Here is a 144,179-nt window from a genome sequence, read left to right on the forward strand (position 1 = left end):
GGGAATTAGAGTTTATAAATTCGTACACTAAATGTATTATTCTAGATCTTATTAAATGTAAACTTAACATTGGAAAAAACGATTTACTTTTTAATAATAAAAATAATGCTTACAAAGAATACTGTGTGATTAAATTCTTGGATATTTACTTCGAATATCTTAAATTACCCAAAATTATACATAATAATAATATATTTTTTCCTCTTGCAGATAAAACTAATGTATCAATAGCGTTTAGTTACACTTCAACTTTAAAGAAAAAAAATTTGTAATTATAATTACTATAGCAAAAATTTAGATAAAATAAATAAAACAGATTGTTACTGTAACAAGGAAAAATATAAAGATTTTATAGATATTGATAAAGGTCATATTATTACAGGTAATTTAAAAATTATTGAATCCAACTCTTTAAGAGATTTGATGGGAAGAGGAACAAAATTTAGATTAAGAGAAAAAATAAACCATAACAAAATTTTGATTTCTATTGGTAATGATTTGGATGTTTTTATTGCCAAATTATCTAGAAAATACCACTGGCCTGCGGAAGGTTTCGGGGAATGGAAAGTGAGAATTTTAAAGGAAATTAAAATAAAATTGAATACTGATTTTGACAGATCTAAAGAACGTGGGATTTATTTTAGTAAAACATTAAAAAATGAAATAAAAAATTTAAAAGAAAAATTTGTTATTACAGTAATAGATAAATCAGCAAATAATTTCTGTTTAATTTGTAAATATTATTATAAAGAACTTTTAATTAATGAATATAACTCTAATGCAACTTATATGTTAAAGAACACCGGGAAAAAGGAATTAGATAAAAGAATGCTAGCTTTCGCAAAAAAAACCAAAACTAAGACTTGCTCTCTTAACTATCCTTATTTATTCCCAACAGTTAAATTTCATAAAAATCCATTAAAATTCAGATTCGTAACCTGTAGCACTGGTAGTTATAATTACTATACGGGTAAACATTTCTTTAAATACTTAAAAATTATCCTGGACAAAATAAAAAATGAAGACAACTTTATTATTTCTAGTAACAAAGAAGTATTGGATTTTCTTAAAGATAACAACATTAATAAACTTAATACTTTTGATTTCGAAAATTTATACACTAATCTACCTCATGAAAAATTAATAAAGGTCTGCACTTTTATTTATGACGAATATTTAAATGAAAATATCATTCCTAAAAATAACTGGCTTGAGTTATGTAATTTTAATATTACTGAAAATTACGTGTTTAATGGTATTAATTTTTATAAACAAGTCAAGGGCATTCCAATGGGGACAGCTTTCTCAAGTGCTTTAGCTAATATTTTCCTGCATTACTATGAGAAAAAAATAATTAAATATAATTTAATAAACGGGTGGAGATATATTGATGACCTACTTTTGATTAACTTCGACAATACTAATATTATTACTAATTGCTATCCAAAAGATTTAATTCTAAAAGATACAAATATAAATCAACTTGAGGCTACCTTTCTAGATTTAAAAATCGAAATTGCTAATGATAAAACAATAGTTGGTATATACGATAAAAGGGATGATTTCAACTTTAAAATAACAAAACTATGTAACTACCATTCCAATCTAAACTCTAAAATTTTCAAAAATCTTATTTTCTCACAAGTTAACAGGATCAAAAGGGTTTGCAATAATAAAAATTCTTATATTGAAGCATCAAATATCCTCCTTAAAAATTTAATTAAAAATGATTTTCCTAGAAATTACTGTAATGTCAATTTTTTAATTAGACAAGGTATGGTTTGGGATTAATCTTTTGGCTTAAATAAAAATAGAAATTTACTTGCATATTGGATCACTCAATAGATGGCGCTGGGTGCCTACCTCTGTTTACATAATTTACCGTTAACTTTCAAAAACAGGAAATCACAATCGATTGTTTAAAGTTTCGTTCACTGTTGGATGGTATGTCTTGGCCTTTTCGTTTTTAATTTTAATTTTAATTTTAATGCTGTTTTTGTTTTTATTGTTATTGTTTTTATTGTATTTTTACTTTGTGGTTTTTTTCTAATTTGTTATTTTGTATTTCCTTTCTGTTAAAATGATATATCTCTTGAGCATAATTTCGGGGGATTTTCGGGTCACGAGGAATCATTATTAGACTTAATGTCTGTATGTCCTCACAGAAAAAATCCCTTTATTTGAATCCCTGCCTGAGGGTGACCCTTGAAAAAGTCTTCAGGCCGGATTCTTTTTTAATATTTTTTAATAATTTTTATTTGGTTTTTGTTTTTCCTATTAACTTGATTCTAATACTTTTGTATCAATTCATCTGCGTTTTAGAAGTAGCTGCAATTGCGCTCTCTAAATACTATGAAGTTCCTTTTTGGTTTTAGTTTAAATAGGTAATAAATTTTAGTTGCGATTTCGAAACTGTTTTGTTTCGTTTTCATTTTAGTTTCGTTTTCAAACTTTTTCTTACTTTAGATTGGTTACTCGTTCTTGCATTTGGTTGGAATTTAGCTGCAGGTGCGCTGTTCCACGAACTGCAAAATTTTTAAAAAAAAAATTTTTTTAAAAAAATTTTTAAATAAAATATTTTTAATTTTTTTTTGGTGGTGGTGGGGGGTTCAATAGGTTTTTTGGTGTATTGCCTAAAAAATTTAAGAATTTTCAGATCATTTTTCCTGATTTTACTTTTTCGAGAATTCCTTGTTTTTGGCGTTTAGGAGATATATTTTCATTTTAATAAATAAATTAAACTATGCAAAAAGTTAATAACGAATTTATCATAGCGCATGGCCCGTCGCGCGCTCTACCAAGGGGCACTGTGGATAGCTTTGTGTCAGGAGCATTCACGGAGAAAAAATTACTGACACAATTGTTTTGTTTAAAAAATCTTAAAAATACAAAAAAATATAAAATTTGTGGAAACGGAAAGTGTAGGACATGTCCTTTGGCAGATAAGGAACAGATCAAAAATGAAAACTCAAAATTACAAACATTCTGTAAAAACAAAAATTTGATTTATCTCCTTAATTGTTCAGAATGTAATTTAAAATATATTGGCCAAACTAGCACCGAGCTTAATTTAAGAATTAACAATCACAGATCCGATATAAAAAACTTCATAAAAAATAGGACCACTGACTTCGAACTGGAGCATTTTCAAAACCATAACTTTAACAATATTAATATCTACATTCTAGAAGACAATATTAACGAATTAAACAAGAGATTAGATCTGGAAAACATTTATATTTGCAACCTGAAAACTTTATTTCCTTATGGTCTCAATAGTAAATTAAATGGGGAAGGTTATGCAGATTTAAACAATAATTGCATTTATAACAAATTTAACATTTTTAAAAATTTTCTAAATAAAGACAACTTTTCTAAAAGATTTAAAAGAGGTAAAGGGAAAGGAGGCAATTTTCAAATTATATTTGAGGAATTTCAAAATTACTGTAATCTGGAACACAATAGTGAAAACATTCACAGAATTAGGAAATACATTTTTGGTCTTAGAAATAATAAAATGAAATGGTTTTTAAATAATAAATTCGGGGAATTAGAGTTTATAAATTCGTACACTAAATGTATTATTCTAGATCTTATTAAATGTAAACTTAACATTGGAAAAAACGATTTACTTTTTAATAATAAAAATAATGCTTACAAAGAATACTGTGTGATTAAATTCTTGGATATTTACTTCGAATATCTTAAATTACCCAAAATTATACATAATAATAATATATTTTTTCCTCTTGCAGATAAAACTAATGTATCAATAGCGTTTAGTTACACTTCAACTTTAAAGAAAAAAATTTGTAATTATAATTACTATAGCAAAAATTTAGATAAAATAAATAAAACAGATTGTTACTGTAACAAGGAAAAATATAAAGATTTTATAGATATTGATAAAGGTCATATTATTACAGGTAATTTAAAAATTATTGAATCCAACTCTTTAAGAGATTTGATGGGAAGAGGAACAAAATTTAGATTAAGAGAAAAAATAAACCATAACAAAATTTTGATTTCTATTGGTAATGATTTGGATGTTTTTATTGCCAAATTATCTAGAAAATACCACTGGCCTGCGGAAGGTTTCGGGGAATGGAAAGTGAGAATTTTAAAGGAAATTAAAATAAAATTGAATACTGATTTTGACAGATCTAAAGAACGTGGGATTTATTTTAGTAAAACATTAAAAAATGAAATAAAAAATTTAAAAGAAAAATTTGTTATTACAGTAATAGATAAATCAGCAAATAATTTCTGTTTAATTTGTAAATATTATTATAAAGAACTTTTAATTAATGAATATAACTCTAATGCAACTTATATGTTAAAGAACACCGGGAAAAAGGAATTAGATAAAAGAATGCTAGCTTTCGCAAAAAAAACCAAAACTAAGACTTGCTCTCTTAACTATCCTTATTTATTCCCAACAGTTAAATTTCATAAAAATCCATTAAAATTCAGATTCGTAACCTGTAGCACTGGTAGTTATAATTACTATACGGGTAAACATTTCTTTAAATACTTAAAAATTATCCTGGACAAAATAAAAAATGAAGACAACTTTATTATTTCTAGTAACAAAGAAGTATTGGATTTTCTTAAAGATAACAACATTAATAAACTTAATACTTTTGATTTCGAAAATTTATACACTAATCTACCTCATGAAAAATTAATAAAGGTCTGCACTTTTATTTATGACGAATATTTAAATGAAAATATCATTCCTAAAAATAACTGGCTTGAGTTATGTAATTTTAATATTACTGAAAATTACGTGTTTAATGGTATTAATTTTTATAAACAAGTCAAGGGCATTCCAATGGGGACAGCTTTCTCAAGTGCTTTAGCTAATATTTTCCTGCATTACTATGAGAAAAAAATAATTAAATATAATTTAATAAACGGGTGGAGATATATTGATGACCTACTTTTGATTAACTTCGACAATACTAATATTATTACTAATTGCTATCCAAAAGATTTAATTCTAAAAGATACAAATATAAATCAACTTGAGGCTACCTTTCTAGATTTAAAAATCGAAATTGCTAATGATAAAACAATAGTTGGTATATACGATAAAAGGGATGATTTCAACTTTAAAATAACAAAACTATGTAACTACCATTCCAATCTAAACTCTAAAATTTTCAAAAATCTTATTTTCTCACAAGTTAACAGGATCAAAAGGGTTTGCAATAATAAAAATTCTTATATTGAAGCATCAAATATCCTCCTTAAAAATTTAATTAAAAATGATTTTCCTAGAAATTACTGTAATGTCAATTTTTTAATTAGACAAGGTATGGTTTGGGATTAATCTTTTGGCTTAAATAAAAATAGAAATTTACTTGCATATTGGATCACTCAATAGATGGCGCTGGGTGCCTACCTCTGTTTACATAATTTACCGTTAACTTTCAAAAACAGGAAATCACAATCGATTGTTTAAAGTTTCGTTCACTGTTGGATGGTATGTCTTGGCCTTTTCGTTTTTAATTTTAATTTTAATTTTAATGCTGTTTTTGTTTTTATTGTTATTGTTTTTATTGTATTTTTACTTTGTGGTTTTTTTCTAATTTGTTATTTTGTATTTCCTTTCTGTTAAAATGATATATCTCTTGAGCATAATTTCGGGGGATTTTCGGGTCACGAGGAATCATTATTAGACTTAATGTCTGTATGTCCTCACAGAAAAAATCCCTTTATTTGAATCCCTGCCTGAGGGTGACCCTTGAAAAAGTCTTCAGGCCGGATTCTTTTTTAATATTTTTTAATAATTTTTATTTGGTTTTTGTTTTTCCTATTAACTTGATTCTAATACTTTTGTATCAATTCATCTGTGTTTTAGAAGTAGCTGCAATTGCGCTCTCTAAATACTATGAAGTTCCTTTTTGGTTTTAGTTTAAATAGGTAATAAATTTTAGTTGCGATTTCGAAACTGTTTTGTTTCGTTTTCATTTTAGTTTCGTTTTCAAACTTTTTCTTACTTTAGATTGGTTACTCGTTCTTGCATTTGGTTGGAATTTAGCTGCAGGTGCGCTGTTCCACGAACTGCAAAATTTTTAAAAAAAAATTTTTTTAAAAAAATTTTTAAATAAAATATTTTTAATTTTTTTTTGGTGGTGGTGGGGGGTTCAATAGGTTTTTTGGTGTATTGCCTAAAAAATTTAAGAATTTTCAGATCATTTTTCCTGATTTTACTTTTTCGAGAATTCCTTGTTTTTGGCGTTTAGGAGATATATTTTCATTTTAATAAATAAATTAAACTATGCAAAAAGTTAATAACGAATTTATCATAGCGCATGGCCCGTCGCGCGCTCTACCAAGGGGCACTGTGGATAGCTTTGTGTCAGGAGCATTCACGGAGAAAAAATTACTGACACAATTGTTTTGTTTAAAAAATCTTAAAAATACAAAAAAATATAAAATTTGTGGAAACGGAAAGTGTAGGACATGTCCTTTGGCAGATAAGGAACAGATCAAAAATGAAAACTCAAAATTACAAACATTCTGTAAAAACAAAAATTTGATTTATCTCCTTAATTGTTCAGAAGTTAATTTAAAATATATTGGCCAAACTAGCACCGAGCTTAATTTAAGAATTAACAATCACAGATCCGATATAAAAAACTTCATAAAAAATAGGACCACTGACTTCGAACTGGAGCATTTTCAAAACCATAACTTTAACAATATTAATATCTACATTCTAGAAGACAATATTAACGAATTAAACAAGAGATTAGATCTGGAAAACATTTATATTTGCAACCTGAAAACTTTATTTCCTTATGGTCTCAATAGTAAATTAAATGGGGAAGGTTATGCAGATTTAAACAATAATTGCATTTATAACAAATTTAACATTTTTAAAAATTTTCTAAATAAAGACAACTTTTCTAAAAGATTTAAAAGAGGTAAAGGGAAAGGAGGCAATTTTCAAATTATATTTGAGGAATTTCAAAATTACTGTAATCTGGAACACAATAGTGAAAACATTCACAGAATTAGGAAATACATTTTTGGTCTTAGAAATAATAAAATGAAATGGTTTTTAAATAATAAATTCGGGGAATTAGAGTTTATAAATTCGTACACTAAATGTATTATTCTAGATCTTATTAAATGTAAACTTAACATTGGAAAAAACGATTTACTTTTTAATAATAAAAATAATGCTTACAAAGAATACTGTGTGATTAAATTCTTGGATATTTACTTCGAATATCTTAAATTACCCAAAATTATACATAATAATAATATATTTTTTCCTCTTGCAGATAAAACTAATGTATCAATAGCGTTTAGTTACACTTCAACTTTAAAGAAAAAAATTTGTAATTATAATTACTATAGCAAAAATTTAGATAAAATAAATAAAACAGATTGTTACTGTAACAAGGAAAAATATAAAGATTTTATAGATATTGATAAAGGTCATATTATTACAGGTAATTTAAAAATTATTGAATCCAACTCTTTAAGAGATTTGATGGGAAGAGGAACAAAATTTAGATTAAGAGAAAAAATAAACCATAACAAAATTTTGATTTCTATTGGTAATGATTTGGATGTTTTTATTGCCAAATTATCTAGAAAATACCACTGGCCTGCGGAAGGTTTCGGGGAATGGAAAGTGAGAATTTTAAAGGAAATTAAAATAAAATTGAATACTGATTTTGACAGATCTAAAGAACGTGGGATTTATTTTAGTAAAACATTAAAAAATGAAATAAAAAATTTAAAAGAAAAATTTGTTATTACAGTAATAGATAAATCAGCAAATAATTTCTGTTTAATTTGTAAATATTATTATAAAGAACTTTTAATTAATGAATATAACTCTAATGCAACTTATATGTTAAAGAACACCGGGAAAAAGGAATTAGATAAAAGAATGCTAGCTTTCGCAAAAAAAACCAAAACTAAGACTTGCTCTCTTAACTATCCTTATTTATTCCCAACAGTTAAATTTCATAAAAATCCATTAAAATTCAGATTCGTAACCTGTAGCACTGGTAGTTATAATTACTATACGGGTAAACATTTCTTTAAATACTTAAAAATTATCCTGGACAAAATAAAAAATGAAGACAACTTTATTATTTCTAGTAACAAAGAAGTATTGGATTTTCTTAAAGATAACAACATTAATAAACTTAATACTTTTGATTTCGAAAATTTATACACTAATCTACCTCATGAAAAATTAATAAAGGTCTGCACTTTTATTTATGACGAATATTTAAATGAAAATATCATTCCTAAAAATAACTGGCTTGAGTTATGTAATTTTAATATTACTGAAAATTACGTGTTTAATGGTATTAATTTTTATAAACAAGTCAAGGGCATTCCAATGGGGACAGCTTTCTCAAGTGCTTTAGCTAATATTTTCCTGCATTACTATGAGAAAAAAATAATTAAATATAATTTAATAAACGGGTGGAGATATATTGATGACCTACTTTTGATTAACTTCGACAATACTAATATTATTACTAATTGCTATCCAAAAGATTTAATTCTAAAAGATACAAATATAAATCAACTTGAGGCTACCTTTCTAGATTTAAAAATCGAAATTGCTAATGATAAAACAATAGTTGGTATATACGATAAAAGGGATGATTTCAACTTTAAAATAACAAAACTATGTAACTACCATTCCAATCTAAACTCTAAAATTTTCAAAAATCTTATTTTCTCACAAGTTAACAGGATCAAAAGGGTTTGCAATAATAAAAATTCTTATATTGAAGCATCAAATATCCTCCTTAAAAATTTAATTAAAAATGATTTTCCTAGAAATTACTGTAATGTCAATTTTTTAATTAGACAAGGTATGGTTTGGGATTAATCTTTTGGCTTAAATAAAATAGAAATTTACTTGCATATTGGATCACTCAATAGATGGCGCTGGGTGCCTACCTCTGTTTACATAATTTACCGTTAACTTTCAAAAACAGGAAATCACAATCGATTGTTTAAAGTTTCGTTCACTGTTGGATGGTATGTCTTGGCCTTTTCGTTTTTAATTTTAATTTTAATTTTAATGCTGTTTTTGTTTTTATTGTTATTGTTTTTATTGTATTTTTACTTTGTGGTTTTTTTCTAATTTGTTATTTTGTATTTCCTTTCTGTTAAAATGATATATCTCTTGAGCATAATTTCGGGGGATTTTCGGGTCACGAGGAATCATTATTAGACTTAATGTCTGTATGTCCTCACAGAAAAAATCCCTTTATTTGAATCCCTGCCTGAGGGTGACCCTTGAAAAAGTCTTCAGGCCGGATTCTTTTTTAATATTTTTTAATAATTTTTATTTGGTTTTTGTTTTTCCTATTAACTTGATTCTAATACTTTTGTATCAATTCATCTGTGTTTTAGAAGTAGCTGCAATTGCGCTCTCTAAATACTATGAAGTTCCTTTTTGGTTTTAGTTTAAATAGGTAATAAATTTTAGTTGCGATTTCGAAACTGTTTTGTTTCGTTTTCATTTTAGTTTCGTTTTCAAACTTTTTCTTACTTTAGATTGGTTACTCGTTCTTGCATTTGGTTGGAATTTAGCTGCAGGTGCGCTGTTCCACGAACTGCAAAATTTTTAAAAAAAAAATTTTTTTTAAAAAATTTTTAAATAAAATATTTTTAATTTTTTTTTGGTGGTGGTGGGGGGTTCAATAGGTTTTTTGGTGTATTGCCTAAAAAATTTAAGAATTTTCAGATCATTTTTCCTGATTTTACTTTTTCGAGAATTCCTTGTTTTTGGCGTTTAGGAGATATATTTTCATTTTAATAAATAAATTAAACTATGCAAAAAGTTAATAACGAATTTATCATAGCGCATGGCCCGTCGCGCGCTCTACCAAGGGGCACTGTGGATAGCTTTGTGTCAGGAGCATTCACGGAGAAAAAATTACTGACACAATTGTTTTGTTTAAAAAATCTTAAAAATACAAAAAAATATAAAATTTGTGGAAACGGAAAGTGTAGGACATGTCCTTTGGCAGATAAGGAACAGATCAAAAATGAAAACTCAAAATTACAAACATTCTGTAAAAACAAAAATTTGATTTATCTCCTTAATTGTTCAGAATGTAATTTAAAATATATTGGCCAAACTAGCACCGAGCTTAATTTAAGAATTAACAATCACAGATCCGATATAAAAAACTTCATAAAAAATAGGACCACTGACTTCGAACTGGAGCATTTTCAAAACCATAACTTTAACAATATTAATATCTACATTCTAGAAGACAATATTAACGAATTAAACAAGAGATTAGATCTGGAAAACATTTATATTTGCAACCTGAAAACTTTATTTCCTTATGGTCTCAATAGTAAATTAAATGGGGAAGGTTATGCAGATTTAAACAATAATTGCATTTATAACAAATTTAACATTTTTAAAAATTTTCTAAATAAAGACAACTTTTCTAAAAGATTTAAAAGAGGTAAAGGGAAAGGAGGCAATTTTCAAATTATATTTGAGGAATTTCAAAATTACTGTAATCTGGAACACAATAGTGAAAACATTCACAGAATTAGGAAATACATTTTTGGTCTTAGAAATAATAAAATGAAATGGTTTTTAAATAATAAATTCGGGGAATTAGAGTTTATAAATTCGTACACTAAATGTATTATTCTAGATCTTATTAAATGTAAACTTAACATTGGAAAAAACGATTTACTTTTTAATAATAAAAATAATGCTTACAAAGAATACTGTGTGATTAAATTCTTGGATATTTACTTCGAATATCTTAAATTACCCAAAATTATACATAATAATAATATATTTTTTCCTCTTGCAGATAAAACTAATGTATCAATAGCGTTTAGTTACACTTCAACTTTAAAGAAAAAAATTTGTAATTATAATTACTATAGCAAAAATTTAGATAAAATAAATAAAACAGATTGTTACTGTAACAAGGAAAAATATAAAGATTTTATAGATATTGATAAAGGTCATATTATTACAGGTAATTTAAAAATTATTGAATCCAACTCTTTAAGAGATTTGATGGGAAGAGGAACAAAATTTAGATTAAGAGAAAAAATAAACCATAACAAAATTTTGATTTCTATTGGTAATGATTTGGATGTTTTTATTGCCAAATTATCTAGAAAATACCACTGGCCTGCGGAAGGTTTCGGGGAATGGAAAGTGAGAATTTTAAAGGAAATTAAAATAAAATTGAATACTGATTTTGACAGATCTAAAGAACGTGGGATTTATTTTAGTAAAACATTAAAAAATGAAATAAAAAATTTAAAAGAAAAATTTGTTATTACAGTAATAGATAAATCAGCAAATAATTTCTGTTTAATTTGTAAATATTATTATAAAGAACTTTTAATTAATGAATATAACTCTAATGCAACTTATATGTTAAAGAACACCGGGAAAAAGGAATTAGATAAAAGAATGCTAGCTTTCGCAAAAAAAACCAAAACTAAGACTTGCTCTCTTAACTATCCTTATTTATTCCCAACAGTTAAATTTCATAAAAATCCATTAAAATTCAGATTCGTAACCTGTAGCACTGGTAGTTATAATTACTATACGGGTAAACATTTCTTTAAATACTTAAAAATTATCCTGGACAAAATAAAAAATGAAGACAACTTTATTATTTCTAGTAACAAAGAAGTATTGGATTTTCTTAAAGATAACAACATTAATAAACTTAATACTTTTGATTTCAAAAATTTATACACTAATCTACCTCATGAAAAATTAATAAAGGTCTGCACTTTTATTTATGACGAATATTTAAATGAAAATATCATTCCTAAAAATAACTGGCTTGAGTTATGTAATTTTAATATTACTGAAAATTACGTGTTTAATGGTATTAATTTTTATAAACAAGTCAAGGGCATTCCAATGGGGACAGCTTTCTCAAGTGCTTTAGCTAATATTTTCCTGCATTACTATGAGAAAAAAATAATTAAATATAATTTAATAAACGGGTGGAGATATATTGATGACCTACTTTTGATTAACTTCGACAATACTAATATTATTACTAATTGCTATCCAAAAGATTTAATTCTAAAAGATACAAATATAAATCAACTTGAGGCTACCTTTCTAGATTTAAAAATCGAAATTGCTAATGATAAAACAATAGTTGGTATATACGATAAAAGGGATGATTTCAACTTTAAAATAACAAAACTATGTAACTACCATTCCAATCTAAACTCTAAAATTTTCAAAAATCTTATTTTCTCACAAGTTAACAGGATCAAAAGGGTTTGCAATAATAAAAATTCTTATATTGAAGCATCAAATATCCTCCTTAAAAATTTAATTAAAAATGATTTTCCTAGAAATTACTGTAATGTCAATTTTTTAATTAGACAAGGTATGGTTTGGGATTAATCTTTTGGCTTAAATAAAAATAGAAATTTACTTGCATATTGGATCACTCAATAGATGGCGCTGGGTGCCTACCTCTGTTTACATAATTTACCGTTAACTTTCAAAAACAGGAAATCACAATCGATTGTTTAAAGTTTCGTTCACTGTTGGATGGTATGTCTTGGCCTTTTCGTTTTTAATTTTAATTTTAATTTTAATGCTGTTTTTGTTTTTATTGTATTTTTACTTTGTGGTTTTTTTCTAATTTGTTATTTTGTATTTCCTTTCTGTTAAAATGATATATCTCTTGAGCATAATTTCGGGGGATTTTCGGGTCACGAGGAATCATTATTAGACTTAATGTCTGTATGTCCTCACAGAAAAAATCCCTTTATTTGAATCCCTGCCTGAGGGTGACCCTTGAAAAAGTCTTCAGGCCGGATTCTTTTTTAATATTTTTTAATAATTTTTATTTGGTTTTTGTTTTTCCTATTAACTTGATTCTAATACTTTTGTATCAATTCATCTGTGTTTTAGAAGTAGCTGCAATTGCGCTCTCTAAATACTATGAAGTTCCTTTTTGGTTTTAGTTTAAATAGGTAATAAATTTTAGTTGCGATTTCGAAACTGTTTTGTTTCGTTTTCATTTTAGTTTCGTTTTCAAACTTTTTCTTACTTTAGATTGGTTACTCGTTCTTGCATTTGGTTGGAATTTAGCTGCAGGTGCGCTGTTCCACGAACTGCAAAATTTAAAAAAAAAAAAAAAAAAAAAAAAAAAAAAAATTTAAAAAAAAAAATTTTAAATAAAATATTTTTAATTTTTTTTGGTGGTGGTGGGGGGTTCAATAGGTTTTTTGGTGTATTGCCTAAAAAATTTAAGAATTTTCAGATCATTTTTCCTCATTTTACTTTTTCGAGAATTCCTTGTTTTTGGCGTTTAGGAGATATATTTTCATTTTAATAAATAAATTAAACTATGCAAAAAGTTAATAACGAATTTATCATAGCGCATGGCCCGTCGCGCGCTCTACCAAGGGGCACTGTGGATAGCTTTGTGTCAGGAGCATTCACGGAGAAAAAATTACTGACACAATTGTTTTGTTTAAAAAATCTTAAAAATACAAAAAAATATAAAATTTGTGGAAACGGAAAGTGTAGGACATGTCCTTTGGCAGATAAGGAACAGATCAAAAATGAAAACTCAAAATTACAAACATTCTGTAAAAACAAAAATTTGATTTATCTCCTTAATTGTTCAGAATGTAATTTAAAATATATTGGCCAAACTAGCACCGAGCTTAATTTAAGAATTAACAATCACAGATCCGATATAAAAAACTTCATAAAAAATAGGACCACTGACTTCGAACTGGAGCATTTTCAAAACCATAACTTTAACAATATTAATATCTACATTCTAGAAGACAATATTAACGAATTAAACAAGAGATTAGATCTGGAAAACATTTATATTTGCAACCTGAAAACTTTATTTCCTTATGGTCTCAATAGTAAATTAAATGGGGAAGGTTATGCAGATTTAAACAATAATTGCATTTATAACAAATTTAACATTTTTAAAAATTTTCTAAATAAAGACAACTTTTCTAAAAGATTTAAAAGAGGTAAAGGGAAAGGAGGCAATTTTCAAATTATATTTGAGGAATTTCAAAATTACTGTAATCTGGAACACAATAGTGAAAACATTCACAGAATTAGGAAATACATTTTTGGTCTTAGAAATAATAAAATGAAATGGTTTTTAAATAATAAATTCGGGGAATTAGAGTTTATAAATTCGTACACTAAATGTATTATTCTAGATCTTATTAAATGTAAACTTAACATTGGAAAAAACGATTTACTTTTTAATAATAAAAATAATGCTTACAAAGAATACTGTGTGATTAAATTCTTGGATATTTACTTCGAATATCTTAAATTACCCAAAATTATACATAATAATAATATATTTTTTCCTCTTGCAGATAAAACTAATGTATCAATAGCGTTTAGTTACACTTCAACTTTAAAGAAAAAAATTTGTAATTATAATTACTATAGCAAAAATTTAGATAAAATAAATAAAACAGATTGTTACTGTAACAAGGAAAAATATAAAGATTTTATAGATATTGATAAAGGTCATATTATTACAGGTAATTTAAAAATTATTGAATCCAACTCTTTAAGAGATTTGATGGGAAGAGGAACAAAATTTAGATTAAGAGAAAAAATAAACCATAACAAAATTTTGATTTCTATTGGTAATGATTTGGATGTTTTTATTGCCAAATTATCTAGAAAATACCACTGGCCTGCGGAAGGTTTCGGGGAATGGAAAGTGAGAATTTTAAAGGAAATTAAAATAAAATTGAATACTGATTTTGACAGATCTAAAGAACGTGGGATTTATTTTAGTAAAACATTAAAAAATGAAATAAAAAATTTAAAAGAAAAATTTGTTATTACAGTAATAGATAAATCAGCAAATAATTTCTGTTTAATTTGTAAATATTATTATAAAGAACTTTTAATTAATGAATATAACTCTAATGCAACTTATATGTTAAAGAACACCGGGAAAAAGGAATTAGATAAAAGAATGCTAGCTTTCGCAAAAAAAACCAAAACTAAGACTTGCTCTCTTAACTATCCTTATTTATTCCCAACAGTTAAATTTCATAAAAATCCATTAAAATTCAGATTCGTAACCTGTAGCACTGGTAGTTATAATTACTATACGGGTAAACATTTCTTTAAATACTTAAAAATTATCCTGGACAAAATAAAAAATGAAGACAACTTTATTATTTCTAGTAACAAAGAAGTATTGGATTTTCTTAAAGATAACAACATTAATAAACTTAATACTTTTGATTTCAAAAATTTATACACTAATCTACCTCATGAAAAATTAATAAAGGTCTGCACTTTTATTTATGACGAATATTTAAATGAAAATATCATTCCTAAAAATAACTGGCTTGAGTTATGTAATTTTAATATTACTGAAAATTACGTGTTTAATGGTATTAATTTTTATAAACAAGTCAAGGGCATTCCAATGGGGACAGCTTTCTCAAGTGCTTTAGCTAATATTTTCCTGCATTACTATGAGAAAAAAATAATTAAATATAATTTAATAAACGGGTGGAGATATATTGATGACCTACTTTTGATTAACTTCGACAATACTAATATTATTACTAATTGCTATCCAAAAGATTTAATTCTAAAAGATACAAATATAAATCAACTTGAGGCTACCTTTCTAGATTTAAAAATCGAAATTGCTAATGATAAAACAATAGTTGGTATATACGATAAAAGGGATGATTTCAACTTTAAAATAACAAAACTATGTAACTACCATTCCAATCTAAACTCTAAAATTTTCAAAAATCTTATTTTCTCACAAGTTAACAGGATCAAAAGGGTTTGCAATAATAAAAATTCTTATATTGAAGCATCAAATATCCTCCTTAAAAATTTAATTAAAAATGATTTTCCTAGAAATTACTGTAATGTCAATTTTTTAATTAGACAAGGTATGGTTTGGGATTAATCTTTTGGCTTAAATAAAAATAGAAATTTACTTGCATATTGGATCACTCAATAGATGGCGCTGGGTGCCTACCTCTGTTTACATAATTTACCGTTAACTTTCAAAAACAGGAAATCACAATCGATTGTTTAAAGTTTCGTTCACTGTTGGATGGTATGTCTTGGCCTTTTCGTTTTTAATTTTAATTTTAATTTTAATGCTGTTTTTGTTTTTATTGTATTTTTACTTTGTGGTTTTTTTCTAATTTGTTATTTTGTATTTCCTTTCTGTTAAAATGATATATCTCTTGAGCATAATTTCGGGGGATTTTCGGGTCACGAGGAATCATTATTAGACTTAATGTCTGTATGTCCTCACAGAAAAAATCCCTTTATTTGAATCCCTGCCTGAGGGTGACCCTTGAAAAAGTCTTCAGGCCGGATTCTTTTTTAATATTTTTTAATAATTTTTATTTGGTTTTTGTTTTTCCTATTAACTTGATTCTAATACTTTTGTATCAATTCATCTGTGTTTTAGAAGTAGCTGCAATTGCGCTCTCTAAATACTATGAAGTTCCTTTTTGGTTTTAGTTTAAATAGGTAATAAATTTTAGTTGCGATTTCGAAACTGTTTTGTTTCGTTTTCATTTTAGTTTCGTTTTCAAACTTTTTCTTACTTTAGATTGGTTACTCGTTCTTGCATTTGGTTGGAATTTAGCTGCAGGTGCGCTGTTCCACGAACTGCAAAATTTTTAAAAAAAAATTTTTAAATAAAATATTTTTAATTTTTTTGGTGGTGGTGGGGGGTTCAATAGGTTTTTTGGTGTATTGCCTAAAAAATTTAAGAATTTTCAGATCATTTTTCCTGATTTTACTTTTTCGAGAATTCCTTGTTTTTGGCGTTTAGGAGATATATTTTCATTTTAATAAATAAATTAAACTATGCAAAAAGTTAATAACGAATTTATCATAGCGCATGGCCCGTCGCGCGCTCTACCAAGGGGCACTGTGGATAGCTTTGTGTCAGGAGCATTCACGGAGAAAAAATTACTGACACAATTGTTTTGTTTAAAAAATCTTAAAAATACAAAAAAATATAAAATTTGTGGAAACGGAAAGTGTAGGACATGTCCTTTGGCAGATAAGGAACAGATCAAAAATGAAAACTCAAAATTACAAACATTCTGTAAAAACAAAAATTTGATTTATCTCCTTAATTGTTCAGAATGTAATTTAAAATATATTGGCCAAACTAGCACCGAGCTTAATTTAAGAATTAACAATCACAGATCCGATATAAAAAACTTCATAAAAAATAGGACCACTGACTTCGAACTGGAGCATTTTCAAAACCATAACTTTAACAATATTAATATCTACATTCTAGAAGACAATATTAACGAATTAAACAAGAGATTAGATCTATAAAACATTTATATTTGCAACCTGAAAACTTTATTTCCTTATGGTCTCAATAGTAAATTAAATGGGGAAGGTTATGCAGATTTAAACAATAATTGCATTTATAACAAATTTAACATTTTTAAAAATTTTCTAAATAAAGACAACTTTTCTAAAAGATTTAAAAGAGGTAAAGGGAAAGGAGGCAATTTTCAAATTATATTTGAGGAATTTCAAAATTACTGTAATCTGGAACACAATAGTGAAAACATTCACAGAATTAGGAAATACATTTTTGGTCTTAGAAATAATAAAATGAAATGGTTTTTAAATAATAAATTCGGGGAATTAGAGTTTATAAATTCGTACACTAAATGTATTATTCTAGATCTTATTAAATGTAAACTTAACATTGGAAAAAAACGATTTACTTTTTAATAATAAAAATAATGCTTACAAAGAATACTGTGTGATTAAATTCTTGGATATTTACTTCGAATATCTTAAATTACCCAAAATTATACATAATAATAATATATTTTTTCCTCTTGCAGATAAAACTAATGTATCAATAGCGTTTAGTTACACTTCAACTTTAAAGAAAAAAATTTGTAATTATAATTACTATAGCAAAAATTTAGATAAAATAAATAAAACAGATTGTTACTGTAACAAGGAAAAATATAAAGATTTTATAGATATTGATAAAGGTCATATTATTACAGGTAATTTAAAAATTATTGAATCCAACTCTTTAAGAGATTTGATGGGAAGAGGAACAAAATTTAGATTAAGAGAAAAAATAAACCATAACAAAATTTTGATTTCTATTGGTAATGATTTGGATGTTTTTATTGCCAAATTATCTAGAAAATACCACTGGCCTGCGGAAGGTTTCGGGGAATGGAAAGTGAGAATTTTAAAGGAAATTAAAATAAAATTGAATACTGATTTTGACAGATCTAAAGAACGTGGGATTTATTTTAGTAAAACATTAAAAAATGAAATAAAAAATTTAAAAGAAAAATTTGTTATTACAGTAATAGATAAATCAGCAAATAATTTCTGTTTAATTTGTAAATATTATTATAAAGAACTTTTAATTAATGAATATAACTCTAATGCAACTTATATGTTAAAGAACACCGGGAAAAAGGAATTAGATAAAAGAATGCTAGCTTTCGCAAAAAAAACCAAAACTAAGACTTGCTCTCTTAACTATCCTTATTTATTCCCAACAGTTAAATTTCATAAAAATCCATTAAAATTCAGATTCGTAACCTGTAGCACTGGTAGTTATAATTACTATACGGGTAAACATTTCTTTAAATACTTAAAAATTATCCTGGACAAAATAAAAAATGAAGACAACTTTATTATTTCTAGTAACAAAGAAGTATTGGATTTTCTTAAAGATAACAACATTAATAAACTTAATACTTTTGATTTCGAAAATTTATACACTAATCTACCTCATGAAAAATTAATAAAGGTCTGCACTTTTATTTATGACGAATATTTAAATGAAAATATCATTCCTAAAAATAACTGGCTTGAGTTATGTAATTTTAATATTACTGAAAGTTACGTGTTTAATGGTATTAATTTTTATAAACAAGTCAAGGGCATTCCAATGGGGACAGCTTTCTCAAGTGCTTTAGCTAATATTTTCCTGCATTACTATGAGAAAAAAATAATTAAATATAATTTAATAAACGGGTGGAGATATATTGATGACCTACTTTTGATTAACTTCGACAATACTAATATTATTACTAATTGCTATCCAAAAGATTTAATTCTAAAAGATACAAATATAAATCAACTTGAGGCTACCTTTCTAGATTTAAAAATCGAAATTGCTAATGATAAAACAATAGTTGGTATATACGATAAAAGGGATGATTTCAACTTTAAAATAACAAAACTATGTAACTACCATTCCAATCTAAACTCTAAAATTTTCAAAAATCTTATTTTCTCACAAGTTAACAGGATCAAAAGGGTTTGCAATAATAAAAATTCTTATATTGAAGCATCAAATATCCTCCTTAAAAATTTAATTAAAAATGATTTTCCTAGAAATTACTGTAATGTCAATTTTTTAATTAGACAAGGTATGGTTTGGGATTAATCTTTTGGCTTAAATAAAAATAGAAATTTACTTGCATATTGGATCACTCAATAGATGGCGCTGGGTGCCTACCTCTGTTTACATAATTTACCGTTAACTTTCAAAAACAGGAAATCACAATCGATTGTTTAAAGTTTCGTTCACTGTTGGATGGTATGTCTTGGCCTTTTCGTTTTTAATTTTAATTTTAATTTTAATGCTGTTTTTGTTTTTATTGTATTTTTACTTTGTGGTTTTTTTCTAATTTGTTATTTTGTATTTCCTTTCTGTTAAAATGATATATCTCTTGAGCATAATTTCGGGGGATTTTCGGGTCACGAGGAATCATTATTAGACTTAATGTCTGTATGTCCTCACAGAAAAAATCCCTTTATTTGAATCCCTGCCTGAGGGTGACCCTTGAAAAAGTCTTCAGGCCGGATTCTTTTTTAATATTTTTTAATAATTTTTATTTGGTTTTTGTTTTTCCTATTAACTTGATTCTAATACTTTTGTATCAATTCATCTGTGTTTTAGAAGTAGCTGCAATTGCGCTCTCTAAATACTATGAAGTTCCTTTTTGGTTTTAGTTTAAATAGGTAATAAATTTTAGTTGCGATTTCGAAACTGTTTTGTTTCGTTTTCATTTTAGTTTCGTTTTCAAACTTTTTCTTACTTTAGATTGGTTACTCGTTCTTGCATTTGGTTGGAATTTAGCTGCAGGTGCGCTGTTCCACGAACTGCAAAATTTTTAAAAAAAAATTTTTAAATAAAATATTTTTAATTTTTTTGGTGGTGGTGGGGGGTTCAATAGGTTTTTTGGTGTATTGCCTAAAAAATTTAAGAATTTTCAGATCATTTTTCCTGATTTTACTTTTTCGAGAATTCCTTGTTTTTGGCGTTTAGGAGATATATTTTCATTTTAATAAATAAATTAAACTATGCAAAAAGTTAATAACGAATTTATCATAGCGCATGGCCCGTCGCGCGCTCTACCAAGGGGCACTGTGGATAGCTTTGTGTCAGGAGCATTCACGGAGAAAAAATTACTGACACAATTGTTTTGTTTAAAAAATCTTAAAAATACAAAAAAATATAAAATTTGTGGAAACGGAAAGTGTAGGACATGTCCTTTGGCAGATAAGGAACAGATCAAAAATGAAAACTCAAAATTACAAACATTCTGTAAAAACAAAAATTTGATTTATCTCCTTAATTGTTCAGAATGTAATTTAAAATATATTGGCCAAACTAGCACCGAGCTTAATTTAAGAATTAACAATCACAGATCCGATATAAAAAACTTCATAAAAAATAGGACCACTGACTTCGAACTGGAGCATTTTCAAAACCATAACTTTAACAATATTAATATCTACATTCTAGAAGACAATATTAACGAATTAAACAAGAGATTAGATCTGGAAAACATTTATATTTGCAACCTGAAAACTTTATTTCCTTATGGTCTCAATAGTAAATTAAATGGGGAAGGTTATGCAGATTTAAACAATAATTGCATTTATAACAAATTTAACATTTTTAAAAATTTTCTAAATAAAGACAACTTTTCTAAAAGATTTAAAAGAGGTAAAGGGAAAGGAGGCAATTTTCAAATTATATTTGAGGAATTTCAAAATTACTGTAATCTGGAACACAATAGTGAAAACATTCACAGAATTAGGAAATACATTTTTGGTCTTAGAAATAATAAAATGAAATGGTTTTTAAATAATAAATTCGGGGAATTAGAGTTTATAAATTCGTACACTAAATGTATTATTCTAGATCTTATTAAATGTAAACTTAACATTGGAAAAAAACGATTTACTTTTTAATAATAAAAATAATGCTTACAAAGAATACTGTGTGATTAAATTCTTGGATATTTACTTCGAATATCTTAAATTACCCAAAATTATACATAATAATAATATATTTTTTCCTCTTGCAGATAAAACTAATGTATCAATAGCGTTTAGTTACACTTCAACTTTAAAGAAAAAAATTTGTAATTATAATTACTATAGCAAAAATTTAGATAAAATAAATAAAACAGATTGTTACTGTAACAAGGAAAAATATAAAGATTTTATAGATATTGATAAAGGTCATATTATTACAGGTAATTTAAAAATTATTGAATCCAACTCTTTAAGAGATTTGATGGGAAGAGGAACAAAATTTAGATTAAGAGAAAAAATAAACCATAACAAAATTTTGATTTCTATTGGTAATGATTTGGATGTTTTTATTGCCAAATTATCTAGAAAATACCACTGGCCTGCGGAAGGTTTCGGGGAATGGAAAGTGAGAATTTTAAAGGAAATTAAAATAAAATTGAATACTGATTTTGACAGATCTAAAGAACGTGGGATTTATTTTAGTAAAACATTAAAAAATGAAATAAAAAATTTAAAAGAAAAATTTGTTATTACAGTAATAGATAAATCAGCAAATAATTTCTGTTTAATTTGTAAATATTATTATAAAGAACTTTTAATTAATGAATATAACTCTAATGCAACTTATATGTTAAAGAACACCGGGAAAAAGGAATTAGATAAAAGAATGCTAGCTTTCGCAAAAAAAACCAAAACTAAGACTTGCTCTCTTAACTATCCTTATTTATTCCCAACAGTTAAATTTCATAAAAATCCATTAAAATTCAGATTCGTAACCTGTAGCACTGGTAGTTATAATTACTATACGGGTAAACATTTCTTTAAATACTTAAAAATTATCCTGGACAAAATAAAAAATGAAGACAACTTTATTATTTCTAGTAACAAAGAAGTATTGGATTTTCTTAAAGATAACAACATTAATAAACTTAATACTTTTGATTTCGAAAATTTATACACTAATCTACCTCATGAAAAATTAATAAAGGTCTGCACTTTTATTTATGACGAATATTTAAATGAAAATATCATTCCTAAAAATAACTGGCTTGAGTTATGTAATTTTAATATTACTGAAAATTACGTGTTTAATGGTATTAATTTTTATAAACAAGTCAAGGGCATTCCAATGGGGACAGCTTTCTCAAGTGCTTTAGCTAATATTTTCCTGCATTACTATGAGAAAAAAATAATTAAATATAATTTAATAAACGGGTGGAGATATATTGATGACCTACTTTTGATTAACTTCGACAATACTAATATTATTACTAATTGCTATCCAAAAGATTTAATTCTAAAAGATACAAATATAAATCAACTTGAGGCTACCTTTCTAGATTTAAAAATCGAAATTGCTAATGATAAAACAATAGTTGGTATATACGATAAAAGGGATGATTTCAACTTTAAAATAACAAAACTATGTAACTACCATTCCAATCTAAACTCTAAAATTTTCAAAAATCTTATTTTCTCACAAGTTAACAGGATCAAAAGGGTTTGCAATAATAAAAATTCTTATATTGAAGCATCAAATATCCTCCTTAAAAATTTAATTAAAAATGATTTTCCTAGAAATTACTGTAATGTCAATTTTTTAATTAGACAAGGTATGGTTTGGGATTAATCTTTTGGCTTAAATAAAAATAGAAATTTACTTGCATATTGGATCACTCAATAGATGGCGCTGGGTGCCTACCTCTGTTTACATAATTTACCGTTAACTTTCAAAAACAGGAAATCACAATCGATTGTTTAAAGTTTCGTTCACTGTTGGATGGTATGTCTTGGCCTTTTCGTTTTTAATTTTAATTTTAATTTTAATGCTGTTTTTGTTTTTATTGTTATTGTTTTTATTGTATTTTTACTTTGTGGTTTTTTTCTAATTTGTTATTTTGTATTTCCTTTCTGTTAAAATGATATATCTCTTGAGCATAATTTCGGGGGATTTTCGGGTCACGAGGAATCATTATTAGACTTAATGTCTGTATGTCCTCACAGAAAAAATCCCTTTATTTGAATCCCTGCCTGAGGGTGACCCTTGAAAAAGTCTTCAGGCCGGATTCTTTTTTAATATTTTTTAATAATTTTTATTTGGTTTTTGTTTTTCCTATTAACTTGATTCTAATACTTTTGTATCAATTCATCTGTGTTTTAGAAGTAGCTGCAATTGCGCTCTCTAAATACTATGAAGTTCCTTTTTGGTTTTAGTTTAAATAGGTAATAAATTTTAGTTGCGATTTCGAAACTGTTTTGTTTCGTTTTCATTTTAGTTTCGTTTTCAAACTTTTTCTTACTTTAGATTGGTTACTCGTTCTTGCATTTGATTGGAATTTAGCTGCAGGTGCGCTGTTCCACGAACTGCAAAATTTTTTAAAAAAAATTTTTAAATAAAATATTTTTAATTTTTTTGGTGGTGGTGGGGGGTTCAATAGGTTTTTTGGTGTATTGCCTAAAAAATTTAAGAATTTTCAGATCATTTTTCCTGATTTTACTTTTTCGAGAATTCCTTGTTTTTGGCGTTTAGGAGATATATTTTCATTTTAATAAATAAATTAAACTATGCAAAAAGTTAATAACGAATTTATCATAGCGCATGGCCCGTCGCGCGCTCTACCAAGGGGCACTGTGGATAGCTTTGTGTCAGGAGCATTCACGGAGAAAAAATTACTGACACAATTGTTTTGTTTAAAAAATCTTAAAAATACAAAAAAATATAAAATTTGTGGAAACGGAAAGTGTAGGACATGTCCTTTGGCAGATAAGGAACAGATCAAAAATGAAAACTCAAAATTACAAACATTCTGTAAAAACAAAAATTTGATTTATCTCCTTAATTGTTCAGAATGTAATTTAAAATATATTGGCCAAACTAGCACCGAGCTTAATTTAAGAATTAACAATCACAGATCCGATATAAAAAACTTCATAAAAAATAGGACCACTGACTTCGAACTGGAGCATTTTCAAAACCATAACTTTAACAATATTAATATCTACATTCTAGAAGACAATATTAACGAATTAAACAAGAGATTAGATCTGGAAAACATTTATATTTGCAACCTGAAAACTTTATTTCCTTATGGTCTCAATAGTAAATTAAATGGGGAAGGTTATGCAGATTTAAACAATAATTGCATTTATAACAAATTTAACATTTTTAAAAATTTTCTAAATAAAGACAACTTTTCTAAAAGATTTAAAAGAGGTAAAGGGAAAGGAGGCAATTTTCAAATTATATTTGAGGAATTTCAAAATTACTGTAATCTGGAACACAATAGTGAAAACATTCACAGAATTAGGAAATACATTTTTGGTCTTAGAAATAATAAAATGAAATGGTTTTTAAATAATAAATTCGGGGAATTAGAGTTTATAAATTCGTACACTAAATGTATTATTCTAGATCTTATTAAATGTAAACTTAACATTGGAAAAAACGATTTACTTTTTAATAATAAAAATAATGCTTACAAAGAATACTGTGTGATTAAATTCTTGGATATTTACTTCGAATATCTTAAATTACCCAAAATTATACATAATAATAATATATTTTTTCCTCTTGCAGATAAAACTAATGTATCAATAGCGTTTAGTTACACTTCAACTTTAAAGAAAAAAATTTGTAATTATAATTACTATAGCAAAAATTTAGATAAAATAAATAAAACAGATTGTTACTGTAACAAGGAAAAATATAAAGATTTTATAGATATTGATAAAGGTCATATTATTACAGGTAATTTAAAAATTATTGAATCCAACTCTTTAAGAGATTTGATGGGAAGAGGAACAAAATTTAGATTAAGAGAAAAAATAAACCATAACAAAATTTTGATTTCTATTGGTAATGATTTGGATGTTTTTATTGCCAAATTATCTAGAAAATACCACTGGCCTGCGGAAGGTTTCGGGGAATGGAAAGTGAGAATTTTAAAGGAAATTAAAATAAAATTGAATACTGATTTTGACAGATCTAAAGAACGTGGGATTTATTTTAGTAAAACATTAAAAAATGAAATAAAAAATTTAAAAGAAAAATTTGTTATTACAGTAATAGATAAATCAGCAAATAATTTCTGTTTAATTTGTAAATATTATTATAAAGAACTTTTAATTAATGAATATAACTCTAATGCAACTTATATGTTAAAGAACACCGGGAAAAAGGAATTAGATAAAAGAATGCTAGCTTTCGCAAAAAAAACCAAAACTAAGACTTGCTCTCTTAACTATCCTTATTTATTCCCAACAGTTAAATTTCATAAAAATCCATTAAAATTCAGATTCGTAACCTGTAGCACTGGTAGTTATAATTACTATACGGGTAAACATTTCTTTAAATACTTAAAAATTATCCTGGACAAAATAAAAAATGAAGACAACTTTATTATTTCTAGTAACAAAGAAGTATTGGATTTTCTTAAAGATAACAACATTAATAAACTTAATACTTTTGATTTCAAAAATTTATACACTAATCTACCTCATGAAAAATTAATAAAGGTCTGCACTTTTATTTATGACGAATATTTAAATGAAAATATCATTCCTAAAAATAACTGGCTTGAGTTATGTAATTTTAATATTACTGAAAATTACGTGTTTAATGGTATTAATTTTTATAAACAAGTCAAGGGCATTCCAATGGGGACAGCTTTCTCAAGTGCTTTAGCTAATATTTTCCTGCATTACTATGAGAAAAAAATAATTAAATATAATTTAATAAACGGGTGGAGATATATTGATGACCTACTTTTGATTAACTTCGACAATACTAATATTATTACTAATTGCTATCCAAAAGATTTAATTCTAAAAGATACAAATATAAATCAACTTGAGGCTACCTTTCTAGATTTAAAAATCGAAATTGCTAATGATAAAACAATAGTTGGTATATACGATAAAAGGGATGATTTCAACTTTAAAATAACAAAACTATGTAACTACCATTCCAATCTAAACTCTAAAATTTTCAAAAATCTTATTTTCTCACAAGTTAACAGGATCAAAAGGGTTTGCAATAATAAAAATTCTTATATTGAAGCATCAAATATCCTCCTTAAAAATTTAATTAAAAATGATTTTCCTAGAAATTACTGTAATGTCAATTTTTTAATTAGACAAGGTATGGTTTGGGATTAATCTTTTGGCTTAAATAAAAATAGAAATTTACTTGCATATTGGATCACTCAATAGATGGCGCTGGGTGCCTACCTCTGTTTACATAATTTACCGTTAACTTTCAAAAACAGGAAATCACAATCGATTGTTTAAAGTTTCGTTCACTGTTGGATGGTATGTCTTGGCCTTTTCGTTTTTAATTTTAATTTTAATTTTAATGCTGTTTTTGTTTTTATTGTTATTGTTTTTATTGTATTTTTACTTTGTGGTTTTTTTCTAATTTGTTATTTTGTATTTCCTTTCTGTTAAAATGATATATCTCTTGAGCATAATTTCGGGGGATTTTCGGGTCACGAGGAATCATTATTAGACTTAATGTCTGTATGTCCTCACAGAAAAAATCCCTTTATTTGAATCCCTGCCTGAGGGTGACCCTTGAAAAAGTCTTCAGGCCGGATTCTTTTTTAATATTTTTTAATAATTTTTATTTGGTTTTTGTTTTTCCTATTAACTTGATTCTAATACTTTTGTATCAATTCATCTGTGTTTTAGAAGTAGCTGCAATTGCGCTCTCTAAATACTATGAAGTTCCTTTTTGGTTTTAGTTTAAATAGGTAATAAATTTTAGTTGCGATTTCGAAACTGTTTTGTTTCGTTTTCATTTTAGTTTCGTTTTCAAACTTTTTCTTACTTTAGATTGGTTACTCGTTCTTGCATTTGGTTGGAATTTAGCTGCAGGTGCGCTGTTCCACGAACTGCAAAATTTTTAAAAAAAAATTTTTAAATAAAATATTTTTAATTTTTTTGGTGGTGGTGGGGGGTTCAATAGGTTTTTTGGTGTATTGCCTAAAAAATTTAAGAATTTTCAGATCATTTTTCCTGATTTTACTTTTTCGAGAATTCCTTGTTTTTGGCGTTTAGGAGATATATTTTCATTTTAATAAATAAATTAAACTATGCAAAAAGTTAATAACGAATTTATCATAGCGCATGGCCCGTCGCGCGCTCTACCAAGGGGCACTGTGGATAGCTTTGTGTCAGGAGCATTCACGGAGAAAAAATTACTGACACAATTGTTTTGTTTAAAAAATCTTAAAAATACAAAAAAATATAAAATTTGTGGAAACGGAAAGTGTAGGACATGTCCTTTGGCAGATAAGGAACAGATCAAAAATGAAAACTCAAAATTACAAACATTCTGTAAAAACAAAAATTTGATTTATCTCCTTAATTGTTCAGAATGTAATTTAAAATATATTGGCCAAACTAGCACCGAGCTTAATTTAAGAATTAACAATCACAGATCCGATATAAAAAACTTCATAAAAAATAGGACCACTGACTTCGAACTGGAGCATTTTCAAAACCATAACTTTAACAATATTAATATCTACATTCTAGAAGACAATATTAACGAATTAAACAAGAGATTAGATCTGGAAAACATTTATATTTGCAACCTGAAAACTTTATTTCCTTATGGTCTCAATAGTAAATTAAATGGGGAAGGTTATGCAGATTTAAACAATAATTGCATTTATAACAAATTTAACATTTTTAAAAATTTTCTAAATAAAGACAACTTTTCTAAAAGATTTAAAAGAGGTAAAGGGAAAGGAGGCAATTTTCAAATTATATTTGAGGAATTTCAAAATTACTGTAATCTGGAACACAATAGTGAAAACATTCACAGAATTAGGAAATACATTTTTGGTCTTAGAAATAATAAAATGAAATGGTTTTTAAATAATAAATTCGGGGAATTAGAGTTTATAAATTCGTACACTAAATGTATTATTCTAGATCTTATTAAATGTAAACTTAACATTGGAAAAAACGATTTACTTTTTAATAATAAAAATAATGCTTACAAAGAATACTGTGTGATTAAATTCTTGGATATTTACTTCGAATATCTTAAATTACCCAAAATTATACATAATAATAATATATTTTTTCCTCTTGCAGATAAAACTAATGTATCAATAGCGTTTAGTTACACTTCAACTTTAAAGAAAAAAATTTGTAATTATAATTACTATAGCAAAAATTTAGATAAAATAAATAAAACAGATTGTTACTGTAACAAGGAAAAATATAAAGATTTTATAGATATTGATAAAGGTCATATTATTACAGGTAATTTAAAAATTATTGAATCCAACTCTTTAAGAGATTTGATGGGAAGAGGAACAAAATTTAGATTAAGAGAAAAAATAAACCATAACAAAATTTTGATTTCTATTGGTAATGATTTGGATGTTTTTATTGCCAAATTATCTAGAAAATACCACTGGCCTGCGGAAGGTTTCGGGGAATGGAAAGTGAGAATTTTAAAGGAAATTAAAATAAAATTGAATACTGATTTTGACAGATCTAAAGAACGTGGGATTTATTTTAGTAAAACATTAAAAAATGAAATAAAAAATTTAAAAGAAAAATTTGTTATTACAGTAATAGATAAATCAGCAAATAATTTCTGTTTAATTTGTAAATATTATTATAAAGAACTTTTAATTAATGAATATAACTCTAATGCAACTTATATGTTAAAGAACACCGGGAAAAAGGAATTAGATAAAAGAATGCTAGCTTTCGCAAAAAAAACCAAAACTAAGACTTGCTCTCTTAACTATCCTTATTTATTCCCAACAGTTAAATTTCATAAAAATCCATTAAAATTCAGATTCGTAACCTGTAGCACTGGTAGTTATAATTACTATACGGGTAAACATTTCTTTAAATACTTAAAAATTATCCTGGACAAAATAAAAAATGAAGACAACTTTATTATTTCTAGTAACAAAGAAGTATTGGATTTTCTTAAAGATAACAACATTAATAAACTTAATACTTTTGATTTCAAAAATTTATACACTAATCTACCTCATGAAAAATTAATAAAGGTCTGCACTTTTATTTATGACGAATATTTAAATGAAAATATCATTCCTAAAAATAACTGGCTTGAGTTATGTAATTTTAATATTACTGAAAATTACGTGTTTAATGGTATTAATTTTTATAAACAAGTCAAGGGCATTCCAATGGGGACAGCTTTCTCAAGTGCTTTAGCTAATATTTTCCTGCATTACTATGAGAAAAAAATAATTAAATATAATTTAATAAACGGGTGGAGATATATTGATGACCTACTTTTGATTAACTTCGACAATACTAATATTATTACTAATTGCTATCCAAAAGATTTAATTCTAAAAGATACAAATATAAATCAACTTGAGGCTACCTTTCTAGATTTAAAAATCGAAATTGCTAATGATAAAACAATAGTTGGTATATACGATAAAAGGGATGATTTCAACTTTAAAATAACAAAACTATGTAACTACCATTCCAATCTAAACTCTAAAATTTTCAAAAATCTTATTTTCTCACAAGTTAACAGGATCAAAAGGGTTTGCAATAATAAAAATTCTTATATTGAAGCATCAAATATCCTCCTTAAAAATTTAATTAAAAATGATTTTCCTAGAAATTACTGTAATGTCAATTTTTTAATTAGACAAGGTATGGTTTGGGATTAATCTTTTGGCTTAAATAAAAATAGAAATTTACTTGCATATTGGATCACTCAATAGATGGCGCTGGGTGCCTACCTCTGTTTACATAATTTACCGTTAACTTTCAAAAACAGGAAATCACAATCGATTGTTTAAAGTTTCGTTCACTGTTGGATGGTATGTCTTGGCCTTTTCGTTTTTAATTTTAATTTTAATTTTAATGCTGTTTTTGTTTTTATTGTTATTGTTTTTATTGTATTTTTACTTTGTGGTTTTTTTCTAATTTGTTATTTTGTATTTCCTTTCTGTTAAAATGATATATCTCTTGAGCATAATTTCGGGGGATTTTCGGGTCACGAGGAATCATTATTAGACTTAATGTCTGTATGTCCTCACAGAAAAAATCCCTTTATTTGAATCCCTGCCTGAGGGTGACCCTTGAAAAAGTCTTCAGGCCGGATTCTTTTTTAATATTTTTTAATAATTTTTATTTGTTTTTTGTTTTTCCTATTAACTTGATTCTAATACTTTTGTATCAATTCATCTGTGTTTTAGAAGTAGCTGCAATTGCGCTCTCTAAATACTATGAAGTTCCTTTTTGGTTTTAGTTTAAATAGGTAATAAATTTTAGTTGCGATTTCGAAACTGTTTTGTTTCGTTTTCATTTTAGTTTCGTTTTCAAACTTTTTCTTACTTTAGATTGGTTACTCGTTCTTGCATTTGGTTGGAATTTAGCTGCAGGTGCGCTGTTCCACGAACTGCAAAATTTTTAAAAAAAAATTTTTAAATAAAATATTTTTAATTTTTTTGGTGGTGGTGGGGGGTTCAATAGGTTTTTTGGTGTATTGCCTAAAAAATTTAAGAATTTTCAGATCATTTTTCCTGATTTTACTTTTTCGAGAATTCCTTGTTTTTGGCGTTTAGGAGATATATTTTCATTTTAATAAATAAATTAAACTATGCAAAAAGTTAATAACGAATTTATCATAGCGCATGGCCCGTCGCGCGCTCTACCAAGGGGCACTGTGGATAGCTTTGTGTCAGGAGCATTCACGGAGAAAAAATTACTGACACAATTGTTTTGTTTAAAAAATCTTAAAAATACAAAAAAATATAAAATTTGTGGAAACGGAAAGTGTAGGACATGTCCTTTGGCAGATAAGGAACAGATCAAAAATGAAAACTCAAAATTACAAACATTCTGTAAAAACAAAAATTTGATTTATCTCCTTAATTGTTCAGAATGTAATTTAAAATATATTGGCCAAACTAGCACCGAGCTTAATTTAAGAATTAACAATCACAGATCCGATATAAAAAACTTCATAAAAAATAGGACCACTGACTTCGAACTGGAGCATTTTCAAAACCATAACTTTAACAATATTAATATCTACATTCTAGAAGACAATATTAACGAATTAAACAAGAGATTAGATCTGGAAAACATTTATATTTGCAACCTGAAAACTTTATTTCCTTATGGTCTCAATAGTAAATTAAATGGGGAAGGTTATGCAGATTTAAACAATAATTGCATTTATAACAAATTTAACATTTTTAAAAATTTTCTAAATAAAGACAACTTTTCTAAAAGATTTAAAAGAGGTAAAGGGAAAGGAGGCAATTTTCAAATTATATTTGAGGAATTTCAAAATTACTGTAATCTGGAACACAATAGTGAAAACATTCACAGAATTAGGAAATACATTTTTGGTCTTAGAAATAATAAAATGAAATGGTTTTTAAATAATAAATTCGGGGAATTAGAGTTTATAAATTCGTACACTAAATGTATTATTCTAGATCTTATTAAATGTAAACTTAACATTGGAAAAAACGATTTACTTTTTAATAATAAAAATAATGCTTACAAAGAATACTGTGTGATTAAATTCTTGGATATTTACTTCGAATATCTTAAATTACCCAAAATTATACATAATAATAATATATTTTTTCCTCTTGCAGATAAAACTAATGTATCAATAGCGTTTAGTTACACTTCAACTTTAAAGAAAAAAATTTGTAATTATAATTACTATAGCAAAAATTTAGATAAAATAAATAAAACAGATTGTTACTGTAACAAGGAAAAATATAAAGATTTTATAGATATTGATAAAGGTCATATTATTACAGGTAATTTAAAAATTATTGAATCCAACTCTTTAAGAGATTTGATGGGAAGAGGAACAAAATTTAGATTAAGAGAAAAAATAAACCATAACAAAATTTTGATTTCTATTGGTAATGATTTGGATGTTTTTATTGCCAAATTATCTAGAAAATACCACTGGCCTGCGGAAGGTTTCGGGGAATGGAAAGTGAGAATTTTAAAGGAAATTAAAATAAAATTGAATACTGATTTTGACAGATCTAAAGAACGTGGGATTTATTTTAGTAAAACATTAAAAAATGAAATAAAAAATTTAAAAGAAAAATTTGTTATTACAGTAATAGATAAATCAGCAAATAATTTCTGTTTAATTTGTAAATATTATTATAAAGAACTTTTAATTAATGAATATAACTCTAATGCAACTTATATGTTAAAGAACACCGGGAAAAAGGAATTAGATAAAAGAATGCTAGCTTTCGCAAAAAAAACCAAAACTAAGACTTGCTCTCTTAACTATCCTTATTTATTCCCAACAGTTAAATTTCATAAAAATCCATTAAAATTCAGATTCGTAACCTGTAGCACTGGTAGTTATAATTACTATACGGGTAAACATTTCTTTAAATACTTAAAAATTATCCTGGACAAAATAAAAAATGAAGACAACTTTATTATTTCTAGTAACAAAGAAGTATTGGATTTTCTTAAAGATAACAACATTAATAAACTTAATACTTTTGATTTCAAAAATTTATACACTAATCTACCTCATGAAAAATTAATAAAGGTCTGCACTTTTATTTATGACGAATATTTAAATGAAAATATCATTCCTAAAAATAACTGGCTTGAGTTATGTAATTTTAATATTACTGAAAATTACGTGTTTAATGGTATTAATTTTTATAAACAAGTCAAGGGCATTCCAATGGGGACAGCTTTCTCAAGTGCTTTAGCTAATATTTTCCTGCATTACTATGAGAAAAAAATAATTAAATATAATTTAATAAACGGGTGGAGATATATTGATGACCTACTTTTGATTAACTTCGACAATACTAATATTATTACTAATTGCTATCCAAAAGATTTAATTCTAAAAGATACAAATATAAATCAACTTGAGGCTACCTTTCTAGATTTAAAAATCGAAATTGCTAATGATAAAACAATAGTTGGTATATACGATAAAAGGGATGATTTCAACTTTAAAATAACAAAACTATGTAACTACCATTCCAATCTAAACTCTAAAATTTTCAAAAATCTTATTTTCTCACAAGTTAACAGGATCAAAAGGGTTTGCAATAATAAAAATTCTTATATTGAAGCATCAAATATCCTCCTTAAAAATTTAATTAAAAATGATTTTCCTAGAAATTACTGTAATGTCAATTTTTTAATTAGACAAGGTATGGTTTGGGATTAATCTTTTGGCTTAAATAAAAATAGAAATTTACTTGCATATTGGATCACTCAATAGATGGCGCTGGGTGCCTACCTCTGTTTACATAATTTACCGTTAACTTTCAAAAACAGGAAATCACAATCGATTGTTTAAAGTTTCGTTCACTGTTGGATGGTATGTCTTGGCCTTTTCGTTTTTAATTTTAATTTTAATTTTAATGCTGTTTTTGTTTTTATTGTTATTGTTTTTATTGTATTTTTACTTTGTGGTTTTTTTCTAATTTGTTATTTTGTATTTCCTTTCTGTTAAAATGATATATCTCTTGAGCATAATTTCGGGGGATTTTCGGGTCACGAGGAATCATTATTAGACTTAATGTCTGTATGTCCTCACAGAAAAAATCCCTTTATTTGAATCCCTGCCTGAGGGTGACCCTTGAAAAAGTCTTCAGGCCGGATTCTTTTTTAATATTTTTTAATAATTTTTATTTGGTTTTTGTTTTTCCTATTAACTTGATTCTAATACTTTTGTATCAATTCATCTGTGTTTTAGAAGTAGCTGCAATTGCGCTCTCTAAATACTATGAAGTTCCTTTTTGGTTTTAGTTTAAATAGGTAATAAATTTTAGTTGCGATTTCGAAACTGTTTTGTTTCGTTTTCATTTTAGTTTCGTTTTCAAACTTTTTCTTACTTTAGATTGGTTACTCGTTCTTGCATTTGGTTGGAATTTAGCTGCAGGTGCGCTGTTCCACGAACTGCAAAATTTTTAAAAAAAAAATTTTTTTTTAAAAATTTTTAAATAAAATATTTTTAATTTTTTTTTGGTGGTGGTGGGGGGTTCAATAGGTTTTTTGGTGTATTGCCTAAAAAATTTAAGAATTTTCAGATCATTTTTCCTGATTTTACTTTTTCGAGAATTCCTTGTTTTTGGCGTTTAGGAGATATATTTTCATTTTAATAAATAAATTAAACTATGCAAAAAGTTAATAACGAATTTATCATAGCGCATGGCCCGTCGCGCGCTCTACCAAGGGGCACTGTGGATAGCTTTGTGTCAGGAGCATTCACGGAGAAAAAATTACTGACACAATTGTTTTGTTTAAAAAATCTTAAAAATACAAAAAAATATAAAATTTGTGGAAACGGAAAGTGTAGGACATGTCCTTTGGCAGATAAGGAACAGATCAAAAATGAAAACTCAAAATTACAAACATTCTGTAAAAACAAAAATTTGATTTATCTCCTTAATTGTTCAGAATGTAATTTAAAATATATTGGCCAAACTAGCACCGAGCTTAATTTAAGAATTAACAATCACAGATCCGATATAAAAAACTTCATAAAAAATAGGACCACTGACTTCGAACTGGAGCATTTTCAAAACCATAACTTTAACAATATTAATATCTACATTCTAGAAGACAATATTAACGAATTAAACAAGAGATTAGATCTGGAAAACATTTATATTTGCAACCTGAAAACTTTATTTCCTTATGGTCTCAATAGTAAATTAAATGGGGAAGGTTATGCAGATTTAAACAATAATTGCATTTATAACAAATTTAACATTTTTAAAAATTTTCTAAATAAAGACAACTTTTCTAAAAGATTTAAAAGAGGTAAAGGGAAAGGAGGCAATTTTCAAATTATATTTGAGGAATTTCAAAATTACTGTAATCTGGAACACAATAGTGAAAACATTCACAGAATTAGGAAATACATTTTTGGTCTTAGAAATAATAAAATGAAATGGTTTTTAAATAATAAATTCGGGGAATTAGAGTTTATAAATTCGTACACTAAATGTATTATTCTAGATCTTATTAAATGTAAACTTAACATTGGAAAAAACGATTTACTTTTTAATAATAAAAATAATGCTTACAAAGAATACTGTGTGATTAAATTCTTGGATATTTACTTCGAATATCTTAAATTACCCAAAATTATACATAATAATAATATATTTTTTCCTCTTGCAGATAAAACTAATGTATCAATAGCGTTTAGTTACACTTCAACTTTAAAGAAAAAAATTTGTAATTATAATTACTATAGCAAAAATTTAGATAAAATAAATAAAACAGATTGTTACTGTAACAAGGAAAAATATAAAGATTTTATAGATATTGATAAAGGTCATATTATTACAGGTAATTTAAAAATTATTGAATCCAACTCTTTAAGAGATTTGATGGGAAGAGGAACAAAATTTAGATTAAGAGAAAAAATAAACCATAACAAAATTTTGATTTCTATTGGTAATGATTTGGATGTTTTTATTGCCAAATTATCTAGAAAATACCACTGGCCTGCGGAAGGTTTCGGGGAATGGAAAGTGAGAATTTTAAAGGAAATTAAAATAAAATTGAATACTGATTTTGACAGATCTAAAGAACGTGGGATTTATTTTAGTAAAACATTAAAAAATGAAATAAAAAATTTAAAAGAAAAATTTGTTATTACAGTAATAGATAAATCAGCAAATAATTTCTGTTTAATTTGTAAATATTATTATAAAGAACTTTTAATTAATGAATATAACTCTAATGCAACTTATATGTTAAAGAACACCGGGAAAAAGGAATTAGATAAAAGAATGCTAGCTTTCGCAAAAAAAACCAAAACTAAGACTTGCTCTCTTAACTATCCTTATTTATTCCCAACAGTTAAATTTCATAAAAATCCATTAAAATTCAGATTCGTAACCTGTAGCACTGGTAGTTATAATTACTATACGGGTAAACATTTCTTTAAATACTTAAAAATTATCCTGGACAAAATAAAAAATGAAGACAACTTTATTATTTCTAGTAACAAAGAAGTATTGGATTTTCTTAAAGATAACAACATTAATAAACTTAATACTTTTGATTTCAAAAATTTATACACTAATCTACCTCATGAAAAATTAATAAAGGTCTGCACTTTTATTTATGACGAATATTTAAATGAAAATATCATTCCTAAAAATAACTGGCTTGAGTTATGTAATTTTAATATTATTCATTTTCCAGTTTATGTAAAACTGTCGCATTCATAATATTTGTAAGAGGATACAGTCTTACTCTTCTAGAGTTGCCTGCTATTATACCTTGAACAGCGTGTAACTGGGGATGATTTTTCAGATAACTGAAATGATATTTGAATAATAAATTTGGAGTTAGACAAATGCCAAGAATGTTAATTGAAAAGTTGCAATGGTTTATACTGAAAATGTTTTTGGGATAGATATACAGTTTTTCCAAAATACATAGAATTTCCTGCCATTCTTAAAATCAAAAAACATTTTATGAGGTCGCCATTGAAGAGCAGATGCAAGGGTTTTAAAATGAAATCATCTCACCATACTAATCCCTATGCTACCGAAATATCGAATTTACCATTATGATGTTTTCAACTTTTATAATTTTGCGATGAGTTGGATATAAGTGCAATCTTTTTATGGAATAAAAAACCCAGTATTGTTTGAATGAAATTTTAACTGTAAAAAACGAATCATATTTTTGAAATTGAATTATTTATTTGAATGGTTGAAATCTGAAGAGAATAGAATTTTTGGTAACAAAGACCTCTCCCCAAAAAAATACACTCAATAAAAAAAAGAAAAATTTTGAGATTGAAGAAGGATCGGAAGATAACGCTTATTAGAAACAGATCTTTGAATAAAAGTTTTGAATGAAGAAGAAGATTTAAGATCGAAATTAAGTTTTGCACAAGGTTTTCACCTATGCGTGGTGTTGTACAAGTTTGTGGTTCGAACTCGCAACGTTAGGGTTCATAGCCGAGTGACAAAGCCACTAGACAAAAGTGTACACTCCATTCCGGAGGTTGTTATCTGGCTTATGAAGTTACCACCACAGTGTATTTAGAACAAAACAAGATGAGATTTATAAGATTGCAAACTTGCCAATGAGGATAATTGTGAAAACCAAATCTATTCAACAGAACTGGAGTAATAATGATCCGGGTTAAAAGACATAAAGTTACGATACCCTCTCTTCTATTTTTGAGCCATGGAGTTGGAGAAAAAAGGGTGGGAATACCACCAATAATACTCGATATTTACTTTATTGAAAAAATAACTCGTATTTTTAAAGATAAAATTTCTGTTAATGAGGAATTATATCATCAGAAACTATCCACTCCAGCAAAGGATGTGATTAAGTGATTATTTCTGTAAGTACGCCCGCCTTTTCTTTTCGATGTATCTATGAATATCCCGGACACTACATTAAATGCATTTTTTGATTAAGTTTTTACCTGACTGGAATTTTTTAAGTTAATTTGTGAATGACTTTTGAAGATTTGATTGTAATGTATTTTAAAGATTAAAGGAACGAATAGCTGTCTGTCAGAAAAGAAAAAGACTTTTCCCTTGTGATTGAAATCTCAAAAAGAGCTTGACAAATTACCAAATTCCTTCCGAATCGATGGTGTGAATTCTATAAGCAAAGGATTGCTGGCTAGAAATACCCGCCATTTAAATTAATGATTGAAATTTGGGAAGCATCCGTAATCTTGAACTTCTTTGCATATAATTTTTTCAATAAGATTAGTAGTCATATAAATAGAGTGAGCTTCATTTTGGAAATTAAAATCTGTAATTAATTGTAAATTGTTGTTAATTATTATTGTTAATTGTAATTAATTGTTAAAAGAGATAAGGCAAAGCAGTAATGTAATTTTTAGAGGCATTCAGATTTGCAACCAGATTTTTAATTAAAACTCCGTTTTTTTTAAAAAAAATAATTTTATACTAGGAATGGAATTGTGATGATAAATTGGTGAATGAGCGCAATTGGCAAGTTGCCTGAGAAAAAATTGTGCAACTGTCTCTTAATTTTTCTCCTACAGCTACTATATTTGGAGCCTTTAGACAGTCCAAGTGCTATTCTGAAAGCTATAGTTTGTATGGAAGTGTAGGTTTTGTATTGAGTGTTCAAAAAATTTATTGGTAAAGAGTAGCTGACTACTATATTATACTGTTATTGTTAGTTATATTTATAAAGTCCTTAGTTCAGGACCGTAAGTTTTGTTCAATAGACTTTAAAGCATTTCTTTTCCTGAAAGGTTTAAATCGAATATTTTTGATATAACATTTTGGTTTATTTTGGAAAAATTGATGCCTAAATATTTAGTAGATAATTCCCATGGGAGAGGAAAATAAAGGATGGTAATTCGGGGAGTCAATTGCAATTTCTTTTTTGATAGCTCAACTATAGAGCAATTTCCAGGACTAATATTAAATTTCCAATGAATATATCATTTGTGGTCATTTTCAATTGTATTCTGCCAATTTTTGAAACGTAATCTAAAGATTTATGGACACAAAAGATAAAAATGCCATCAGCAGAAATTAAGCATTCCACATGAACATCAAGAATTTCAAAAAAAATTCGCTAGGCAAAAAAAAAAAAAAAAAAAAAAGAATTGTTGATACAACACTACCTTGAGACCATTCTTACTGAACAGTTTTAGTCCTAGGAAGGAAATTTCTCCCACAAACGTGAAAAGTCTGATTTTGAAAAAGGTTGTGCATTGCTTTAAAAATATTTTCGATAATATCAAGCTGGAGACACTTCAGTATGAAGCCAACGATGTAAATAGAATCATATGCTCTTTTAATATCTCTACTAGTTCCGAGAAAGTATTTCTTATGATTGTGGAATTCCGTAATGAATTTTATATACTGCAATCTGGTTTTCCTTGAGGAAAGGGAAACCATTCATAAAAGGAAGAATTTTTTTTTTGTCAATTAATTAATAATTGATAAAACGCTGAATGAAATTTCTTTCAAAAATTTTGGAGAAAAGAGAAACGAGAGATATTGTCTATATGAATTAATTTTTCTGTCCTTATTAGGTTTAGGAATAACTGAAGTACAATAATCGAATTAAAGTCTTCGCGTTAACAAGAGGAATTAGTTCATACTCAGAACTACTGTTAACAACATCAGAAAAAAAAAATCAGCAAAAACATTGCTTTGCTACAATGTATTTGAGATAAAAAAGATTTTTATTTTGAATAAAGTTTGAGATGTTCAATTCTTCGTTTGAATAATTGCAAAATTTATTGAACATGGAATAAAACACACTGAGGATTTCTAGATATGTTGCAAATTTTATCCTAATAATTCAGCTTTTTAATGTGAAAACGAAGTTTTCACATCAAAAATATGTTGTTAGAGATGTAAAAATCTCAGATGAGTTCGTTAATGGGTCATCTAGCTGTAAAAGGGTAGAAATGGTGAGGGGTTGAAATTTTCATTTCGCTGCAACTCCTATAATACTGAAGATAGAAAAATAAATCAAATTAGCCTAATTAGCACCTCATTAAGACGAACAACTACTGTATTTTGTATTTAAAGTTTTTTAAAGCCTTATTTGCTTCGAAGTTAGGAGCTAAAAAGAGATTTTCAATCCCCAATTTTAACTGTTTCTAACATCAACAATTTATATTGGCAGTTTTGAAAAAAAAAAAATTAAACAAAAAACTTCTGCTTTTCTTTTATTTTCATAGTTTGAAGTTGTTTAAATTTACGTGGGGTAAAGATTAAAAGCTTGAATAAGACTAATTAAATAAAAATAAAGGGAGAAAAAATTTAATGGGCACTTTATATAAAAACAATTAGTTTAAAAATTGCAGAAGCTACTTGTTTTTCAGTTCTCTCTATATTTTGCTTTACAAATGAACGTCGTTATTCCAGAGCTTTTGTTAATTTGATGGACTTTTGATTTGATGTATGTCGCATTACTAAAAATATATTGTATTAAAAAATGCTGTAATAATAAAAGACAACCATTACTGCTTTGAAGCATGTGTGGGTTCGTTTATCAAATGCATAATAGCGAATCAAAAAAGATCTCCAAAGATGTATTAATCTATTGGCGATAAGTAGAAATGAAATATTACATATTGAAGCAATCGTAGGAAATAGTAATATTGCTATGGAATAATTCCGTATTTATTGCAAAATAAATAATATCAATGTACAAATATTATAATATTCAAATCTAGCCATCCTACAAAGTTTATATTATTGAAAAGCTTTGAAGTTTTTAACAAGTGCAAAAAGTTAGTATTATCGGCAAGGACTGAAAATTTATCTCTGCATTTTAAATATACTTAAAAAAATTAAATATCGTTTGCAAATATTCTTCTTTTAATTAAAAACAATAACGTTTCGTTATAGAAAGCACGAATTTATCGTTTAATTTTTTATTCATAGTGAAAAAAAATCGTCTGCGTTTCTTATTTAGTATTAATCTTAAATCTTATCTTTATCGTATTTAATTTATAATTATTAATTTGATCTAAAGGAAATTTAACGATGAAACCATTTTAAAAAAGTCTTCAGCATTAATTGAAAGCCATTGCAAACTTTAGGCTTACCATATGTCATTAGGAACAGGACGAATTTAAAAATTCATTTCGGGATGAGATTTAGTATAATGGTAGTATACATTCAGAATGCTCATTCACGAGAATATTAAAGAGCAATGGCCCGTCAATGTCGAGAAAATGGCCCTCAAACTTTCTGCATAGCTTATATACTAATAATATGTCGCAGTTATCGAGGCTCGAATAGTATAGTTGCTAAGGCATTGGCGTAACAGTCGGGTGGTCTAGGTTCGATCCTGCATTAGAATTTTTTGCTTTTTTTATTTGCCTATTTTTAAAAATTTATTTCAAATTAATTTAAAAATTTACAAATAGTATTAATTAATATGTTTTTTTTATTTTTTTATGCAAAAATACATTTTTATTCTCCTAATTCTTGGATTAAAATTTAATTTTAAAAAGAAATATAATTATAAATATGGATGCATTTTTTAAATATTTAAATTAAATTAACATTTTAAAGATGGTTTCAATTAATATGATACCAATCTTTATATAGAAAAATAAATGTCTTTTCACTTAATACCTGAATTATAATTTAAAAAATATTAAGATATGAACGCATTTTTTAAAAAATTATTTCAATAAAATTACAGACACTTTCAATTAATATGTAACTCTTTTATCAATCAAAAACGAATGTTTTAAAAATAAATCTCCCTCGAAAATAAATAATCCTTGACTTAATACTTGTATTATAATTTTATTTTTAATCGGAAAAATAATTACATATATAATTTAAATGATGATAAATGTTAATTAAATTACTGACATCATAAAAATATTTCATTAATTTTTTTATTACACTCAAGAAGCAGAATGGTAATTATCGTAAAAACATTTCCTACAAGTTAGATATATTTTGACATCTGCCAAATTTATAAATAATGATTATCCGCAAGAGAAACCGTAAAGGAATCGATAAAAAAAAAAAAAAAAAAAAAAAAAAAATTTCATTTACCTTCAAAAAATACTTGTTTTTCTTCAGAAAATCGCGCAGCACACGAAACATATCGTATGTTACTAAAAATTTTGAACCATCTGCCTATGCATTCCACAAGGATACAAGGAATAAAATTATTGGCGCCAGCGCCCCGAAGGTTCGCCATCCACGATCGACGAAACTTAGGGTAGGACTGACTGAATTTAGATTCTTTGTTGAGTGCCAGTGCAAAGCATTTCAACTCAGTATGAGAGAGACTGTGGAACTTGAATTGGGAACCCTGAGAAATATTAGCGAACAAGCACTTTAGGTTTGGTCATGAGACCGGATGACAAAATGAAAAGCATGGAGTTGAATATGAAAGAGAGCAGAAGTGAATTGAATGATGGAATGCAGGTTGAAAATGGAAAACTTAATGGAAGAGGCTTCTGAGTTATGGTGGTTTAAGTGGAAGGGACCATTTGGTGGTGGCATATGGGTAGTTGTATTTACTATTGCAGTGGGCAAAATAAGTTTGTTGAGCAATTTTTGGATTGGTGTGATCTTTTATCTTGAGGAAGAAATTCCTGGAAAGTTTGGTGATAAAGCATTCAATGTCTCAATTTTCATGTCATTATGGATGACATCGTTCCGAAAATACCAAGGTGTATTGATGATTATTCTCAGAATTTTGTTTTGAAGAATTTGGAGTTTGTTCCTGTGCGTTTTAGCTGCGAGTCTCCAGATTTGGGCTGCATACGTCAGGATGGACCTGATCACTATCTTGTAGAGTTGGACTTTGTTATTGAGGAAAAGCGGGGAATGGTGACCAATTAGTGGAACGATTTCATGGACCTTAGCCCAGAATTAATCTGAGTTGTATTTAACATGGTTTCTGAAGATAAGTTTCGAGTCCATTATGAGGCCGAGGTATTTAACTTCTGTGTCCTATGTTAGATCGTCATCGAAGAAGGAGAGCTGATTAATTGATTTTTTGGGTTGGCCTTTGCGGAACATGATGGCGTGGGTTTTATCTGCACCACTCTTCAATTTTAAATAAAGGAAGAGGAACATCGGCTTATGTAGTATTGAGGAGGTGTAAGGGCGGGCCAATCAGAAGTCTTGATTTTGGCTATGGGTGGGTGCTGTTTGGAGTTGAGTCTTCTTGGAAGAGAGCCTCTAGGATGATCAGCAGTTTTTCGTGTTTATTTCTTGCTTTTTTACTTAATTTAATGGCCTGGAGAATATTCGGGAATTCGATGGGAAGTTCCTTGATTTCTCTTATGTCATTTAGGTAGTTTTTCATCTCCAATATGTCGTCGGTATCGCAGCTTGAAGTTGCTTGGGAGGGCTGGGGACGTCTGGGTTGTTGCCTGATGGTGCCGATTTCAGGAGCTATTGTGAGGTTATTCTTGTCGATTTGGGTTCTTTTTGTTGTGGTTACTGCTGCGTAGGTTCTCCTTGGGTTGGATGCTGTTGGTTTTGGAGCTCTTGGAATGGCTGGTCATTCTTTCCAGGCTGCTAGATGTCGGTCGTATTATAGTTGATGCAAACAGGGTTGGAGATTTTCTCCTTGCTATGGCAGTCATGAGTGATGTGTTCCCCGTTGCATTTAATACAGCGGGGTTTGATGCGGCAGTTCATTGCTGAGTGGTAGAATTCTGAGCAGTTGAAGCATATTGTGGCAGTATATCTATTTTGATGGTCAGGAAGCATAGATGGTTTATGTTGTAGATGTTCTTGTAGTTGCCTATTTTTCTAACTTCTATGATGAAGAGGGGTAGTGGGGTTTTCAATCTGAAATTTTTCATCTGGCTAATTAGCTCGATGTGGTGATTATTTCCTTTAAGGCCTGATTTAATTTAGCCGGGGTTTGAGTTGATGGAAAGTCCTCTGATCATTATTTCTTTTAAGGTCTGATTTAATTTAGTCGGGGTTCGAGTTGATGGAAAGTCTTCTGATCACTACTCTTACGGGTCTTTCTTCGGGGGCTTCATTCAGGATGTAATCTTGTTTTTTGTTTTGCAGGAATTTGGTGATTTCTTGCTTGGATTCTTCGGTTTTGGGATAAATTTGGATGTGCCCATTCTGGTACTTATTTTCTGTGTCAGGGTATTTTTTTGTTGATTTCTTGGAGGATGAGGTTGTAATTCCTTTTAATGACTAGGCTGATGGAGCCTTGTAATTTGTTGGGGTTATCATTTACTTCTTGAAGACGGGAGAATTGTTCCTTTGTTCGCATCTTTTTTTTGGAGAAACAAGTTTGAAGTTGTCTGTGGTAGTACAAAGTTGTTTTGCTTTACGGTAAGCCATAGTGACATCAATGTTGGAATTTTAGAGAGATTGTAGCTTGGGTATAGCATTTGCGTTAGGAGTTGAAGGTGTAGAGTCAATGGTGATGGATTCTATTGGAGTGGAGATGTTGGAGTTTGTCGAGTGGGTGCTTGTGGATGTAGTGACTCTTGTATCAGGAGTTGATCTGTCTGCCCAATTTTCTGTGTTTTCTTGTGTATCCATTTTTGATTCCGGGGTTGAATCGTCATAATATAAGGTAGTGCCGTCGGGAGCTTTTACTTCTTTATAAGACTTCCACTTGGGGACTGGTTCTTTGCATTCAAGGCATACGCCTAATAAAGTAAGGGTAAATTCTCCACAAGCGGAACAAATCACCTTCTTCAGATATGCTTTGCTGAGAGCTTTTCTGGCTTCCATACACTGCGACTCTATACATTCCATAACTTAACACCTGTTTTCTAATTTTTCTTTTTGATTATTAACATTTTGAATGTTTGCCGATATGATTTTATTTATTTCAGCCGCTCTCTTTAATTCCCGATATAAATAGATATATATACAGCTTCGTTAATTTATAATAAATATTTTATCTTTATTATAAATTAACTTTATTATCTTTATTATAATTTTTAGAAGAACCAAAAATTTAAAACTTTTAATGATTTTTAAGATAAAAATAGTTATTTCAAAATATTGTTATAGTTAGGATTAAATTTATAATTAAAATTATTAAAATTTATTATTAAACTATTTAAATTTATAATTATTTTAACATTTGGAAATTAAATTATAGTTATAATTTAAGAACAATATACATGAATATAATTATTTTTCTTTTAAAAAATAAGTTATAACTTATGTATCAAAAGAAAACACATTTATTTTTTCCATATAAAAATTGAGTATCATATTAATTAAAGTCATCTTTAAATTGTTAATTTAATTTAAGTAATTCTAGAATATTTAAAAAAATGCATTCATACATATAATTATTTTTCTTCTAAAAATTAAATTATGATCCAAGAATTAGGAGAATAAATATTTATTTTTGCATAAAAAAATGAAAACATATTAATTAAAGCTTTTTATAAATTGTTGAATTTGAAATAAATCAGGAAAATTTTTGATATTGACCACGCACCTTAACCACTATACTAATCGCATTTCGACGACGGAGATACATTAATAGTATATAAGCTATGTAGAAAGTTTGAGGGTCATTTTCTCGTTGACTGGCCATTGCGCTTTAATATTCTTGTGAGTGAACATTCTAAATGTATACTACCATTCTACTAAATCTCATTCCCGAAATGAATTTTCAAATTCGTCCTGTTCCCAATGTCATACGGTTTACGTGTTACAATGTCATACGGTCATTTAGCATTCAGATTTTTCGACACCCTTTTCTCTTTGAAGGTACTCTCAATATATCTTGGATGAGGAATTCCCACATGTGGTTTTTCACTGTAGTCGCTAATGAAAGGATGCGAAACCACGCAGGTGAAAAGATCCACCACCTAGCTATCTCGAGGAGTTTAGTAATGGAGTCAATTCATGTGACGTAAAAGTCACATGTCATGAACTTCTGCGCATGGCATTTTTCATTCGCACCGCTTTCGTCTATCAGTCTGCCATTAACGTTCTACGCCAAGTATGAAGCGGATTCTTTGTTTACATTTGAAGTTATAATTTTTGAGTCATTTTCTTTCCTCTTATTATGTGTTAAAATAGGAAATACTGATTTGCTAATGGATGCATGCTTTAATGCGAAACACAAGAGTGACTGTTATGATAAAATGTTTTCTTATTTTCCTTTCAACAATCTTGACTTGGGTTGATAGCTTTGGTATAGATTTTTTCAAACCTTCGAAGGCGGTGATATGCTTCGATCATTTTGAAGAATTCATTCAGTGTGTGTCCATTTATTAAATATAGCTATTCCAGTAATTTGTTAGAAAAACTCTTCGAAGAAAAAGAAATCGGTAAGCGATATGCCGTCAAAAACAATTAAACAAAATCGTGAGTGCATTTCTAATTTACTTTATTCGCATTTGATGAAATTTCTGATAATTTTGAATGTACGTAGAAGGTTTTAAAATGTTTACATGAATATTACATTGTTTTTTTGTACAAAATTGTATCTAAATTTAATTAATGTAAATAAACAAACTCCTGTTGCAAAAATAACAACTGCTATAATGCTAAACTTAAGTGGAAGTGAATATTACTAGTTTTCTAATTACATTTAAAATGTACAAATATTTTCCAGGGGCTCTCCCATCATACATGTTTATACAATGTCACTTCTGAATTTTATATTACCTGGATGTTGTGTAATTTTCGAAAACCATTAATTGACGTCAAATAATTTTTGCATTTGATTTTTAGTTTTTGGCATTATAATAAAATGCATTATGAGGTTTTACTTTTTTATTATGAACCTTACGGCCGTATTCACCAACCGTTGTTAAACATCAGCTGATGATTAAACGCTGATCAGCAGTCAAATCGGTATTCACCACACCAAATCGGTTGACGATTTCCCCCTGTTTTGCCCCATTTTTTGATTCACGGACTTCCGATGATCAAATTTGATCAACGGTTTTCCGCATGCGCAGTTCTCAAGAAGGACAACTGTTACATTAGTTTTCAAACAAACATGGAGGATTTAGATACATTGGAATTATTGCAGTTGATATCAGATTGGAGGTGAATAATTTACACTGACAGAGTTTCTGATGTGGATTTGTTAGATGAATGTGATTTTGTTTCCAATGCATTTTATCTTTGAGAAGGAGAAATTAAGCACCAATATCTTACGAAACAGTGCTGTAACTACTGAAGAGAAATTGTGTATTGCCTTACGTTTTTTTGCTTCAGGAAGTCATCAACAAATAATTGGTGATTTCAATCAAACTAGCCAGTCATCATGTTGCCGGGCTATAAATCAAGTATCTAGATGTATAGCTGAAATGAGGCCAAGATTCATTTACCTACCAAATAATGAATCTGAGCGACTTGAGGTATGTTTACATTTATCCCTTTTACATCGTTCATATGGGAATCCCTTTTTATTGTTATTATATTCGAGTTGATTTTTGATTATTATTTTCTGGAATTAAAATTAGAATCTGTCATTTGTATAATTCCGTGAACATTCAAATTTTTGAAGCAAAGGAATTATAATTAAAAGAATTTTCTAAACTTATTAATACCTTTTAGAAAACTCATCAAGTTTAGTACGATTATACTGTTTTTTGTCAATACTGTTTTACAGTTTTTTGTTCCTTAAAATGCTTAAATTAAAAACATTTTATTGCATATTTTCTATGTGGTTAATCTAATGACTTGCTAATAAAATAAGTTATTTCATATCTATACATATTCATATCATTTGTGTAGTCTTATAGTTTTTTTAATTATGTTATTATGGCGATATAAGTTATTAAAAATTGATAATGAATGTATGTAATATTTTTTCAAATCATTTTTAATTAACTTTTAATATTACTTTTATAACTAGAATTCATCTGTAACAGTTTTTGCATTTGTTATGCTATAAGAAAATTTTCCCATTCTTTACATAGACAGTGTACATGTTAATCAATTTTAACCTTGCTCCTTTTATTTTTCAATTTTGTAAATCTGTAAAAATATAATAAAGAATTCAAGTATTAAAGATTATTTGCAATATAAACTTAACATTTTAATTATGCTTTATTCCATATTGAAAAATCTTATTCTTCTACCCCTACCATTATACCACTGTGTATCAAAGATTATGGCAGATTTTTGTATGAATAAAGCAAGAAGATCTTTTGAGAAAAAACCATCTAAATAATAAATATGTTTTCGTTGAACAAATAATATTTTAAGATTAGGAAAAAAAAAAATATTCTTTCTGTAGAATATTTTCCAAAGTTATCTGAAATCACTTACAAATATTTTAGAATGCACATTTCTAGTGATTGAGAATAGAATATCTTATGTCTTTTTTTTTATATATATATAAAAGTTTTAAAAAGTACTGTATAAATGAATTCTAAATTTAGTTACAAAAAATGGAATTTTTGACTTATATCAAATATTATAATATTTAAAATATTTAATATTATAATCAAATAAATTATAAAATTTGTGTTTATACTATCAATTTTTAAGTATGTCATGTAAGTATTATTGTTAAATTAGCAATTTTTTTCATTACTTATTTATAATATTATAATAAAATTCTTATTTCACATTTCTCAGATTAAAGACTTGCAAAGATATGGACGAAATAAGGAACAGCCTTTTCCTCCTGAAAAAAAAAAAAGAAAGAAAAGCAACAAACAAAAAAAATCTTTTTCATCTGTCTGGTGATGATTATACAGGATTGCTTTTTGTATTTTTGAAACTTTCCTGTATGACTCATTTCCATGACTGTACACTGTTTTCACATGGGTATATAAGTTTTTTTTTTTTTTTTAGTAAATTGATTTTTTATGTTATTATTTATTTTATAGAAAAAGAATTATTTCAGTTTTTATTATGATTAATAATTAGAAATTTAAAGAAATTACTTTTGTTACTTATAAATTGTGTGATATAATAATGTGCTTAGTCACTCAATATAGCTAATCTCTTTTACAATATCAGTTTACTTCAGCTTTAATCTTCAACAATGTGTATAAAATTAACATTTTTTAAAGAAATCAAATTTTGGCCTTTGTTATCTGTTGAAAATGATTCCCAATTTTTATTAATGTTTTCCTTCTCATTACATAACAAATTTTAACATTATTTCTAATGTATTCTCTACCTGATTATTTTTTGAATTTATCTGTATAGAAATGACTAAATAATTCCTTATTCCATCTTTGAAAATCAAATGTATTTTTAATTTGATGTTGTTCTCTTTATGATTTATAGAAAATGACATGCATGTATGGCTCATATCAGTGTAGTTATTTTTTAGTGGTTTTATGTGCTCATTATCTTATTACAATATGTATATGTATTAGAGAAATAAAAAGACACATATAGAAGAATTTTGTATTAAGAATCAGCATTAATGTTGCACCTCTATTGACATTTTCTTGTAATTCTTGTAGAAGAATTTTGAATTAATAATCAGCATGAATGTTATATTTTAAAGTACCTTTAATGGAACTTTGTTTTAATGCTTGTAGAAGCTGTAATTTCTCTGTCAGAATTTTCTTTTGTAATTCATATATGTTACTTTTTGAGTCAAATTTGAATAAAATAGATTTTTGTATACAGAAGTCCTTTTTTAATTTTGCATATTTTAAGACATTCTGAGAAGTGTGTGAAAAACAAAGAAAATAGATTAATTGGGATTTGAAAATTTTGGAATTTGAAAAACAAGTATAGATAATAACTTATCCGAGTCAATTCAAATTTCTACAAATTATGATGCAAATATAAAATTTTAAAAAAAGAGGTTTTTATTTTAAAAATTCAACTTAACTTAACTGACAGTTTAATGTAACCTATTAGAATAATATTTAAGATGATTTCAAGAAAAAAAATTTTGTGAAAAATTCTTTTACTTTTTTTAAACATTTCAATTTGGATCATCTTTCATCAAATTTAAATATAGAAAGAGATTCCTTGTTTAAATACATAAGATCCTGAGTTGAAAAATTTGACAATTAAACAAAGGAAATTATGCTGACTTAACAGTATTTAGTTAGATGTTGTGCTCATAGGTTTATGATTTCAGGAAGTAATGATTGTCATAAAGATATGAATAATTAAAAACATCATTGGAAATTAATATAATAAAGTGACAGATATTATTCAAGTATGAGTAGAAACTAAATGTTAAAATATCAAAAAATTAATAACTTTTTTGGTACAAAATCCTGGGAATAAAAAAAAAAAAAAAAGAAAAAGACAAAAACTTGTTGAAACAAATGGAATTTCACATTTACTTGAAAGAATTAAAATATCATTACTAGTTTCTGACAGGCTAATCAAGTTAACCTGTGTTGCTTTTTGATTAAGTTTGAATCATCAAGCAGAAAGTGTTAAAAAATGTATTGTTAATTGTAGATGTTTTGCCACTCAATTTATTTGAACAAAAGTGAATGCTTATGATGTGCAAATTAATCATTTATTTCATTCAGGGATATCAATTCTAAAATAAGTATGGTTTTCATCAATATTTACATTATTTTTATACTGATTTGTAATGTCAAGTACATGTTGTCAAGCTAACAATTAGCCCATTCAAATTTAAAGAGTTGTTAAATTCATTGTTTACAAAAAGTTTTAGATATGAGGTATAAATGAGCTTCTTCACTTCCACAATAACTATATACTATACAAATTTATTGAATGAATATTTATTTTGGTGAAATAGCTGTTGGTCTTCAATATTCATATACAATTTTCACTGACTTTTGTTTATAATTTGAATCTTCTGATTTGCAGCATATATTCTGAATGTATATATTCTTCTTATATGTATATATTCTGACATTTATAACAATAAATTTATATCTTTTTTAACAAAATATATGTAAAAATTTAATATTCTGATAGTTAATAAAAGAAAATTTTTCCATATTTGCTTTTCGATAGAAATAAAAGCATACCACAGAATAAGTATTTTTTACTTTTATTCCGCTTTGAGGGAAAAAAATTATCTCAAACACTACTGAATATGTAGACAGCTAATACATATTTAAATATTGACACCAAAAACAATCTTAGTATTTTTTTTTAAATATAATATATTGTGGAAGTTTAAAACCTATTTGTTTAAAAATAAATGCTGAAAGTCTAATAACAATCTTAAAGAGAAGTTTGTAATATATGCTATAAACTTCATGCAAACAATTATATGGGATTGCCAGAGATATCATTGCAATTTAAATAACCTTTGGAAATTGAAATATTTTGTGTAAATGAAAATTATTTACTAATATGAAAGTCATAATACTTGTAAGCAAGATTTTATACACTACATTTCCTCCTCTTTTATTATATTAAAAATACAGGATACTACAATTTTTGTTAAATTCATTGTTTAGAAGAAACTTCAATGAACTCCTCACTTGCGAAATCAGTTTGCAGCAGTTTGTTATTTCTATTGTTTATGTATATACTCTAGAATTATATAAAAAATGTGTAAATATTTCCATAAGTAAATGAACTAATTTAAGGTTAATATGCATTTTTTTCAAAAATTTAATTCAGATAGACCTTTTGTAAAAGTTTAATTCATTGGAAAACTATTCAAAGCACAGCTAATATGCATATTCTCAATTCAAAAGAGAGCAAATGCTCAAATGTTTTATTACATAATAATACAGTGGAAATTTAAAATATACTTGGTTAATAATGTATAGTCAGAGAAACAATCCTACGAAAAGCTATAATATCATGTAAGCAAATCGGTGAGATTATCACTAGGCAATATCACCTTCGTTTTCTCGTTTGATCCTTGTACACATCTGGGAAAGAAACAAAATAACAACAAAATCACGAAACAGCGCCACCCATCAGCTGATAATCATGTGATATATATAGACCAATGAAGATCCATTTCCGGTTGAAAAAGGCAGAAAAAGCTGATTGTCGTAACCTTGATGCTTAGTCGTGAAATTACCGTTCGTGAATACCAATGATCATTGGTTGATGATTTATCGTTGATCATGGGTTGAACGATCCGATGTTTAGCAACCGGTTTGGTGAATACGGCCGTTAATGTTTTCTTTTTGTAATTCATGTTGTTGCCACCTTTTGTAAGGAATGTAGCAAACATACGCTGGCTTGGCTTCAGCGGTAAAATTATTGTAACCCTGCTGACATGGGATCAGCTTTCAAAAACAGTTTCGTACTGAGTTCGTTGCGGGGTCGTCGAACCTCGATAAAATAAAAAGTTGGCTTTTGAATGAGAATACAGTCTACTTATTAAAAAATTGAAATGAACCAGCTTAACTTATGGTAAATTCGTACCACATGTTATTCAGTTATTGCTGACTAATAACAAAATGGTGGCTCCAGAAAGCATTATTACAAGTTTTCTAATTACATTTGCAGATTTGTGCTGGATACAAAGTGAATTTATATCAAACAACTTTTTTATTGTTTAAAATGAAATGTTAATAGTTTATTGTATTTAAACTGAAAATGACTTATCACAATATCATGTTATACCATTGTGCACCTCAGTAATTTCTGTTTTAATAAATACAGGTCTTTTCATTGAAAATCAATTTCCATATCAACATTTATTATATAATTTTTATTCCCAACTTCATTGCTACATGCATGTTTCACTTTTTTTTTCTATTTCTTTAACATATCAATTTTGAATTATAAAATTCTGTAAAAAAATAAAAGTGTTTCCTGCAACTAATCTTTATATCCTATTTAACTTCTCTCTCTATATACATATATATCATGACCTTATTCTTGTTTATTAAATTTACTGTATTGTATGTTTATGTTTTATTTTATGATATTCATTCAATGTAATTTTTATCAATGTAACTTTAGCATTAAAAAAAATCTCATAAATGTTCTGCTTTAAAAGTATATTGTTCAACATTATGTTTTTATTGGTGATAAAAAAAACTGTTGTTTAGTATCTAGGATGTTTCTGTTGAATAAAATTGATTTCATCATTTACACTGACATTCTTGTCATACTGTGTTTATATTTTTTCTAAGTGTCTAGAAAAATAAATGTTGATAAATAGTAAATAGTTTTTTGAATTAGTGAGTACATTGAAACATCCGTTTGATCATATTTTGTCTCTATATATATTTTTGTAATGTGTAAATAAAAAATATGAAAGCGTGATTTTGTTTGTTTTCCTTTAATGATTTCTACAAATTAAAATGAAATTGATTCATAAGTTGCACAGATTTAAAAAAAATGTATCTATACCTTTTGTATTACATAATTCGAAATTGAAAACATAATTTATTCAATATATACTAATTTGAGTTTCAAGTTCTTTCTTCTGAGCAAACTGAAAACATCAGTCTCAATATTTATAAATGTAATTACATAAGAAAAAAAAATAATAATTTTATTAGTAAGCTTTAAAATATTAACTTATCTAAGAGTAATAATTATTTTTTAAAAAGAACTAACAGGGGGAACTATATTCATAAGATTCAACATTCAATAATATTTAAATAACATGTAAAAAAGAACATATGTAATTTTTGGAAAACACTGCCATAGTCAAAAACAATAATTCCATTGAAAATACTAATTAAAATTTTAATATAAGAAATAAAATTATATAACTAAGAAAATTTGGAGAAAATAATTCAATATAATATCTTTAAAAAGAATCAGAAGTTTTTAATAATTGATCAGCTGGCGTAATATTTACTAAACAATGGTTTCATCAACGTTATCGGCAGACACGTCCGATTAATGAGTTGAACAGTTGAAAACTGAACAGAAGCGGTTTGTTTGGTACCTCACACGTGACCGTGAATTGACCCAATGAACAGCGAAGTCACAGCTGGCTGTAAATGCCTTATAAGTACTGGGAAACAGGGAATGCTACAATGTATTTATTTATTCAAATTTCAAACTTGGAACATTTTTAAATAATTAGAAATAACAAAAAACCAAGCATGGTTTGTGAGTAAAATTGATTTAAAATAAACTTTATTTCAAAGAAATTGTTTAGTATCAAGTTTTTTCATATCCAAGATTGGCAAAAAAGATGTTTTAAAAAAAGGGCCTTTTGAAAAGTATTCCGTAAAGGAATACTTTTCAAAAGGACATTTTTTAAAAAAATTTTTTATTGAAACATTTACAAATATATACATAGAATATAAACAATAGTAATTTACATAATAGTTAAAAAAATTTTATTATATGAACAATACATGTGGTAATACAAATATAAAAATACACATGCAAATACAATTAAATTAAAATATTTTGAATAATTTGTCTATTTTTTTTAAATATTCTTCACAAACTTTTAATTTTCTTAGAGAACAGCCTTTATACCATTCATCTATATGCTTTCTCAAGTGCCGGATGTCTATTTAATAACTGATGATATTGAATATCTTCTATGCTCTGAATTGATATACTATTATAACCCAAATTCTGAAAAAAAAAAAAAAAAAAAAAAAAAACATTAAGAATTTTATACTTACGATACAATTAAAAATAAAATTCAATTATTTCTATAATAATCGATTATTAAAAGACAAAAACACAAAAAAACTTAACTTTTTGCTTATTTTTTGAATTTATCAATGGTCCAGTTTTTATTCTACATTCCTTAATTTTCTTTTTAATAATATTTTTTATTTTTTTCTCATTTACAGTACCATTTATATCCATCAAAAATCCAGGCATTTCCTTTGCCATATGACACAGGCTATACATTATATCACCTTTTGTTTTATATCAATTAGTACTGATAGCTTCAACCATTCTTTTTCTGGTTCTTCTATTTAAAATTGCAATTTCTGTAGGGCGTTTGACCCCGCTATAGACGTTGAAATTAATGGCAATGATTAAGATTATTCTATTCATGCTGAGATCTTATAACTTCACAGTCTAGCAATAAAATGGTCTAAAGCAACTGTGATGAAGCTGCTTTTATACTAGTAGAGAAATGACGTCACAGCTGCTTTTTTTTATTGATTCTAATCTTATCAAACGGGTTTGCTATTTCGCTATCTCTGATACTAAAATGCATAGTTTGGCAATTTGGTATTATTAGGTCAAAAAAACTACCTATAAACAACTTTTAAGAGTCATGTCGTCCTTAGATGATAAACATGTAGGTGGTTGAAATATATTGATTAAATTGACAAATATAATAACATTATATATATATTATGCGTTATTGTTTTCCACTTTTTGTTTCAAGTTTGGTTTTATTTTATATCGGTATAAGAATTTTTATAATGTTTTTACTTGTTCAAATTTCAAACTTGGAAAAATCTTTAAATAGCTATAGATGACAAAAAGATATGAAACCGAGCATGGCTTCATGACTAAAATTTATTTAAAGGGTATTGATTTAAAAGTATTTTAAACTCCAACATTGGTAAAATAAGTGTTTAAAAAAATTGAACTTTTGAAAAATATTCCTTTGTGGAATATTTTTCAAAAGGTCAATTTTTTAAAACTTATTTATATTTATTTTAAACACTGAAATATTTTAAATTGCAAGAAAAATTAATTGAACAAACCAAATTTGGTTTAAAGAATAATCTTTATTTTAAAGAGATTATATGATATTTATTTCAAAGTTTTTTTTAAAATCCGATAATAGTAAAAAAGATGTTAAAAAAATGGCTTTTTAAAAAGTATTCTCATAAGCAATATTTATTTAAAAGGTAATGATTTAAAAGTATTTTTATATCCAACATTGGTTTAATAAGTGTTTAAAAAAATTGACTTTTTGAAAACTATTCCTCTAGAGAATATTTTTCAAACGGTCAATTTTTTTTCTTTTTCATTTTATCTCTATAATTACAATTATTACAAACATAGAAATATTTAAAATTGCAAAAAAAAAAAAAAAAAAAACTTAAACTTGGTTGAAAAAATAAAATTTATTTTAAATAAAACGTATAACATTTCAAATGTTTTTTAGAGAGAAATGATTAAAAAAATAACCTTTTGAAAAGTATTCCATAGTTAAATACTTTTCAAAAGGTAATTTTTTAAAATATTTTTTATTAAAACATTTACGAATATTACATTGAATAAAAATAAACAGATGCATAAAATATAAATAAATTAGTGTGCACCAGTTGTTTGTCGCCAATATGGCAACCCATCGGATCCCTCTCATAGCAACCGTACTGCTGTTTTGTTTACTACTTTTTGCAATGGTTGAGTTGTACATAAAGTACAATTACATTATGAAAAATGTTAAATTAAAAATTATTAAATAAAGAAAGTTAAGCTTATAATTAAAAGTTATTTTCTTCTTTCTTTTTTTTGTGAATACGAATAGAAAATATTTATTCTTTTGCAATTTTTAATTGACAGTATGCACTTTAAAAAAATCGTCTGCATTCTCACTTTAAAAGAGCTGCAATGGAATTCTTCGCAGTTCTCGTAATTCCTTTGGTGTAATAACGGTTGGTTCCCTTCATAATTTGTTATGTCGGGAGTATTTCGAACCTGTAGAATGAATGAAGGGCGAGTTAAATATGCATATATATATTACAAGTTGATGAAATTAGGAAAGGATGCTTGTTTGAAATTTTGTATTGAGAATGGTTTGATATCGAACCGGCAGAATGGATGAAGGGTGAGTGGAATATATTTTTTTACGAGTTGATGAAGTTGGGAAAATTATGTTTGTTTGAGATTTTGTATGGAGAATGTTCCGATTGCTTATTTCTCTGTTTTTTTTCTTTTGGTTATGTACTGTTTCTGTTATCCCCACAGTCTTTATGTTCAATGTGCTAGCGAAGCTTTTACAGATTCCTTCTACAGATGCCGAAGGCACCAGGCAGTATGAAAAAAGAACAATACTTATCAGTAAAAAGTCCTAATTAAATGGCGGGAAATGGTAACCATAACTGTACTGCGGAAGTCTTTGTTTATTTTCTCCGCCATCTTTATTGGCGAGTTGGCATTGTTGGTGAAGCTGGGTGTACACTAAAATTCACTTTTACCATAAAAATAAACAACACATATTAATATATACAATATTTAAACATTGAAATTTAACTATTTGAAACTATAACAAAATTCCTTTAAATACATTTCCAATGTAATATAAATCGCACCTAGTAAACAATATATTACAGAAATTTTTTCACTATTTTGTTATTGAAATATTTTTCATACCTAATTTGATAACGTAGGTTATTTTTCACATGTTTCCCATACAAAATTGCTATATTTCTGCAGAATTAATTTGACTCGTGTTAGTAGAAATGCGAATCTTTAAATGACAGTTGGTTGAAATGATGTTTCAGACGTGAATAAGGCAGGAGGGATTTCTTTTCCATATTGAAAATTGGCGAATTAGTTTCGTGAAAATCAAAAAATAATAACTAATTTCACTTTATAACTATATCTCTGTTTCTAATTTTTTTAAACAATAAACATTATTTAAATTTTTTACAAATAATTAAATATTTACATAAAGGTCTATTTAAAAATAACAACACATAATATAAATACTACGCTTACCAATAGTAATTGCTATACAGAGTATGTTATGACTCAATGCAAAACTCTCCTTTCGTTTTAAATATATTTATTTCACAATACGACACAGAGATAATGAGGCTATATACAGTAGAGAAAGTTATTCTGCATAGAATACGTACATAATATTGATGAAAACTTATATAAAAACTATTAAAAAGCGTAACTTAAAGTAATCACAGAAGAACATTCTGATTCCAATTTTTTCCGTAACCCAAACTATAAAGAAGTTGCCAGATTCTAAGTTGGAATAAGCTAAAAGTAGAATTAAAGAAACAGGAAATACAAAACTTAATGGTGAGTGGCAACAGAGTACATCGCTTTCCATCAGTTCGAGTTGTTGCTCCATTTCCATGTATGCAATCATTAGCTTTGCTCGAAAATAATTTACAGTATTTCTTCCATTGAAAGATTCTTCTAATCCATTCGAGTACTTATTTTCATAATTATTCCTTTCCATGTCGGGGATTTTTTGCTTCCTGAAGCTACGTATTATCAAAAGTAAGAATAGAAGCATAGTAAACAGACCTGTAAAAATCGAGTCAAGGGGCGTCATTCTGGAACAATCTTATGCATTTAATTTTGTTATCTTAGTTTTTGATTTCAAATATATTTTGTAAAATACTTTGAAAATATTTTTTATGCTTCTGAATGAAATTTATTTATGAAATTTGTTTGCACAATTCTCGTCAAGGTACATTTTATTTTTAGTTCACAGATGGCAACAATATAAATTTTGAAGGTTCAAGGTAGTTATGTTTTTTATGAGCAGAACGTAAATAGATATGAAAATTCTACTCTTTTAAAAACGTAATGCTTTGATCCTTTTATTTTTTCTTTCATTTAAAGTGAAATATCAATTCTTGTTTACAATTCACTTTCATCATCAAAATGAAGTCTGGTTTTATGAAGATAGAACTCAATAAAACTTTATGGGAGGTACCAGAGCGGTACCAAAACTTAGCTCCTGTAGGTTCGGGAGCTTATGGTCAAGTTTGGTAATATATTTCTATTTTATGCTATCATCATTATCTTAATTTTATTTGAATCTTTTCTAATTATGCTAAGATAAATCTACCAAATTAATTTATTCGAATTCCGTATTTATATTATTCTATTCTGTTCCAACACAATGATTATCGAACATGGTATTTAGTTGGAAAACATTAAAATCTGAAATCTTAACTTTTTTTGTGTTGAATTCATCAGTGTAACATTCCATCAATCAAGCATTTCAGCTTTCTGTAAAGCAAGCTTCTACAAATTATATTAAAAAAAAAATTCATTCTAAATGTTCGAAGTTTTACATAAAACTTGAATAAAACAAACTTTTAACGTAATGCTCAATCAGAAGTCTTGCAAACTTTTAATGTAATGCTCAATCAACGATCAATTCAGAAGTTTGTTTCATGGGCTTGATTAATTCTTACTAGATTTTTATGTTGTATTTTTTTTTTTAAATATTTGTGGTATTTATTGATAGAATAATTGCATAGTCAGATTGTTATTGCTCTTTTGGTGAATTTTTCTAAGTATATTTAGTATTAATTGACAATTCAGCATTTTGTAGAAAATTATTAAATCGCATAATGTTGTTATATCATCGTATGCAACAACAGAACGGAAGTAATTAGCACAATATATTATTTTTGCCTCCCATCATCTTAGTGGCTTTAGAATTGAAAATGAGCCTGGAGCATGGTATTACTTTTTTGTCACCTTAGAATGATTCATTTAAGAAAGTGATGTAATTGGTCAGTTAAAAATTCAGTTTAAAAATTGACATAAAAGGCTGTACTATTTTTAACTAAATTTTTATGTCGTTGCTTAATATCTGTGGTATTTATTCATAGAATAATTGCATGGTCGGATTAGAGACTTATTTTTGTTCCTTTGATGACTTTTTATGAGCATATTTTATATTCATTATCATATAAATTATAAATCCCAATATCATATAATGCCATAGTAGGTAAGGGCATAACCGAAATAATTAGCATGATATATTATTTTGCCACCCATCACCTTTAATGTCTTAGCAATTATACGTAATACCAGAGCATGGCATTACTCTTTTGCGACTTTAAGACATTTCAGTTTAAAAATTGACGTAACTGCACCTATGTTTTATCCACATAGTGTCCCCCTAATACTGACACCCAAGATATCCATATTCTTCTTGTCTCTTGTTTAATCCTAATTTAGCGTGTCCCTAGGTTTGTTGGTAATCTGATAATCCAAAAAAGCAAGCAGAATATTTTTCCTAGTAACCTTAATACTGATTTGCTTAAAAATTTTTTTCTCTTGTTGTGTTGTACATGTACTACATCAGTTTTGAAAGACATTACAAATAATTGACAAATAAACATCCATTAAAGAATTTAATTAAATTACATTTTACAATTGAAAATATTATTATTGCTAATAAAACATTCCATGTTATTTTTAAAGTGAACTATGAACAGATATTTAATCTTTTGCTATTCTTAACAAACTCTTTTATTCCAAATAAAATCATCTACTTATGAATTTTGTTAGAACAGGAACTAAAAGTACCTAAATATATATGAAGGAAGAAAGCCAATAAAAGGGAAGAATTATAAGAAGTATTCCAGCACATATGAAGATAATGCTTAGCGATTCTTTTTCCCTCTATTTCTTTATGATTTTTTTTCTCTCCTTTTTTCTTCAATAATGTACATTGCCATTTATTAAAATACTAGAATAGTTATCTGGAAGGGGTCGTGCGAAATGCTTACTGTGCCATACTTTGCTTGAAGGACCTACTACAGATATTCAACTGTACTATATTGAATTGTAATTAATTGCGGTACGTAATTACGTTAGTCAATCGCATGAAATTTACTATGAGGAAATTTTAACTTGAAGCCTTAAATTTTCAATGATCGAGATATCTTTTTGGAATGTCCCCATCCATTTGAACATTTTCATTTGTTGGACTAATTTTTGATTAAGAAAAAAGAATCTGCTGAATCTGGTACTTAAATAGTTTTAGAGAAAAAAAAAAAAAAAGTTTTACAATTTTTTTTTTCAGGATTTAGGTTATATTGTTTTATTTTTCTTTTTATAACTCTTATAGAAATTTTTTTCCCCAATAAAATCTTTTTTTATATATAAAGTCTTGCCCTGTGCAACACCCAGCATAAAGCAATTGAAGTTAGGAGCTTGAAATTTGGCAAGTTATTTTTTTGGGCATTAGAGAAAGTCTAAAACTTTTAATTTGAAGTTTAATTAAAAAACAGAATTTTAATGTGTTTTCATCATTACATCTAAGTATATTATGGCATAAAAATTATTTTACTGCCGTTTTAAAGGTTAAAAAAGAAAAGCTTGAATTAAAAAAAAATATGAGAGACTAGATTTGGACACAGTTTATAACAAAGATTTTTGTTATAATGAAATTCTAAATGATAGTGCTTCTTCAATCGTTGAAACACATTATTCTGCAGCTGTTAAAATTGTAGTAAAAAAAATGCTTTTTTTCGCTTTTATTTAAACTTAAAAAAATTTAAAGCACGTTCATTTAATAAAATTCTTTATTTGATAAGTTTTATTAAGTTTTAAAGCAATGCAATATATTGTTTCACTCGGGCTTCAAGAAATGCTTTTTTAAAAAATGCTTCAATTGACATTTTTACTTTCTCGTATAGAATATTTAGAGAAAATATTGCAAACGTCAAAACATTCATACTTGAGATTTTAATGAATCTCCACATTTTAGACCTCCTTGAATTCAGAAAATATCTGTCTGTGACATAGAGAATATAAAACTCTTTAAGCTAGATGGATGAAATTTGGTATACGGTCTTCCTTCAAATTTTCAGCAGCATACATTTAGAGGAAATCTGTTTGTCTGACTGTTTGAATATAAGTTAGCTCCCTCCATTTTGTAGTTATCCTAGGTCGTTAAAATTTAGCACACATATTTAGTACCTATTGTATAAACATCTGTCAAATTTTGAATGAAATCCAACAAGGGGTTCACCATATGTTGGTCTGTACTTTCCAAAATATGTAAATGTGATAACTCAAAAATATAAGGATTTAAATATATCAATTTGGTATATAATTTCGTGACTGTAAGTGTAGTTTTAAGTCAAATTTTTATTTTAATCTCTTGGAAAGAATGTGTCTAAAACACAAATTCTCTTTTTGGATACTTTCAACCACATGCTAGAGATTAATCCCAAAACACTTGCCAAAGATCACTTGATAGAATCAATCAAAATATTTAATTCACACCTAGTATTAATATTCCATAACGTACGCCAATACCACACATGGCATTTCCCGGCAATATTTGAAAATAAATTTTTTTCCGTTATTTATGAAAACTATGACTTGCCAAATCATTTTCATTTCTTTGTAAAATATATATATAGTTTCTTCTGTAATTTTTTTTAAGTAAGAGTTTTTGCTTATTGGTTAAAAAGCAGGTTTTTATAAAATTTTAGGAATATTAAACATTTAAAAAAGATTTTTACTACACTTTAGAAAAAAGAGGTGATAAGACAATTTCTTTTTAGTCTGATCATTTGTGAATATTGTTATTAATTATTTAAAAAAACGTATTTAGAACATGGCATTGTTCTATCATGATAGCCATAGGAATGCTTTAGTTTTTAGCTTTATTAGATTGCTAATTAAATTACTTAACAGAATGAGTACTATTTAAAATGATTACTTTATACTCTTTCCATCCCAGCCATGTTGGATCTTAATTGTTGTTGCTTATATAAAAATCAAATATAAAATGTGGGATCATGCTGAGTTTCTACTTCACTATTGGCATTTTCAGAAATGTTGTATCTATCTGATATTCTATTTTTATTTTAAGAAATGTTGAAGAAGCTCATAGATCTTTATTGTTAATCTTATAAAATTGACTTAATTTTTTTGGTATTAATAGATTTTTTTTTTCATTTTTTATGATTATGTCTATGTTTCTGTCAAATTCAAAAAGGTATAATTTTACTATAGAAGATGTACAAATATAGAAATAAATATTAAAATTTAAATAATAAGCATTTAAAATTAATTTTGAAGAATTTTTTTTTCAATAAAAACGATGCAGTATCATAAAACAGAAAAAAAAATATTATGCTTAAAAAAATACGCAATTTACGTATGCCTACTTATACAAAGGTGTTTAATTTTGGGGGCTAAGGTGCTTAAAAGTACTTAATTTTTGCAGCAGTTTATAACTACACACCCTGTTGTGATGCATAAGGATTCAAAAAGAAATATTCTTATATAAAACAATTGTGATCAATAAATCTCATATTTTTAATATAAATAGTTGGCAACTGTTTCACAGCATTGTTCATATGGTCAACTATCTTGATTGGTAATTTTTTACTGTTGGCATCCTTGGTGAAATAAGGGGCACGTTAAACTAGGACTTTATCATATAAATAGAAAAAATCATCTATTTATCATAAGTATTATATTACCAAACTGAAAAGTTTGAGATTTATAGTGAAAATTTAACTAATTAATTAACTTTAATATTTGTGAGCAATTTGAAATTTTTGAGCAAAAAAGATTATATTTCATCGTTAATATAATTAGCTTTCTTTTCTTTTTTTGCAGATGATAATCAGTAGAGGTTATTCTTTATACATATTGATGACAAATTTTAATTTGATTACATCTAGGTATAATTTGTAACAAAGGAATGTAAAAATAATTGTTACGTACTTTGGCTTTTGTTTAATTACCTAGTTATGGTTACTTTCATTTTCTTTTACACACATATTTAACAATTTTGATGCACGTTAAATTCATTTTAAATGAAATAATTTGAATAATGATGTATTTTAAAGATTAAACTTGTATCAAAAGTTAAATTTTTTTTCTATTTTCCCTATGTTACATATTCTATTACCCATCTATTTTGTTAAAAATTTTCAGCTTCAAAAGTTAATTAATCACATAAAATTTGAAAAGTAGAATAAGTTAATGAGCTTTTGACTAATGAATAGTGTATAATTTTTTAAAAATTATACTAATTAAAAATTTAACTTAAATAATTCAAAGATATATGAATACAGCTTAATAATAATGAGAAATTAAACTAATATGTACATTCAATCAAGGATTTTTATTTCCTCGAAGATGTAATGATAGAAGTTTTGACACATAGTATGAGGGAATCTCAAATTTTTGTATTTCTTCAATGATTAAATTGTTTTAAAAGAATTGATATTTATGGTGGCACAGGAATTTATATATATTGCTGTGATACTAATATATTTCATCAGAAGGTTAATTTTTTGTTTTTGACATTTTTATGATTTATTTATGTCAAGAAATAAAGCATTCAAGTTAATATGCATCTAATATGAATGACTAACAAGCATAATTTAAAATAATAACAATTTTGCATTTCAGCTCTGCCTTAGACACTATAAGAAATTTTAAAGTTGCCATTAAGAAATTGGCACGTCCATTTCAATCTGCTATACATGCCAAGAGAACCTATAGGGAACTCAGGTTGCTCAAGCACATGAACCACGAAAATGTAAGTATGTGGTTTTGCAATCATTATTTTCCCCTTAATAAATGTATCCAAAAAAAAAAAAAAAAAAATTAAATTAATGATACTTTTTTTTTTGCAAACCCATCATACATTTTTGATATCAAATTGGCATGTTTTATTCTGCTCATCATTGTCATGATACTAATGTTGCATATTTTTATTTGTTAACCTTAGTTGATTTTGACTGGCACAAGTGAAATTGGGAATAATGTTTGCAGTACCTAGGTCATCACAAATGGACAGTAATAAAAAAAATTAAATTTTAAAGAAATATACTCCAATTTTGCTAGCAGTTGAAATATATGTAAATATATGTAGCAGCTGAAATATATGTAAACACACATTGTGGGTAGATGCAGTAGATAGTAACTCAAGAATTACATAAGTATGGCTGACTCAGAATGCTTCTAAAATGTTAGATAAGACCAAAAAGAAAAGTGTCTAATGGTCTGGTTATAACAAATAACTGTTAAGTGCATTTTTAAAAAAATATTTTTTTTGCTGCTTCTTTAATTATCTCTTGTTTATGTCATTTTAATTTCACAATCATTCAAATGGTTTGCAAAATATTCTTAGGTAGTTTTAATTCATTTATTAGTGCATTTGTATTTTTAAGAATAAATGCTAACATAAAAATGATATTGAGATTTCTTTTGATATTTAAATTGCTACTTCAGTATCCTATAAATAAATTATGAATGTAGAAATTATTTATATATCTGTTTAATAAACTGTGGCTTATATTTTTCTTCTTAGGTGATAGGTTTATTAGATGTCTTCACTCCATCCACTACATTAGATGATTTTCAGGATGTGTAAGTGAAATTTATTTCTGATATATTAGGGATTTTCTTTTTTCAGATTAAAAGAATTTTAGACAATTATATGAAATTGAGATTAATTAAATTTTTGGCATGGCCACTCCAAAGTTTCCTTGAGAAAATCATGTGCCTTTTGATAGGTGCATTAGGATAAAAAAATTTTTGTAGGTGAATTATTTAACTCTAGTAACAAAGCATTTGTCTGTCAGAGTAATGAACTTTAACATTCATACAACCTTATGCTATTGCTCTTTTTTTTTTTTTTTGCACAGAATATGTTATATCTATTGTTCCTGGGGGCGAGTCCCTTATTTTTATTAGATAGTGCCTGTACTCTATTTTTGCTCTCATTGTATTTGCATGATTTTTGTAGTTTTATTTTTACACATTATCATATTCCTCAATTTATAGAAATGAGTGCATATATAGTGTATATATTTCACCATAAATCATTTATTATTTTGGAGGTATTCAAAATCTCAAAAGAATTTCAGAATTTTTAATCTTATTTATTTGTAATGAGTGGATTTTTTTCATTAAATAAATGATTATTATTTAGAACATTGCATTTATGCCATCTATCTTGCATTTCAATGTATTGCATTGTATTTTCAATAAAAAAGTCAATGATGTTCTGAAAGATTGATTGGAAAATCATACATTTATTAGGATTTAATTATGATTTGAGACTGTTATATTATTTGAGAAGGAATATTTCCCTATTTTACGAAAAGACTATATTTGCTACTCTAGCCTAGAATGACGAGGCATTTGACCTACATTGCTAATTATGTATGCACATAAAAGTCTGAATGTTTAATTTTATTTATTCTAAGTATGAAAGGACATCAAGATTTGCTTCTGATGCATAATTCAACAAAGCATCTGGGATAGTTATTTCTCTTGTCTGTTTATGTCTCCATGTTTTTTTTTTATTATTATTCTCTTATTTATATGAATTTTTGTTCTAGTTACTTGGTGACTCATCTAATGGGAGCAGATCTGAATAACATAATCAAAACACAACGCTTAAGTAATGATCACGTACAGTTTCTAGTGTATCAGATCCTTCGTGGTTTGAAAGTAAGATTACATTTTATATATCTTTATAAAATTACCTGAAAATTTTATGTTTTATGTCACTGTTTTTTTTTTTTTTAATTCTATGAATTTAATCTCCTATTAGACAACAGAACATTAGATTTTTATACTCATATATACATATTTATAATTTATTTATTTATATATGATGCAAATCCTTTTTTACATCATATTTGAACAAGTCTGATATTACTTTCTTTTTTTCATATCTACACGAGAGTGAGCTAATTTTAATTTGAGGAAAAGTTTGAATTTGTAGTAAAATTTATCAAAGATTTCCTTAAATAGAAGTTGATTATAGATTAAAAAACTGTCATCTCATTTGTAGATATGAATTTTCTTTCAAAAATGAAGATTTATTCCTTGTGACCGGATTGTTGATTCTTCATTGGATAATTTATATTGTTTTCTGTATGTTAACAATAAAAGAAATAAAATCATATTTTCTATAATTTTAAGAAATATTGATATTTATTGTAAATTCTGAAGCCAAAACCCTGTTTTATATTATTTAGAATGTAATAAAGATAAGAAATATTTATCTTTCTCTACTAGTCTCTACACATATATTAGAATTCATTCTGATTTTACTGTCTTTTGTTTTCTGAAGTTGAATGAAAAAATTTATTAAAATTGTCGAATAAGTTTGTTTTCTTTTTTCTTTTCAGTACATTCACTCGGCAGGAATAATCCACAGAGTAGGTTTATTTTTCTCTGTTTAATTTATCATTATTTGTACATCTGTCTTGTTAATAATATTCATGCAAAACATTTGCCATAATTCATTCCATAATACAACCTACTAGGGCTTCAATTTAGTTTAAGAAATAGAATTTTCCTTATGCTATTTCAGCTATATTGAAAAGAGATTAATAAAGATTTTTTTTTATGTAATTATTGGAATAGTTTATCATTGTTTTCTATATCATTCAATTAATTTTTAAATTTCATGGTTTAATGTCATTTCATTTCCTTTTATTTTTGTATTTTAAATCTATTTTATTCCTTTTAATGCATTTTTACAGTAATTAATGAGCTAGATGGGGATAAGGGATATCTTAAAAATGCAAATATTATTATTTTTGTTGAAAAAATTTATTTGAATAATGTAGAAATAATGAGAAAATGTAGGATTTTTTTTTCTTTAGCTAGAAAAACTATAGCAGATATTTTTTTTTGCGTCTGTTTAAATCTAAATTACTATGAGGATGTTTTTCTGAAATAAGTTTTGTCTTTTAACTGTTTGTTTTTAAAATATAAATCATATCTGTACTTCAAATTCACTCTCATTTTTTAATTGTTTATTTCAGGTAGTTATTAATTGATTTTTTATCTAGTAAAAACTTGCTTTTTTTTCTCCCACTCTTAGGACTTAAAACCTAGTAATATTGCAGTCAATGAAGACTGTGAATTAAAGGTAAATGCAGTTTTATCAAAAGATACTTTGTGAAATTTTCATTGTTTGTTAGAATATTTTTTATTGATATACTTTAAATTTTCAGATTTTAGATTTTGGACTTGCTCGACATGCAGAAGTCGAGATGACAGGTTATGTTGCCACTCGGTGGTACAGGGCACCTGAAATAATGCTCAATTGGATGCATTATAATCAGACAGGTTAGTAGCTTTGGAATTATTTTATATCCTTTTAGTTTCTTTTTCATGATTGATATATGCAGTGAGTGATTAAATTAAGTCTCTAGACTTTGGTGAATGTATATTTTAGACTTCTGCTGAAGGAAAGTATTTTTGGAATTATGTCTGTCTGTATATAGTGTAATTAAAAAAATATAACAAATCATACGTATGGATAAATTCACAAATATGATCTTCACATCAAAATTATAGATTTATGTAAATTTTGAAAAGGGCTGGATTTTAGCATTTCAAATCCATGTGCGAATTTGTTTTCTATCAGCATATATAAAATTTTAATAATTCAAAAATACAAAAAGTTAATTAAATGAAATTTAGTATGCCGTTTTATCATCAGAATTCTTGATATTAAATTTTAAACTAGATTTTCAATATCTCGATTATTTAATGGCCTATATATTTGTATGTATTTAAATTGATGACTCAATAATACAATGACTTAGATAAATGAAATTTGATGTGTAACCTTTATACCATAATTATAAATTTCTGTTAAATTTTGAGCTCATTTAAATGAAAAGAAGGCATTCAAAACACATACTTAATTTTCTACATTATATTAAGAAGTACAAAATTAATTAAATTGTATTTATTCATAAGAAAGTTGTTGGAAGAATATTCCATCTGGTTTCATCCATTAATGCCTAATGCCCTTAATTTAGGTTAGTTACATTTAACTTCCATTGTTGGTAGGATTTCAATTGGCATAAATCACTTGTTAGGCAGATTTTGGAGTAAAGTGCCATGATCTTTGATTTATTTCTTTCGATTTATTTCTTTATTTCTTCGATTTTATTTATTTCTTAAAGATAGGGGATCTTTGATTTATTTTTAAGATAATCCAAGAAAGTCGTAACTAATCTCTTATTTTCTGACATTTCACTAATTTTAAAAATCTGTTAATATATGTCCATAAAACTTTTTTTAAAAAATGATTTTTCAATTGTTTTTAATTTTTAGGAATGAATTTTTTCTAACCCCTTACCTGCTGAGGATAACTTGTGAGATTCGTTCCCTAGTGCCATGTATATATATATACGTATATAGTTGCGAGACGTATCTATACGCCCAACTATTGACTTAGGGAGACGTATATATACACCCGTGGCAGGCAGGGGTTAAGTTCTTTTAATTTTGGTGTTTTTGATATAATTTCAAATAATTTTACTGAAATTTATGCTTTTGATTAATTTAGCCAATATTGGGTTAGATCCAAGTAGTTTTGAGTCCAAAGCAAAAAGACTATTGACTTAATAAATATACTTCAAACCTAACTTCTCATACTTAGAGTTTAAGAAAACAATTTCAGGAACATCTTAAAAACAAGTATTAATTGTGTGCAAGCCCCTTTTTGCTTCTTACATTATGCAACTTGCAAATCTTGTGTAACAAACTTGAATGTTAAATGATGACAGTTTAGTAAATTCAGTATGTAAACATCATCCTTAATTATCCATTAGCAACAAACAAAATTGAAAGAAAAAAGTGCACAAAGTACTTTAAAAAATATATTATATTGTAAATGAAATAAATATATTATTAAAACTTAATAAATACTTTCATTACTCTTTGATTTCGTTTTCACTCACATGATTTAAACTTATTTTGATGTTATAACTTGTTGAAAGAGTCCTAATTTTTTTGATTACAAATGGATTTTTTTTGGGGGGGGGGATTGACAACTCTGTTCAAGAATAGTTTTTAAACATGCACTGTGGATTTTGAATGCTGTAAATACATTAACAACCATTCCAATTATAATGTTAGAAAATAAACACATTTAAATTTAGCATAATTTTTTTTTCAGTTGATATTTGGTCTGTTGGATGCATCATGGCAGAGTTACTAACTTCAAAAACTTTATTTCCTGGAACTGATCGTATCCTTTATCAAATTTATTTATATTTTAAAGATGAAAAATTCCTATGATAATTATTAAAATTTACTTGCAACAAGTTAATATTAATGTATTTAATAATGAAGTTTTAATTTTGTTTTACCATTTTATTTTGCTATTAAAAACTCAGGAAAATATGAATTGCATGATACATCGTAATAGATTTTAAATATTTTAGGAGTTTTATTTTATTCTCAGAAACAATGAATGAGTTTATTGGAGAATGATAACCATTCCTAAGATCTGAAAATGGATCATCCTCTGATTCGTGTATATGAAAAATAATTTGTTTTTTGACGACAGAAACAAAAATTGAAGCTTAGAATTTTTTATGCTATGTATATTAAACATTTTTTTCTCATGGCATCTTAGTGAAATCTTAACATATTCATATTCAGAAATGATTGTTTAAAATAAATTTATATTTTGCAAAGCCTTTTTTTCCCTTTATTTTTTATTCATTTATTTATATAGATTTGCATCTTTTGTGTAATTGATTCATACAGATACATTGACGTTTGGGTGCATTTTGATACATGTAAAAGTATATCAAATGCATTACTTGTGTATACATTTGTACATTATTTTGTTGTATACATTTTTGATACATTACTTGTGTATTATAATCATATATATAATTTTATTTATTTCAAGGGAAATTTACTTTAAAAAATTTATTTTCACTATACAGACAATGTGTTCTTGATGTGAAATTTAGTCTGGAATATTTTATTTATTTTGAATCCTTTCTTAATTATATGCTATTTTAGTTCCTCAGATATGTTTACAAGTTTAAAAATATAAAGTGGTATAATCATAGAATTTTTAGCTGTAGAAAGAAAAATTCTATAAATATAGTTTCTTTTGTTGCTTGATCCTGAAACATTATTACGAAGGAGGAGTCCAGCAGTAAATTTTTCAGTTCTGGTTTTTATATTTGTATGAAAACCATGTAAGTTTTAAACAAATTAGCATACAGGAAGATTTTTGAAAGATGAGTAGCCCAGTCCTCCTTCTTTGGAATTTCCTTAATGATTACAGCCATGGATCAGTTAATTCACATCATGTCTTTAGTTGGAACTCCTGATGACCACTTGCTGTTAAAAATAATGAGTGAAGAGGTACCCATTAAACTTTTTTCTTTTTAATCTGAACTAAGCGATGTTTCGCTTCCAAATGTTTGTTTACATCCAATTTGCATGTTTGAAAAAATGACGCTGTTAATTTTTTGCTTCCATTTTTCTGTTTCATGTGCAAAATAGAACAGAAGGAAGATTCCCCCACCCCCCATGTAAGGGCTGTTATATATGATTTTAAAGCATTTTTAAATCATAGCTTGACTAATAAGAAGCATGAAAATAATATTCCTGCTGCCTGATTTATTAGCTATTTGCTTTTGTTTAGTGTATTGGCAGAAAAGTGGTTTCATTTCATTCAGAATATTATGAAATATTCAATAACTTCTAAAAAGTCATACTGGATATTAAAGAATAAATTTATGTAAATAATAATGAATAAATAATGTGTCGGTCACAAAAATTGTATAAAAAAATAATATTTTTTGCAAAACTTGAATAAATAACATAAAAGCTATAATTGCAAGATTGCTTTATTTTTTAAAAATAAAGCAAACTTTCTCTAATCAGGGATGCTTTTATACATAAAAAAAAAATGTCAGAAGACATGATTTGATAGATATACAAAATCTTAAGCCTTTTAAAAATGTGGAATTTTGAGTTGTTGGAAGTAAAAAACTTAAGGAAGCTTAAAAAAAAAAAAAAAAAAAAAAAAAGTTGTGGGAAAGTAAAAAAAAAAAAAAAAGTATTCATTATTAATATGGTTTTTGTAGGTTGTGCAGATACCATACCATCAAGTTTTTCACTTTTTTTCTTTTCTGCATGTAAGATTACATAACAATTGTGCTATTAAGTATATTCAAGTTTTTTTTTTTTCCATATGAGATTTTAAATCATCCTATTGTAGTACCCTTGTCCTATTGTATTATGAATTTTTATTTTAAGGAGTAAGCAACAATAAGTAACACGATGGACTTGAAAAAGAGGTGTATTATATGATCTAATTGCTTAAAAAAAAGAGAGGAACTTATCTTTTGTTTCTTCTACAAAATCTTCATTTAAAGAATATAAGTAATATTTAAATCAAGCCATAATCCCAAAATTAATATAAAATAGTATTCATTTTAGGAGAATATTAAAGAAGCAACTCATTGCTGAAGGCAATTCTTTCTGTTCAGATGATAAAAATAACCGTTTTCCTTCCTAAAACCATTAACAGTATTTTGTTTCTTTTGAATTTGTTTTTAGATTTTTTTGTTTATGATTTTTGAATCTATTATTTTTTTGTTTAGGGTTTTATAAATTCTTTTTAATTGATATTAATTAGATATTTTTTTTATTTATATCCATTGCAAGGATCTTTATAAAAGATGAAGCATCTACTTGTAGAACTTTTGGTAATCATAATTTTCCAGAATTAAATTTTTATTTACTAGTTATTCCATATTTTTTTAATGATATCAGTATCATTTCAGTATACAGTTACCTTTATCATGCTATTTATTATCTTGTTCTGTATATTAAATAACAATTGCAACATTAAAATGAAAAAAAAAAATGTGTGATGATTTTTGATTTGCATATTAATGCATCCATTGCCCTTGCTTTTAGTTGAATGTGTGAATTTTGATGTAGTAGCAGTACTTTCCAAGGTATAAGAAAAACATTTTTCTTTAATAATAAATTAAGAATGATTTTATGCATGTAATCAGATTAACTCATTCATTATATGCCAAAACTTATAATTTTTTTTTTCAAATTTAATTACTTTTATACATTATGAAGCAAATAGTAAATGAAATTCTGTCTTAAAATGTAAGAATAGAAACTATCGATTTTTATGTAGAATTTAATTTTTAGTTGTTAAAATTATTTTTATAGTTGCTTTTATAACACTCAATTTAACACTCAAGTATTGCAATCAAAATGAAAAGCTCCACTGTTTAGTTAGAAATAAAAATTAAGTGCCCCCACCCCACCACAAAAAAGGGAAAATGGTAAAGATTGGGTTAATCATCTGAAAATGCTTTAGTAGAAATTGTTCCCATTTTTGAAAAGGAATTTCTTTGCCTGGCTTTTCTGTATTTAAATAACAAAAAAAAAAAAAAAAAAAAGCTTTGTATTCTCATTGTTTGCTAATTTGTGTATGAAAGCATAGTTATTTAATTTTTATTAAATATTAGTCTGTCTATGTGCTTCTTGTAGTTATTAGAATCTTAACTTGCTATAGATATTGATCAGCTAACACGCATCATGTTTTTGTGTGGCAAACCAGACGAAGAATTTTTAGAAAAAATAAACAGTGAAGAAGTAAGTATTTTTTTAAACACTATGTTACTCTGTAAAGTCTGACTTCTTGAAATATTAAATAGTGAATGTACAAAGTGTTTTCAAAAGGTAAAGATACAATGCATACTCACTCAAAAAAATTTTCATCAATTAAATGTATATTACAAATTACTTACTGGTAATTATTACCTTTTTCAAAGCATTTGTTAAGTCTTGTTTACAAGCTTTTGCATTCCACAGTCATAGAACTTTGTTTCCCACATTTCAACTTCAATTTTGATCTCATAGTCTTGAAGATTTTGCCCTGCAAGATATCTTTTCAAGTAAAGGAATAGATGTCACAATCTCGACATATGTATGGATAATTTAAAATTTTCTGTTTGAAACTTTTGAGTAGTGCTTGGAATGCTGTGTGAGAAGTAGCAAGCATCATCATGCAGCAGGCAAACTTCACTTGCAATTTGCTAGCCTTTACAATTTGTTTTGAATTGTTTCTCAAAGTGTTTTGTGTTTGTGACCACTCAAAGTCACGTAATATGTATCAGCATTAATTATGGCATTGGGCGGCATGAAGTCAACCAGAAGAATGCCCTGTCTGTCCCAGAAAGCAAAAACCATGTTTTGCTTTTGTTGAAATTGAAATTTTGAATTTCTTCTATTGTTGATTGGATTAGAAATAATCATCATCATGCAAATTTACATGTTAAGCTCAGTGCAAAATTAATAAAAAATAATAATATACCTTTTTATTTTTATTCCTGATGATAATTAAAAACAATTATTATTCTTATTTAGTCACAAATTAATTCCACATTTACTGCATGAGATTGTAGAATACCCTCGCATTTAAGGTATTTGCACTGGAGTGACCCACCTCCTTTTTGCCAATCTTCAATATCCCTCTCTTCTAAATATAAAAATAACATAAAATAAACATATAGTAAAAAACATTTTTGTTATATATTGGAAATGAAATAAGTGCATAGTGATGTAAATTTCTGTCACATGGCTTTGGAAATATAATTTGGGTATTCAATATAAATTGTGCAGAAAATTACCGAAACACAAAAAATAAACCTTTCCCCCATTCATTATCGCTTTTATTAGCAAAAAATCTCAGATTAGTTATAAAAAAATATTCAAGAAATCGCACATTTCTTCCACCAATAAACAGTGGAATAACAAGTTTGAACCTATAATGATTGTAACATATGATTTTTTTTATCAGTTGCATTCCTTATTATGCAATAGTTCTGAAAAAAGTTGCCAGCAACAACTAATTTACAGTACAACTGTTTTGAGTACAATTTTTTGTTCACTAAATTTTATGAATGGGAATTTTTATCATCATGCAAAGAAGGGTTGAATTCAAGTCCTGTGAGGATTAGTTCATAGGCTTTTTAGGTACTGAACAAAGATTCATAAAGGAATGAGGGGAATGACAAATAATAAGGAATTTGGCTCATCTTGTTTCACAGAAAGCAGGTAATGATTTGAAATTTTCAAGTGACTTTTTTGCTATAGGCAGTACATACAAGCATTTTCATAAAATTGGTACTGATATTCAAGAAAAAAACTTCACCATAAAAACTTCTTTGAAAAATCCTAAATTTTCACAAGTATTTTTGCTTATAAAATGAATTTTTCAACTAAATTATACAAAACTTACAGATTATGTGACAAAATCTCATTATAAGTTGTAAAGTGAATTTGTTAAGCATTCAAGGAAATAAGGACATTTCTAGTCAATAAATTTTATTGCAAACATGATGTATAACGTATTTTTTCTTTCATAATTTAAAAATCGGATAAGCAGGACTGTTAAAAAATTCGAATAGAATATAATTAAAATTCAAGAACAAACTGACATTGCAGTGAGAAGCATTTGAATTTCCCTCTGAAAGAAGTTAAAAGAGGGGTTTTCACAAACTGATATTTAAACAACTCTTCAAGTAGTAATATTGCATTTCAGAAATGTGCTAGTATCCTTTCATCTTATAAATTAAGCATATATATTAAATAAACTGCTGTAAATTGGCACCATAAATGACTAAAAATTTTATTATGTTTGTCATTATTATTTTCATAAGCATTAGATATGTACATTATACAACTAAATTTGAAGTGTAATCAAAAGCTTCAAGGTGCCTTTATGTTTTTTGTATTCTGCAGATGTGTCAAATAGTAATATGAAGTGGAGTACTGTTCATAGATCACAAACTGTGCAAAATTTGTGAATAATGGATTTTGAGAAATTGGTCTGATCTGCTCAGAATCTGGATCTCAGTCCCATAGAACAGCTTTGGGACAAAATAAAATTAGTACAAAATAAGATACATCAATGACAAAACTTACTAGATTTTTTTTTTAGAAACATTTCACATAATTCCTTCAGAAACATTCCACAAACTATTGGTTAGTCTTCTGCGTAAAGTAGTAACAATCTTTAAAGTAGAAGATTACTACTTTAGGTTAGTAGTAATCCTCCACTTTACAGTAGTAATTTCCACACATATTAGTAATTTACCATTTGTTGTATAAAAAAAAGTGTAAAGGCTTTCAGAGCTTTTGATTATACTGTCTCTTTAGTTATATAATGTATTGAGTGTTATATTTGTGCAAATAATAAGACATAATACAATTTTAAAAAAAATCATTTACAGTGTCTAAATTACTGCAATTTATGCATTAGATACTTAATTTATAAATATGAAAGGGTAATATACTTCTAATCTTTTATAGAATTAAGTGTACTGTTTAAAGATTCGAACTTAAAGAATATCAGTTTGTGAAAAACACCTTCATCTATTAAGTTCTCTTAGAGAGTAATTGAAATTCTGCTCACTGCAGTGCTTATATTTTTTTGATTCATAATGGTATTTGCCTAGAATTTTTCTGTAAATTGTCCTAATTATCTAGCTTCAAAATCATAAAAGAAAGGCATGCACAGGTAAAATTACTTCATATTATGTTCAAATATCCTGGAATAGTAAATAAGTTTGTTTTAAATTTCAATATATCAATTAATATTTTGTTTAGTATTAACCAAGTTTCATATCATTTGGATAAAAAGTACATTTTCAAAAAACTTGCAACAAATTTTCTTTTTTTTGAAATAAAGGAATGAGCTCAAACTCCATTTTCATCTTCATCAACGGTTGGTCCTCTAAATGGATTTACTTTCATCAATGGTTGATCCAGAATATTTTTGCTACTTGTATGAAAATGTACACCCATAGAAAACAAAACCATTGTTGTAAATTTCAAATCATTAACTGTTTTGTGTGAAAAAAGGAATGAGTTTAAACTCCATTTTCTTCTTCATTCATGATTGGCCTTCTAAATATTCATTCTCATAATAATTATTTTTTATCTTAGCTGTAAAATAGAGTTTATATGGCCTTCTAAATATTCATTCTCATAATAATTATTTTTTATCTTAGCTGTAAAATATGAGTTTATATGGCCTTCTAAATATTCATTCTCATAATAATTATTTTTTATCTTAGCTGTAAAATATGAGTTTATATGGCCTTCTAAATATTCATTCTCATAATAATTATTTTTTATCTTAGCTGTAAAATATGAGTTTATATGGCCTTCTAAATATTCATTCTCATAATAATTATTTTTTATCTTAGCTGTAAAATATGAGTTTATATGTATTTTTATACATGTTTTAAATTGGAAGATAGTTCATCCAGCTTGTTCTGAAAAATTGTAGAAGATATGTATATCTGGATACATTTTATCACTTACATTTTATAGTTGACTTGTAGATTAGCAATGGAAGTAGGAGTAGACTTTATACAAAATGTTTGTAGATTGTAAACATAACATTCAGAATTAATGAAAATTACTTTATTCCAATTATTTATTAAGCTCAGACTATCATTTCAATCTCGGTATATCCAAAATTCATTATCCAAAATTTCTAAATTTTTTAAATGTATTTATTTTTTTTAACCAAATATATCATTCAAAAATTATTTATGTTGGTGATGTTATAATAGAGAAATTATAAAATATCAGTGAGTATTGATTGTTTAACAGTAAAACATGTTAACTCTTTATTAATAAATTGAAACATTTGACTGGTCATAGTAAGTTTAGGGTAAAATAATATGCACACACTATGACACATTATTTGTTCTTATTAAAAAAACAAAAAAAGGTACTTTTAACACATTCATCGTTATGGATGAATTAGATACAAATTCCATGAAAAGACAAAAACAATTCTTCTCACCATTGGCATTTTTTATGTAAAAAATAAATGAAAAAAAAAAGTGAAGGTATTCTCCAGACATATATTAGAAGTTTCAATTTATCTAAACTGGCACAAGAGACCGATTTTCTCATTCAGAAAACTGTAATCAGTAATACCTGAAAGACAAGAGATCTTTTCTGTAGTGTAGAATGTGTTAAAGTATTTTAATGCAGGAAAACTTTATTTAATAGAATGTTTTTTTCTTTTTTTAGAGGCAATTAATGCCTTGAATAGCTTAGCCAAATGCTTAATAATCTGCTTATCTTGCTGCTGGCAATCTTTTAACTTGTTAATGTATATACTTCAGTTTAACTTATAATATTTGAAACTTGAAGTGGAAAGCCATTTTTTTTATGCCAGTGGCTTGGTTTAAATATAGAATAATTGCATCCTCATTTTTTTTTCTTGGCATGAGTAGAATTATACATTACTTTTATGCATTGTTTTATATTTAAATAGATTATCGCAGCAAAATTCTATTTGCTTGTCATGATTTTTGATAACAGATCATTAATTATGGTGTTGAATTCTAGGCACGAAATTATATACGCTCATTACCTGCAATCACAAAGAAGAATTTTAAAGATGTCTTCAGTGGTGCTCATCCAGATGGTAAGTTACCATTTCTTTCTTTCTTTCTTTTTTTTTTTTTTGAACAAGTCTTAAAACTATGGATTCCAACCTTATTCTCACCTAATATTTTTCCATATATTTACATTCTATGATGCATTTTTGTTTAACTTTCTTGTATGATAGATAAAATTTAATAAGAATTTTGTCTAGTTAGGTGTTAAAAAAAAAAAAAAAAAAAAAAAAAAAAAAAACTGGTGCTGATGATGTATAAATTTTTATGTCAAGATCATGTGAAATTGTATTTTTGATTAAGACCTTCAGAATTACATGAATTTATAGATAATCAACTAGGAAAGAGATTTAGTATAAAATTTTAATACATATTTACTATTCTCATTATAGAATCATTTGTCAAATATAATCCATTTAGTTTGTTGCATTTTTGAGCTATCATATGGTTTGAGCTTTTCATATAAATGGACGACTTGGCAAAGAGTTAGCCAATTGATGCAAATGATTTGGAATTTGGTTCTAATAATAATAGCAAAGACCAAATTTCATCTGTGCAATCTAATCTATTGTATATTTGAATTATCATACTGTCATTCATTTTAATGGAAAGGCAAGACTTCATTTTGATTAATTTTGTTCAGATAATGATGTACACAATGTGCATAGCATCATAAAAAATGCTTAAAATGTGTTTAAATTTGAAAACTGTTTTTAAACATTTTAAAAGTACCGATTTAAAAAGGTGCTTAATTTTCTTTAGAAGTATGAAGAAAGCTATTTGTTTTGTTTACACAAACATTGAATATGATAATTCCAAACCATCGTCATAAAAGCATGTTTATGGGATGTATCAAGAAAGAAAACCTATAGAAGGGAAGGATTCCAAGAAAGAATCCGGGTGAATTAGATCCAGGGATTCCAACACACCTTAAGATCATGCTTAAAGAGCCTCCACCCGTCACTTTCTCTTTCTTCAACAATTTACATTGGCATTTATTGAAATACTTGAATAGTTATTTAGAAAGGGCAATACAAAATGAGTACTATGCCTAATTTCTGCAACTCAAAAAACATTCAAACTTCAACTTTTAGTGCTTTAGATGTTGAAGAATTTATTTAAGTTATGCACAGATTGATCCGATCAACAGAAAATAAGAACAGAGCAGGACGATTAAAAAAATGTCCAAACTTTAATTTCCAGTGTTTTAGAAGTTGAAGAATTTATTTAAGTTATGCTAGTAAGTATAAAAAGTATATGCATATTAGTCCAATCAACAGAAAATAAAAATACAGCTAGATGAATTTGGTGCACCAAAGAGATATTTCGAACATGGGAGAATCTGTTCTGAAAAACATTTACAGTGAAACCTTTTTAGTATATTATACAGTTGATAATCATTCTCATTAATATGCTTTTTTGAACAATTCTTTGAATGACCTATCAGAGGGATTTTACTGTGCTATATTGAATTGTAATTAATTACATTATTCAGTCTCATAAAATGTATTATAATGAAATTTTAACTTGAAGCCTAAAGTTTTCAGTCATCATGATCTCTTTCAAAGGTGTTTTTTTTTTAATGGCACCATCCATTTGAAAATTATTTGTTATTCCCAATCTCCCCAAATTTTAGTGTTTGTTAAGGGAGGGAAGGGGGATAGTAGATATGGTACTTAAAATTTGTAAAGAAATAATTTTTTTTTCAAACTTTTATTTTTAGAGTTTAAATTCTATTATTTTATGTGTTTTCACCACAACATCAAAGCATATTATCACGCAAATTTTTTTATATTGTTTTAAAGGTTAAAAAGAAAAAAATACTTCTTTTCAATTAATCAATTTTATAATGAATGCATTTTTTTTCTCTTTAGTTTTAATAATTTTTTTAAAAAATCAGTTCGGGACATTATTTATAATCTATGATTTTTATTATAAAATTTTTATAATAATGAAATTTAAAACAATTTAATTGCTTCTTCAAATGGTTGAGCCATGTTATTTTACTACTGCTAATGCTGTAGTAAAAGAAAAAATGCTTTAATTAAAATTTTTTTTTAAACAGTTCATTGAATAAAATTTTTCATTTAATGAGTTATACTATCTCATATTGCATTAGTTCTTAGCTTTATAAAGTGACAAATAAAATTGCTAAATATAACAAGTTAGTTCAGGAGGAAATTTACGCCTCCCATCCTAGCATATCGAATCTTATCTGTTGTTGCATATATAAAAATCAAATACAAAATTTTTGGTTTTGCCATGCTTCTACATCATGGTCAACATTTTCAGAAAAGATGTATCCATTAGAATAAACTGGTAATTTGTTAATTTTTTTAGAACTGTTGATAAAGATCACAGATCTTCATTGTTAATCTTATAAAAGTTGATTTAATTTTTTACTATTTTTTTTTTCATCTTTAGTTTTTTGTCAACACCAAAAAGGCAATTTGTTTTACAATAGAACACATTATAAAGGCATGCAAATGCAAAAATAAATATTAGAATTTAAAGAATACACATTTAAAATTTTTGAAAAAAATTTTCAATAAAAACTGGATTATTATAAAACAGAAAACATCCTATATTTAGAAATTATGCAAGTTTATGTTTGCATATATGTACAAAGATGATTAATTTTTTTTTCATTAAAGTCCTTAAAAGTACCAATTTAATTAATTCAGCATGCACTCTGGTATAGTTTTGGTAATAAAACTTCCTACCATGTCGGTAACAAAAGAAAATAAATATAAATTGCATGTTAGGAAACAATATTGATTCACTAATGCAGATTACATTTTTTATTTATTGTTTCATTATTATTAAAACTTGCCAAAAATTCTGGATTTCTTTTAAAATTTCCTTGTATTCTTGCAGCCATTGATCTCTTAGAGCGAATGCTTGAGTTAGATGCAGATAAAAGACCCACTGCCACTGAAGCCCTTGCACATCCTTATTTGGCTCAATATGCTGATCCTTCAGATGAGCCGATAGCTGAACCATATGATGAGTCTTTTGAAGATAAAGAATTATCTGTAGAGGAATGGAGACGTAAGTATTTGACTTTTAATCTTTATATTTTCCTTTTGTTTAATATCCGAGTCAATATCATTAATGTCTTCCATAAAATGCCAATGATTGTGGATCACATTCTTCCTTTCCATATAGTAATTATAAAGCTTTTTTTAGGGAAAGTATTTGAAGTATTGAATTATCAGATGCATCTGGCCCAACAAGAAATCATGAAAGCTTTAATGTCGAAAGGAAAAAAGAACTGAGATGCAGTAGGGGGAATGAGATAGAATTTCTACAGCAAAATTTAAAGCAACTGATTTTTTTCTAGTTTTTTTTTTCTATGTATTCAAAATTAATTGCTTTTTTTTTACATTTTGTACTACACTGATTAGCAGTCTTGCGATTTCTTCTTTGACATCCATCAGATTTCTTTCATATCTGAACTTTTACTTACTTTTAGTCTCTTTAATCACCTTTATTGATTCTGATCATAAGACTTTGCTGAGAACACAGCCCTTTTCAAGATTTCTGCTTCATTTCAACTTTTTAAAAAGATTCTTACAAACCATAGAAATAGTTTTGATCTCTTGGAAAGGAAGGAATGGGGAGTGTAAAACATTTGTAGACATTTAATATAAGTGTAATTACTATTTTTGTGCTAGCTTTAATTCCATTTCTTATTCTAATTGATAATGATTTAATTTTCATGTAATATTTGAATTTTTAAAGCTGAAAATAGTATGTTTTAATCCGTAATACTGTAGAAAAAATCCGTAATTTGGTCTTTAAGACATGGCATATCTATCAAAGTTTATTTTAGCTCATTTATTTAAATAAGAGAAACCCTATTCAATTTTAAATAAATGTTTATAAAAACTTCAGTAATAAATATATGACTCTATGAAATATCCATTTCCATTAAAATAATTATCATATCTTTAATAATATATATAATCCTTGTTCTGTCTGAATAAAAATGTTATTCCTTAATTAGGTAATTTTAGAAGAAATTAATTTGAACTAATTCTGTTAATGCTTACAGTAACTGAAAATATATTTTTAAAAGCCAAAATAATGGTTAATTACATTAATTTTATTAATTAATTGGTATTAATTACATTTTTTTTTCTTATCATCTTCAAGCTTTTTTATGAAAGTTCTAAGATTCAACCAAACTACCTAAGATTTTATATTCTTCTTGCATGAATGACTCAGAATAAACCTTTCATTCTGTTCTTCTTTTTCAAAACAATTAATTAATTTATTAAAAAAAGTTTGTATGTATTTGCCATGAGCAAATACTTTGTAAATGATAAAATTTTATAAATTATTATGTTTGTAAGCTAATATTTCATGATTTTTTGCTGTTTTGTAAATCATATACAGTAATCCAAATTCTTACTCATAAAACATCTTTTAGTTTATATATCAATATTTTTTATATGAATTGTTGGCTAAGTGTGATAATTTGGTTGTGTAATTATATATATTGATCATAAGCAAGTGCTTGAAAATTTATTTAAACTTTTTTTTTTGCCATAGATCAGAATATTTCATAAAATAAGATCCAGAATTTTAAAAATCAATTCTTCTTGAATTAATTTTTTATAACACTTGTATTCTCATCGTGGAATAAGAATTTTCTATCTAAGGCAGGTATGTTCTGTGTAATGCGCAACTTGAACTTTATGGTCATATTTAAAATAGAATAATAAACATTAGTTTACAATGAAGAATTTCATATTATTCACATAGGAGAACAAGGGGAAAAAATATTGAATACATTTATTATTTATCAAATGCTTTATGTAGAATTCATTCCAATACGACTTTTTTAGAAGTATCCCTCTGCCAGTTGTATATACTTGATGCAATAATTTTGAAACTGTCCTTTCATCATATTTAGAACAATCCCTACTTTTTTTAAGACAGTCCCTAATTAATAAAATCTATTACCCACAGTTTCAATTTCTGAAGGGGAGGGGATTTAAGAGAGTTTCAACTTGGCTTTATGAAAGGTGTATTATGTATTCAGGGTTTTATCATTCCTATTACTATTCAACAAGAAGGAAAACTTCAGCATGTGCACTATTAATAATGTATTCACCCATTAGTTAGATCAATAATGACTATTGTTATTTATTATAATGACTATTGTTAGTTGCCAAGTAAATGTGTAGAATTTTTTTTAAAAAAAATTGTAAATATGATAAAAATTGATTGTTGCATCAAAATGTATTTTAGCATCATATTTCAACAGCATCTAATTATAAATATATTTTCAAACTTTTTTTTTCTTTTTTTATATATAATGAAATTAATCTCATAGCCCATTTTTTTTTTATTTGAATAGCATTTTATTATTAATTTTTTGTTTGTAACTTGAAATTAAACACTTGTGTTATTTTCTATTTATAACAAATTATGATTCATAATGAACAGATTAATGGATGAATGATGATAGTAGTTGCTAAAATATAGGTGAATTATTATTCATACAAATCATTTTTGAGAAATTATTTTTTATACTTGATATTGTTTATTTATAAACATATCATATATTGTTTATTTTTAAACACTTTATATAAGATCTGTTAATTAGTGGTTCGAATTTTTCTTCCTTTTTGAGATGCATTTGTCAAATTATTTTTTTTATCTTCCATCAGCAAATTCCATGCTATGTTAGTTTTCGTCATATGTACTGCTTAATACATTTAAGTAATTCATTATTGGAATTACAAGTGTTTAGGAAAATGGGAGATTTTATGTGTATTGTAGTGTTTAACTAGCTCTTTGGAGGTTTTCTGTTTTCAACTATTTTATTACTTTTCTTTTCCTTTTAAATTTTGAAATATCTTTTATTCAATAATTCTGTATCTGAACAATATCCAATTTTAATAAAAAGCAAAGAATTCTTCCACCCTAATCACTTTGCTTAATGTTTCTACTTTCAATAAATTGGAAAATATACCATCTCAAAATTTTTTATTGTCCAAAATTTTTTAGTGTGTGTAATTTTTGAAATATTCTTCTTATCAATTTCATTCCATCTTCATTTTATGAATTTGTAGCCATTTTGCACTTTATTTTTTTCTGATTAAAAAACTATTTCTTTTAAAATTTAATTTAACATTTAATTTGCTAAAATCATGCTCAGTATTATTAGTTCATATTGTATGTTTTTCATTATGTTTTGTTTCTCAAAAGCAGATGTGCTTAATGATATACATAGAAAATTGAAAATTTTTTTTTGTTCTTATTCATAGAATATATATTGTAGAAATTTAAAACTTGTAATTTATTATTCTTCATGTCAACAAGCATTTTTTACTCTCATTTGTGTATTTAAAATTAAAAAAAAAAAAAAAAATGTAATTGAACTTGGAACAGTTACATTTCAGTTACTAAAAGTTTGCAAATTAGTAAGGATTTTGGAAAATAATTTGAATTGCTTGTTACTCAAATTGACATGAAAATTATTTTAATTTGCATTATGTATATATAAAAAAGATAAAGTTGTTTGCAGTTATAGATATTATTTGTAGTATTTACAAATTAAAATGCTATTTGCAAGTGCTAATCAATTTAATTAATTAATAATCAGTATAATAATCTCAATTTTAATAAAAGTAACATAAAAGCTGCTTAAGGGAATTTTAAGAGCATTTAAGTTAGATCTGAAAGAGATCATAAATATGACATAATTAAGAGTTCTTTTAAATGTGTCCGAATGAAATTTTACTGGTTTAACTTACAATTCATTATACAAAATTTTATTAAAAAAAGAAAAACAACTAGAAAAAAAAGTCATACAAGTATTAGGAGAAAGAAAGGCATCATCTGGTGCTTCAATTTGAATCTGACATTGATTTTGTGGATCAAAGGACCAGGTTAAGCCACTCGAGCTAATGCCATGTTTAATTTACATTTAAGTTTTAAAGTTTGCTTAAATTTTTGTGACAGGAGATTTATCATGTTTTGGATGGCAATTTGTATTTTATCAGGGGATTATTAGCAGATTAAGATTATTTTTAAGTTAGTATTTACTAACTTAAAAATAATCTTATTAATAAAATCAAGTTTTCCATATTTATGGAAAACTTGATTTTATTAATAACTCGCTAAGAGATCAAGTTTCATCTCTGAATGCTTCAATATATATATAGCAAGTTAGATCAGTTTAAATGAAAATCGGATAAACTGGAAACCAAAAGCATCACAAGCATCCAGTAAAATTCCGAAACTTCTTGCTGAACATCATTTTTAAACATACACACAGAACATTTTAAAATGTTTGCAAAAATTAAATTACAAATTTTTTTTTATCCATCTGAAAATAACATCTTTAATTCATGAATTGCAGAATTTATCTTATTTATTATATCATTCTCAGGTACATTATTTTTAAATAACATTTTATCTACATGTAAAATACTTGCAAATAATATTTTATTTATAACTTAGAATATCTGAAATAATGGCATTTAATATAGAAAAGTTTGGCTGTCTGTTGTAAGCCTGTTTTTTACTGAACAATTCTATAAGATTTTGAATAATGTCCAGATAATTTTGCAGCAATTAAAAAGAATTATGACTGAATATAATTTTTTTGAAGACACGGATTTCCTTAAATTTGGCTGGCATCTTGAGTAACTCTGTTATGCCTGTTTATATTTCAAAGAAAATACATTGACAGTATTATCATTTTTTATTTTTAAAAGCTGTGATATTTTTATACTAAATTACAATTTCAGATGGCTGTTTTGTGGTCATTAAAAATGTGATATTTTTAGCTTTAATTAAAATTATGAATTGCTTATTTCTACTTGATAATTACATGATTTCATTGGATTCCTGATGATTGTAGTCATTTTTAAATAAGTGTTTTATATACATCCACCTCTTAGTAGTATCTTTAACTTTTGTTGGATGTTTAGATGTTTTTGTTTGTATGGCATTTCAAATAAAAAGCAGTTTTTCTGAATTGTGTATACTATTATTTTTTTGGGACTCATTTTCCCTCTTGCAAAAAAACAAAAACAATCTGCAGTATGTATAATTAGGTTACCCATTTTTGGTGATTGCATAATGATTTGAAGTTGAAGAAATATTAAACTTGAAAAATTAGGCTTATTTTTACTTTTTTCTTCTTCTTATAATGGAATTTAGAAGAGAGATTTTTAAATTTCTGATTTCATTCATAAAGCTCTCAGATTATAGGTGAAACTATGCTGAATTGATAAAAACATTTCAGTTCCATTTTAGGAATTTGCTTTTGTAAAAACAAAAGCCCCCAGATTCTGAAAAAAAAATAAATCATACATGGAATCAAATGATGCATTGTGAAGCAAATTGAATAATATTAGCATTAAAAGGAGAGAGGGGGGATACCAATTTTTTTACACTCACGCAATACTGCCAGTACCATCAAATAATATAATAGAAGGCTTGTTAAAATATTTAAGGAATGCTTCAATGTTTCATGCTAATATGTGATATGATAAACTGTTTTGAAAGACAAATTTTTGCAAGCTGCATGTATTAGATAAAGATAGTATAAAAAATAATTAAAAAATCATTTTTTTAAAAGCATTATTATTAGAAAAAATTTTTTGGTGTTTTTAAATGCTTAAATAAATATAGTTGACAATTTTATTTGTTTAGCATGACTTAATTATTATAATTACCCTTAATATTTACAATTAAATAATATACATATAGTTTTGAAATAAAATAATTTAATGTAAAAAAGTGGATAAATTGTCTATGTTAATTTCTTTAAAAAAGCAGTAATTTAGGACCATTTTCTTAGATTTATTATCATTGAGCATGTGTAAATGAATGAACTAAAATAATATGAAGTGTTGATGAACAGTATGATAACTGATAAATTTAAATTGCTGCTAATATATTACAAAAAAAAAAATATTTGCAACTTTTTATTCTGATTTTAAATGTATTAAAACAGATTTGTGGCAGTTTGCTTCTTATTTTTGTTTTTTGGTTTTTTTTTAAAATGAATTTTTTTAGTTATTATTAATAGATAATTCTTAATAATTGCTTTACTTTTTGCCTACACACTTCAAAAGTTTTGAAGTAAAATCTACATTTTTTTGCCTCACTTTTTTAGTTTTACAATATTAGTAATGCACCTTAAATTTTTATACTTTTAATGTAGCAAACTTTGGAAAGGGAATTATTACCATTTCAGTAAAGTGTATTTTCTTTGTCATTTTAATATTTTATTTCCAATGTTTTAAAGTATGAATGCACTTAATTTAGATTTCTGTAAAAGAAAAAGTTCATAAAACTTAAGAATTGTTAGTAATATTTAATCCTTCTTTGAGTACACAAATATTAAAAGGAAAATTCTGTTGCTATTGTCAGAAATAGGGATTTGATGAGCTGTTAGAAAAGAAAGGATAGAGTTTGTGGAAATAAGTTTTAAATTAATGCATTAACATCTAAATTATGAGTAAGCAGAATCTGTATTTTAAGATGAAGATTTTAGCTAAGGAACTGGAAATTGTTTCCTTCCTTGCTTTTTTTCAAATCATTGAAATAAATGTAAGAAATTATTCATTTGACTTTGGAATAACCTATTCTGTGATTCCCATATCAGCAGTAAACCTTTCATTATGAATTTTATGGTTTAGTAGGATGTGAAAGAAATACTATCCACATGCTAATTTGAGAGCCTAAAAATAAGTATTGCGAAGGAAAGAAAGTCAATTATTACAGAATCTGTATTACCTGCAAATAAAGATTAATAGAAGAAAAATTGTGTACACAAAACAGCAGCATTTAATTTTTATTTTTGTCATTACTTCCTTTAAAGAAACTTCAGAGAAAATACAAAGATTTGCATCATGTTGCATTGTGTGATTTACTAATGTCCATTTAGCTACATATATAGAATTTAGTGTATTATAATACTCTTTAAATCTGTCAAAATTCTCTGATCTAATGGTTAGTTATTTATCAGCTTTATTTTTAATGTTACTTCAGAATCATCTTATTATACATTGCATTTAATTATTTAGTAAAAATAAGCCTCATGCAAAAGAAAAAAAAAAAAAGGTTAATTCCACAATGTGCTGAGGTGAATTCTAATTTTGTGTTTTTCAATACAAAATAAATAAATAAATAAAAAAGAAATATTAAAAGTTGTCATTCCTGCTACTAAAGAATTTTTAATTCCATATTATAAGTATTTTTTACTGTGATGCTTTCATATTATTATAATATCTGAAATATTTTAATTGGTTTAATTTATTAAAGTGTTTTTATTATGTTAGTTGCATACTAACATTTTTATGATATTATAGTATACCCTGTATAACCATTTATGATATTATAGTATATATTCTTATAACAATACATATTCCTAATACTGAAAGAGATAAGAGATTGTATCCAAATAATTTAAACTTGAAATATTTTAATTTTGGATTATTTTGTAAAATTATATTTTTGTAAATATTTTTTTTTTCTTCTGGGAAAAAATTTATGCGGACCACTTCAAATTTTTTTCTTTTATATGTAGGCATTTTCTTTCAACAGATTTGCTAGGTTAGCAATATTTATAGGAAATATTTGATCATTTATACTATTCCCCATTTGTTTAAAATATTTCATAATATGGAATATAAAAAAATATTGACTTGAATTATGAATATGTGTAAGGTATCTTAAAATTATGATCTTTTTCTAGAATTCTGATTACAATATAATTCATTTTTGAATAGTCTGGACTTGAATTTATATGAATATTAATGTCATACCTGATGCAAAAAATTTTAAAGAAACTATAAATATTTATATAAACCTATTTTTGATATTTTTCCTTGAGTGTTCACGAATACTAAATTATTAATGAATAAAAACAATATATATACATATAAATCCATTTATATATTAATATGATAAATATATATAAATCCATTTTTATATTAATATAATAAATATATATAAGTCCATTTTTATATTAATATAATAAATATATATAAATCCATTTATATACTAAAAATAATGGATTAAAAAATTTATTAATTATGGAATATATGACTATAAAATTAATTACTGATCTCTAAATCTGTTTAAAAGTCTTAAAATAGTAGCTAGTGTAGTTTGTTTTATGCCAAAAATCTTTTGCAACGTGCCAACTTCCGGCTTATTACTGTAGTACTAATTAACATCATTTTAAAGAAGAATTCAAAATTATTTTACTGTTGTTTGCATCCTTCTTCTGTTTTTTTGTAATAAGAAATTGTATTTTCATCTTTCATTTACGTGATATGAGATTATTGTAAAGTAAATAATTCTTATACGTAAATTTATTGCAATTAATTAATGTTGAAATTCAATTTTATGGGAAAAAATTAATATTTACAAGAGTTCTTTCAGTTATTATGCATTATATTTTACATTGTTATTAAAAAGATTTTATAAACTCAAATTCTAACAAATGCAATCGATTTAAAAAGAAAACAAGAAAACAAAATGCTTTGGATGTTCTTTTCTTTTTAAGGCTTTGTTTCATTTGAATGTGCAATGATTTTCAACTGGTGATTCTTACAATTTAAAATATATTGTTTTGATTTTGACCATTCCCACTATTTCTATCATGTTTCTCAAAATTATTTTTATTATTATGTCATCCAAATCATTCTTTGCAAGTTTTATTCTATATATAGCATCTTTAAAGTATTCCTGGATTTAATAATTTGTATACATTATTCATTTAAAATCTGTAAAAGAAAAGGGCAGAATCAATTTTATGCACCCAATATTCATTCATAATGTTCATTTTAAAGAAATGTAGCGGGAATGATTACATTCTTTACTTTTATTCTTAAGATTCTTAGATTCATAAACTTTTAATGACTATACAGCCTGTGGTGAGGGGAAATATTCTTTTATTCAAAAATAATGAGTCTAGATACTTTAATTAAATCTGCATTACATATTGTGAACATAATGAACATACTGTGAATAATTAATCTTTCTATTATTTTTTTTAAGATAAAAAGTAAATTTGCTATGCTATTTCCAAAAATAAACTTAATAAGAATGTTCTAAACCTTGATTGTGGAATTACCCTTGACTGAGATTTTGCTTTTTTTCTTCTCTTTTTTCATGTTTCTTTAGGATTAGTTTATGAAGAGCTCCAGACTTTCAAACCGCCCGAATTAGAATAAAGAGGACAGTTGAGCTGATCCCATTTCATTTGTTTCATCTCTTTATCCTCAAAGTGTTGTGCCTTTGACTGCCGGGGCGGTTGAGAACCCCAGAATGTGCCTGTGTGACTTGTCTGCTTTGCAAGAACAGCATTATTAATTTTGAAGCGATGCTTTTTATGCAAAGTGATTCCAAATTTGTGCTCTCTTGGTTAATTTTCCCCCCCTTATTAGTGTAGGGTTTGTATTTAAATTAAAACTGGAATCGATGATCTGTTAAATTTGGAAATTAATAGTGTAAATATAGTTACTAAAGCATCGTTTTGGTATGTTTGAATGACATGTTGATAAGTGTTCCTGTATCAGTTGTAAATAAGATTTAGTTAAATATGCAATGATTTTCTTAATTCAATGTTTGGGGGTTTTATAATTGTGCTGTCCTTTTCTTGTGGTTGTCTTTTTTATAGAAATGATTGATTATAGTAATATATGAAAGGTTGCTAGACAAAGTGTTAGCATATTTTGTATTAAATGTTTTGATGTTGGCATTAAAGTGAAAAATGTTATGGAAATTTGCTTTTAAAATTATGAAACGAAAACTTACTATTGAGAAAAAAAGATTCATATATTGATTTCCTGCATTTAATCTTTTTTGATAAAATCTGGAACAGTGTCAAACCTAAATGGCAAAAAAAAAAAAAAAAAAAATGTAGAACATTTTATTCTCCTGGCTGCAGAATTTTATTTACTTTCTCTTAAATAAATTTGTTTTCAGTATTTCCAATTGAACTTGATAAAAGGAAAACCTAACATTAAAGTATTATTTTAAAATATTTTTCAGAATTCTTACTTTAATTTGACATGTAAATGACTAAATGTTTAGTTTTGTATAGAATTACAATCTGAAATTTCTATATTAGCTTTGACACTTTGGCTGAAAGTTTTAACTTTACTTGATATTTATAGAGTCAGTATACAGGAAATTCTGAAAATGAATGGTAGTGGATTTGAGAAGGTTTGATTAAAATAAAAAGTTCGTTCTATGAAAACTCATGATTATTATTTAAAGTTATGCATGTTTTATAAATTATGTATATTATATTAATTTTAGTTTTTTTAACATTAGCAAATAGATAAAAAAATTTTAGTTTGATTCATAGTATTTATAATTTTAATGTATAATAATAGTATTTTTGAGTCAATTTTTTTAGAAGCCAGATTTTAAAATTCCGCTTAATGAATATTGATATTGCATTTTAATTTTAATCAAATAATTATAGATTTTTTAATGATTATATATACATATTGTGATGAAGATTTGTTATTTATAATGCATATTAGTCTTTCATTGTGTTGATTTTACTTATTTCATCTTCAGTTTTTTTTTTAAAAAATTGAAATTGATATCCCAAGTAAAAATAAAATACCAGTCCAACAAATATGTTACAAAATGCTTTCATTAATCAGCAGTGATGTTACATAGAAGTTTTGTTTGATTTTAAGATATATTAGATCTTTTTTTTTTTGTTAAGTTTATTATTACTATTCTATTTTCTTCAATTTTATTTCTGTTGACACATTTGTGTTTTCAATTTACATTTAGTAATTTTGTATTGTTCTGAAATTATTACAAACATTAACATTTAAATTTCACATCGTATAATATTCTGTAAGTCTAAGGAAAATAATCTGCATTATATTTTTATTTGAATCTTTCGGGGATATTCTCTAGTTAAATTTTAAAGCTTGGATCACATAAATATATAAATCTGATTTGCAATATTTGCCATGACCAGTAAGCATCTATTTTGTATGAAAAAAAATGATAAAGTATCTTTCAGTTTGTGACTTTTTATTCTGCTTGTGTAATGCAAATAATTTTAAAAATGGACATAATTCTGAAAATTTTATTTTAAATGAATGATTATTTGAGAAAATACGGGATCTTTTGTTTAATGCAGCTGGGAGATTTATTCTCATTAAAATTGATTCACTAAAATTAGTTCTTTTAGTATGCTTCTGAAGACAATAGAATGGAAAAAATATGCTGTAAAAGTAATTTTTATTTTCTGTTTGCATTGTACTGAAATATTAACTGATGGAATTCTTCTTCATGAATTCATTTAAATAACTTTCTTTTTCTTCATTGTGTATTGTTAGAACTTAATAAATATTAATTTTTGCTTAAAAATTATTTCTAAAATGTTTACCATGATTTGTTTACTGTTGAATGACATGACAAACGTGAATAATTTTCCTGAATTTATACATTAAATTATTTGTACAACCATGAATATGTTGCTTCATTATAGAAGCTTCTATATGTCTGTTAGCAATATGTCTTTAGCAATAATGTAACTAAACCAAAGTAACTAGTGAATAATGACTATTTATGCTTATAAATTTTAATGTATTTTTTATATGACTCGGATGTATGAATATCTTGTGAAATTTTATGGAATACTATTTTGAGATGTTTGGAAAACTGTTGATAATTGTGTAGATTTATCAGAAATTTGTTGCTTTAATCATTTTTTGATTAAAAAATGTATGTTAAAAGTATATGGGTGTTTATTGTTAAATATAAAACAGTTAACTTATTTGATTATACTGATATTATAAAATAATAACTATATATGTTATTTTTTTTAATCACTGATCTCGTTAAATTTTTCTTGTCATTTATTTTTTCGATAAATTAATGTATCATCTAGAATTTTTTATTTAAATTTTAGTGCTAGATTGAAAATTAAAATATATTAAGAGAAATTTAAATTTCTTTTAATACATTTTAATTATTGTGTTTAGTATGAAATAAAAATTATTTGATATTCTTACATTTCCATGTTTCAAGTTTTAAAGAAAACAATTGGAAACTTCGAAATTCTAGATGAAAAGGTGTTTTAAGTTTGCTTGAATATAGAACTTTTAGAAAAATTAATGCAAGATTTTTCAGTGTAAAATAAAAATGAAAATACCATATATGCCATAAAATAAGGACATATATGGATTTTTCTAAATCATGAATGGCTTTCATTAAAACATGAACTATTTTGTTGTACTTTCTTTTTTTTTAAGTTAAAATTATAGATGCATGTATTTCAGTAATTTTTAAAAAAAATCAATTTAAAATCTTTAATTATAAAGAATACAGATGATCATGTCATGGATTTGTTTTGCTGGATTTTTTTTATAGGAAATTTGCTTATTTTTTAATTAATGTGATGTGGTGTGAATAATGTGTCCATTGACCAATCTGTGTTGGAAAATGTTATTATTACCCTGGCCATGTCAAGAGTTTTCTGTTGTATTCATCATGTAGCTTCTCATATGATTCATCATTTAGTCATTATATGTTTTTGTGTGTGGTTTGCTTTTTAAGTAGTGGAATTTATTTTTTACTAACTAATTTATCCCTTGGGAGAATATTTTATATAAGTTTTAACAAAGTATCAATCGTAGTTTATTTTTTATGAAATCTTTTTTTTTATTAGCTTTAATATGATTGGTTGTAATCAGTGTTTATATTTTTTAAAAAAGAGAATTAATCTGCTTATATAGTTGATTGAAATATGTACTCATAATTATTTTGTATCTTGCTCTATTAGTACCATGATTTAAAACTTTGGAATTTGTTTTTTTCCAATTCATTTGAATTTGTGTTGTGTTTGTTATGTCTGTAAGCTGCTTCATTGACATTGGTTGTAAAATCTCTTGTGCCAAATGTTATATTTCCGTCTATTCTGTGTTTTATAAGATGCAAATATATTACTTTCTATTTTTCTTTGATTATGCTCTGAAATGACAAGTGCTTTTTTAACCCTCCTGCCCGAGTTGCTCAAAAAGTACAAACAATAAAAGCAATGTACTTTATGTCAGTACAAATACTCTTAATTTTTTAATGTCTTTTTTTAATGGAATATATGCTTTGTGAGTATTCAAACACAATAATATTATATGATTTTCCTTCTCTGTGTCCTGTAGTCAGAGTAAAAGAGTAAAGTTTTTCTGATTTTTTAAAAAAATTATAGTTCATTAAATTTTTTTTTTGTCAAAAATTTTTAAAAACCATTTTTTTTTTTTTTTTAGAATAATACAAAAGTGTGTTGCTTAGTTTGTAAGAAACTTTTCAAAATTAGAAATTAAAGAATCACAGATACTGCTTAAATATTTCAGTGATATTGTGTTTAGTGAAAATAATGAAAGAAGTAGACTAAGAAGGTGTTTGAAACTTTAAACTAATAAGTATTTCCCCGCACTTCCATTTTGTAATAGTTAATTAATATTTTACCATGAGCTAATCAATATTTGCCAGTCAGTATTTGGGATTTAATGTCTTCTCTTTAGATTGCTATTATAATCCAGTTTTACTGATATTTACTTACTATAAATTGAATGTTGCTGATTTCCTCTTTAGATTTTTCCTCTATGTAAAATTGTTGCTACAAGATGGTAAAATTTAAAAGCTAAGTTATTTAAATAAAACTTGAAACTCTGGTCATTATTTATCATGCTGAACTGAAGGCAGAGCCATGGAAACTTGGTTCGGATGTCCCAACTTTGGAATAAGATGATTTATAGTTGTTCAAGGTCAAATGTCCACCTGTTGAGATACAGATAATAAGAAAAGCAGAGCGTAACCAATGTTCAAAATTAATGGTTTATCTAAAAAATCTTTGAATTGCTTCAAAGTGGGATTATAAATCTTGTTAAACTGAACAGAAAATTGAGATTGCAACACTGAGCTGCACTTTTTTGTATCTCATTAGTTTTCCTTCCAGGATCTAATTATTATGTTTAAAACTAAAGCACTTTTCATAAAGGACGTAAAACTAATTATTGTCTATTAAACCCGAGAGCTGACTTTTGGAAATATTTTATTAAATAATAATGGATATCTATTTCTTCTGGTTTGGTTTTTTGCTATTACATTGACCTAATGGATTATGTCGTGTTGGAGAGTTCATTTTTGATTGATTTGTTTACTACCTAACAACAAAAATTAAGTTAAATTTTTTTTTTCCTTAAGTTTCATTTAATATATCTCAGTTTAAAACCAAACATCAAAATTTGATGCTGTATTTACATTCTCTGAAAGTGATAATTTATTTCAAACTTTGATAGTTTCATGTGCAATTGCTTTTATAATGTGTATTCATTTGAACTGAAATACTTAAACAGAACTTCTCATTGACTTATACAGTTAAACGTTGCTTTTTGAAAAGATATTCACATATTTTTTAAAAATATTGTATGCTAAGCAGTATTATTATTATTATATTTAATGATTTTAAATAATATAAAGATTCAATTGAAATGTAAATCATATAAAACCCTCTGGATTCTTTACTTTTTTATCAGAAACATTATATCATTTAAATGGTAAAGTCCATATTATTTATGAGGAAACATCATTATTTGTTGATTGTTATACTGAAGATCATTTTAAAGAAAGAAGCAGTGGGATGGTTCTATTTCTGTGCTGTTTGAATTATTTCAAATCACACTGAGGATATGCATTAGTATATTAGTCATTACATAAGATGTTACAGTTAGTAAAAATTGCCAAAATCAATATGAATAGATGCATGTAAAGTGGAGAATGAAGATAAAAATTAAGTTTACTTGTGAAAGTATTGCAATACTGAATGCATTCACCAGTTGTATTTATAAAAATGCTTAAAGGCTTTTGGAAGATTAAAAAAATGTTTTATTTTTAGATGCAGCCCATACATAAAAAGTGAAGGCACCATTTATACGTTGTTTATATTTATGCATCGTTTCGTCATAACCTCCATTTATTTGTTATAATTGTAAAATTTTTAGTTGTACGATTCAAATTATATTTCTGATATGTCTTTTTTCGCCTTTCTAATATTTACAAGATTTCTGACCCATTCATTTTTTCATCGTTCCTTTTAGGGAAGGCAGGGGGGGGGATAGGTATTCTTGACTTCAGAATTATTTACAGTTGATGAGTTATTTGAATTCTCTGGAGCTAATTTAAGTGAAGAAAGGAAGTTAATCTACTTTCTTTAAACGCTTAGTGGAATCCATTGGAGAACTTCGAGCTTATTTTGTTTGTCAAAATACTGGCGAAGAAAACATTGAAGTATTTAATTCAATACACTATATTGCACTTGATACTTGAAGACTGTGCATCTGATGAGATTAAATTTTTTAAAAATGCTACCTGCATTCTTCTAAACCATGCAAATAATAAATGTCTAAATAGTATTCAAAATATGCAATAAAGGTATGATTTTTCTTATTTTTATGATAATTACTTATTTATCTTTAAGATATAACTATTGTTTTTAATACTGTTTAGTAATATGCTACTAATATATTGAATAGTTTAAAATTGTCTCTTTTAAATGAATTTGCATTAATAGTACTAAATTTATTTTTTTTAATTTAAAATTTTTTTAATAATATTATCAAAGTTATTGAATAAGTTTTCGAATATATGATTTTTCATTTATATGTCGTTTAATGTTAGTCTCTACAAAGACGTTTAAATTGTGCTTTACTGCATTTTACTGCTATTAAAAATTATTTCAGGGGAATTTTGATTGTTCCAAAATAATGGATTTTTGTTTTGTTTTTGAAAATCGTTAAAATTTAATTAATCAGTTGTGATAGTCTTAGTATTTTATAAAAATTGTCTAAGGACATTTCAGAAATCAACTGCTATTTGTTTATTCTAATTCGCAGATAATTTCTGAGAAAAATGTAAGTAGATGATAAAAAATTCGAATTTTTAAAATTTAATGTTTTATTGAATGCAATATCTGCTGTTAATAATTACAATGCATTTAATTCAGCCACTTAGCATAATAAAGAATAACTTGTACTCTAAAATCAATTCTTTGAAACACTCGTGAATTCAATGTCCGTAGTGTTTTATTTATACGTGCCTATATTTTCTCTCATTTTATCTCATTTAAAGTCAGTCAATCGTTTAATTTTTGTAAAAATAGACGAAAATTTTAAGTTTCTGATTCCTGTAATCCATTATCTGTCTTTCTTTAATAATGGAGCCAATAAACGCAAATTCATTGTCACCTGACAAGAGTAATTGCGCATGTCATTTAAATTTTATTGCGCATTGTTCTGCTGTGGGATGCGACGTCCTGTTCCTGTGCAATACGTGGTGAATTCCAAAATTGACGCGGTGCATGTCTCGTGTCTTGAAACATAATGTAATTTTAACCCATATGATCTACCGATTATACCGTTTATTGTAGAGTTACGCACAGTTTGATTTTTTTTCTTTATTATTTCTGAGGCTGAAGTTCTTATCTTTTATCCAAATAGCTTGTCATTCGGAGCTTGGGGATTTTATTTTGTCGGAATCTTTTTTTCCTTTCTCTCTGTTTTTGCTGTTGAATCACGACGCGATAAGAGAAATTTACTTCTTCTATGCGCATGCGTTGAGATTGTATAGCTATTTGCTCCTGTAAATAATAACAGAAACCTTAATTGTAGAACTGTAATGAAATTGTTATGAATAAAATTATTGTTGCTATTTTCATTTTTTGAATGCTTTTGATTTTTTTTCTTCCACTTCAATTTCTCTTTCCATTTTTTGAATGTACACACTCAATGTTTTTTTGATTTTTTCCCCCCGTAATGATAATTTATATAATGTTATTTTTCCAGTTAGAAAAAAATTTAAGTTTTTTTAAAAAAATTATTATTTTAAGTTATAGTTAGGTAAATGTAAAGGTTGAGAAGGTTATTGTATTTCCTACCTTTCGCCTCTTTAAGATTTCGAGTTGTTGAATAAATATGCTTAGATAGAATGTCTACTAATCGTGGCTCAATAGCTGATTTATAAATTGTTAGAGATAAGAAATGCTTCAGATTTAAAAATTGTTCTAAATGGCGTAAAGAATTATGTTTTCTCATGTTTTGGCCCACTATATGTGCTGATGAAAAACATTACAAAATTTTCATACAAACGCTTTATCTAATTCTAATGCTATAATTTTAAATTAAAAAAAATCTCATTCTTTTACAACCAGAAATTGAAGCAGTTACTGAAGCTTCTATATTCATTTTTTAGAATATCTCATTGGCCGTTTAAAGGAAAATCTGCCAGACAAGGGGTGGCATTGGCTGGAGGCGGTCGTTGATTGATTTGAGACGGCAGAATTCAAAGTATAATACTTTGGTTGATTTTAGCCGCTGAAGAATTGAAACGTTTTTTTAAACGTTGGTAAAGCAAGAATATTTTATTAAATATGATTTTCAGGGCTGGTGAACTGAACAAATATTTATATTTCAGCAGTACAGTTTTTGTCTCTAACAACATAAAATGAAAAATTTTACATCATTTTTTCAAAGTTTTCTCCGATTGGAAGTACATAGTTGTCTGGAACAGTTTTTATCAGTCAATAAATGTATCTTTGAAAAAATTATGATGTCTAAATTTCATACAGTCCTTTAGTTTTAATGAATGGTATGCAATGAAATATTCTTGACTCTCCAACTTTTAAAATAAAATAACGTTTTAATCTTCTGCGACCGAATCTGACCAAGTTATGAAGTTTTGATTGTCACTATTTTAAGGCAATCAACAATTTCATAATTTTATGTTAATCTTGGGGAGAACGAACGATGATTGATTTATCTGCTTAGAGTCAAAGAAATAATCTAAAATATAAGATAGAAATATTCAAATTTTCATAATTCACTCAATCATAGTGTTATAGTGTGGATTTTTTTTTTTTTTTAAATGTTAATGTCTCAAGAATATTTTACAAAATGTGGTATATATAATGGAGGATCTATAAAAACGATTAAAATTTGTCATCTATCAGAACATTTATTGACAAACTGCATAAAATAGTATTCTTTACTTTACTTATACCATTTTTCCTATTAAAGATACATGCCTGTTACTATCTGTTTAGAAATTAGAAGTTGAAACCCTATTAGAATTGATATCCTGTGTACATATATATACAATGTTTACCTTAAACACTTCAGAATTATTGAATTAATCATATAAATATTTTAAAAATTCACAGAAACTTTTTTCTTGCATTTAACTTTTTTTAAAAAATATCATGTTTCATGTTTGTTTCATTTCTTACAGACACGTGCTGAAAATTATATTGCTATAGGTTTAGTTTGCAACAAGAGTTAACTTCACATTTTAATTTGAGCTTTCGTCTCCATGATGGCAACATGATGATGGAAGCTAGATTTTTTCCATGCACGACTAATGAGCTCGTGCAGGTTAAATTATATTTTTGAGTGAAATAAATTGTTGGAAAATATGCTTAAAATATTTTTTTTAAATAGAAATTTAATTTATGTATTAAAAAATTGGCATCGTTGAAAAAATAATTTTCTTTTATATTTGAAGATCTTTTTCGTGCTGTAATATCTTCGGACGTTATTGCGGAAAAGCTTCAGAATTTCCCTTAATTTTTAATCAATTAAAATTATGTTTAAAATTTCAAAATAAGGCTAGGAGATGCACATTTTCATCCTGCAAAGTATATATGTGTTAAGTTTGGCAGATCTAGGCAAACGGTCTAGTCTACAGAGTGCCAATGCACGCATGCACGTACGCAAGCCGGCGTCCTAGCCTAGGGGTAGCGCGTCTTCCACGTGATCTGGGAGTCTCGGGTTGGAGTCCTGATTCAGGCAAGGTTGTTCTTTACCCTGTGTTCTATCTGTGAAGTATGTGTGAAAGAGCCCCCCCCCCCAGTAAAAACGGGTTGTGCAAGCGAGTGTGTGAATGTCATCTTCATATGAGTTAGAAGTCAGACTTCTGCCCTCGGGTGCTCAGTGGCCTTTACCCTCAGAAGTTACTGCACCTCAATTCGGCTGAAATCGCTGACTGCATCAGCGGGCTGGTCTATGGCAAGTGTCGTAACAAAAATAGTAACACGCACGCATGCACACATTTTTATTATGAGTAAAGATGACAATTTTATTCAGACGTTTTAGTTTCTCGAAATACGAAACAAAAATGCCACTATAGTATTATGACATATTTTAAAAGAACTTAAATGTTATATCCCTATTAAAAACAAGAGCATTTATTTGTTCATTCCTTTGTTCCAGAAAAGTTAGAATGCATATATTAGAACAGTAGAAAATGGAATCCACTGATCTCTAAAATCAAAAGGAGATGATGTAATTTTTCTCTTTGATGTTTGATTCAATAGATTTTTTAACTATATAACAGTTTATCCTTTATATAAATTTAAGGATAAAGTTTATTGAAAATATCGATTTCCAATAACAAGTTATTCAAAATAACTAAGAATTAACCTTGTACCAAATAAAACAGTTTCGCACTTAAAGTACTTTTCTTGCTCGCGTTTATTCTTACAAAAATGGTTTAAATAAAATTTTTAGATAAATGATAAAGAATGTTTTCTGCAACACCGGTTCGTAGTTGAAATAGCGGAAAGACGAAACTAAAAAAATATGATTTGGCATAAAATTATTTTTAAAATGATTGTATCCTGTGCAATAATTCAAAGAAGAATTCAAATTAATAAAAGAATTTTCCCAGTAGAATAAATAATTAAGAAATCGCTTTTAGAATTTTTAAAAAAATGTAATAAATTTAACCGGAAAGTCTTTGTAGCTGATTTTAAAAACGAATAATTGAAATCATCATGTCTTGATAATACTTCCAAATTGATTTGTCAGTTATTATCTTTGGCTTAACTGTATCCGTTGTTGATTTCTGTATTTAATGATTTTTATAACACTCAACGTGCAAAAAGAATGCTAGTTTTAAGTGTTACCATATTAATCCTTACGGTACATTTGACATATCAGAACGTTCCGTATTTGCTTGAATTTACGTTTTCATTTTTTTTTTTTTTTGTAATTCTAATTAGCTTATGTTATCTCAATATCATGCGACAATACAAATTCTGAATAATAAGAAATAAATGAATTCTTACGTAAAAGCTTCTGTCTTCACATGTTCAAAAAATTAAATGCGCTTCAGATACAAAAGTCGTTTCAAGTAAATGTGTAGTCAAAGGGTTAAAAAAAGACTTTTTTTTTTTTTTAGAATTTAAATTATTAGTTAGTTATAAAGAAATCTAATATATATTCTGGTCGTATGGGAATCATTAAAATGTCCACATTTTGCTTCAAAAGTTTATATGAAGAAAAAATACCATCTCAAATTAAATTCTAAAAGTTTATCAAAATTATTTTCACTGAAAATAAAATTCAAAATCTAAATTTTTGAATTTTTATTGGAGTTAAAACATGGATTATATGCATTAATTGGCTCTGAAATTATTTAGAAAAATATTTTATGATTTCAATTATTTAATTATAAATATAATTAAAATTTTCAGGAAGATTTTTTTTTAGTGAGCACCTATTACCTTAGAAGTAACTATGTGCCACTGTGAATTCTCTTTTGGCTTGTTTTACTTTGCCTTGTAAAGCGTTTTGAATGATGTTGGCATGATGTTTGACTACGTGATCAGCGACATTATCTTGTTATAATGAAACTGCTTTGAGTCAAACGATTCTTATTGACCCCTTAAAAAAAAAAAAACAACAACAACAAAAAAAAAAAAACTAAAGCTAATGTGCCAACAGCTCTTGTATTCAAAATGTCTTTCTCTTGCAGGTTTGATCCACAAGGAGGTGAACATGTTCGAACCAAAATTACGACTGTTCTACGCCGGCATATCGGGAGTAGCGCAGGATATGCAGTCCAGAATGATCCTGGAACAGTACGTGCCTGTTTCCAAGAACAGATGACAGTGGTTTTAATCGAGCAAGCCCGAATTGAGACCCACCCTAGTGAACGATTCTGTGACAGTGGCTGTAATCAGCACACTGTTGTTGCAAGAACAACTTCATTTCGTCTGTCGAAATGCAGAGACTAATGGCCTTCACTGTCAAACTCCATTGCACTAACTGTTCTGTAATTTCTAAAATGCCAGTGGCAACGAATTTGAAGCCTCTGCAGTTGATGCAGTCTTTTTTTCAGACTTCTGGCGGCGTATTTCACAAGCTGGATATCATAACAACTATTCATTTGTTGTAAACAAATCAAATCAGGCAAATATTTTATCAGACCATTGAAAAGAAATTTCCGTGCATAAACATATTTAATAATTACGCAGCTGTGTGTTATAGTTCCAATAAAAGTAAATAAAGTACAAAGCTCGACCAAGAAGTAGGGCACAATCCATTGTAGCTCAGCAATGATTAGTGCTAGATAAATGAAATTTTGTAAATAGAAGCATTGGTTCGTTGAAAACGTCATTCAATATTTTATCCATTTGTTTCACTGCACCGCAACTATCTTCGTTTCAATGAACACATTGTAAAATTGTTTAGGTTGGGCAAGATATTAATTTTCCGCCATCCCAATTTCAGCTTTGTCACATAAGTATTGCTTTTCATGCATGTATGTCTTCAGTCTTTCAAACAGATCGAAATCCGATGACTCGAGGTCGGTGTTATATATGGCATCATTCCATTTGGCCAGTTTTCTGAAAGATCAGATGTCTAGCATGTGGGCTTGCGTTATCAAGAAACCACCCAACCCTTTTTTTTGTCTGTTACATGTAACCCTGACATCTTTATTTGTAGCTTATTCAAGGACTAATATTATTGCATTTTTGTTATGGCCGCCCTTCTTGCAGCTTATTCAAGGGCAAACAGTATTGTTTTTTGGTTATGGCCGTCTTGCTTGCAGCTTATTCAAGGGCGAACATTATTGCCTTTTGGTTATGACCGTCCTGCTTACAGTTTATTTAAGGGCGAACATATTGCTTTTTGGTTATGGCCGTCCTGCTTAATGAAGCTTGAATACGTCCATGAGAAATCGCTTCTTGTATGTATAGGTGTAGGTAGGTGTATTTCTGTCAGTTTGTTACGTCCCCAAGCGTGTTGCAGTTAAATAAACTAATTTACATTTAAATAAAATAGGAAGATGCAAAATGTCTCTGGTCAGAAATTGCTTGCAGGATTTCGATCTTGGTACAGTGGCGTAGGAGTATGTTACGTTGAGATCATCCATGGTGGTTTACCTACAATAAAAAGAAATAAAAATTATATGTAGGGGAATCAGCAAAATATCATTGATCTTGCTTTCAAAGTTTTGTTTCACTAATACTTACCATTGCTGAGTTACAGAGGATTGAGCATTTCTTTTTGACCGATTTATGTATAATTATTTGAAAACTATAATTTTTGGAAATAAAGTTGTAATCTTACGAATTGATCGTGTAATTTTCCTGAAAAAAGAATTAATATCTTTGAAGAGATTTTTTTGATAACCATATTTGCTAAACTAAGAATTGATTCCATAATAATTCAATAAATTGTGATTTGCAAGATAAAAACTTTTCTAATAACTTTTAAGTCATTGTCATGCAGTTTTCACCAACATACAGCTTTCAACTTAATTTCTTCTTTTTTAACTTATTCTGTTGGTTTGGTGACTTAACTAAACGAAAAATGAACAAAATGGCTCAGTTTTTTAGAATAATTCAGAAACGAAATATGCAAGTATTTATATTAATTTAACCAATCAAAAGCTGTTGCTGACGTTAACTAACGTTTCAATTGGCCAATCTCACTTTTCTATAAAGTTTGAGGCTAATTCGAACACTTCCGCCTTCTGAGTCGCATTTATGATTGGTTGAGAACTTTATTCTTGACACTGGAAGCATCAAGAATTGCTTTTTATATCTAATGCCTTAGATTCAGGTTTGATAATTTCTCAATTTTAGATAAAACATTTAGTTTAGAATATGTTCTTAGAGAACATGCTTTTAGTTTATATATAATTTAGTTACTGAATTGAATCATTTGCGAATTGAATGTTGTTGTTTAGAATAGAAATAAGCCAGCGTCGTTCTATGCAATTTTTAAAATAGTGACGCTGGAACCGTATCCTGATGAATCTGTGATTATTCATACTGTCTGTCGTAAATTATAGTTTCAAATTACTGTTTTTGATAATTTGAATTTTTGATGTCCCTCTTTCTTGTGCAATAAAATATTTCTTTAACTAGATTCTCTCATGAAGTTAATATGTGTTGATGTTTTTACTATTGCATACATTTTCATATCATAAAATAACCTGCGGTTATTTTTTCTTAAATGCATACTCATTTTTATTTTTTTACGATGAGCTTTGGCAACTTTGTTGCAAAAGCTGGAAGCCTGAATTAAGTAAGTTTCTGGCAGACGATTTTTTTTATTAATTAAAGCAAATTTGGAATATAATTTGAAACATCAAAATAATAATTTAAAACATGTATATATAATATAAAAGATGTATAATTTATGAAATATTTTTGGAATTATTAAATTTTTTAAGTCTATTAATAACAAGCGCTTTCAAGTCATATAGTTTTTAATTCAACCAGAAGTTAATTTTAGTTGAAAGTTAATATTGTATACTTTATTTTTCGTAATATTTTTAAACTTCAATAATAAATTAAGTTTCAATAAATTTACATTTATTCCTATTCAAGTTTTTTTAAAGATAAAATTTAAGCAAAAGAATTAAATTCAAAAAAAAAAAAATTGTTAATTATTTTCAGTACAACAATATATTTAATATCTTCATTTAAAATGATAGTTTGGAAAATATACTCACTGAAAGTTATGCCGTATGAATTGTCAGATGAAAATTTTAATTTACAAAACATTGAATATAAATAATGTTCATATCTTAATAAATATGTATGCAAATAAAATCAGATCATTTTTATATGTGTATGAATATAAAGTCATTTAGAGGTTTTGCTTTTATTTCTTTTGTAGAATTCAAAACGATGATGACATAATATTGTTTATTTTCAGCATAACTCACAAATTAAATATAATGTTATGCTCTTATTCTAATTGAACAAGAATCGTGATAGCGGTTAATTTCTGACAAGGCAACAGACTAGGGCCTTGAGGACGCTTCAGACAGGTCAATTGGAAAGATGCTATTTTTAAAATAAAAAATTTTTAACGAAATTACAAATTATGGGAATTTTATTCCGATAATATGAAAATTTTATCATTATTTTCTTGATTCGTCTCTATTTCATTAAATATACTTAATCATTGTAGTATTTATGAACATGAAGCATCTGCTTAAAAAATAATGGGCAAAACCGTGAATTTCGCACAGTCATAGAATATGATAAATATATAAAAAAAATATGCAGTTTTCAAAAGTACTAAAAGAAAAAAAAATTAACCTAAATTAAATAATTAACAAGTTGCTAAGTTAAAAATATGTTAAAATGTAAAAGTAATTTACTATTAGCTTATCTTTGAAAATTATTAAAAGGGGGGAGGGGCTGAAAATGTTCAGTGCTTAGGTCTGTAAAGTATTACCTCCCCCCTCCCCTTTATTGGATAGAACGAATTCGGGTAATTGAATAAAGTTCAGGAATTGTGTAAAAATTATACCAATTAGAGAATTCAATTCACGAAATTTAGTTTATCATTACAAAACAAAAATATTTCTTTCTTCTTAAAAACAAAGTGCTACTTATAAGATTTTGTTTTTTTACCTTATGGTAATTTAAAAGAAATTTAGAAAAGACTATGATGACTTGAAAGTGTTAAATATGCATATCTGAGTTATTTAGTTATTAGCTGCTTTGTATATTAAAATGCGTTTTTCAACTACTATTTACTTCTTGTAATGCAGTTAAATTTACTTTTCAGTAAATGTGTGATTATATTTTCTAACTATTTATTATAATACTTTTTAATATGCATTCTGTCAAAGTGGGATTCAAAAGAAGAAAGTGCCGATTTTTTATACATGTTTCTAAGTCTTAGAGGATTTCAGATTACAATAGAGATTTCAGTGATTAATAATTCATAAAAAATACGCATAATTTCGGTTTATTGAATAATTTAAGCGAGGTAAAATATCAGAGGTAATAATATAATTAGGAATTATAATTACGATAATTATGAGCAAATAAATGACATATTATCAAAATATATTCTCAGTATTCAAAATACCACAGCAGTTAACAGATTGTTTTTTGTAAGTAACAAAGGCCGATAAAGAAAGTTGAAAGTATTCACTTCCCCTGGGTACGATTTGCCAAGGAAAAAATACCCATGCAATTAAAAGCCTTGACATAAAAGACCTAGAAAAAAAATTAATTAAATCTACGATTGCAAATTTCAAGTTATCATTAGAGTGCATTATTATTTTTAAGTCATTATGTGTCTTAATTAATTTAAGTCTTTAACCAGTTTAAACCGGTTTGCAACAATCACGAGACTTCTCTATCGGTCTCTCTCTCTCTCTCTCTCTCTCTATATATATATATATATATATATATATATATATATATATTTAAACTTTCATTTTCAAGTTTTCTAGATGGCAAACAAAGTTTTGGAGCTCGACCGATTTTGAGATGAAATAACAGCTATGATGCCATAGTTCTACGTCAACCTTTTAAAAACGCATCTGCTGTCAAAGAAACATATGTAATAATAAAGTAATACTGAAAAAAAAAGTCAACCTTTTTAAAACGCATCTACTTTCAAAGAAGCATTCATAATAATAATACAATACTGGTAAAAGCAGGTAAAAAAATAGATGCGATTAAAAGATGATGATGAAAATTGCTATTTATACTTTATTTATTGTCTTCGCGATTTCGAGCTTCAATATTTCTTGCCAACGTGATTTCGAGCTTCAATATTCATTGCCTACGCGATTTCGAGCTCCAATATTCATTGCCTACTCGATTTCGAGCTTCAAAACCTCACAACCAAAACAACATCATGTTCTCACATGATAATAAAACTTATTTTTTTGAAGTCAACCACACATCTTTGTAGCATTCCTTTAATAGCATTATTACCGCAGATTATCTTAGAATAAATTTAATCAGAATTTCTTAATCTGTCGGAGAAAATCTTTCCAAATTTGTCCTGACATCCAATAGCGTCGCTCCAAATAAATATTCATAACCTCATGCAAGTGAGTCTGAAGAGCCGAAACACGAGTTTGGCTGCAATCAAGTTGAATAAGTGATGTGACGCGGATAAACTCTTTAATTTATTATGCTCTTTAAATCGGTTTTGAAAGCGCCAAACGAGCATGAAGCGACTCGCCAAGCATTATTGTGGCGCAGAACGAACGTTAAAAATGTCGCCAATGATTTCACTGGATGATATTCGTTTACAAATGCAATTTAATGAGGATATATCATGCTTGTTTCAAATATAGCAAATGAAATTGGTTTTTGGGAAATAAATGACTGCATTGGAGTCTATACTTCGGTGAATCTTGATAGGGATGGTAAATTTTGATAACATAAGTTGTTCATCAGAGGAAAAAAAAAAAAAATGTTTTCTTCTTCTTGATTTTTAAATTCTTTTATAGAACAGAAAATAAATATCGATTAAAAAACAGGATCAACGAAGAATTTAATTTTAGTTAAAACTCAAAAAAAGGGTTGTTCTAGGTCTATATCTTTACTTTTTCGTATAAGGAAATAAATTATTGTTATCATCTAACAGAACTGCATGAATGTCATTGGTATTAGATTGGCAAGAGTTCGAAAAACTAATTTTTTTTTTAGAATAATGTATATTTATCAGTTTATAGATAATAACTCAAAATTTTACTTGCGACAAATTTGCTATGTGAAATTTTCATCACTTTTGCAGATTTTCATCAAATTTTCTAAAAATCAGTGCAGGAGAGGTTTGTCTTCGTATTCATCTGTACCTTTTAACTTTAAACGAGCAATTCTTGTATATGTATAAATTAATTTCGTGTATCTCAGAAACGTCTCTAATGATTTTGATCTAATTTTATATTAAGATAAAGCTTTGCTCCTTAAGTTTATATGTATAAGTGTCTTTATTTAAAAAAAAAAAAAGACAAATTTTTTATAATTAACTATTTGAGCTTTTTTCTATCCGCTCTTATGCTGACAATCTTATATAGCGGCATCTTGTAAATTTTTGTGGTATTTGTATTGTTGCCATAGGATCATAACTTGCTGGTACCTCAAGATTTTATGATATGGCGCTAGATAGCATTATCCGAATACGAATACATTCGGCTTTCATCCAGTAGCAAAAATGCAACTAAATCCTGTCGATACTGCTTTGTTCAGTGGGGTGATTGGCTATCACAAGAAGAAGAGGCAACGATGCAATTATTGTGTTAACCAATTTGAATAAGTTATTAAACTAATGCATTCATGATTTTTTTTTATTCAAATGACCAGTTCATATGGAGGTAAGATTGAAAAATATTCATATTTAATCAGTATGTGATTCGTATCTAAATATTTTCTCCCTCCCTTTAAAAAAACAATCTAACGATTTTACAATAAAAAAATAAAAAAGAACGGCAGAGGGAAGCTTGGTCTCCCATGTACTGTAAATAAAAACGATAACTTAAAAACACAATTAAGTAGGTAAATGATATGAAGCGTTTGGATTTATTATTGAATTTTCAGATAAGCATAAAATTGAGATATCAGATTTATTCCGTCAAAGGGTTGGCAGTCTGTCTATTTGTCTGTTTGCAAATAAATATGCATGATACAATAGACACGGACAAATGAAATGTGGCCTTACTGGCAACACTATAAACTATGGATGTACATAACAGCAACAACTACAAAAAAGAGCAAACCAAGTCGAAGAATCGTTTTAATTCAAATTCACTGAAATAGTTAAATTAAGTCTAGATGAATAACCATGAAACGAAAAAAAATCATGAAGGATAAAAACTATTTATTGATTAAAAAAAAGTAGCCTAAATTATGCATTATAAACACCTTAACTTTCAAAATAAAAGTTTTTAAATTGAACTACTATTCACTGAACTTCATCTAGATTTTTAAAAAAAATCATTTGCATTTTCCCGGAAAAGGAAAAATACTTTTTTAAAATTAGAGTTGAGATGTTTAAGTTGAATTGTGTTCGCAATAAAAATGTTTGAATGTATAAATCTTTGTTTATTGGTTGTATCTATTTCTTTAGATTACCCTTGATTTAAAATTAAACAAAAATATAAGTAGAAAATTATACGTGGAATTGCTAAGTTTAAGCTTCGGAATTAAATATTTTACGAAGGAACTGAATAGGAAATTATCATTATGTAAAAAAAAAATCTTATATTATAAATTTTTTACTGCATTAATATTTATTTGAAATACTTGTCAAATTTTGGAAACAATTGTTAGAAAGGAAGGTAACAAAAAATTCATATTATTATTATCATTTTTACTGTTGTATTATGAAGCATAAGACTACAAACTGTATAAAAAATACCATCCAAGTTTTAATCGAAAGGAGAAACAAAATATGTATCTAAAAAAAAAAAAAAAAAAAAAAAAACTTTCGTTTTCAACGTTAATAAACGAAGTTTATTTCCTCCTTTTTTGATTTAATATCATACAGAAAAGTAGAAGAGGAAATGAAAAAAAAAAAAAAAGTAAAAAATTGAAATGCACTATCGCATTCAAGTTATCATGTGAGAACATTATTATTATTATTATTTCAAGGTAATCCAGTTCTAAATTTTTTTTCTGTAGGCCAGATTTTATTTCATGAAAAACCAGTTTAAACCGGTTAGAAACAATCACGTGACTATCAGATTACGCATGCGTCGATATTTAGAAAAATATGTTTTTTTTTTTTTTTCAACTCAAAATCGTTCAAGCGAAAGGATTTTTGTAGCCAGCTAGAAAAATTGAAAATTAAGATTAAAAAAATTATATTATTATTATCATTATTTTATGTATAGATATCTTTCGAAACCTAACCTCGCTGTTTTACTTTGATTCCCGTTTTTTTCTTTGCATTTCTTCGGTCGATAAATGCTTACGACCCTTTATTTTATGCCTACGCATTTTTAGGTTTCAAAAATCCCAAAACAATACAGCATCATTTTCTCGCACGATAAAAAAGAAAAAGAATATCCTTTTGGTGCAATTCATGCCACGAACGAATTTGCACACTTACACGTTATTTTCTGTTTCAAATGGCTTTAGCATTACGATGAAACATTAATCGGTTTATTCTGATTTTAAAGCAGAAAAGAAATCTCCACCAACTACCCAAGTGATTAACAGTTTATTATGCGATTTATATTTGTAAAATTTCCATTAAGGCAGCGAAGTGTAGTATTTTTAACTCATGCATCATAGGATTTTATATCCAAAATAAATCAATATAGGATTAAAATATCGCAATTATACTTTCTAAAAATATAATTTTGTAAAATACTGAAATAAATCGACAAAGATGGACAACACCAAATTTCACTGCCAGTTGTTAATACTACTTTTCTAACATAATTACAAAAAAAGGAATTAAATTTATTGAAGTTTCTGTGACAAGTTTTATTTCTTTCCTAAACATGAGAGATCTATCATATTTGTTCTTAATATTGTGAGAAATCCTTACAGAACTTGTCCAGAAGGACCTCCTTTTAAAACATTAAATATTTCAATGTATTTTGAATTTCCTTTGTTAAAATAACATATTGAGCAACATTTCAAAAGGGCTTTGTCAGAATCATTTGCGTCTTTCCTTTAGAAAATACGATTCCCAGATGATTTCTGCCAACTCATAACTTACGTTTGAGGTGTCCCATGAGTCTTCGAATGGCAAGTAGTTCTTTAATGGATACAGTCTTTTAGAAAGATGAGCGGAGAAGTTGGTTCTAAAGGCCTCCCGAGCGTGGAGGGATATTTCCTTGGATATGACCACACATCATCATACTTTAGTTTACATTGCGACGATTAGTATCTAGTGGAATTCACGTGAAGATCTTTTACTTGAAGATATAGTATTGCTTATTTAGTTTTTACTTTCCCGCATAAGTAGTATAGAGAAAGGTATAGCAATAATCAAAAAATTCATGCATCTCTACGTTTACGAGCATCCTGAATTCGGAAAATGTTTTGGAAAATATTCGTTCGTCTGTCTACTTGCCTGTGACAAAGATAACTCAAAAATGCTTAAAGCTAAATGGTTGAAATTTGGTATACGATCTTTACACCAGATTTGTATATATATATATATTTCAAATTTTGAGCAAAATCTGTCCATGGGAAGTGCGTTTGTTCGGCTATTCGAATGTAAATCAGCACTATAATTACAAAACGAAGAGGGCTAGATAGATAAAATTCGGTACACAGATTTAACATCTATAATGTATACACCTGTCTAATTTTGAGTTGAATCCAACGACGAGTTGAAGCTCTATCGGTGTGTACTTTCAGAAACATGTAAACAATAATTCAAAATAGCAATGTCTTAAATATATCAAATATGGTACGGATTTTTGTTACAAGTGTAATTCTGTATCAAATGTTTGTTTCATTTGGCTGCAAAAAAGTGTCTAAAATGCAAATTCTATTTTTTGGATACTACTGACAGATGCCAGGGAATAATCGCCAGATTACTCGCCAAGGATATCAAGATAGATTCAGTAAAAGTGCTAAATTCACAAGGTGATATTTCGTAACTATTGCACGCCAGTGCAGTATAAGAAGTTCACTGGCATGGCCTGTTTATTTGAGAATATACGAGAAAATTTTGGGTAGGCCACACCTTCTGGTTTTATTAAAATATTTGAAAGTAAATAATGTATCTAAAATAATGAAGAAGGATAAAAAATTTGAATCAGTTGAAAGGTTCGTATACGAATAGTATGAGTTCAATTCGTATTACGAATTTAACATGAATTATATTTACTTGTGAATCGTTACATTGATTGAATCCGTTCATAAGCTGATATTTTTGTTTCAGTTTAATATAATGTAGTATTACTCATAGACGATTTTGATAAAGTGTTGCTTTAGATGTCTCAATAAATTGTATTTGTCCTTATCAAATTTATTTTTCCACATTGGAAATGAAAATGTATTTTAAAAAAGAACAGAAAAAGAAAATACTTGATTCATTAATTTAAAAAAAAATATTTTTACAGAACTTCCTCCACCAAGTCAGTAAAATCAACAGATTCGTTTGTAGTGGGTGTATGGTAATACACAGTCAGTAAGACTCAATAACAAATAGCGACGTTTTATTAACGCGAAGTCACAAATTCACGGACACGAATACACAGACGAACACACGCAATACTCAGCAGCTCATACAACAAACTGTAGCAAACAAGCAGTAATCGGTAGCAAACACAACCACAGTTCATCAAGTGACCAGACAGAATTTAGCTGGAGGAGGGAATTTATGTAGCTATTCTTTCCAAACGGTTGCTATTCTCCACTGTATCTTAGTGTTAACTGTACCCAACTGCAGACTGATTACTATAGGACTGACTGCTCCACACACGAGTCAATGCTGCTTCTATAATGAACTCCAGGATTCGGCAAACAACTCAGTTCACCAATCGTTTGAGCTCCACTCAACGCCTGCGCCTCGCTGGACTGATCCAACTAATTCACCGTTGCCTTGCTATGTGACTCTAAACCTTTCGATCACTTCTTCGGCTTGGACTGTCGGCCTTTTATTGTTTCGGAAGCAGGGCAGAGGAGATTCTCGAACTATGAAGCATAAATCGTCTACTATTGGTTCTATCACCAAAATTCTAGACGATTTTAGTATCCTCCATTTTGTTGTTAAATGGTCGTCAAGTTTGTCGCTAACCCTACGGGTGTTTGATTTGGCATCCGATCAGCATCCAATAGATTTGATCTTAAAACAGTCTTTCCTAGACAATGTAATTAACTCTGCTGGGAAACAACATTACAGATTCGTAACAATATGAATGGTTATTATTGGGTGATTGAATTATACTACAACACGATACGTTTAGCTTTACGAAAATAAATAAATAAATAACGCTTTTCAGGCAACACTCTGATCCTAAATTCTTTGATCCTATTTATTTTATTATTTTATGAATTTTTGAATTATTAAAAGAAAGAAATATTTCAGCTTTGCGTAAAACAATTAAGAAAAATGTAAAACGAATATCGATTTTTCAGCAACGTTAAATTTATTAATTTGAAGTAGCTTCGATTTTGTAAAATTAGACGACGTCTGTGATAGTAAATTCAATACACGTAAATAAGCTATCACAAAAATATGTCTTGTAAATAAATATTTGAACATAAAATAGCACATTCCCAATGGTTTTTTAATCTAAATTATTTTTTTTTATCAGAAAGGAGGTAGGGGGAAAAAAAAGCAAATAAATGAAAAAGAAAAATAAAAGTTTTATCTTTCCAAAGTTTAGAAGATTTTTACTCAATTGAATGATAAATCTTTAAAATCTCTGTTTCCCAGCCAGTTTTTTTAAAAAAAGAAATGGCAAATATTTTTTCTTCACTTAAATCTGAACTGAGAAACACCTATTTTACCAGCTAAGTTATCAAGTTTAGATTCGTTTTCTTCAGTTTCTGATTTATTGATTGCACGAACGATTAAAAAAATACTCATGTTCATACGCACGCAAGCACAATTTTGTTTGCACCTAATTTATTTGTTCTTATACCTATCTGTTGGAATAAGTTTAGTTTTTCTTCTTTTAATTGTATATAGGTTTTATTGGACGATATTTACATTCAACTAGTATATTTTTCTTTGCTTTTATACTTGATTTCAATTTTATCAATGTTTATTAGTTTTATAATTTGATGCTTATCTGTTATCTAATTGTCTTATAATATTTTACTGTAGTTTGATTTTGCCGTTTTTTTAATTCAAATTTTAAAATAATTTGTTTACTAAATTAGCATTATTGTTTTTAATGTCGTTGCTTTGTATATATCAATTTTTGTCTTAAACAAAAGTCAAATCCCTCACAAAAAAAAAAGAAAAAGTCCTGGTTTGAATTCCAGCTTGAAGTTGACCCTTGATAATGTCTTTAGATTCTATATTCATCATTTTATATATTTTTCGATTCAATTTTATTCTAATTTTTTGCAATTTAAACTTAATTTTTTCCTGTTCATTTTGAATTATGATTACTCTAACGAAGCACTTTTATAAACGCAGCTGTGATTATTTCACTTCTCTTCTACTTCCCGAAGCCACATCCTCTTTTACTCAACGCTCACAACAGTTTTCAGGATATCAAAATAGAAGGGGTTTTGCGTTTTTAGGTGACTTCTCTCTTTCTCTGTATCAAATAAATTACTTTTTTCCCCTCATGTTATTAAAAACTATGATTGTAACTCAAGAGATATTTGCTTTCGCTTTTGGGGGTATGGAACTCCAAGGTGACCCGGACAAAACAATACTCTTCAATTTTTAAATATTTTAATATTTTGGGGTATTTTTAAAATATTTTTTATTTATCTTTCATTTATTTTATTTCCTATGTTTAATAGATTTCAGACTCTAACATTGCAATGAAACGTCAGGCAATTTATTCAGATTCTAAATTTAAAATAGAAATCGCCAGCAGATACCAAAATCATTATAAATTTATCGTCTGATTGTATCTTAGTGAAATTACTATTATGCAATGAAAAAATATTCTACAAAATTTATCGTCTAATTGTATTACAGGGAAATTACTATTGTGGCAATAAAAAAATCAAAACTGACGATCGTTTGTTTATAAAAAAAGATAATTAATTTGCAATACAGACATCATAGTCATTTTTAATAAAAAAGAATATAATTTAACGAAAACTGAAATATATTTACTACCACGGTCGTACGAATTGCGACCAGTACTCATTTCACAGAATTACAAAACGGAATTTCTGTAGATTCAATTTTGACTTCTGAGATGCCCCAGGTGTCCTCGAGTGGCAAACATTTTTCATTTTCTGATAGGTCGGAGATTTGAAATTTTATACAATCCTTCCTTCTAGAGGAGAATATGGTATACTAATATTTTCAAAGTATAATTACGATTAAAAATTAATTTAATTGTTTTGATTTCATAGAAGAGATTTAATCTAATATTGAATTTGAAAAGAAAATAATTTCAGTATTATATTTTATTTACAGTGACAAACTACAAATTAAAGAGTAAAATCTAGAACATATCTAAGGAAAGTTTTTTGCCAGTGCACTAGTAAAAATGCATCTTTAGAAACCACTTCTTTTATTTTTAAAATTTTTTTGGAACAGTATTTACCCTTCTCATATGTTGTTACCGTTCAACCACCCTCCTGCGGCGGCGAATTTAAAATACGTTTTCGAGATCTCGACGATAAAAGAAGGAAACCCTGACCATTTCGTCTCGTGTAAAGGATATCTACTAAGCCACGAAACGATCGAATTTAGATAATATCTTCCATTTTCCCGCCAAAGGAACGACGTTCTGCATTGGGCCAAAAGGGACTAGGGAATTTCGTACTCAACATGAAAAGAAGACACTGAGATCGACAATCGATGAGAAGAGGAACTTTCGATTCTGTTGAAGTCATCGATATCACGAGAGTCATTTCTATATATGGACAAGAGAAAGAAGACTATTGTAAAAATCAATTTTCTTGTGGGAAAAGTGGCGCTTTTTTTTCCCCTCCAAATTTTTCTTATTCAAAGATTTTTTTTTTTCTCAACTTTGTCTCAACTCATATTTTTCATATTTTTTTTACTTAGAATATCCGATAAACTATCATCTCTTTCCTATTTTCATTTTTAATCTCATTTAGGAAATGACAATTTGAAGCACGAAGAAGCGAAGGCCGATTGGGTAACAAAATATTTCCCAGCATTCACTATTAAATCGACTAAAATATCAATTTGACTGTAGCCATAATTCTATTAAAGAGGCATTTCTCACTTATTTAATGTAAAACTTCTGATAAAAATATTCGCTACTTTTTCTTAAAAACAGGAAAAAAAGATTTTTGGCGTCTGATCAAGAAATATTTTTTGTTGCCCGTCTTTGAAGCAACGAATCTGCAAGTAATACGTTTTCACTTTCTCGTATACGTAGTATAGAGAAAATAAAGCAATCGTAACAAAAAAAAAAAAAAAAAAAAAAAAAAAAAAATTACGAGCTCGAGATTTTGAAGAATGTCCACGTTTTAAACCTCCATGAGTCCACTCAAAAGTTAGACGGATAAAATTTCCCATGCGGTTTTACACCAAATTTGCAGATTTCTAACAAATTTTCTGTAAAATATACTCGATTTAGGTTTAGTTTGGTTTAATTATATTAACGTCCCGTTTGAAGCAACACTAGGGCTATTTTGGGGCGGACCTCGTCATTTTGAACCACGGTCAGATGACGAGGACGTTTGGTCATGACGGATTTAACGTGCAACAGACTCCCTTACACGACGGTTCTTCGGTGGAATCGGGTCTCGAACCTGAAACCCTCCGGTTCCGAAGTCGAGACCTTACCACCAGGCCACCGCGGCCCCAAAAATATATACTCGGAGAAAGTTGAATATAAGTTAACACGAAAACTATAAAACGAAGAGAGCTAGATGAATAAAAATTCGACACACAGATTTAAACATTTGTAGTGTAGACACCTGTCGAATTTTGAGCTAAATCCGACTGCAGGTTGACTGTCTGTCGGTCTATACTTTCAGAAACATATAAACGCGACAATTCAAAAAAGCAATGACTTAAATATATCGAATTTGGCATGAGATTTTGTGATTACAAATGCTGTTTTGTGTCTAATGTTTGTTTCAATTGGTTGAGTAAAACGTGTCTAAAGCATATTTGGATATTATTAACGGCATGTCAGGGATTAATCGCCAAATAACGCGTCAAGGATGGCACACTAGATTCAGTAAAAATGCTACATTCAAGTCAAAAGTAAATATTTCGTAGTTTTTGTACACCTGTGCCAAGTACTGGCATTCTTTGGTATGAGAAGTTTATTAGAGAGTCTGCGAGAAAGTTTTGCGGAGACCACTTCCGTTGGTTCTTAAAGGCAATAGAGCAAATTTATGTAGAATAATTTATATAGTCTTTATTTATGTAGAATTAAAAATCTAAGAATAGAAAAAATAAACAATTCTTTTTCGTTATTTCCTAAGTCTGAAGATAAAAAAAAATATGGTAATTTCTCTTGAAAAACATTTTTCAATCTTTTATTATTTATATTAGGATAATTTAATGAATGTTTATTTCGGAAATATGTAAAAATAGATATATATTCCCTGTTTTAAGGTTCTTAAGAAGAAGGTAAAACGTTTTTAAGGATTGAGTCTTTAGTATAGTAAATAAAACAATTTAAATATCAATTACGACATTTTTTTTACTTCAAAAGCTGAAATTTTAGAAAATAAATGAGAAAGATCTTTTAGAAGATGATTAATAGTAATGTATACAAATTCAAACCAGTACAAAAAAACAATCGGTGGCTATTTGAATTGAGAATGACTGTAGTGCAATTATTAGAATGTGAGAAAAATAGCATACTCGAAAAAGGAAAGTAAACAGTTCAGAAAAAAAAATAGCTCATAAGGTCTAAAAAACTGTTTTTGAGAATTATATCCATATTTCTGTCTGATTTCAAACTCAACTTCTGAACACAAAACTCAAAAACCCGTCGAGTTAAAGCGATAAATTTGGTTAGCATTCTTAATTCCAAATCTATGCACTTCTAACGAAATTTAAATTGTATCTTTGAAGGAAAGTATGCCTGTTATTCTATATGTAAAAATCCTAACTCAAAAATGCAAATAGTTATATATAATGAGAATACAAAACTCAAAAACCCGTCGAGTTAAAGCGATAAATTTGGTTAGCATTCTTAATTCCAAATCTATGCCCTTCTAACGAAATTTAAATTGTATCTTTGAAGGAAAGTATGCCTGTTATTCTATATGTAAAAATCATAACTCAAAAATGCAAATAGTTATATATAATGAGAATACAAAACTCAAAAACCCGTCGAGTTAAAGCGATAAATTTGGTTAGCATTCTTAATTCCAAATCTATGCACTTCTAACGAAATTTAAATTGTATCTTTGAAGGAAAGTATGCCTGTTATTCTATATGTAAAAATCATAACTCAAAAATGCAAATAGTTATATATAATGAGAACACAAAACTCAAAAACCCGTCGAGTTAAAGCGATAAATTAGGTTAGCATTCTTAATTCCAAATCTATGCCCTTCTAACGAAATTTAAATTGTATCTTTGAAGGAAAGTATGCCTGTTATTCTATATGTAAAAATCATAACTCAAAAATGCAAATAGTTATATATAATGAGAACACAAAACTCAAAAACCCGTCGAGTTAAAGCGATAAATTTGGTTAGCATTCTTAATTCCAAATCTATGCCCTTCTAACGAAATTTAAATTGTATCTTTAAAGGAAAGTATGCCTGTTATTCTATATGTAAAAATCATAACTCAAAAATGCAAATAGTTATATATAATGAGAACACAAAACTCAAAAACCCGTCGAGTTAAAGCGATAAATTTGGTTAGCATTCTTAATTCCAAATCTATGCCCTTCTAACGAAATTTAAATTGTATCTTTGAAGGAAATTATGCCTGTTATTCTATATGTAAAAATCATAACTCAAAAATGCAAATAGTTATATATAATGAGAATACAAAACTCAAAAACCCGTCGAGTTAAAGCGATAAATTTGGTTAGCATTCTTAATTCCAAATCTATGCCCTTCTAACGAAATTTAAATTGTATCTTTAAAGGAAAGTATGCCTGTTATTCTATATGTAAAAATCATAACTCAAAAATGCAAATAGTTATATATAATGAGAACACAAAACTCAAAAACCCGTCGAGTTAAAGCGATAAATTTGGTTAGCATTCTTAATTCCAAATCTATGCCCTTCTAACGAAATTTAAATTGTATCTTTGAAGGAAAGTATGCCTGTTATTCTATATGTAAAAATCATAACTCAAAAATGCAAATAGTTATATATAATGAGAACACAAAACTCAAAAACCCGTCGAGTTAAAGCGATAAATTTGGTTAGCATTCTTAATTCCAAATCTATGCACTTCTAACGAAATTTAAATTGTATCTTTGAAGGAAAGTATGCCTGTTATTCTATATGTAAAAATCATAACTCAAAAATGCAAATAGTTATATATAATGAGAATACAAAACTCAAAAACCCGTCGAGTTAAAGCGATAAATTTGGTTAGCATTCTTAATTCCAAATCTATGCACTTCTAATGAAATTTAAATTGTATCTTTGAAGGAAAGTATGCCTGTTATTCTATATGTAAAAATCATAACTCAAAAATGCAAATAGTTATATATAATGAGAATACAAAACTCAAAAACCCGTCGAGTTAAAGCGATAAATTTGGTTAGCATTCTTAATTCCAAATCTATGCACTTCTAACGAAATTTAAATTGTATCTTTGAAGGAAAGTATGCCTGTTATTCTATATGTAAAAATCATAACTCAAAAATGCAAATAGTTATATATAATGAGAATACAAAACTCAAAAACCCGTCGAGTTAAAGCGATAAATTTGGTTAGCATTCTTAATTCCAAATCTATGCCCTTCTAACGAAATTTAAATTGTATCTTTGAAGGAAAGTATGCCTGTTATTCTATATGTAAAAATCATAACTCAAAAATGCAAATAGTTATATATAATGAGAACACAAAACTCAAAAACCCGTCGAGTTAAAGCGATAAATTTGGTTAGCATTCTTAATTCCAAATCTATGCACGTCTAACGAAATTTAAATTGTATCTTTGAAGGAAAGTATGCCTGTTATTTTATATGTAAAAATCATAACTCAAAAATGCAAATAGTTATATATAATGAGAATACAAAACTCAAAAACCCGTCGAGTTAAAGCGATAAATTTGGTTAGCATTCTTAATTCCAAATCTATGCACTTCTAACGAAATTTAAATTGTATCTTTGAAGGAAAGTATGCCTGTTATTCTATATGTAAAAATCATAACTCAAAAATGCAAATAGTTATATATAATGAGAATACAAAACTCAAAAACCCGTCGAGTTAAAGCGATAAATTTGGTTAGCATTCTTAATTCCAAATCTATGCACTTCTAACGAAATTTAAATTGTATCTTTGAAGGAAAGTATGCCTGTTATTCTATATGTAAAAATCATAACTCAAAAATGCAAATAGTTATATATAATGAGAATACAAAACTCAAAAACCCGTCGAGTTAAAGCGATAAATTTGGTTAGCATTCTTAATTCCAAATCTATGCACTTCTAACGAAATTTAAATTGTATCTTTGAAGGAAAGTATGCCTGTTATTTTATATGTAAAAATCATAACTCAAAAATGCAAATAGTTATATATAATGAGAATACAAAACTCAAAAACCCGTCGAGTTAAAGCGATAAATTTGGTTAGCATTCTTAATTCCAAATCTATGCACTTCTAACGAAATTTAAATTGTATCTTTGAAGGAAAGTATGCCTGTTATTTTATATGTAAAAATCATAACTCAAAAATGCAAATAGTTATATATAATGAGAATACAAAACTCAAAAACCCGTCGAGTTAAAGCGATAAATTTGGTTAGCATTCTTAATTCCAAATCTATGCACTTCTAACGAAATTTAAATTGTATCTTTGAAGGAAAGTATGCCTGTTATTCTATATGTAAAAATCATAACTCAAAAATGCAAATAGTTATATATAATGAGAATACAAAACTCAAAAACCCGTCGACTTAAAGCGATAAATTTGGTTAGCATTCTTAATTCCAAATCTATGCACTTCTAACGAAATTTAAATTGTATCTTTGAAGGAAAGTATGCCTGTTATTCTATATGTAAAAATCATAACTCAAAAATGCAAATAGTTATATATAATGAGAATACAAAACTCAAAAACCCGTCGAGTTAAAGCGATAAATTTGGTTAGCATTCTTAATTCCAAATCTATGCCCTTCTAACGAAATTTAAATTGTATCTTTGAAGGAAAGTATGCCTGTTATTCTATATGTAAAAATCATAACTCAAAAATGCAAATAGTTATATATAATGAGAACACAAAACTCAAAAACCCGTCGAGTTAAAGCGATAAATTTGGTTAGCATTCTTAATTCCAAATCTATGCACTTCTAACGAAATTTAAATTGTATCTTTGAAGGAAAGTATGCCTGTTATTCTATATGTAAAAATCATAACTCAAAAATGCAAATAGTTATATATAATGAGAATACAAAACTCAAAAACCCGTCGAGTTAAAGCGATAAATTTGGTTAGCATTCTTAATTCCAAATCTATGCACTTCTAACGAAATTTAAATTGTATCTTTGAAGGAAAGTATGCCTGTTATTCTATATGTAAAAATCATAACTCAAAAATGCAAATAGTTATATATAATGAGAATACAAAACTCAAAAACCCGTCGAGTTAAAGCGATAAATTTGGTTAGCATTCTTAATTCCAAATCTATGCACTTCTAACGAAATTTAAAATTTATCTTTGAAGGAAAGTATGCCTGTTATTCTATATGTAAAAATCATAACTCAAAAATGCAAATAGTTATATATAATGAGAACACAAAACTCAAAAACCCGTCGAGTTAAAGCGATAAATTTGGTTAGCATTCTTAATTCCAAATCTATGCACTTCTAACGAAATTTAAAATTTATCTTTGAAGGAAAGTATGCCTGTTATTCTATATGTAAAAATCATAACTCAAAAATGCAAATAGTTATATATAATGAGAACACAAAACTCAAAAACCCGTCGAGTTAAAGCGATAAATTTGGTTAGCATTCTTAATTCCAAATCTATGCACGTCTAACGAAATTTAAATTGTATCTTTGAAGGAAAGTATACCTGTTATTCTATATGTAAAAATCAAAACTCAAAAATGCAAATAGTTATATATAATGAGAACACAAAACTCAAAAACCCGTCGAGTTAAAGCGATAAATTTGGTTAGCATTCTTAATTCCAAATCTATGCACTTCTAACGAAATTTAAATTGTATCTTTGAAGGAAAGTATGCCTGTTATTCTATATGTAAAAATCATAACTCAAAAATGCAAATAGTTATATATAATGAGAATACAAAACTCAAAAACCCGTCGAGTTAAAGCGATAAATTTGGTTAGCATTCTTAATTCCAAATCTATGCACTTCTAACGAAATTTAAATTGTATCTTTGAAGGAAAGTATGCCTGTTATTCTATATGTAAAAATCATAACTCAAAAATGCAAATAGTTATATATAATGAGAATACAAAACTCAAAAACCCGTCGAGTTAAAGCGATAAATTTGGTTAGCATTCTTAATTCCAAATCTATGCATGTCTAACGAAATTTAAATTGTATCTTTGAAGGAAAGTATGCCTGTTATTTTATATGTAAAAATCATAACTCAAAAATGCAAATAGTTATATATAATGAGAACACAAAACTCAAAAACCCGTCGAGTTAAAGCGATAAATTTGGTTAGCATTCTTAATTCCAAATCTATGCACTTCTAACTAAATTTAAATTGTATCTTTGAAGGAAAGTATGCCTGTTATTTTATATGTAAAAATCATAACTCAAAAATGCAAATAGTTATATATAATGAGAACACAAAACTCAAAAACCCGTCGAGTTAAAGCGATACATTTGGTTAGCATTCTTAATTCCAAATCTATGCACTTCTAACTAAATTTAAATTGTATCTTTGAAGGAAAGTATGCCTGTTATTCTATATGTAAAAATCTTAACTCAAAAATGCAAATAGTTATATATAATGAAATTTGATGTACATATACGTATTCTCGCGTTAATTTTTCGATAAAAATCTTTCAAAAAGGTGCAGTTGATGAGTTTTAGACTTGCATTATGTGAATTTTTTATTTCAAAACTTAACTATTAAAGAAATAAAATTTTACTTGCTGTCTTATGGCCAAAACTGCAGATTTGTGTCATATTTTGAATATGATCAGTATAAAGGAAGATTTCCAAAATGCTGTCTCAGTTTTATTATCATTTTACGAAGTATAAAATGTGTCATAGTGCGTCACTTATCCCGGAGCAAAACGTGATTACTCTCGCTTTCTGACTGCCATGACCTTAAACGGTTTGCCATTTCCCAGTATTTTTTAAGTATCCAAAAGATAAATCCTTAAAAAAATTCACAACAAAATGATGCCTTTTAGAACTAAACTACAAAAGAATAGAAAAAGGTTTTTAAAAATTAATCCAATTAACTGATCAAAAATTCCTAAATATATAAAAAATATCTTGTTACCATCTTAAGCACACAATCTTACAGAATTTCAGAACTATAAAATACCAGAAAGCGAGAGAAAACTCGGTTAAAATAATTCATTTTTATCAAAGGATTCAAATTCAAACATATAAAAGAAGTTCATGTCTTCTGCATGTTTATAAGATTATTAGTTATAAGGTTAAATTTATGTATTTCCTTTGACAACCAACTTGTTCATCCAGAATATTGATTCCCCAGACTTTAAGATATTAGTATTAATGCATTTATTTAAATATTCATATTGTTTTTTTATAAGAAAGAAAAAATTTAATTTAATAGTATTAGTCTACTACAATTTACTGCACATGTAAATTAAAAGTGTATATAATATGAAATAAAAGTGGAAATGAAAATTCTATTTCTGAATTAATGTACAGAAAAAATGATTTTCTTCTTTAATTTAATATTGGCAAAACATGATATTGAAAGACTTGATTGGAGAATGAAATTAATATGAAAAATTTCATAGCGTTAAAAAGCATGTCACTGATTGTATATGAAATTAGTATTATTGATAATGTAGTGTTTTAAGTTTTTCAATTTTGTATAAATCCTTTCTAGAAAATAATATTCTTTAAAGGACTTGCTGTGAAGCTTTTAATCGAATAATATTAAAAAAATAAAATACATAGGTAAAAAACACAAAGAGGTGAAATTTTAATTAAAATTTAAAATTTGAAGAGTTTACAATAAACTTTCACTTTTGTTGAAGAATAGAAGCACTACATTTTAAGTATGAAAAACATGCAAACAATCATTCGTTTTAAATATATGGATTATATTGCGACCATGAAACGGATGCTTTTTCAGACATCTTGGTAAAAAAAAAAAAAAACACTGCGAATTAAACAAACCGAATTAAAAATCATCACTTGATTTAAGTTCATTTAGAGCTACATTCACTCTTTCAGTAAAAACAAATTATCCATTTAATCTCCAGATGATTTTTAAAATTTTTTTAGCTATTATTGTTAAACTGGAAACTCGAATTTGGCAAAATAAAATACTTTTATTTAAGCTTTTATCAGTATAGTAATTATATTTCTTTTGATTAAGATTACTTTTACATTTCAAAGAATTCCTTGAACCCAATAAATATAGTGATGTCATCGCTTAAGGGAAAACAGTAAAATGTTTACTTAGAATTCGGAATAACTGACTCTTGAAAAATTTTCCTTTTTATCTTTTATTTAAGTAATTTCTGATGAAGGGTTGTAAATAGATTTTAATTGAATTCTAATTTTTTTGCTAAGGTAAATTAGATTTTTATGTTTCGGAAAAGTACTTCTTTAATAAATCATTTTTTTCGGGTATTTTGGCCATAATTTTTAATTTTACAAATGTCACTATTCTTCTAAATTATTTAAGATTCGAAAGGTTTCGAATAAATCTTTCGAAATATATTTTCATTTGTCTCATCTTTTAAATAAACATTAGCAGATTTGTATTTCGGTATCCGACTAGTTTGAAAGAATGGATTTATATGAAAATTCGCCTTTTTTATAGTTTAAAAAAGTAAGTACATTTCTGTTTCCATTGATATCTTTATTTTGTCTCTCTGTCAATTAGAAGACAAGTTACAACAAATTATTGACATGCAAGTGAATGCTTATTTATAAGCATTTAAAAACTTCAAATGCGTTTTCAGAATGACGAGTTTTTCCATAATTCAACTAACCGATTATCGTCATATCTAAAAAAATAATCAAGTTATCTTCATGAAATTTATAATTAATGCTCATTATGTTATGCAGAATGTAATGACATATGGATTTGATGTTGAATATCCTAGAAGTGTATTTATGACTGTTTAATATAAATATTGTTGAAAAAAATTCCTAAAGTAAAAATTAAAATTTTAAATTAAAAATTAAAAATTTAATTTTTGAACATTATTTTTGATAATAGTTAGTAATACTCTAAGATATGTTATACATGCAATGTTATAAAGAAAAATGAAAAATTTTAACAATTTTTTTCCTCTAGAACAGTTCTAGTTTTTGTGAATAAATGCTAAAATTGACACCAAAATATGCTTTTTCTTCAAAAGCTACATACAGTGACTCAAAAAATTGAGAGTACACCTTACTTTTACTTGATGAATCCGACTTTCAATGTAAATAACTTATTACCGGGAAGTGCCAACATGTTTTTATTTTTACACATAACAAATAGTTTAATTTAGATTAAAAATAAAGAAAAATCAACGAAAAACTTCTAAATTGAAAAGTTTCAGAAGCATTTTAAATAAACATGCGTAGAATTTTGCCTCAAAAAATTGAGAATACACCAATGAAATTTTTGCAATATCACGCAAAGAAACAAAGTGTCACTATTAAGTTGCATGTCTTTTGGCTCTTAAAATGGCCTCTAAATGTCATGGTACAGATTCGAACGATTTTTGGTGGTATCTGAAGATATTTTACCCCATTCTTCTTGCACCATTTGTTTTAAATGGGTTTTGTTTCCAATTTTGTGTTTTTGGACCATTGCGTCGAGTGTGGTCTAGAGATATTCAATGGTATTGATGTCGGGGTACTGTGGTGGTGTGTGTAACTGTTGTTTACAATGAATAAGACACCATATTCTGACGTTACGTGCATTCTGTTCGGGGTCATTGTCCTGCTGGAAAATGGAATTTCCATCGAAACACAAATTTTTAACATTTTCCTTTAGATTGCTGCGACTATATGGTTCATCCAATTTGTTGCAGAAACTTTTCAAATCATAGACAGAAGTGTAGGTGCTGAAACTGTGCGAAATGCTTTTAGATAAGCTACATCTAACAGTCGCATTGTTAGAGAGAAACCGTTCATCAGCTTGCAAATTCAGAAAAAGCCTTTGAAGTTTGCAAAAACTCATCCATTGAAGACCAATAACTTTTGGAAGAAAGCTATATTTAATAATGAAAGAAAACTGAACATTTTTGGCGGTGACGGTCATCGTACTTTATGGAGAAAGCCTAATACTGCTTTAGATCCAAAAAATTTACGTCCTACAGTTAAACATGATGGCGACTCCGTCATGATTTGAGATTGCATGTCTTCATCCGGAGTAGGAAATTTCATTTTTATAGATGGCATTATAAACGATATGGTTTTCTTGGATACACTTCGCAGCAATCTAAAGGAAAGTACTAAAAATATAAGTTAAGATGGAAATTCCATTTTCCAGTAAGACAACGACCCCAAACAGAATGCATATAACGTCAAAATATGATGTCTTTTTCATTGTAAACAGCAGTTACACACACCATCACAGTACCCCGACATCAATACTATTGAATATCTGTAGACCACACTCGACGCAACGGTCCAAAAACACAAAATTGGAAACAAAACCCATTTAAAACAAATGGTGCAAGAAGAATGGGGTAAAATATCTTCAGATACCACCAAAAATCGGTCGAATCGGTACCATGACATTTAGAGGCCATTTTAAGAGCCAAAAGACATGCAACTTAATAGTGACACTTTGTTTCTTTGCGTGATATTGCAAAAATTTCATTGGTGTATTCTCAATTTTTTGAGGCAAAATTCTACGCATGTTTATTTAAAATGCTTCTGAAACTTTTCAATTTAGAAGTTTTTCGTTGATTTTTCTTTATTTTTAATCTAAATTAAACTATTTGTTATGTGTAAAAATAAAAACATGTTGCACTTCCCTGTAATAAGTTATTTACATTGAAAGTCGGATTTATCAAGTAAAAGTAAGGTGTACTCTCAATTTTTTGAGCCACTGTATATATTTAACTGATTTCTCTTTTATTCTTCATTTTTTTTTACTTATATAAATAAGAAATTTCATGAAAACTTTAAAATATTTATTTTTTATGAAAAATTACTTTTGAATCTTGTCGAATACCTTAAATTCAATGCAGCTTTGTTCCCAGACGATTTTGCTGAAGTTGTAACATTTATTATTATTATTTCCATTTCAATAAAATTTCATTTTCCCAAAATGGAAATAAAGCAGAATATTTCAATAAGGAATAGACAACGAAGAAAATTAGTTGGAACACATTTTTTTAAAATTTTATTTTGATGATGTTTTGATTGCGTTTCATTGCAAATGTTGAATATCAACATCTTTGTTTATGTTGAATTTCATTTACCATCAATCGCAGACGATTTTGGTAAAATTGCGTCATATTTTTCTGTAATTTTAACTTTGTTGCAATCAAATTTATTTTTCACAAAATGGCGATAAAAATGATTTAAATAATTCACTTTTATTCAATATTTTATCATATCAATAAAAGAAATTCATGTAAACCTAAATATACTTTTTTTGAAAAATCTACTCCGAACTTAGTTGGATACCTTAGTATTTGCAAGTGTTTGAATACTTCGAACTAAAAATAAAATAAAACAATATAAACGATACGACTCGGATTAATTCATTAAATTCTTATGCTCGCATTAAATAGATTTCGTTGCTAACATATAAAGCATTTATAATATGATTTAGGGAAATTTCATAACTGTATTTACTTACGTAATACTATCGTTTGTAACAATATTTCTCAACCATTCTGTCTTCGAAATAAATGGGAAACAATTTGTTATGTACAAATTATAAATGGTTTATATTTTTATGTAAAAAAACTAGTCGATGGAATTATTTTAAATTCTTAAATGAGCTTACATTTTGTGATATTTCAAAAATTGATATGCTGCATAAACTTTTCCAGTGCGTAATAATGTAATTGGTCTTACTTTAAATGTGTTTTTTTCTCCCAAAAGTGCAATTTATTTCCCATTATGGCACTTCAGTTTGATATGATTGAAGTATTAATTGCAAATTAACCTATCTTTAAGGTCGAATACTCAAAATATCTTCTTTGAATCGTTTCCTAATATTAAAGTAATTGGTATTAATTTTATCCGAATCCCAAAATTATCTAAGTTTTCTGTTCAACAACCGATTCTCAAAGGAGAATTCTCAGAAATACGTCAATACATTGGATAAATTCTACTGACAGAAGGAATTAGCATTGATCCATACATATTCCACAAATCTTTATAATGATATGTCATTAAGAATTAAAACTAAATATGAAGATAAAGAAAGTAAATATAACGCTGGATTCTTAAATCTTTAATTTGGAAAAAAAATTTCTAAAAAAACACATCTATGTGCTATTTTTGAATTTTATTTTATACTTTCGAATAATTTAACAAAACTTTAGAAAAAATAACATGAAAACGTTTAAGTGTTAGATATATATATTTGAATTTGTATTCAGTCAATAGTCATTTTTGTATGAAAATTATTTTTTTTGTCTAATATTATTGTTTGCATATAGTTGCTAATACAGATGAAGATTTAAAATCATGTGCGAAGATTTCTGTTGGATTCTCAAATCTTTCATTTGAAAAAACGTTTCTTATTTTTCTTGAAAACAAAGACTTATTAAAATTTTTTTAAAACTTTATAATAACTTAACAGGAATTTAGAAAACAATATGATACATTATCAATGTTACACATGCATATCTGAAATTTTTATTCAGTTATTATTATTAGTTCTTTTATATTTGAAATAGAGCTTTTAAACTGTTATTTATTTCCTGTAATATAGTTAAACATACTTTAATTCTCAGATTATATTTTATCTTACCTCTACGTTTTTTAAGATGCATTCTATAGAAGTAAAATTCAAAGGACTAAAGTGTCGGTACTTTGTATACATTTCTAATTGGTTTTAAGTATACCAATGAGATTAATATAAATAGTAATTAAAAAAAGAATTTGTTGTACGAATTTTTTGATTTGTTGTACAAAATAAACAAGGTAAATATAATATAAGGTGATTATAATATAATTTAGAATTGTAATTAAAGCAATTGTAATTAAATAAATCATACATTACCAAGAATCATATCACATCAATCAAAATAGCATAGCTGTTAGCAAATCAATCGCTTTTCTAAGTAAGAAAAGCATATCAATAAAGTTAGAATTGGCATTTCTCTTGAGTAGTATTTTCTAAGAGGTAGTAGTTAAATTTAGAATTAAAAAATTTTTGAAAAATATATATGTTTAAATGTTTGGGTGTTTATCACAAGTGCCATTGAAGCATTCTTTTAATAATATTATTTCTCCAAATTTACTCAAAATAAATGATTCTAGAATCCTCTCAATGTTCAGATAAATCAAATCTTTTAAAACTTACTCGTATATTTACATCCTGTAAGTTTCGTTTGAAACATATATCCATAAGATGAAGTGAAATGAGAATTTCCGGCGACATTGAAGGACCGAGGCATTACTACTAGAGAAAAATGCAATAAAACCGAATAAAAGATGTGAAGAAGATAAAATCATTTAATAATTACGCTCATTAAATCGTTTTGAAAGTGCTTAACATGTTCAAAGTGAATTGCCACATATTGCTAAGGCTTAGAAAGAGGGTTAAGAATTTGTCAAATTATTTGCTGAGTGTAGCTTATTCAATTTTTTTAGCAAAGGCAATTTAATAAGGGAATTTTATGCTAGTCCCAAAGTGTATCTAAATGCAATTGCGGAATTAGAAATTGTACATCTTCGTAAGGTCATTTGAGGTCAAGAGTTGAAATACCGTAAAAAGAAAGCTTTCAATGCATTTGAGGAGTTCACAAATGCATTGAAAGCTTTCTTTTTACGGTATTTCAAATCTTGCTGAGATTATAAAAAATATTTATTTCATAATCGAATAAAGAAAAACCTTTATTGAAGTTAGAACCAAAAAAAAAAAAAATATGTTGAATGTCTATATTTGTAATTTCTTGATTACTAAGTGAAAGTAATTTAATCTTTAAAAATCCGACTTTGAAAGTTTCTTAAATCTGCACTTCTTAGACATCCAAGATTCCGAAAGACATATTTTAATAATAATGCCTTTTTTCCAGCCTGTAAACATTTATTAATAATAATGCCTCTTTTCCAGCCTATGAACATTTATTAATAATAATGCCTTTTTTCCAGCCTATGAACATTTATTAATAATAATGCCTATTTTCCAGCCTATGAACATAATTTATTAATAATAATGCCTATTTTCCAGCCGATAAGCATTTACAAAACTGCATGACAAGCGATATATTTACTTGATTGTACATTTGCCGGTTCTTGTTGATTTTTGGAAGAAATCAGTGTCGAAGAAATCTGTCTCCATCTGATAACTCAAAAACTTATATTGATAGAAAAATGTTAGTAAGCATACATATTCATTACTGAAGTTGGGAAACCTCAAATTTCAATATTAGATTCATTCTTTCAAAGAACTGACAATCTATCCCTTCGCATATTTGCAAGTACCTATATATAATGTAATGATTTAGATAAATGAAATGTGATCTTATCGGTAATTTTGTAGTCCCTCATGATTAGCAACAACTATTAAAATAACAAAGAACAAAGCTAAACAAAGTCACAAACGGCTTTTAAACTCAAATTCCATGAAACCATCCTATGTCCAATCCATATGTCGAGAGGAATGATTAAAGAAAAAGAATTATGAAAAATAATATGTATTTATTGACTAAAAATCATCTTTAATGTTACAATAAGCATCTTATTTTTTTTATTTGAACTTTTATTCATTATAACTCGTTACACTTTTAACAATCCTTTGCATTCCATGGAAAAGAGGAATATTTTTTTTGTCAAAATGCAAAGGTTTATTAAAAAAGGATTAATAAAAGAAAAATCTTTTTTTAGAGTTGAGATGTCTAATTTTAACACAATGATGACAAAAGAAATGAACATGATGATGAAAAGAAAGAAATCCGTACATGACAAAAAGAAATGGACTTTCTTTCTTTCCTATGCTATATATTTGCAAGTTGTCGCACCGTATAATGTTAATTAAAAATATAAATATACAGTCATAGCTGGAGTTGGAATTAAGTTTAAATTCGGAATTTATTATCGTACTGTATAACCCCCCGGAGAGGCACCTTGAAATGAGAACGAGAAGTTCCTAGCATGGTAGTTGGTTCTCGACATCCTGGAGAGTACACGAAAAGGTGAGGGTTTGGCTGCTTCCATCGATGACGAGACGTACTTCCTTAGGGAAGGGTTGTGCAGTGGCCGGTGATGGCCCTTAGAATTCAACCACAGTTCCCTCCAGTGCTGCTGTTGTGGTGATCCGATCATTCAGTATTATTTATCCGTGTGGCTTCGAGCGGGCCGGAGAGTCAGTTACAGTGTTACAGTATAAAATACTTATCAAATTTTAAATCTAATCAGTGGAAAGTGTAATAGCCAAAATCTATATTCAGTTCTTTTAACTGTATTAAAAAGTAAAAGGAAGCATAAAATAATAAGATGAGGGGAAGTTCAGCGAAAGTTCCAAGTGGATGAAAGAAGCAATTGATTGTAATACATTTTCAAAAAAAATTTATGCAATCTTTTTACACAGAAATAAACGAAAATTATTTCTTCATGCAGCTTTATTTAATATCATATGAAAAAATAACATAATAAAGGGAAAAGGTATATATTTTTGCAACAATTCATGTTGAATACGAGTTAACTCAATTGCCAGCAATTTCTCTACGTTCAACTAGTTTTAGCCTTCAAAATTGCAGTAAGAATCAGGCAGCATTATTTTGATATTTGACGCCGAAAAAAATTGGCACTAATGGTCAAAGTAATTACAAATTCGGCACCAAAATTTATTTTAGTAGAACTATCTTGAAGGTAATAAACTCATGTGACTATCTCATGTGACTTTTGAATGTCATTACAAGTTTGCTAATAGAACTGCAAAATAAAATTTGCTTCTTCAGAATTTCAATTACAATTTTTAAAAATATTTCTCTCTTAAGTAATAGAACCTTATAATTGAGAAATTATATTCATTTTTAATATTTTGAGAAATCTTACAAGAATGACATCTTTTGTCGAAAACGAATCTATCCCTTTAAATATTAAATACTCCTATGTGTTTCGAATTTCTTTTGTTAAAATATTGTCCCGAAAAATCTTTCGAAAGTGCTTTCGCAATAACATTTGTGTTGTTCCTTTACAGAATACTATTTACAGAAGTTTTTCGAGATTCATTCCTTAAGTCTGAGGTGTCCCAAGAGTCTAAGAGTGGCCAACAGCCCTTTAATGAATAACATTTCTCACATCCCGCAAGAAGGCAGCACCAGTCTTTTAAAATGAGAAGTGGTGGAGTTCATGGGAGAGGACCTTTCAAAGAGGTTATCGAGTGAAATGAGATGTGATGTGTCTTTAGATAATTGGATGTGATCACACAACATAACTTAACTTCCACTGTGATGATTAGCATTTGATGGAATTCATATCAGGAAGCTCTTTCAGTTAAAAATAGAGTATTGTTTATTTATTGTGTTTGAAAACGTTTGAAAGGATAAAATGTTTCTTAAAAAGGGAGAAAATGGGGAAAATATCCTTGAAAAAGGAAGCGAGATGACCACCACCAAAAATAATAATAATTTTTTCTGTCTCATGTAATATATTATATAAATATTGTTGTGAAAGAATTATAAGAATACAACATTCTGCACTAAAGGAATATAGTAATAGTTTAAAATATATCATGTGAAATCAATTATATGAAATCATATATCATCATGTCTTAGCTATAATTTTTGTTAAAAATTAAATCGTAACAGAATTCAACTTGATATTTGCATCCAATATTTATTTCGGTATTTTGATTTTTTTTTATAATAATATATAATTTTCATGTGAAAATATATAAATGAATTCATTTCCAATGAAACGCAAAAAATACAATTAAATTTGCACTTTTTAAGCATTAATTGTAGTTAATTTCGTGATATTTATACATTAATTATTTTAATAACTCAACGAAAAAAAAAATGCATCGATGTTTTAATATAATTGTTTTGTTTTTCTCGTATCTATTTCTATATATTTTAATTTTTCGTTCAGGAATTTTCAACACTTATCAAGCATACAATGCATGAAGCATTTTCATCTTTATCGAATCATATATAATGGGCGAAATTTTATTTTATTTTTTTCTCTTTATTGGAATTATTGAAATCTCTATTTATTCCTATTTTTATTTTTGCTAAATTCAATGCATCACAAATAGCAGACGATTTTGGTAAAGTTGTAGTATATTTATTATTTTTATTTCTGTCAAATTTAATTTTTTCAGAATGTGAATAATACCGAATATCTTAATAGAAAATAAAGAAAATTAGATGACTAAATCTTTATATTGCTAAATTTTTTTTATGTGTTTCATTGCAAAAGTTGAATCTCTACACATATTATTATCTTTGTTTTATTTCAGTTTTACTAAGCATCAATTTCAGACGATTTTTTTAAATACTGCGTCATGTCTTTCTATAATTTTAACTTTGCTCCAAGTACACTTTAATTTTTACAAAATGAGAATATAAAGATAGATGCTAAGAAATAATAACAATAAAAAAAAAGAAAAATGTTGATGGAATAAAAAAATTTAAAGAATGAATTACTATTATTGTATGGATTGAACTGCCACATAATCTGATACTAGTAGCTTTAAACTAAAGAATGTATTTAGATATTGCTCTTTTCAATTCACTGATCATAAGAATAATTATTGTTTTAAACGGTTTTGCTTTTTAAGGAAAATGAATTCGAACTTACATAGATGCGACAGAAAAATTTATTCAATAAAAACAGACTTTTCAGCACACTTTAATCGATTAATTCAAGGCAGTTTAAATTATGCTAAGTGAGGCGATGTCTATGGTATTAAATGATATACTCTTGCATCTACAGTGGCTCAAAAAATTGAGAGTACACCTTACTTTTACTTGATAAATGCGACTTTCAATATAAATAACACAATACCGGGAAGTGCAAACATGTTTTTATTTTTACACATAATAAATGGTTTAATTTAGAGTAAAAATAAAGAAAAATCAACGAAAAATTCCTAAATTGAAAAGTTCCAGAAGCATTTTAAATAAACATACTAAGAATTTTGCCTGAAAAAATTGAGAATACACCAATGAAATTTTTACAATATCACGCATAGAAACAAAGTGGAACTATTAAATAGCATGTCTTTCGGCTCTTATAATGGCCTCTAAACGTCATGGTACCGATTCGACCCATTTTTGGTGGTATCTGAAGATATTTTAACCAATTCTCCTTGCACCACTTATTTTAAATGGGTTTTGTTTCTAATTTTGTGTTGTTGAACCACTTTTTCGAGTATGGCCCACAAATATTCAATGCCATTGATGTCGGGATACTGTGGTGATGTGTATAACTGTTGTTTACAATGAAAAAGACATCATATTTTGACGTTACGTGCATTCTGTTTGGGGCCTTTGTCCTCCTGGAAAATGGAATATCCATCTAAATCCAAATTTTTAACACTTTCCTTTAGATTGCTGCTACCATATGGTTCATCCAACTTGATGCAGAATCTTTTCAAATCATAAGCAGAAGTGTAAGTGCTGAAACTGTGCTAAATGCCATTAGAAAAGCTGGATATAAAAGTAGCATTGTTAGAGGGAAACTGTTCATCAGCTTGCAAATGCAGAAAAAGAATTTGAAGTTTGCAAAAACTCATCAATTGGAGACCAATAACCTTTGGAAGAAAGCTATACTTAGTGAAAGAAAACTCAACATTTTTGGCAGTGACAACCATCTTACTGTATGGAGAAAGCCTAATACTACTTTGGATACAGAAAATGTACGTCCTACAGTTAAACATGATGGTGACTCCGTCATGATTTGAGTTTACATGGCTTCATCCGGGGTTGGAAATTTAATTTTTATAGATGGCATTATAAATGATATGGTTTACTTGGATATACTTCGCAGCAATCTAAAGGAAATGTGGGTTTAGATGGAAATTTCATTTTCCCGTAGGACAACGACCTCAAATAGAATACTCGTAACTTCAAAATATGGTGCCTTTTTCGTTGTAAATATGAGTTACACACTCCACCACAGTACCCCGACATCAATGCCATTGAATATTGGTGGGCCATACTCGAAAAAGTGGTTCAAAAACACAAAATTAGAAACAAAACCCATTTAAAATAAGTGGTGCAAGAAGAATGGGGTAAAATATTTTCAGATATCACCAAAAATGGGTCGAATCGGTACCATGACGTTTAGAGACCATTATAAGAGCCAAAAGACATGTAATTTAATAGTTCCACTTTGTTTCTATACGTGATATTGCAAAAATTTCATTGGTGCATTCTCAATTTTTTGAGGCAAAATTCTGTGAATGTTTATTTAAAATGCTTCTAAAACTTTTCAATTTAGTACTTTTTTTTGTTGATTTTTCTTTATTTTTACTGCAAACTAAACCATTTGTTATGGGTAAAAATAAAAACATGTTTGCACACCATGGTAATGTGTTATTTATATTGAAAGTCGGATTTATCAAGTAAAAGTAAGGTGTACTCTCAATTTTTTGAGCCACTGTATGTATATATACGTATATATTTGAACACAAAATACTACATTTCCATTGGCCTTATAAACCAAAATTAGCTTTTTTTTATACCGGAAATGGGGTAGAAAAAAAGCAAGCAAATAAATGGAAAAGAAAATTTTTATATTTTTACATAATTAAATGATGAATCTCCTATCTTCAAACTGTTTCGTTTTGTTAAATTGTATAAAATGAGGCGATGTCTGTAATAATAAATTATATGCACGTAAATGAGAAATTACAAAAACATATTTTATACATAAATATTTGAACACAAAATTTAGCATTTCCATTGATCTTAGAAATCGAAATTAGCTTTAATCGGAGATAAGGTAGGAAAAAAAAAAGGAAAAATTTTGTCTTTTGGAAGCTTGAAAGAAGTCTTATTTAATTAAATGATAAATTTCCAGTGTCTTTGTGTTTAACTCTTTCGTTTACCAAATAAATGTTAGGCACTTTTTTTCTTTAATTGAAATTGAATAACGTGATTTTTTTTGTGTTTCGATATCCAGTGTGAATTTAATTTTTTTTCTCTCTACCTGATTGATTTTTATAAAACCACATAAATGCAAGTACTGTACATCGTTTTTAACGTATTCACTATGTTTTTAAGTAAAAATCGCCCAAATTCTTCAGCTCTGACACGCTTTGAATAATGCCCCTCCCAGAAAAAGATGTCCTAAATGCCTCAAAGAATTCAATGCTCCTGACTTATTCTCAGAACCCCATTTCCTTTTAACCAGCACCCTCACATCGTGAACACCTTTTAACCGGAAATAATCCTTGGGGCTACCAACCTTCTAGGAAAAGAAGGTTCTTGCGTTTCTAGGTATAGCTTGGGGCGTTCTCTTCTCTTTTTGTTCTATGATTAATTCCATGGCTTCCAGAAAAGTTTAGATGTAAACTACTTATTATTATTTTTTCTTTTTTAACACTTTCCCTATATCTGAGAAATCATTATTTATTTTAATCGAAAATTTAGGATAGAAACACAAGGGATATATTTTATTTCGATTAAAAATTCAGCACTTCGAGATAGAAATTCAGCTTTTAGAGCTAAGAAGTTTTAATATGGCTTGAAGAAAACAACTACATTTATTTTAGAACCGTTTTTATGTAACCTGACTTGTTCCCTGTTCTTAAAAATAGATCCTTTTTTTATCGAATTTTCGCCATTTTATTGAATTTTCTCTTTCAAATATTTATCTACATATTACTCATAGATTGCCTGTATAGATGCCAAAGAAGAAGTAAACTTTATTCTGCAGATATGTATTAATATGCCCAACTTATCCAATCTCGTAATTCAGATTTTTGATTTATTATCTGAAATTGGTAAATTTCAGATGAACAAGTGTAACTGTTTCTTAAAACAAAAATTCTCATTACATTTTTAAAGAATTATTTAAAAATTTTTTATACATTTTTATTTATTCCATATTTTCAAATTCAGTTCAAAGTCGGTTTTTAATAAGTTTCACATAAGAGAGAATTTTAAAGATATTGACAATCTTTCCTTTTAGATGAGAGCGCAGTATTTTGATATTACAAAATGAACTATCATTAAAAATGAATTTAAATAAATTCATAAAGGGTGTAATTTATTAAATTAAAAAAAATGATTTGAATATTCTATTATATTGTTAGCAACTAGCAACAAATTAAGGATAAGGACGTATAATCTAACTAAAATAAAGACAATCAGTTTTCCATAAATTAATAGAAATTATCATTTTTTATTTCATTTTTAGAATTAGTAATAACAATAAAAGTTTTCAAAAATCATTTATATAATATGCATACTATTGTCAAAAGCATAAATTTTAAACATATCTTCAATTCACAGATAAAAGCTTTAATAAATTTCTGTATTTAATCATACTAAATTTAAAAGGTTTTGGAAAATTTTTTGGATGCTTAAATTCGAAGGCGTTCTTTTTTTAATTTATAAATGGTCATATCATTTTTCTTCATTCCATAAAAATATTTTATGAGGATTCAATTCCATTCATATGAAATACGCTCGAAATATATTTTATTCTTTTAGACTTAATCTTTTTCTCAGACTTTAAGAAATGAATAAACCGCTTTTAGAAATATCGAGTTGTCTCTAACTTTTCTTAACACGAAAGATAAATATTGAAATGCGTCTTTTTCCGTCTGATGAAAATGAAAACTATTTCCGATTTGAAAGTGTTTATTTATCTTGTCTCCGCTTTTGCTTTTTTAAAGATAATTTTATTTTCGTTGAAAGTCAGGGAAAGAATATTAATTTGGAGTGAAAAATGAAACTTTATCAACCTGTCTTAGGAGGCAAACTTTTCTGAAATTTTATACTTTTAAAATTGGCGATAAAAACATTGCAAAATCTGTGATGGTACAAAACAAAATATTGGGAGTGAATTAATGTAAATAAATTTTATGTGGTCAATAAAACTGCTTTAGTTCTTTAAAAAGTTATTTTTTGGCTGTGTTATCAATTTGATGAAAACGAGAATTTGCCTGTATAATTTTTATTAAAATTTTAGGATAATGTGTGTGCATGTATGTTTGATATTTTAATTCAAAATAAACTGTGGAAGGTTTAAATAGTAACTCGAACTGGTTTTTTGCAATTTTAGTTAAGAATTTTAATCAATGAGGAATTAAGGAGAATGGGACGTTTTTTGCGATAACTCCCAAAAATAATATTGCACAAATAGGATTTTTACACTATTTTAAAATGCATAAAAATCGTAATTCAAATTACATCTATTGAATTACTGTGTAATTTTTATTCCTGGATCTTTGAAAATTTTAAAATATGTGTTTCGCATCATTTTCAGCAATTTCGTTTATTGTTTTATGAAAACATGATCGCATTATTTTTCTGCCGATGGTCAAAAGTAAGGAATCAAATATATTTTAATTATATGCTCAGTGTAAGTGAAAAATAGGAAGCACAAGATAAAATATCGCAAAAGGTAGCATGGAATTAGAAGATATATTATCCTCGGCAGTTATGTTTTACTAGTACTGTGACGTCGTAGGATTTGAATCCATTTGGAAACTTCAATTAACTATAATGCGTATTGTTTGAGTCAATATATATATCTCTGAAAAAATAACAAAGATTAATATTTATTTTGTCTCCCTGCTCCATTTAGACGATTTTAAACCATTTCAACAGCAACCTCGAGAATGATAAACCGATAAAAGGATGAATTATTCAGATGAGGTGCCCGTTGACAAGTTTGAAGTAATGATGTTCATAACTCACTCATTGTTGTGTTCAGAGGCATGGAGTGTTTTTTTTTTGTTTTAAAAATAAATTTTATCAAGATTGCATAAATACATAAATATCAATCAATTTAAACATTATCTATTATTCATTACTTCATATTATACTTTTATCCAACTATTAGTTTAGTTACCAAGTAACATAGGTTTCATAATATATATTTTGTTTCTATGCGGCTATGGCCAAAATTCCTATAGTTTCTGGAGCCTCAGTGTTTGTCACCGATTTCGGCGCCAGATGATTGTCAAAGTCACGGGTGATTGATTCAACTTTCATTCAACTTCCATCAGCATTTTTAAAAAACTACTTTCCATACCATGGCGCTAACTGCTTTGAAAAGCAGTATTATAAATTCTTAATATTACGATTCGTTTTAAAAATTAGCGATTGGTTACGGTTCAGAATGGGCACCAGTTTATCGATCTACAATTTCAATTATATATTTCAGTTACCACTATATCAGTAATTTTTCTATTTCAAATCAGGGAATTTTTATAAAAAGAAAAAGATTTCCGAATTTTTATAAAAAGAAATCTTTTTTAATTGCATACAATAATTCAATTTTTTTCTTTTGTAAAACATGATTGCGGTTTTAGTCTTATTGCGTCCGAAATAATGCTTTTATAGAACTTCAAGTATGTTTAAACATTGAAATTGAATAAAACAATAGGCATATCTCAATTTAAAACATCTTTCCTAACAAACCAAACGACACTAAATAAGCAATAATTGAATAGTTTTCGCCAATTTCGTCGCCAAATGACTGTTAAAGCTAAGGATGATTAATACGGCATCCATTACAGTTATACGTGTAACTGCCTTCCTTACCATGGAACTAACTGCGTTGAGAAACAATATCATAATATTATTTTTCGGTTTAAAAATTAGCTGTTGATTAAGAATCAGAATGGGCACCAGTTTATTGATCCGCCAACTATTTCAGTTTCGCAGCCAAACTAGGTTTTTAAATGCAGTTTTAAATTTCATCCATAATTGTTAGTTGCAATTTCGATTTCTAATTAATAGGTGCAATCGAATGCTATTGAACAATTTGTTAAACTGCAATATTAATGCTTAATTATTTAATATCGATTGTTCCCCAAAAAACGTATCATGTACTTCTTTGAACATGAAAACAATTCAGTTTTCATAGTTTTTCAAAATCACATTAGTGCACTTTTACAAAAAGAATAAAACTTTTGCTAAAAATCATTTATATTGCATATTATAATAATTTTTTTTTCCTTTACTAAAACATGATTTCTATTTTAGTCGCATTACGTCCCAAATAATTCATTTATTGAACCAAAGGATATATCGAATTCTTCAAGTACTTTTAAATACTGAAGTAGAATAAAACAATATGCACATCTCAATTTAAAATACCTTTCTTAACAATCCAAACGACATTAAATAAGTCGTTCAATAGTTTCCAAAAAGTTTTGCACGGAACCTTGTAGTTACCGTTCGTTTTTCGTGCTTATTAGGGAAAAAAAAAAGCAACGTTCTCGGAAAAGTTTAACCAAATGTTCCAACAATTCCGTCTGGGATTTCTTCACTTCCTTCAATTTATAATGACGGATTTAAAGTTTTAAAAGGGAGTCGAATCGATTATCGATATGTCTAGTAATCATCGTATAGAATTGCGCTTAAAATATTCAGATTTCTTTATTTTGGCTCACAATGATGGTAAAATTATTTTACTTAGTGGCAGCAATCATCTAACAAAATTTTAGATTAGTAATGGTATTTACTAGCAGGACAAAAAATTTTTTTTGTCCACAGTTGCTTGATATTAAATTAAAAAAATATATATTCTTTCTTTGTTTTTTTATTACTCCAATTTGCTAAACGTGTCTTTAAACAATTAAATAGAATTCCTCAAATGTAACTTTCTTTAATGATCATGATGATATCGTATCCGCGTTACCACGGAAAGGGGGTGCAGTAGCATCTGAGGGTAACGACCCCTGAGCACCCGAGGGCAGAAGTCTGACTTCTAGCTCATATGAAGATGACACACACACATTCGCTTAAACAACCCCTTTTTACAGGGGGGCACATTCAGACACCTCACATATAGAACACAGATGAAGAACAACCATGCCCGAACCGGAATTCGAACCCGGGGCACCCAGATCACGGGGAAGACGCGCTACCCCTATGCCAGGAAGCCGTCAATTTTCGTCAATCTAGGGCATAATATGTGTTTTGCTATAATCAAACGAAATTCTATCAGTAAAAAAAAGAGGATTAACTACCGAATAGTTTAACTAAAGTCTCTGAAAGCAAAACTTCAAGCGCTACAATGTTGGATAGTTCTTTAGATTAATATTCAATTTTCAAATGACAGGACCGATATTTGGAGATGAATTTTATCATTTTAATATGAAAACTAGTAACTTTCAGTACAAATTGTTCGCCTATGATATTAATACTATTTATTTAATAATGCTATTATTAGTTTTTAGTAATGTTATTTTCGTTTTTAGTAATGGTATATTATTTATTAGTTTTATTAGTTCATCTTTGACGAACTTAAATCTTATCTCACCAAATGCAAGTTCAATATTAAACTATACTTACAAGATAAATATAAACCATTCTGATTAGTTGACGATGCAACGAACTGGCGAAATCTGCGCAGTTGTTGAGAATGAGGGTCGTATCAATGATTCTCTTCACTATATCATCGCTAGAAAATGGAGGACAGAGGGGAATAGCTACCCTTCATGACAATTTGCCCATTTGCTGCAAAGTCACAAACTTTGCAGCAAATGGGCAAAATCGGTACAATGGGTGCTAAGAATCCCTGTTAAAAGTGGCATGGTTCAAACGCCCATTGATGACATAGTAAAAGGTCACATGAAATAAAATTTAGAAAAACGGATCAGTGTCTGGGGCTGAAAGATTGAATCTTTAAATATAGAGAAACTCTGAGTGTATAGAATTATTTTCAGTATACAGGGTGTCTCAAAAACCTTGACCGCGGCTTTTATTCCTTAAATATTGATCATAGACATAGACTGTAAATTACGAAGTTGCGTAAAAAAAAGGTGTAAAATGTTATGAAATCGGTTAAAATTTTCAGGGGATTAAACTTAAAAAATTACAAAATTTAAATTTTTATACGGACCTCTTACAAAAAATTCCCAGTGAGTAAATTGTGCCCATCTTCTAATAAGGTCATGTACAAAATTTCAGCAATTTATCACAAAAAGTCTCAAAGATATGAAACTACATAAATGCTGACTTAAACCATTTGTCGATGCCTGGATAGGAGTTCGCAAACAGGAAACAACATGTCGGATATTCGTGTTTTAGGGGTCGTACACAAATTAACAAAGATAGTAATGATTGAATAAATAAATAATAATTTTGCTATTTTTTGGTTCAAAAGTATTAAAAATGTGTAGAAATAATAATTTAAAGGTAAGATAACATAACTTAAAGGGAAGATTATATAAAGGAAAGATTACATAAGCAAAGATTACTTAAAGGAAAGATTACATAAGTTTTTTTACAAGTTCATTGACTTTGCTATTTTTAAGTTATATTCAGTAATTCATGATATAAAATTTAAAAGTATTTTTCAGAAAGCATATATTTTAAAATTTGTATTTAAAACTAAAGATATAAAGCATATTTTATTTCCTTATGATGCATTACTGCGTCTCGTCATCTGCACGGAAGCTGTAAACATTTGCATTTTAATTTGTGATTGACCCTTCTCCAACTTTGTTTTAACATATCTTTGAGAGTTTTCAGGATAAAATTCTAAATTTTGTACATGACTTATTAGAGAATGGGGCACAATTTACTCACTGGGAATTTTTTTGTAAGAGGTCCGTATAAAAATTTAAATTTTGTATTTTTTAAAGTTTAATCTTTTGAAAATTTTAATCGATTTCATAACATTTTGCACTTTTTTATGCGACTTTGTATTTTTCAGTATATGTCTGTGATCAATATTTAAGGAATAAAAGCCGCAGTCAAGGTTTTTGAGACACTCTGTATCTAGAATTATCAAAATATAGTATTTTGAATTATTTTTATACTATACAGGTTATTTAATATGTAGATACATTTTAGTATTTATTTAGTACATAGAAATATTTTAGCATAAAATCAGTATACAGAATCGTTTAAATATATAAAACTAAAATTTCAAAAAGATCTCTCAAAATTCTTGACGGAATAAAATTTACAATTCAAAAGGAAAAAAAAAAAAAAAAAAAAAATCCACTCTGCTTTTTTTATTGTGTGTAGTTGATGCTCCATAAGAAGGAGATTTCGAAATTTTATTTTGACCTTCAATTAATTAAAAATCAACCTAAACTGTCATGTTTTTCCTCTATATCTCCGGAGTGTACTTTCTCCCAGAAACTATTTCACTATTTTAAAATTTAAAAAAAATCTATTTCATCTTCACTAAGTTTTCACTATCATCTTCATTAAGAGGATAACGCTATAGACTTGACAGCCTTTTACTAAATTACGAGTTTAAAATAGCATTAGACATACAGTGTGTCCTAAAAAGACTGAAACTCGGTTTGATTCTTTACTTATTAGAGATAGATAGGCAATGTAAACTGCAAAGTAGTTCTACGAAATAAAACCATGCTAATAAAAAAATTTTCCTATTATTTTTTTAAAAATTACACTTTTTAAATTTTTATGCCGTCCCTCTAGAGAAATTTAGTTAAATAGAAAGCTTTAATTTTTATGCAACAACATCAATACAAAAAAAATCAAAAAAAACTGCATACTCTTATCTTTAAAATTGAATGAGTTATACTTAATAGAAAATTAAACGTTCTGTATAGGGACCATATACTAAAATAGAATTAAAATTTGTTACATTTTATAAATTTATAATAATATTTACATTCTGAAAAATTTATTTCCAAACTATTTATTTTCATTCAAATAATTGCAATTTAGTCGTTTTAAATATTTATGTTATAATATATTTTTATTAACACTGCCTAGTGAAATGCAGATGATCTTTTAACACAAGATCTTTCTGAAATACATTTTATAAAATGTCTATCTATTTTTATGCATGATTTTTTTATTATATGTGCCAACTGCGAGATAGCATAAAATGAAATTGAAAGTCACATGCGTCCCGCTCCTCGCATAGACAGACCGCTGTTTTTCTTTCTCTGTTAAAGCTTTATGTAAGGCAATTGGAATTTTTTTTGATACGCGCAATAAAATTTTTTATCTAAAAATTTTTACTATCAATTTATACAAAGCTCCTATTTTCATCGAAGAAATGGTATTTTACGTGATGTGAAAAATGGTATCAATAAATTTTTTTTTCTGTATCATAATTTATTTGATTTTAAATATACAGTCATGCATTTTTTTTCTAATCATTTTGTTAGATGTGAAATAAAAACTTTCCAACTGTCCAAATTTGTCTAAAAGGGCTGAATAAAAATTTAAAAAGTGTTAACTTTTTGAAAATCAAAGGCTAATATTTTGTTTAAATTAGTCTTATTCTGTACCTTATTTT

The 144,179-nt window shown here is 27.1% G+C and overlaps 2 protein-coding genes and 1 long non-coding RNA gene across 4 annotated transcripts; 2 read left to right on the forward strand and 1 right to left on the reverse strand.

Annotated features, from left to right (window-relative positions):
• Positions 1-46,656: 46,656 nt before the first annotated feature.
• On the forward strand, positions 46,657-48,574 carry LOC129957691 (uncharacterized). Its single transcript, XM_056070150.1, has 2 exons — positions 46,657-47,201; positions 48,430-48,574. Exons 1-2 carry the CDS (start codon positions 46,932-46,934, stop codon positions 48,538-48,540), a joined length of 381 nt encoding a protein of 126 aa, XP_055926125.1. The 5' UTR covers positions 46,657-46,931; the 3' UTR covers positions 48,541-48,574.
• Positions 48,575-54,012: 5,438 nt separating this feature from the next.
• Positions 54,013-57,563, reverse strand: LOC129957237 (uncharacterized). The gene is made up of 3 exons (XR_008782746.1): positions 57,343-57,563; positions 56,218-56,319; positions 54,013-54,276 (listed from the first exon to the last, which is right to left on the reverse strand). It is a non-coding gene; the product is annotated as an uncharacterized LOC129957237 (long non-coding RNA).
• Positions 57,564-58,092: 529 nt separating this feature from the next.
• Positions 58,093-103,844, forward strand: LOC129957396 (mitogen-activated protein kinase 14-like). 2 transcript variants are annotated; one of them, XM_056069697.1, is made up of 12 exons: positions 58,093-58,358; positions 63,775-63,904; positions 64,679-64,737; positions 65,715-65,826; positions 66,513-66,542; positions 67,214-67,261; positions 67,347-67,461; positions 69,308-69,379; positions 72,704-72,783; positions 77,566-77,644; positions 80,493-80,666; positions 101,442-103,844. In XM_056069697.1, exons 1-12 carry the CDS (start codon positions 58,252-58,254, stop codon positions 101,573-101,575), a joined length of 1,140 nt encoding a protein of 379 aa, XP_055925672.1. In that variant the 5' UTR covers positions 58,093-58,251; the 3' UTR covers positions 101,576-103,844. The 2 variants fall into 2 exon arrangements, with proteins under 2 accessions (XP_055925672.1, XP_055925673.1); XM_056069698.1 differs by lacking the exon at positions 101,442-103,844 and adding an exon at positions 89,781-92,480.
• The last annotated feature ends 40,335 nt before the right edge of the window (positions 103,845-144,179 follow it).

Source organism: Argiope bruennichi, chromosome 11 (genome assembly GCF_947563725.1).
Source record: "Argiope bruennichi chromosome 11, qqArgBrue1.1, whole genome shotgun sequence".
Classification (NCBI taxonomy): domain Eukaryota; kingdom Metazoa; phylum Arthropoda; class Arachnida; order Araneae; family Araneidae; genus Argiope; species Argiope bruennichi.

Coding starts and splice junctions, on each gene's coding strand:
- LOC129957691 (XM_056070150.1), top strand. CDS start 46,932: ATGAATGTGATTTTGTTTCCAATGCATTTTATCTTTGAGAAGGAGAAA. Junction 47,202..48,429: donor ATGAATCTGAGCGACTTGAG/GTATGTTTACAT, acceptor CACATTTCTCAG/ATTAAAGACTTGCAAAGATA.
- LOC129957396 (XM_056069697.1), top strand. CDS start 58,252: ATGAAGTCTGGTTTTATGAAGATAGAACTCAATAAAACTTTATGGGAG. Junction 65,827..66,512: donor AGATCCTTCGTGGTTTGAAA/GTAAGATTACAT, acceptor TTTTCTTTTCAG/TACATTCACTCGGCAGGAAT. Junction 72,784..77,565: donor AAAAAATAAACAGTGAAGAA/GTAAGTATTTTT, acceptor GTTGAATTCTAG/GCACGAAATTATATACGCTC.